The following is a 121,161-nucleotide window of genomic DNA, read 5'->3' on the forward strand; positions in this document are numbered from 1 at the left end:
GTGGCAGCTCCGCAAACACCAACACACAAGGGCCGCTTTGAGAGAGGAAGAGTGAGTGAGACAGAGACACAGAGACTCACAGAGACCCCAGGCCAAGGAGACCTCAGAGGCCCCCGCCCTTCTCCAAACACCACAGGAGTATAGTTCTATCCTATAGACGACCTACCCAGAGGTCTGCCCACCCATCTGCCCACCTCAGGCCACATATGTGCCCACTGACTCCGACCTCAGTCTGCCCCACAGGCTCCTCACTGGTAGCCCCATCAGCCCCACCACTCTACCTTTGGCCCCCAAATGCCGCATTTTTTTACTCTTATGAATTCCACACTAACCCATTTCCCTATAGAGTCCCATCTCTAGCCACTCAAACCCAAAATAAGGACAGTCATCTCAGCCTCCATGCTAGAGGATTCCTTTCTTCCCTAAGAAAGGCTCCAAGAGTCCACAGACATCACACACGTCCATTTCCTGTCCCTCAGCCTCATGCTCCTCGAATCTTGGAAGTTCTTCTTTCTGTAATCTAATCTAAATCCTTTATGCTGCTATTCTGACCATTTTCTCTCCAGGACGGAGAAGAAATGAATAGTGGAGTTACATGCAAATCAGCCTTCAGTGTTGCCAGGAGTGGGAGGCTTGCCCCCAGGACTGCCCAGGACCCAGGTACACCCAGCCCCCTCCTGTCCGGCATCAAATCCCTTTCCTAGGTGCCAGGACTTCTGGATCCTGGGAAAAAGAAGGAAATGATTGGGGTTGTGGACACCAGGGTCCCAGGGGAGCCCTGCTGGCCAGAGGGGGAGGGGTGGGGCAGGAATGCAAAGAGTTGGCTCCCGCCTCAGACACCTGATCCCAGCCTGTCCAGCGGCCGTCCTGTTGGCAGCCAGCCCCGGTGCTCCCCAGAGCCAGCCGCGTGGCAGCATCGAGGGCACAGGGAGGGGGAAGGGGATCCTGTCCGGGAAGCCAGTGGGACAAATAATCCAGGCGTCCCTCCTTTCTCTACTTACTAGGCTCTGCGCTGACCCACAGATGCTCCCCTCTCACCCCAGACATAGAGATAGAAAGCCCAGAAGATACACACACAATCCTCACCCATCAACACTGGCATCTACCTCCCCACCCCACCATCTGCTGGACTACACCAGCCCCGGCCACCTTTGGCTCTCCCTGGAGTACCCCAGCATCCAGTCCCTTCTTTAAGGTGAGCCTCCACCTTTCAGCCTTCCCTGCCCTCTCCCAGTCACTTCAAGGAGGCAAAGACATCCCTACCTTGGTTCCCAGGGACCTAGGTGACCTGCCCTCCAGCCCTTCTTGGATTTGGAAGCTCTGCCCCAGGCATCAGCGGGGGGGGGGGGGGGGTTATGAGAGCTGCAGCCTGACTCCGAGGACGCAGGTGTCGGGACTCCTCTTACCTGCCCTGGCGGGGACCGCGCTCAACCCCAGCACCAGCGGTACCAGCAGGAGGAGGCGATGGCAGCGGCTGCACCGCTCCATGGCTGGCGACCCGAACGCCGGGTCCCAGGGATCTATGGGCGGCCAGAGGAGCAGAACGCCCCAAGGCTGACGGGAGAGAATGAGCAGGCTTTGAGCCTCGGACGCTGGGGTCCCGCGGAGGTCAGAGGCTGTGGGGTAGCGACAGCTCTCAGCGGCCCAGCTCCATGCAGCCGGGCGCCGTCGGGGCTCTGGCGCTGCTCCTTCCTCGGTGGCCGCCGCTCCTGTGTGTCCCCGGCCACCCCGGCGGCCCACAGCCCCCACCCCGCCCCCGGCCCAGCCCCCTCCTCCAGCCGCCCGCCCACAGCCACCGAGGGGAAACCCACCCTCGATCTCCACCTGGTTGGGAGTGGGGGGGCAGGAGCCCTCCTTCGCTGACCCTCAGACTGCTTTCCCCTGCTCCTTGCAGAGACTGAGTGGCCTGTACCCAAGATTACCTTTTCGGGAACCCCGATATCTCTTCCCTTGCCCCTTCCTTTTCTAGGACCCAGAGGTCCACTCAGAGCCCCCACCTCAACTCCCTCCCACCTGGGGGCCCAGAGACTCCTTTTCAGCAGTCCTGGGCGGGACTTAGGGCACGGTGGGAGGGGAGAGGCGGGCCTGGCGGGGGGTCTCTACCTCCCCCCTATCAGGTCTCCATAATTACTTCCCCTCGCCCCGCCCAGTGTAATTACAGAGCCGGCCTGGGGAGGGGGTATTTATAGACTAGGCTATAGATAGCGACTGGGGACCTGCTACCCGACGGCTGCAAGGGGCCGGGGACAGGTGGTTAGAAGGGAGGCAGAGGGACCCGGAGTGGGGGGCGGAGAGAGCCAGAGACTGGACAGCCCGACACACACAGCATAATCAGGTCCAAGGAGATGAAAACGAGGGGGACGAGGTCAGGGAGCCCGGGAGCCATCGGAGAGATGAGGGGGCCGTCGAAGCTAGTTGGAAGAATGCGGGGAAACAGGGTCACTCAGGGACGAGAGACCGCCTCCGGGCGGGCAACGCCTGAAGAGGCCGCCGCGCTCAGCACCCAGTGCGTCCCCACGGACGGGCACGGCGCCGGGTCTGCCTGGAGCCCGCGGCGCAGCCGGAGAAGACAGGGGCGAGTCGAGGCGCCGCCGCCCGCTGGCGCGAGGAGGGCGCAAGCGAACAAGGCGCCTTTGAGAATCAGCCGCCCCCCTCTTCCTCCTCCGGCCGGCCCCGCCCCCAGCCTGGCACACCCTCTCCCCCCCTCCCCGACAAAGCGCGCCTTGTGTCCCCCACCCTGTGCCCGCCTCTCGGGCCCCAGGGAACCTCGGCGGCGGCGTCAAGGGAGCGCGTCCGGAGCTCCCGACCGGATACCCACCCCCCCGCACGCGCCGGTGGCCGACGCAGTGCTGCCCCCCAATACAGTCACTGCAGTCCAGAAAACAGCGATTTTAATTTGAAAGCTATTTTATGTGTGAGTGAAAGAGAAGGGAAAGGAATCCCAGAGAGAAGAGCTGCAGGGCAAAAATCATGCAGCCCCAGCACCCCATCTCTGCAGGCTTGACCATCCCCCCTCAATTCTCAGGCCAGGGTCCTGTGTCCCCCAGGTTACACTGTGTGTGACCAGGTCTGGGGGAAGGCTGTGAAAGGAAGGGCCTGAGAGGACTACTCACCAAACCATCCCCTGCCCCTCCCCGCCATCACATCCCAGGCGCCTTCCCCTAGTTAGACAAGAAGAGATGGGGAGGGGGTTGGGAAGGCCAGTGCTTGAAGGGCCCCAGGGACAGACCATCTCAGGGCCCAGCCTTTCCCAAACACCACCTCCACCGCTGGCATTTCTTAGTCAACCCGGGAAAGTACAGTACTTCTTTGAGTCTAACTGCAAGTCTCTATCCTCAGAGGAAATTAAAAATAGCAGATGGGTTCCTACATCTCCACCCACCCCCTAACCACCACCACCACCTTTTTATTTTTCAGTCTGACTGCAGCAGGAGGTGAGGTGTGAGAGGGACTCTGGACTGGAAACAGTGACAGGGCCCCTCCCTCTTCCAGAGTAGCCCCCACCTGCCGGGCTACTGTCAAGGCCTCAAGGAAGGCCTGTCAGAGTGCTACTCCCATGTCCGTCAGTTTGGGGGGCCTGCCCCCCAATATCCATCTCTGGGCGAGTTCCCATTCTCTCTTTTTGCATGGGTAGCTAAGTGAGGCAAGATGAGAAGGAAGCAAGGTCCTGTGAACAAGGCCAGTGCTTTGTGCTGGGGGAAGGAGAGATCGTTCCAGGCAGGGGGTGAGAAATCACCCCAAATCATGGCAGACCCAGATAAATTCAGAGACTCAAGGCCACTGAAGGGAGAGGTCCAGCCCTCACAAGGATCTGGGGTCCCCTCTGACTTGGGATGTCACGGAAAGCCCCTGGAGGGTTTATGGATCCCCTTGGAGGTCTCAGCTCTGCCCTGTACTCCTCACCCCATCAAGATTCTAGGGCATGGCCCCTCCCCACCATGCCCCAAGGCTGGAGTCTCCCTCAGATGTGTACTCCTCAGGTGTGAGGAGGAGCACCATGTTTGGGTCTGGGCTCAGGCCAGCTGGTGGGGAGCCTCAAGCATCTCCATGAGGAAGGTGTCAATGGGGGTGTCTCCAATGAGCTTGAAGAAAAACAGATGCTCTAGACACTTAAGGCCGATGGATCTGAGGGCAGGAAGACGTAGCAGCAGCTTGGCAAACCTGAGGTAGAGGTGGGAGAAGACAGATGGAACCACATGGGCCCTGAACACACCCTCATGGCACCCCACAACCCCTCACCCCCACAGCTCCTTCTCACCGTCCCTGCTGCTCAGGGTACTTCTGCTTGCAATAGGTCTCCAGTGAAGCGTACACTTTCTCCCGCAGAACCTCCACCTCACTAGGGTTGGAGAGGCCCTTGGCATCTGAGATGGTAGGGAAAAGAGGAGGAAGAAGAAGGAAGACAAATCAAGTCAGAAATGTGGAGATGTGGCCCACACAATGTCCCTTCTGGGCCCCACCTACTGGCCCTTTACCAGACGCCTGGCAAAGGAAGCAGGGCAAGTTATGGAATGGGATCAAAGGGGAATGTATCAGTGGATGTGGGCTTTTCTTGGTCAGCTGGGAGAATTCCGGGTTGAGGGGGATAGCTGGGTAACTTAGGAGTCTCTGGAGAAGAGGAGGCTCCAAGGTTGCCTTGGTCTTGAGAGACAGGGGTGATCCTCCTCTTACCTGGATTGAACAGAATGATTGCCCTCAGGCAGCCAAGCTCTGTCTTGTCCATCCTCATGTCACGCATTTTGGACACTAGCTCTGTCAGCACCCTGGAGAGGGACCTGCAGGTCACTCAAAGGTCACAGCTCAGCCAGCCTTGGACACGGACCAGCCTATAGCCCCACCCCCTCTACCTACAGGCCAGCCCAGCCGAGGGCCACTGACCGATCAAAGATGGCTCCCACGCCTGCCGAATGGGCTGAGTTGCGGTGCACATGAAGACCTGTGGCGAGGAGGATGCCATCTCGGACATCAATGGATCGGTGGGAGAAGGAAGCAATGAGGAGCTCATTCCAGCCTGGGTTGGGGGCAGCAAGGGTCAGGAGCCAGAGAGCAGACCATGGGATTCAAAGCGTATCCGGGGAAGAGAAGAAGAAGCGGTGAGGTCAATGAACTTGGCCCCCTTGGTATGTAAGTAAGCACTGGGGTCACTGAAGGTCAGAAGGTCGAGTAGGGGTCATGTATCAAGAGCTCAAGGGGATCCAAGGTCACTGACCTGCCCGTAGCAATATGACCTGGTCATCCAGAGGCAAGGAGGAAAAGTGTGGGATCCTCTTCGCCCACTCAACAAGCGTGAATAGCTGTTTGTCAGCTGCCTGACAGATGTTAGTCACGGGGTCATTTGGCTGCAGGGGATGGGGGGTAAGAGTTATGGAAGGTCTGGAGGTACAGTGGAAGCCCCCCCTTGTAAGATGTTTCTGATACCACCTCCTTAAAGGAGTCTCCCTTCAAAACCATCTGAACCAATACTTGTAAGTCAGGCTTCTCCTCAGGCATTCATGAAAACAATTACGTATTTAGGACTTGCCTGTGGTTCTGCCACTGGGTTGTTCTGGGATGGGGACAGAGAAAACGATCACACCCACCTCAGATGTTTGAGAGACCTTGTTTGGCAGCACTTCCAGTCCCAGGCAGTGTTTGGGGGTGGGGTGGGGGTTGGGAGGGAAAGGGAGAGGAGAGGGAAATAGAACCAACCTAGACTCCCTCCGCCCCCCATCAGGAAAGAGACTGGATTGACGCCATCACTCACGCTGCTGCCGCTACCCCCGGTTCCCCCAGGACCCTCAACGCCCTGGTCACTCTTCTGCTCCACAGCAAGCTCCGCCTCCAGGATCCTGTCCACAGGCATCTCCTCGGGGGCTCCCCCAGCCCCCTCCCCATCCCCGTCCTTGTCCTTCCCCCGCTGACGCTCCTCCTGTACCGCTGGGGGTGGGAAGAGGAGGAAAAGAAAAAGGGGAAAGTCAACAGTCAGCCGTGAGGGGTTCTGGAATGTCCTTAGGGTCTTATCAGGGTTCTCATGGCCCTTAGGAGATATTTATAGGAATTGGGGAAGTCCCCAGCAATGGTGGACTAGGGGCAGTCTGGAAGCAGCGGTTACAAAAGGGCAGATAAATAAACCAAGAAGGAGGAGGGGAAGGGAGGGTAAAGGATGACGGAGAAAGCTAACGTTTAAACTGAGGACCAACTACATGCTAAGAAATGTGAAAACACATTTTAATGTTCCCTCAATTACTGTAAGAATCTTGTGAGCTCTTCTCTCTGTTATTAAAGATGAAGAATGCAGGGCTTGGAGAAGTTAGATAGCTTGCCCAAGTTCACGTAATACACGGCAAGTCATCCATCTAAATCCAAGGGTGCCTGACTGCAAATCTGATGCTCTTCTGATTCAACAAAGAGCAGTGAAAGGATCACTGGCCTGAGTCTTCAAGGATGGATTCTGATCCCAGCCCTGCCCCTCCTTTGTTACATGACCTTGGGAAAACCAGGCCTCAGGCTCATCTTCGCTAAAATGAGGGATTTGACTAAGACACTCCAAAGAGTCTGAGAATTCCAGAATCAGACTTAAGAAGATAAAGAAAAGGGAAGGCATCCCTGAGGTCTTCAGTAAAGTCTGTAACTTTCTAAATGAGTAGAGTCCCAGACTTTGGAGGACGGACCACAGATAAGCAACCACTGGGTCAAAGAGGAGGGACTATTGAGGTAACTGAAGGGGAGACAGAGAAGGCCCTCGTGGGTAAGGAAAGCTTAGCCTACCCTAGCACTAGGGACGGGAGGACAGGTCCTAGGGGCAGGCCACAGAGAAGCAGCCCCATTAAGAAAGAAACTAGAGAACGAAGCAGCATACCAGGGACAAGAGCGGCTGACGGGAGAGAGGAATCGAATACCGCCCTCTGGAGGAGGAGAGAGAACAGTGCCGTCCTCCCTAGAGGCACCGTTTGGCCTGTCCTGCAGTCTTCCTCCACCTCCTCCCTCCTCTCCCGCAGGGCAGCCCAGGGAAGCCTGGCTGGCGGGCCCTTACCCTCCCTCTTCATGCCGGTGGCCAGGCACTTCTGGTAGCGGCAGTACTGACAGCGGTTGCGCTGGCGCTTGTCCACGGTGCAGTCCTTGTTGTCCCGGCACGAGTAGGTCAGGTCCTTACGGATGGTGCGCTTGAAGAAGCCTTTGCAGCCCTCACAGCTGTAAACCCCATAGTGTTTGCCTAGAAGGCGAGGGGAAGAGCAACAAGGCTGCACGGAGGTCCCTTGCCATTATGTCTCTTGCCAGCTTCCCCCCAGCAAACTTAGCTTAAATCCACTGCCAAATCCAGAGATGGGGAACCCGGACACAAGGGATGATCCAGTCCCACACTCCTCACTGTTCAAAAACCCTATACCAGCCCCCGCTTTCCTCTGACCATCCCCCATCCCATATCTGAGCTCCAGGTCCCTTACCTATCACCAGGCGTCCCCCCACCCACTTGCTCCAATGTAACCCTGTGAGCCCCTGGGAATCCCACAGGTGTTGGTAAATATCAGACACTCTCTTTCTTCCTCTCTGGTGATCCTCTGAGCCCCATACCTGAGCTTCGGTCCCCGCAGATGGCACAAAGCCTTTTGCCAGCCCCAGGGCCACCTGGAGGGGGTGGACAGTGCAGGCCCCGGACCCCTAAGACTGGTGGCTTCACATCTTCAGGGGGGCCAGACCCACCCCCAGGGAGCGACACTGTTGAGTTAATCTGGGATGGGGGAAATAGGGAAGTCACAGGGAGACTCATTGGGAAGGAGAATCTCTCAGAGGTCATGGAAATCATCCCCTACCACCTAGGCAGGGCCCTGCATTGCACATTACAGGGGACATTATTTACACTGCAGTCTGTGAAGGGCCACCCCTGGAGCACAACCGCAAAGAGATCAGACATACAGTTCTCCCTGAAATTGTGCAATACAGGGGCCCTGAAGGGCATGTATTTCAGGATGGCAGATGGGACAAAAAGGGCAAAAATAACAGATAGATGAAAGGGACATCAGAATATTCAGGGTTCTTTTATAGGGTGGGGAGGAAGCATGCACTGAAAGATCAGTCACCTCAGGAAGGGCAAAGGGTCTCACAAGGACCACAGGCCTGCCAGGATTAGAGGACTGGAAGGTCAGTGGACCATGGGGAAGTTCACACAAGGATCTGGGGTCACAAGGAAAACAAGGGAATGAAAGTGGAGAGGCAGTCAGTGAGCCATGACCTCTCACCTGGGGACTGCTGACAGGCCCGGAGAATCCTGGGGGAGCTGGAGGGGGCAGACCAGGGGACCCCATGGAAGAGCTGATGACCGGGAAAGGGGAGCCCAGTGGGGGGGGTGGCATCGGGGGTGGGGGTGGGGCCCCGGAACCTCCAAGGGATGAGGCTGCTGACGGGGGTAGGGGTAGCCCAGGAGGAGAAGGGGGAGGGGCCCCCTGGGGAAGGGGATTCGGGGAGGAACTGTCTGGGCTTCGGGAGTCTGAGGGAGGGGTACATACAGGCACAGAGACACACAGACAGAAAGACAAAAAAGAGAAAATGAGTCATAGATCATCCAACTGGAGACTTTAATTCTCTCTCTAATCCCCCACCGCACCCCACCCCAACCCACCCCACTCATCCTCATGTCCAGAAACACCCCGTTGTCAAACAAGGGCTTAACTCCTAATTGTGGTGAGAGGAGGGGGTTGACAAGAGACAGGCTAGTTCAGGCGAGGGAGAATTCCAAGCAATGCATTTAGTCACCCCAAGCCAGTCATGTCTTATGTGGGTGGGGCAGCACGTGGGGTGCAACTGACGGCCCCTCCATTCCCAGCTTGTAGCCCGACTGTACAAGCAAAAGAGGCGGAAGAGAACCCCTCCTAGGAAGCAGGATCTGCCTTCAAACGTCCAGAGTCCCCAAACTTGAGGACTCGTGTCCCACGCCCGGGACCTCCAGATTGTAGGGCCTCAAACAGCCAAAGCTAGGAGGGCGGAAGCTCCCCCTCCCCGCCCCGCCCCGGGGGGGGAGGGCGCTAAGGCCCTAGGGAGGGAGGGGACGCATGTTTACAAACAAGGGGGCGGGAGCGCCAGGGAAAGAGCGCCAGGGGACGCGGGGGAGGGGTCGCAGATAACGCGGTCACTGGTTCGCCCGTCCGTCCGCTAGGACACTCACCCCGCCCGCTGTCGCCCATCCCGTCCCGTCCAGCCTCCCCCGGCTCCGGCTCCGGGGTTTGTTGTTCTCCGGCTGCTGCCGCTGCCGCCGCCGCTGCGGGATCCAGCCAGGGCCGTCGCCGCCGCCACCGGGAGGCGACCCCACAATGCATTTCTTTTCGCACCCCCACCGGCCCACACTGCCCTGCGGCATGCCGCTGGGGGAGGAAGGGCGGGCGAGCAGCCCAAGACATGAGTCTTGGCTGAGTGCAAGGATACCGAAGAGGTATCAGGGATTTCCAAATATTGACCAGGGGGCTAGCTGAGCACGAGGAAGCCCCAGAGAAAAAGACTCTGGCCTGAACCGGGTCGAATTAAGCGCCTCGCTCTGCTCTGTACCAAAATGACAGCGCCGATATGGCAGCCATCTTGGTATAGACGGGAAGTCTCCGCGCTAGTTCCCGCCCCCTCGTCTAGTTGGAAACGGAGGAGGCGGTCTCCTCGGCCCTGTTAGCCGGCCTCGCCCAGCCTCCCCTCAAATAACCTCCACACCCGCGCATGCGCGCCAGAGTACGGCGTCTGGGCCGCCACCAGAGTGCCACCATATTGGTAAAGGTATCGGGACCGAGCTGGAACGGAACTTCCTGCTCTCGCGGGAGCCAGAGGCGGGACTGCCACGTCCGAGCAAACCGGGAAAGGAGAGGATCCCGAAGCCGGTGAGAATTCCCTGCTTTACCCTACCGTCCTTTCCAGGCCCTTTCCACTACTTAGTGGATCATAGAGACGAGGGCCCAGAGAGTCCGTAAAGTGGAGGATCAAAGCCTAGAGCGGTGTCCCGGGGGCCCTATATCCGGGAGGGGGTTTGAGATAAAGGGACCGAGTCTTGGGAACAATGTGGGTGCGGACAGCGGAATGGGGTAGCGGCCCATAGAAGTGGACGGAGGGCACGAACGGAGTAAAGCTGACCCCTCATAGGTGTAGAGTTGAGGGTCAAGTGGAGTCACTGTCTCTGTCCCTCTGGTCAGCGCGATGGCCAGAGGCCTGGGGGCCCCCCACTGGGTGGCCGTGGGACTGCTGACCTGGGCGGCCTTGGGGCTGCTAGTGGCCGGACACGGGGGTGATGGCGACCTGCACGAGGACTTGCACGAGGACTTCCATGGCCACAGCCACAGGCGCTCACATGAGGATTTCCACCATGGACACAGTCATGCTCCTGGCCATGGCCACACTCACGAGAGCATCTGGCACGGGCATACCCACGGTCACGAACATGGACATTCACATGAGGATTTGCACCATGGCCATAGCCATGGCCAATCACATGAGAGCCTCTACCACAGAGGACATGGACATGACCATGAGCACAGCCATGGAGGCTATGGGGAGTCTGGGGCTCCAGGCATCAAGCAGGACCTGGACACTGTCACTCTCTGGGCTTATGTGAGTCCCCAAGGGATGGGGGAGAGAGGGGCCGGTTCTGGATTTTTGGGAAACCCCGCACCACTTGACCCCTGACTCTCTCCTCACCAGGCACTGGGGGCCACCGTTCTGATCTCTGCAGCTCCATTTTTTGTCCTCTTCCTTATCCCTGTGGAATCAAACTCCCCCCGGCACCGCTCTCTGCTCCAGATCTTGCTCAGTTTTGCTTCGGGTGGGCTCTTGGGAGATGCCTTTCTGCACCTCATCCCTCACGCCCTGGGTAAGTGATCTTTGGCCACTACTGCAAATCTTAATATATTTTATTCTTTGGGCAAAAGGGTTCTTTTCCCCTTTGTCATCCCTGACTTTCCAGTATCTCCCCAAATGCATGCCACTTGGGCAGGGTAGTTTCTCATTTGACCTTTTCTCTCCCTTTCTCTAGAACCTCATTCTCACCACCCACTGGAGCAGCCTGGGCATGGACACTCTCACAGTGGTAAAGAGGGAATGGATGGAGATGTGTTGGGATGTTGGGGAAGGTCTTTCTCTCCCTATTCTCCTCCTGTACTTGGGGAAAAGGAGTCTCAAATCCACATCTCCCTCAATGTCTCAATGTCTCTATTTCCAGGCCAGGGCCCCATTCTGTCTGTGGGACTCTGGGTCCTCAGTGGAATTGTTGCCTTTCTTGTGGTGGAGAAATTTGTGAGACATGTGAAAGGCGGACATGGACACAGTCATGGACATGGACAAACTCATGGTCACACACAGGGAAGTCATGGGCATGGAAAACAGGGTAAGTCCAGGAACAACTTTCCTTAAGAAGCACCTTGCCTGCCTCAGAATCCCTTCATCCTATGGCTCTTAGGTGGAAGGGGACTTCTCTTTTGAGGACATTTTTGGAGATCTCTGTTCTCCGCTTTTACTAACTTCTTCTCTCAGAGCATACTTCAAAGGAGAAACAGAGCTCAGAGGAGGAAGAAAAGGAAGCAGGTGGGTCTCGGAAGAGGAGAGGAGGAAGCACAGGGCTCAAAGATGGGCCAGTGAGACCTCAGAATTCTGGAGAAGAAAAAACAGGTTCAGGTGAGGGCCAGAGTTATTGATAAACATGGGCAAGGGTTATCATATTTCACATGGAATGTGCACTGTGGGTAATGGCAGGTGTCTGAGAAACATGAAGGGGCTGGGTGTGAAGTGATCTCTGGGGAGAGATGTGATAAGGGCTGACCAGGGCTGGAATTAGGGGTGATAATCATTTTGTCTTCCTTTCCACTTGTACAAGACCTACGTGTATCAGGGTACCTGAATCTGGCTGCTGACCTGGCACACAACTTCACAGATGGTCTGGCCATTGGTGCTTCATTTAGAGGAGGTTGGGGGCTAGGAATCCTGACCACAATGACCGTCCTGCTACACGAAGTACCCCATGAAGTCGGGGACTTTGCCATCCTGGTTCAGTCTGGGTGCAGCAAAAAGCAGGTTGGTGATGCTGTGCATCAGACATGATTGCCTCAAACTCTTTACCTCCTGTTCACCCACCCAAAACCCATGATCACCTCTCATTAGTTCCAAACAGGCTGTAATGTTACGAACAACAAGTTCTCCAGAAATGAGGGGGAAGAAATTCTGTTTCTTTGTCCTGTGGCTGAGTATTTCTTCAACTATGGTCCACAAACCATCTGAATGGTTTATGAGGGTCTTTCACCCTGACCTACTCAATCAGAGGCCTGTAGGAAGGACCTCTTTGATATTTTAAGATTTTCCAGACAGTGTCTATTCTAGATCCTCCTCTTTTTGACTTAGTCTTTAGTTCCCAAAGACATGCACTCTGCCCATATATACCTATACCCCACCAGACGTGCCTAACAGCTGATCATCTTTAGATGTTGCTGAGTACCTTTCTGTCTTTTCTGCCCACCAGGCGATGCGTCTACAACTACTGACAGCAATAGGGGCACTGGCAGGCACAGCCTGTGCCCTCCTAACTGAAGGAGGGGCAGTGGGCAGTGAAGTTGCAGGTGGTACAGGTCCTGGCTGGATTCTGCCATTCACTGCAGGTGGCTTTATCTACGTAGCAACGGTGTCCGTGTTGCCTGAGCTGTTGAGGGAGGCATCACCATTGCAGTCACTTCTGGAGGTGCTGGGGCTGCTGGGGGGAGTTGTCATGATGGTGCTGATAGCCCACCTCGAGTGAGAGGTGGGGTAAACCGCCCCCACCCCAGCCCCAAACCTCTAGCCTCTTAAGTCCTCCAGGTCAGGGATCTGTGGAGGTTGGGGGCCCTGGCCAGAGACATCTGCCAAAGGAAGTTGTATCCTAGGGAAGTGGTGACTTTGGCATTAGGGCCATCAAGACTTTGCAGTCTTACAGGAGCTGCAGAAGTGAGAGTGAGAAGTCAGAGGGACCATAGTGTTAGTCATGTGCTGACCATGTTGTTGGGTTTGGGGGCTAAACGGGGCCATGAAGAAGGCTGGAAAAGAGAGGGGTTGATGACAGCCTATGCCGTGTACCGTACCCAACCTGTTTTCAGAGGACCAAGCTACCACACACAGGTTTCTTCCAAGGTCTGCCTCCCCTTCCCACCTGTTGGTGGAAGCTTCAGGGAAGACCAGAGCCCTGGACGCGGTGGGGGGGGGGGGGGTAGCAGGAAGAGCTGGGGATGTACGTCAATTAAACATCAATCGTGTGTCCTGATTTGGGAGTGATTGAGGGAGGAGGTGGGTTGCTAATCTCCTGGCCTGATTTTTTTTCTATTCTTTTTATATCACTGTTTGAATCGAGGGGTAGGGGTGGTGACCGGAAATAAAGTCCTCGGATCTTCCGCCCCACACGCGGTCTTTGTCTTTTTCTGGAGGAATGGGGGCCCCTCATCTCCCCACTCCCCAGGCCCCCAAGTGGTGGTGACTGGCCACGCCCCCACAGTGGGAGGTCAGCCTGCGCTGGTGGCCGCAGATGGCCCAACGCTGGCCTGGCTTAGATTGGCGCGGCTTTGCTCTTGCCACGCCCCCTCTGCGCTGGGATTGGCTCAGTGCTGGGTGCCCGCCCACCCGCGGCCGGACATGGCGTCTCAGCTCAGGCTCCGCTCCGCGCTGGCCCTGGTCACAGGTTGAGGGGATGCCCTCCCCAGGCGGGTTGGGGTGCCGGAGTGTTGTCGGGGGCGCGCTTTCGGCGTCTACAGGCGCTGTGACCTCTGGCCCCCGGTCCAAATTTTACTAACTTTGCGCCCTGTTGACCTCTGACCCCTGCCCACTCCCCTTTTCCCCCCTCCTGCGTGTTCTCTCCCACCTCAGGCGCGGGTGGCGGCATCGGCCGGGCCGTCAGTGTGCGCCTAGCCAGAGAGGGGGCCACCGTGGCCGCTTGCGACCTGGACAAGGCAGCGGCATGCAAGACGGTGTGGCTGCTGGGCGGGCAGGGGAGCGAGGAGGTGGCGCCCGGCGGGGCCCACGCCGCCTTCCAGGCTAACGTGTCTGAGTCCGGGTCGGTCAGGCGCCTGCTGGAACAAGTACAGGTGAACGCGACAGGACCTCGCCCTCTTTAAAGAGCCGACATTGCCTCCATTGCCCGGGCTCTACTTGGGTTTTGGTGTGTAACCGCCCACTTCCATAGGCCTGCTTTTCTCGCCCGCCATCTGTCGTTGTGTCTTGTGCGGGGATCACCAGGGATGAGGTTCTGCTCCGCATGTCTGAGGATGACTGGGACAAAGTCATAGCTGTCAATCTCAAGGTGGTGACCCCTGAACCTGTGACTTCTGGTTCCTCCAGCCTGGGGGAGGGAGCTGGAAGAAGACTGTCACCCCAGCTGATCCTTTCTGCCTTGTTGCTCTTTCCTCACTAGGGCATCTTTCTAGTCACTCAGGCTGCAGCCCAAGCCCTGGTGTCCAGTGGTTGCCGTGGGTCCATCATCAACATCAGTAGCATCATAGGAAAGGTCAGACTGAGTTGGGATGAGGTCAGCCAGCTAGTTGGGCATAGATCAGAGAGCCCCTCCTTGGGACTCCTGACTCATCCCAAATCTCTGACCCACCTATAGGTGGGGAACATGGGACAGACAAACTATGCAGCATCCAAGGCTGGAGTGATTGGGCTGACCCAGACGGCAGCTCGGGAGCTTGGACGGTTGGTCAGACACCCCTGGGAGTACAGAGGGATTTGCTGAGGCATGCGGGAGGTCTGGGGGGCAGGTCAGTGCTCAGTCCTCTCCAGAGTCAGCAGCCACATTCCCTTCCACAGACATGGGATCCGCTGTAACTCTGTCCTCCCAGGGTTCATTACAACACCCATGACACAGAAAGTGCCACAGAAAGTGCTGGACAAGGTAGGAGGCTGTGGGTAGAGGGCAGAGGGCAGAATCGTTCAGATACCCAATCTCTCTGGGCTTCAGAGAGAATCTGGGCACAGGGCCTGGCAAATAGTAGATATTCAGTAAGTGTACAAGGAATGAAGACAAAAGGGTCACAGACTCAACCTACAAAAAAAAAAAAAAAAATCCATAAAAGAAACTTTCACCCACTTATATTTTCTTACAGGTGATTGGAATGATCCCAATGGGACATATGGGGGATCCTGAGGGTGAGCACTGAATGAGGAGGAGGCCCTAGGGAGGGGGCCTGAAGGAAGAGATCCCAATGTTTGTCGTATCTGAGAGGATTTCACTAGGATTGGTGGTTGGAGTGTGTGTGTTGGTGGGGAGGGGTTCTGGTGGGAGGTGATGACTTTGGGTCCATGAGAGTGAGTAGGATTCTGCCTTCTCCCCGCCATTCCCATAGATGTGGCAGATGTGGTTGCATTCTTGGCATCTGAAGACAGTGGATACATCACAGGGGCCTCAGTGGAAGTCACTGGTATGAGGCCATCATGGGGAGGGAGAGGGCAGAGAAGTGGAACCCAGATGATAAGAGAAAGCAAGTGAAGGGAGTCTGGAGCCACTGAGGGAAGAGCAGAAGTTCCCATAGGCGAGGGACCGAAGTGGGTGCCCCCCAGCCCATTTGTCTCCACCTATGCATCTATCCAAATGTTTCTGCCCCTCCCAGGAGGTCTTTTCATGTAACTGCCTCACGGACCCTGGACTCTGCTCACTCCCCCACCACTCCACCCGGCCTCCTGCTGATGAGGACTCTGAGTTCCCAGGCTACAAAAGGGGTGGCAGTGTATGGCTCTGGAATGCTGAATATGGGAGGCAGGGGTGCTTGTGACCCTAATAAATTCCAAATCCTCTTCCCTGCCACCTCCGGTTCTTCTTGTGTCTAAGCCCTCAGACCCTTCCCCACCTCCCCCTCCTTTCCCTTTCCCGAAGGATTGTTCCCTTTCACTGCCTGGTCTCCCAGGGCAACCCCCGCCGCCGCCGTGTATGAGAGGAGAGAGTGTGTGTCACTGTGTATGCGTGACATTCTGGGTCTTTTTAGAGGGAGGGGGTCTCTGCCCCACCCCCTTCCCCTGGTCCTGCAGCCCCAATCCCCTCCCCCCCAATTCCCTGGGTCCTTATGGTCCCCAAGGGTGGTTTGTTCATGGCCCCATCCTGGTGTCCAGTCTGGCCTTGGGAGGGGGTCTTGGAACAGGTGGCCTTCCCCCACCCCTCCCTTCTCTGAGTCCCCCCCCCCCCTTCCTCTCCACCTTACAATAGCTGCAGCCGGCCTGGGGTCGGGGGGGTGGGGGGGGACTAGGGGAGGGGGCCAGGATTAGGGGAATGGACCAGCCGATGAAAGGGGCTGGAGGAGAGCAGAAGGGAGGGGGCTGGGAGGAGGAGGAGGAAGGGGAGGGGGTCCACGCTAATCGACTCTGGAGCCCACATAAGGACTGGCCACGGACTGAAGGAGAGGACAGGGAAGTAGGGGGGAACTGGGGGAGGGGGCAAGGGGACCCACTGCTGCCTTGTCCCAGAAACAGGCTACCCCCTGGCAGCTGCAGCCCAAGTCCGGGAACCCCAGCTCAGGCTGGAGGAGACAGGACGCCCACCATGGTCTCTTTCCACCCACCCCCCACCCCCCGCCCTGAATCTCATCCCCTGCCCTCAATGGGGATCGCTCTGCCCCTTCCTCTTCTCTTTCCTCCCCGTCCCCTTCCTTTACTGGGAAGTCCTGGAGGAGGCTCCTGCCCGCTTCCCACTCCAGACATTCTGCCCCTTGTGCCCCCACCCCCACACACACGCACACCCCCTCCCCTATAGGGGCCCCATCTTGTGTGTGTGTCCCTGCTTCCGCGTGGTGTCTCCATTCCCCCGTTCCTCCCGTGCGCCTCCCTCCCCCGCCCCGGGCCGCGGCTCCTGATTGTCCAAACGCAATTCTCGAGTCTATGGCTCTGGCCGAGAGTTGAGTCTGGACGTCCCGAGCCGCCGCCCCCAAACCTCGAGGGGAGACCAGGTCGGAGGGTCTAGGGAGAGCCAAAGCGGAGGGTGGAGCAAGTCCCCAGGGTGGTAAGGGGAATCCCGGGCTCATCCGGATTTAGTTGCATTCACAGGACTGGAGGACTGAAGCGGCCGAGGATCCTTTGCAACCTTCCCCCCTCCCCTCCCCGGAATGCCGGGCTGAGGTTACGGAGAAGAAGTTGTGGGGAGGGGGGCAGCTGTTCCCCAGAGCCTCTAGGGGACGCGGAGTGGGGGAGGTGGCCCCTTTTCCAACCCTTCTGTCCCCTCCCGGGGTCCAAGAGATCCCAGGCCCCGCCCTCCGGAGCGGAGGCCCCGGGTGGGGACCTCGGGAAGGTGGCTAAGGTTGGCAGCGCGACGGTGCCGGCCCGGGGACTGAGACCGGGGTCCCCAAGTAGCTCGGGACTCCGGGGACGCCGGTTCTACACGCGAAGCGGGCGCGTCCCGAGGGCGGGGTACCCGGGCGCCCACGTCGCGTCCCACCCGAGCCCCGAGTGGCGGGTGACGTCTCCGCTGGCGGGGGTGGGGGGGTGTAGTGGAGGGACAGGCGGAAGTGACGTAGGGCCCCAGCGCCCGGGCCATGGCGGCGGCGGCGGCGGGAGCTGCTGTCTGAGCAGCGGCTGCGGGCCGAGCGAACTGGGGCTGGGAGCCCGGGCCCAGCGAGAGGCGCTGCGGCAACTGGGGCGCGGACGGCTGGAGCCGGGTGAGGGGCAGCGCGGCGCGGGGCGGAGGGGGGTGGGGGGAGCCACCGGAGGGGCGGGGTCTGCGCGAGGGCGGCCCCCCTAACACCCCTTCCCCCTCCCCCCTCTCCCCAGCCTACCTCTCCTCCTCCTCCTCCACCGCTGCGGAACCCTAGTGGGGGGTCTGTCCTCGGTCACCATGACGACGCCGGCGAATGCCCAGAATGCAAGCAAAACGTGGGAACTGAGTCTGTATGAGCTCCACCGGACCCCGCAGGTGACAGGGACTCTCCCTTCACAGCTTACTCCCTTTCCCCAAACCTTTCAATCCAATGACCCCATCCGCCAGCCTCTTTGCCATTTTTTGCCCTGTTCTGCGGACCCTGCCCGATGTCAGACTCCCTTGGTCCTACCTTTGAATCATCTTAATCTTTTCCAAGCACTTCACATTTATCTCATTTAATCCTCACATCAGCTAGTGCCACAGACGGGCAAGTATGACTGCCTTCATCTGAAAGATAGTAAACAGACAGCGATTACCTTCACTGTTCCTCAGCTCAGTGTCATAAGTCAGTGCATATGAGACTCTCCTCCCAAGTTTATTAAAAATGGAGCCTCTCGGCCTTCCCCCACCCCCCAACATTTTGATACAATAATGAGATGGGGCCCCAGAATCTGCGGCTTAAGCAAGTACCCTAGGAGATTCTGATATAGGTCGAACCTGGGCCACACTTTAAGAAATTCTGTTGAAAAAGTCCTCCCCAAACTCCAAATCTGTGCCACCCCCACTCCCAGACCTCTCGCCAAACCTCAAATCCTCCTGTTGCAAAGCTCCTACTTTTAGTTAATGGACCCTAATCCTTTTTGTTTTCCATTCTCTCCAAGTCAAAGCTCCTCTCTCTCAGAATTACCATCTTCCTCAAGTGGCCAACATGGGGTACCCAGATTCTGCTATTTCACTGTATTTCTCAAAATTCCCATTCCATGGACTACTTATTTCTAAAACCCCTTTCCCCCCAACCCACTATCACGTTTCCACTCACTGATGCCTCCAGGAAGCCATCATGGATGGCACAGAGATTGCGGTTTCCCCTCGGTCACTGCATTCAGAACTCATGTGTCCCATCTGCCTGGACATGCTGAAGAATACAATGACCACCAAGGAGTGCCTCCACCGATTCTGCTCGGACTGTATTGTCACGGCCCTGCGGAGCGGGTAACAGGAGGGATGTGTTTGAGATGGGGTGAAGGGTACAGAGTTGGGGCCTCAATACCCTGGCAACTGACTGTTCACGGCCTCCTCTCTCCCACCCCAGGAACAAGGAGTGCCCTACCTGCCGCAAGAAGCTGGTATCCAAGCGGTCTCTGCGGCCAGACCCCAACTTTGATGCCCTGATCTCTAAGATCTATCCCAGCCGGGAGGAATACGAGGCCCACCAAGACCGGGTGCTCATCCGCCTCAGTCGCCTGCACAACCAGCAGGCACTGAGCTCCAGCATTGAGGAGGGGCTGCGCATGCAGGCCATGCACAGGTTCGGGCCTAGAGAGAGGCGGTAGCAGGGCTGGTGGGACAGATGCGTGGGTCAGACTCCTGGTGCCGTCTTCGCTGCCTGCCAGCTTCTAAGCCTTAGCACCCTAATAGCTAACCACAGCCTGATTGTTGAAGCCCGGAAGTCAGGGACATAAATTGCAACTTCTTAGTTAGCACTTGGCACTACTATTCTTAAGAAGAAAATGGCTCGCCCTCTAACTTTCTAGAAGTTAGAGCAGCGGAGTGATTGTGAGCATAAACTCTGGATTCACACCGCTGAGAATTAAATGACCTCCCAGGCCAGCATTGCTCCGGCTTTAATAGGAATCTAGATTACCTGAGGGTCTTGTTAAAAATGCAAATTCTATTTCAGTAGGTCTGGAGTTGGGCCTGAAATTCCGCATTTCTACAAACCTATGCTACTGGTTCTTGGAGTCCATGAGGAGAGAGGCAAGGGGCTGTGATCGCAAACAAGTTATTTAACCTCTCTAAGCCTCAGTTTCCTCAACCATAAATAGAATATAATCACCTGCTTCTAGGATTTGTACTATGAGAGGCCAGCAGTGCAAAATACTTAGCCAGTGTGCTTAGCATGTAGTTAGTATTTAACAAATATTAGGTGTCATCAGTAAGATTTCCCTGATCTCTTGTTCTCTCATAAGTTTAAAGTCTAAACCCTTTATCCTTGGTGCTTTCTAACCTCAACCACTTGCTTCTACAGGGCCCAGCGTGTGAGGCGACCGATGCCCGGGTCAGATCAGACCACCACGATGAGTGGGGGGGAAGGAGAGCCTGGGGAGGGAGAGGGGGATGGAGAGGATGTGAGCTCAGACTCCGCCCCTGACTCTGCCCCAGGCCCTGCTCCCAAGCGACCCCGTGGTGGGGGCGCAGGGGGGAGCAGTGTAGGGACAGGGGGAGGTGGCACTGGTGGGGTGGGTGGGGGCGCCGGTTCTGAAGACTCTGGTGACCGGGGAGGGACCTTGGGAGGGGGAACCCTAGGCCCCCCAAGCCCTCCTGGGGCCCCCAGTCCCCCGGAGCCAGGTGGAGAAATTGAGCTCGTGTTCCGGCCCCACCCCCTGCTCGTGGAGAAGGGAGAATACTGCCAGACTAGGTGAGAGCCCTGTCTTTCCCCTGACCTCTGAGAAACCAGAGATCACATAGACTTCCATCAGAAGTGGGCTGCACCCAAACCCAGCAAGAAACCCCAACCCAGAGGCCCTGTTGGAAAGTCCCCTACTTCCCTTGGCCATTTAAGGCTTTCTGTGCCCTAAACCTGCCCTCTTTCCCACTTCAGGTATGTGAAGACAACTGGGAATGCCACAGTGGACCATCTTTCCAAGTACTTGGCCCTGCGCATTGCCCTTGAGCGGAGGCAGCAGCAGGAGGCTGGGGAGCCAGGAGGGCCTGGAGGGGGCGCCTCTGATGCCGGGGGACCTGATGGGGGTGGTGGGGAGGGTGGGGGTACCGGAGGAGGTGACGGCCCTGAGGAGCCTGCCTTGCCCAGTCTGGAAGGTGTCAGCGAAAAGCAGTACACCATCTACATCGCCCCTGGGGGCGGAGCTTTCACGGTGAGCGCCTCTGAGGGCAGGGCTGTGAGAGGGGAGGGTGGCCTGGGGCCACACAGAACCCGGGATCCTGACCTTCTAACTGGCCCACCTTCCTTTCTCCCGCTGCATCTCCCATCTCTGTCTCCTCCCCCATCACTCCCTATGCCCCTGCTTTGCCTTGCCCCATCTCTTTTATTAACTCTTTTTTCTTTCTTCCTCCCTTGGTCACTTTCAGCCTTATTCAAATCCTTTACCACCTTCTCCAACTTTCTTTTTTCTTACCCTGCCTCTCTCTCTTCCACCCCGTCTGTAGACACTGAATGGCTCGCTGACCCTGGAACTGGTGAATGAGAAGTTCTGGAAGGTATCCCGGCCACTGGAGCTCTGCTATGCCCCCACCAAGGATCCAAAGTGACCCCACAAGGGGACAGCCAGAGGATGGGGACCATGGGGTGTCTCTGTGTCCTGGTCCACCACCCCCAGCTTCTTTGTCCCCCAGTGCCCCCCCCCCCAACCCAGCCAGCTAGCCAGCGGACACAAATGAGGACAAGTGGCTTTTATACAAAGTATCTATATCAGATTCTTCTATATTGTACAGAGCGGGGCATGCGCCCCCATCTACTGCCTTTTCTATTGCCCCCCCCAACCTCTCGTCTGTACAAGATGTTGGGGAAGGTGAAGAACCCTCTCCTTCATGCCCTCCTACCAACAACAACAAATTTGCTTCTTTTCTTCTTTGAAACCTGCAGTTCTGTGTGTCTGTTTATCAGGGGTGTGCTAGAAGGGGAAAAACAAAACAAACAAAAAGATTGGGGAGACAAGCCTGGAAACCATGTGGAAATCAGCCTTGGAAATGGGGGGGGATGTCAAAGGTTATTCACGGTGTGTGAATTCCAATTTTCTGAACCCCAAGTCAACAAATATGTATGAAAATAGTGGGGAACGATCTGTGAAACTGGAAGAGACAGAGTGAAGAGCTGCGCAGCATGTCAAGTCAGATCTCAAACCTGCCCCCTAAAACCTGAATCGCCCAGCCTGAAATCCAGGGTTTCAATATCAAAGGGAAAGTAGGAAAGTGACTCGAGAGAGTAAGGCACGTTTGTAGATGCCAACGGGACCGTGATGTTTGGCAGCAGAATAATTCCTCATCACTGCAAGAAGCTGGTTTCCATAGCTGGAAACACAAGAGGGAGGGACGTGGAGAGGGCTGCGAGCACCTCCAGGCTGGACATCCCGGCCGCCTCCCAGAGAAGGCGGGGAGGGCCAGGGACTACAGTTCCCAGGAGTGCGCGAGCCGGTGCCCGCCGAGCCGCGGGCTGAGTGGAGGGAGGGCCGCACGGGAGCTGTAGTTCCGTTCCTGGTCGGGCTGCGGCCGAGAGCAGAGGGGTGAGGGCCTCAAGTGAAGCGGTCGCTGGCCCCCGGCCTCGAGTTGCGCGGGCGGGGCTGGGCCCCAAGCCCGGTCCAGGGTCCAGGGGTGCCCGGCTGCGCGCCGCGTCCCGTGCAGTGCCGGGGTCGGGGAGGAGGACTCGCCTCACCCGGAGTAACTGATGCTCCCTCTACCCGCCCTCTTCAGCCTCTCTGCCCCTCACTTCCTGTTTCCGTTGCCCTTCGCGCCCCCACCCCGATCCGCCCCAAATTCCTGCGGCTTGCTCAGTTCTCTGCCCCGCTGGCAGAGGAGTCAGCCTCTTGGTGTGACCCACAGACCCGAGGGCACCCCACCCCACGCTTGGTATTTCTCGATTTTTCCCCTGATCCCTAGTACCTTCAATACCGACTTCAGGGGCACCTTCCCACCCAGGCAAGTCCCACAGACCTGGCGGCCTGGAGCTCACCCCCAGAGCCCTCTTGCCCTGCAGAAATAGACAACACCCACTTCACCCTTGCAGGAGCCCCCTTTCTATACCCGCTCCCCAGAACCCTTGATCCTGGCTCCCCTCCTTTCCAACCCCAGGTATCCAGCGGCTGCGGCGCTCCCGGGACTTTGGGGCGGGAGGAAGGTGGGCGTTGCTCCCGGAGTTTCAAAAGAGAGAGAAACAGACGCGGAGGAGTCGGGAAGGAGACCGAGGTGGGAACTGGAGAGTACGGAATGAACCCGGCTTCTCTTCTGGTTCCAGGGGCTGCCGGGAGCGTCACCCCCTCACTTTCTTCATTCTCTCCAGGCCTGACCGACCCGCAGCCTCTCTGTCTCCGTTCCCCGCCCTGTCCCTTAACCCTGGAACAGCCAGCGGCCCCTGGTACCCGTATCTCCCTTCCTATGGCCCATCTCTCCCTCCTCGGCTCCCCAGTCAACACCACCCCACCTTCCCCTCCTCTCCACTTCTCACATTTCTGCCGCTGTCCCCTCTCTGCTGCCTACATGACTGAACTTCGAAGATAAACAGGCGTTTATTTCGGTGACATCATGTGGGAGACATACCAAACTGTACCAAACTGTTGCCCTAGGCGTCTCCCTTACCTGCGCAGGAAGGAAAAATAACTACCCTCCTTGACCAGGTGTTCTCCTTCCCTAGTGCTGGGAGAAGGAGGTGTTGTGGGATGGGGAGCAGCTCAGATTCTGTTGCACCGGGAGCTTCCCTGGGTTAGTTGCCCAAATCCTTCAGTCTCCTGTCAATTAAGCCCGCAGATATAGGTTAGACAAAGCAGGAGATACAAAGTATACAAAAAAGAACTTGACTGTTTTGTTGAGGAACTAGATACATGCAGGAGAATAACTAACTATGCAAAGGAGCAAGGCAGAGAAAGAAAGGTTACTAGAGTCAAGGAGACCTGGGAGTAAATCTTCACCCTGACACTTAAACGGAAGGTCCTTACACATGAAACTCCGGAGGGGGTGGGGGTGGGGCATTGTGTTTTAACAAACCCTCCCTGTGATTCTGATGTGCACCAAGACAGAGAAGCACTGCAGTAGATGCTCCATGAGAGTTAGCTCCCTCCGCATAGGGTGAACGGCAAGTGCCCCATGCAGAAGGGGCCCCACACCTCTGGAGCAGGGGATCTCTGGGAACCTGTAGGGTGGTTGGGTAGGGCCTCACAGAGGAGGTGGGACCGGGCCAGGATGGATGAGAAGGGAAGAAGAAAGTCTTTGGTGGAGGGGTGAGAAGGAAAGGAGCCTCTTTCTCCCTTACCCATACATCTCCCACTTTTCCCTTGCTCAGGCTTCTCAGTCCCCAAACCATAGCAAATCATGCATCTGAGCACAAAGTAAGAGCACTGTGTGAGGGCGCCTGGGTGGCTCAGTTGGTTAAGCGACTGCTTTCGGCTCAGGTCATGATCCTGGAGCCCCAGGATCGAGCCCCACATCGGGCTCCCTGCTCAGCAGGGAGTCTGCTTCTCCCTCTGACCCTCCCCCCTCTCATGCTCTATCTCATTCTCTCTCTCAAATAAATAAAATCTTAAAAAAAAAAAAAAAAAAGGACTGTGTGAGACAATACACACAACAGACATCTCAAAAAAACTTAGGACCGCCTTCAGGTACAAATGTCGCCAGGGAGACCACTCATCTCTTCTACAATTTGTGTCTCCCACCCCCACCCCCGCCCCATGTTGTCAAGCTCCAAGATAAACACTTCATGTCTGGCTATTTGCACTTCTTCCATAAAATTGTTTGCTTAATGTCCTCTTCTTGTGCTGGGCAGATGGTTTTGAACAGTCTGACCCCAGCCGGGCACTGACGAGGGTGCTGTTACCATTCACCCTTTTAGAAGGTTCTGTTGGGGGAGTTCCTTCCTTGGACAACACTCGCAGTAAGATTATTGTTATTGTTCATGTTTTTTGTTTTGTTCTGTTTTGTTTTTTTAAAGGTTTTATTTATTTATTTGACAGAGAGAGAGACAGCGAGAGAGGGAATACAAGCAGGGGGAGCGGGAGAGGGAGAAGCAGGCTTCCTGCCGAGCAGGGAGCCTGATGTGGGACTCGATCCCAGGATCCCTGGGATCATGACCTGCGCCGAAGGCAGACGCTTAACCGACTGAGCCACCCAGGTGCCCCTGTTACTGTTCATGTTAAAGGATAAGGTAGACCTTAGTTCTTGCATAAACTCCCCCCCAAAGTATACTCTTTAGAATTTGTCAGAGTTCTCCCTATGGATGTATCAGAGAGGCTGATTATTGACACTTGATTTTTTCAAGAAGGAATGAAAGAAAGTTAGAGGTAAGAGGATCACTTGGGAGACCGCTAGTCAGTTTCACCTTTTCAGGAAGTGCGTACCAAGTCCACCACCTAACGAGGGCTGTTCTGAGATCCGGGTATTACAAACAGGCATATGATGTGGCCCTTGCCATCGAAGGATGTGATGTAGTGGTGTTTGTGGTGAGCATCTCAGTACTGAATCCACCTCTACTCCAATCAGTTGTATCCACTACGATAGCTCTCAAGTCTGTCCCTCTTCTCCATCCCTCCACCTCCCTGGTCCAGCCACCATCTGGACCATCTGGCTCCACTCTGAATCACTGCAGTAGCTGGAGAGCTTGACAATGGCCTTCTCTAAGACACACGGCACACCTGAGTTAAGAGGCCTTTTTGAAATGCAAATCTGATTGTTTCAGGCACTCTGCTTAAACCCACTCTGTGGTTTCCCACTGATCTTAGGTTAAAAACCCAAGTCCTTAACCTGGCCTCTAAGGCCCTGCCAGGTGTGGCTCTGCCGGCCTCTCCAGATTCTTCTCCCACCACTCTCCCAGTGGGAGGGCTCCACTTCCAGTCCACTCAGCGCTTCATCCTGCAGAGAGACTTTATGCAGCCTGGGCCCACAGCCTGAAAGGCTCTTTCTCCCATTTCTCTTTTAGCTAGCTCCTCTTCATTCTTCAGATCTCAGTGTCTCTGCCACATCCTCAGGAAAGGTACCCTGCCCTTCCTTCCTGGGTCAGATTCCCCTTTTCTGAGCTCCCACACCAAGGTGTGCCTTTCCTCAGAGGCACTTGGCAAAGTTGCAGTTCAACATTTGTTCATAATTTGATGGAGGTCTGTCTCTCTGAAGGATGTAAGCTCCCTGAGGGCAGGGATCGTGACTACAGATGCTCACTCTTGTCATACACAGGGGACCTCGAACTCCATAAATATTGAGTTAAAATATTGGTTTAATGGATGCATGCATGACAGGATCTGGCTAGAGGGCTACATATTTCAGTATCTCAGAGAGGATGGTTTGAGGCCATGATTCTCCCTCCAACAGTTGCGGCCCAGGAATCCCATATGCCATTTTCTTAACACCATTACTTCCTCCATATTTCCTAGCTTTGTCCATCTACACAGTTCCACCTTCATCTCAGGCCTCCTCCATCTTGCCTATGAGACCCTCCTTCCCTTTAGCTTTGCAATGTCCCTTTCTGGTCTTGCTTCATTGGCTTCAGAAGGCAGCATGGAATAATGTGGCAACAGCACAGGATCTAGAACCATAATATCTGGGTTCAATTACTAGGTTAAAAGTATTAGTGGTGCAATCTTCAACAGGCTGTTAAATCACTCTGAACCCTAGCTTTCTTATCTATAAAATGGGAACAACTTCAGAATCAAGCAAGATGGAGGACTTAGAATATCTAAACGCACCATCACCTGGAAATACTGGGTGAAATATGGGGGGGGGGAAGTAAACATGACTGAGTTCTCAAAAGGAAAATAAAATCCCAAGTGCTAGAAACAAAGAAAACTGAAAGCCAGATAATAAGTTGACCATGGCAATGGTTGCTAGAAGGGGACTGGGAAAGAATTGGTTCTATGAACTAAAAATGTTTTACCAGCCACCAAAAGATGGGAGATGAGGTCTTGGTCCTGAAGAGGTGGGGAAATCATATGAAAAGTGGACAAAGTTGACTCAAGAAGAAATAGAAAACCTGAACAGATCTATAATTCTAATAAATGGAATGAGAAGTTAAAACACACACACACCCCTATCTAGATGGTTTTATAGATGTATTATTCTACCAACTATTTTTTTTTAAAGTAAGCTCTACACCTAACATGAAGCTTGAACTCATGACCCCAAGAGCGAGAGTCACATGTTCTATAGACTGAGCCAGCCAGGTGTCCCTATTTTGCCAACTATCAAAAACCATTTTTTTTCATTTACTTATACAAACTGTAGCAGACAACAGAAAAAGAGGGACAATTACACTTATAAGACTAAAATCCTAGGGGTGCCTGGGTGGCTCAGTTAGTTAAGCCTCTGCCTTCAGCTCAGGTCATGATCTCCAGGTCCTGGGATCAGCCTGCATCGTCTGCTTCTCTCTCTCCTTCTGCCCCTCCCCACTGCTCATTCTCTCGCTCTCAAACAAATAAATAAAATCTTTAAAAAAGAAAGACTAAAATCCTAAATAAGATATTAGCAAACTGAATCTGGTGGAGTTTGTGCAAGTGTGTGTGTGTGTGTGTGTGTGTGTATGCGTGACCAGCAGGCTTTATTGCAGGAACACAAGGATGGTGTACTTTAAAATTCTATTAATGATATGTACAATTTGTCATATTAAAAGGAAAATAAAGATTGTCCCAATAGGTACAGAGAACACATTGGATAAAGTTTAACAGGAATTTATTATTTATTTTTTTAAAGATTTTATTTATTATTTGACAGAGAGACAGTGACAGCAGGAACACAAGCAGGAGTGGGAGAGGGAGAGGCAGGCTTCCTGTGGAGCAGAGAGCCTGATGTGGGGCTCGATCCCAGGATGCTGGGATCATGACCTGAGCCGAAGGCAGACGCTTAATGACTGAGCCACCCAGGCACCCCAGGAATTTATTATTTTTCAAAAACTCTAGCTAACTGGGTGCCCAGGTGGCTCTCTTGCTCTCTCCCTGTCAAATAAATAAAGTCATTAAAGAGAGAGAGAAAAAAAAAACTGTCCTTAAAATTCTTATAAAGAAGTAAATAGCCAAGAAAAGCCAACACCAGTTTGAAATGGAAGAATACGAGAGGCTAGCTGTACCATAATCACAACTTTACTATAAAGCCAGAGTGATCAAACAGTATAGTCCTGGCACATGGGCAAATAAATAGACCATTTTTATAGAGTAGAACTTCTTGGACTCAGACCTTCAAAGACTTGAGAACTTGGCATATGACAAAAGTGACATAAATTGGTGGAAAAGGATGGACTATCTGTTAAACTGTCTTGAATTAATTGGCTATCCAAATAGAAAAAAAATAGATCCCTACATTACAACATACCCCAAAACCAATTTTAGGTGGTTTAAATATGTGAAAAACAAAATTTTAAACTGTTTGAAGAAACTGTAAGATAATATACTGATGATATCATGGTAGGGAAGGATTTCTTAAACAAGATACAAAGAGCACAAACAATAAAGGGAAATATAGACACATATGACTATATCTTTAATTTTTTTAACTTTTATAAAATAAGAGACACCACAACAAAATAAAAATACAAGCCACAGATTTGGAGAATATTTACAACCTATATGATCGACGAAAGTTTGGTATCTGGGATTTATATAGAACTCTTGCAGATCACTAGGAAAAGGACAAGGCAGGAGAAAATGAGCAAAAGCTATGAATAGGCAAGTCACCAAAAAGGAAAACCAAATGGCCAATAAATATAAGAAAAGATGCTCAACTTCATTAGTAATGAACAAATGCAAATCAAAACCGTGAGATACAATTTTACACATACTAACTCAGCAAAATTAAAATAACTCTGATAGGGATACCTTGCTGGCTCAGTCGGTGGAGCTTGTGACTCTTGATAGCAGAGTTATGAATTTGAGCCCCACATTGGGTGTAGAGATTACTTAAAAATAAAATCTTTGAAAATAAAATAAGGGGCACCCAGGTGGCTCAGTTGGTTAGGCGACTGCCTTCGCCTCAGGTCATGATCCTGGGGTCCTGGGATCAAGCCCCACATCGGGCTCCTTGCTCAGCGGGGAGCCTGCTTCTCCCTCGCCCTCTGCCTGCTGCTCCCCCTGCTTGTGCTCGCTCTCTCTCTCGGACAAATAAATAAATAAAATCTTTAAAAATAAGTTAAAAAAAAAACAACAACAAAACCTTACCTGGCAATGAAAGTGCCCAGTGTCTGAGATGCTCCAAACTCGCCTTCAAGGAACTAAAATTGAAGGTGGCAAATTCACATTTCTGTGAAGGCCAGGCAGGTAATGTGCCAAATGCAAGGTTTTGTTTTTTAAGATTTTATTTATTTATTTAAGAAAGAGAGAGAGAGTGAGCATGAAAAGAGTAGGGGGGGAGGCAGAGGGAGAAGCAGACTCCCCACTGAGCAAGGAGCCCAACTTGGGGCTCCATTCCAGGACCCTGGGATTATGACCTGAGCCACAGGCAGACGCTTCACTGACTGAGCCACCCAGGCGCCCTGGGTGCAAGGTTGTCTGGAGAGGCAGCAGCTCCTGGTCGGGTGTTGCCGTGTAGGAATTCAAAGCTAGCATTGCCTCATTTAAAGCTTTTTTTTTCTAAAAGAACTATAAATCCCAATTTTTTAATAAAATTTCTCCATTTTTAAGTGTTGTAATTAATTCAAAAGAATCATAAAAGCACATTGGGAACCAAATGAAATACTTGAGTGGGTTGCCATTTTCTGAGCTCTGAGACGGAGCCTGGCACAGAGACAGATGCAGGAGCAGGTCTTAAAAGTACACTGTAATTAGAGCTACAATAAAGGTGAGTGACAGAGTGCAGTGGGAGCATGGGGGATTGAAGATGGCAGCAGATTCTTTGTCCCTCCTCCCATTACGACGTCCAGTCTATCCCCCCTTCCCTGGAGTCTGGGTTGGCCCTGTGACCTGTTTTGACCAACAGAATGTGGCAGGAGTGAACGTGTAACTTCTGAGGTTGGGTCTTATGAGATCTGCAGGTCCCACTTTTGGCACCTGGAACGTGCCTCCTCGGGACCCGGTCACCATGTTGTGAGGAAGCCCGAGCAGCCACTGAGAGAACCATATGAGGCAGACCCGAAGCCCATAGATGCCAGCAGTGGCTGAGCTCCAGCTGCAGCCAGTGTCAACTGCTTGCCAAGTGATGAGGCTGGGACATCCCACCACCCCAGTGCCCCGGCCAAACACTAACTGAAGCAGAGCTGCCCAATTAACTTGCAGAATTGTGAGAATACATTTCTGTTAAAATGCTAAATATTAGGGTGGCTATGGAACAGGGATAGATAACTAAAACAGGCAGCATTAGAAAAAAGAGATCTCACTCTACCTAGAAGAGTCAGAGATGGGTCCATAGCATTTGAGATTTGAGCTAATTCTTAAAAAAGGCATACATTGGCTTTCTTTGTGGAGGGGGAGTGGACGGTAAGTGGTAAACTTTCCAGAAGGAGGAAAAAGCATGCACACAGCGTGGATGATGAAAAGTGTGCATAATCAAGGACCCCCAAGTAAGTCAGTTTTGCTGATGGGAACATAAAGCACAAAGATGGGAGGGAAGGTAGAGAACAATCTCTAACATTTCTTGAGCACTTACCATGTGCCAGGCTCAGTGATACATGCTTCACAAAATCATATAAATCATGAGTCCTCAAAACATCCCTCTCTCATTTTGTACATGAGGAAGTCGTGGTCCAGAGTAACTTGCCAGAGATCATAGAGCCAAAAAATGGCAGAGCCAAGGTTCAAAGCCACTCTGTACAAGCTGTGTTCTTTCCACCCTACTTCATATCTTAAGTCAGATCCTGAAGGGCCTTGTGTGCCAGGTGAACAAGTGGAGATTTTACCTGCAGGGGAGAGGTAGCCATCAAGGAATTGTGAGTAGGAGAGTGAGAGGTTCTGGTTTTCACTTCAGAAGCATCCCTCCAGCAGCTGGGAGGAGCATGGACTAGAGGAGATGGCAAACTAGAAGCAGAAGACCAGTAAAGAAACATCTTCAAAGGTCTGGGTGGGGACACCCGGGAGCAGTGCTGCATTCCTTCCTCATCGGGACTAGCACAGCTGGCCAAGTGGCTGATTCGGGGTTAGGTTCAAGGGCAGAAAGTAGGATAAAGACCATCTCTGAAGCATATAGAGAACTGAAGGCCATGTCACAATCCATTGGGGGAAATTGGCTCTAGCCCTGGAATCCAGAAGTCCAGAGATGAGATTAAGGTTGGAGCTAGAGTTGGGAGCTGGAAAGAAGCAAGACTGGGGGAGTAGGTCAAGAATGACCAGGAGATGTCCTAAGCAGAGGCCCCAAGTCCCAGGGAGCACTTGTGATTCATCTGTGAAGTGGGTGGGCACATGGTGCCCAGGGCTGGGGAAAGGCCAGAGGTAGGTAGGCAGGCAGTGGCCTCAGGGTTCATAATGTAATGCTATTCTGATTAGCTAGACAGTAAACTCTCTAGGACTTGGTTATTAGAATGGGAATGGGAGGGGGGAGGCAAGAAAGAGTGTGGCCTGGGGATCCTTCCAGGATTCTGGCTTGGGCAACCGGGTGGTTGGTGATTTTGTCTACTGAAACCAGGAATAATGAAGAAGGAGCAGGTTTGGAAGAAAAGACAAATTTCAAATTAGGGAATATTCAATGCTTGCACAATAAGTTTAAATTGAAACATTAATTTTTAAGCAACTGGGGACATTCAGATGGAAAGATTCATGAGACAGATATCTAGGAGTAAAGGTTAAAGGAGAAATGGGGGCTAAAAATACACATTTCAGAGTCACCAGCATAGTGATGGTATGAGAGTGCCTTAAAGAACTGTGCAGATAAGGAAAGAAGGGGGCCTGGACCAAGTCATGGAAAGTAGCCTGAGAAAGGCCAGGAAGAGAGGTAAAAGGACAAATGAGAGGGAGAGAGAGCAAGAGAGTGGTTTCACAAAAACCAGCAGGGAAAAGAACTTCAAAGGGTAGTCAATAAGGTCAAATGCTCCAGGGAAGAAAAAACAAAATGAAGATGAAAAATGTCCATTAGAGTTGGAAAAGGGAAGATCTACCATGTTCAACCTTAGTGAGAGCAGGTTCATTGGGAGGGCAGGAAGTAGAGCTGATGGCACTGAATTGAGGAGGTTGTATTAGTTACCCATGCTGTGTAACAAAGTACCCAAACTTTAATGGCTTAGAATAGCAATAACCATGCATTATCCCATGTATTCTACAGCTAGGAATTTGGGCAGGGCACAGTTGGGGCCACGTGTCTCTGCCCTACAATGTGTGGGGACTGCACTGGAAGTGACTGAATGGCTGGGAGCTGAAATCATCTGAAGGCTTTCATCTGCATGTCTGACAGCTGATGCTGGCAGTTGGTTGAAACCTTAGTTGAGGCTGTGGCCTCCTACCCCTGATGGCTGGGTTCCTGGGGAGCAAGCCTCCCAAGGGGAAGAGAGAGAACCCTGACATGTGAGGGGTCTGGATACAGAGTACAAATAAAGAATAGAAGCTGCAGGGACTTAATCTCCCTGTTGAGCTTATGAATTTGAGAAAAATGATTTTATCAAATCTACAACTTGAATAGGTCAATAAAATTCACACAACTTCATATTCTTTACTGATTTAGTTATGGATCAAAACAATGAAGATACATGTGGCCTCCATTTGTACTCTTCTCAGTTTTTTTTTAAGATTTTATTTATTTATTTGACAGAGAGAGCACAAATAGGCAGAGTGGCAGGCAGAGAGAGAGGGAGAAGCAGGCTCCCCATTGAGCAGTGAGCCCAATGCAGGGCTTGATCTCAGGACCCTGGGATCATGACCTAAGCCAAAGGCAGACACTTAAGCGACTGAAACACCCAGGTGTCCCTCTTCTCAGTTTTTAAAAATTTCAGTAGAGGGGCGCCTGGGTGGCTCAGTCAGTTAAGCGGCTGCCTTTGGCTCAGGTCATGATCCCAGAGTCCTGAGATCAAGCCCTGCATCAGGCTCTCTGCTCATCAGGGGGCCTGCTTCTCCCTCTCCCACTCCCCCTGCTTGTGTTCCCTCTCTCGCTGTCTCTCTCACTCTGTCAAATAAATACAATCTTAAAAAATAATAAATAAAAATAAAAATTTCAGTAGATTGCTTCTTTGAAGATGTTCCATTTTTCTTTGAGTTCCACATTCATAGTTTCTACTTCTTTTTTCAAAAAAGATTTTTATTTATTTATTTGACAATGAGAGAGGGCACAAGCAGGGGGAGCGGGAGGGTGAGAAACGGGCTCACCCAGGACCCTGAGATCATGACCTGAGCCAAAGGCAGACACTTAACCGGTTAGCTTAACCACCGACTGAACCACCCAGGTGCCCCATAGTTTCTACTTATATCATAATTTCAGTAGTTTCTATTTCTGTCATAATTTCAAACTCGTTCTCAATGATCTATGGTTTAAAAATATATATATGATTATAGCCAACATTTACAAAATGTAAATGTATTTTTACCAAAATACGTAAATGTAAAAAAAACTTAAAAATCATTTTAGTAGACGTTATAAAAGTTATTTTCTTCTAAAATGTTCAAAATTATGTATTGAAAAAGGCAAAATAAAAATTATAATTAATAAATATTAATATTCTAAATCAAACTAATTTAAATAAAGCTTTTTTTTTGCTTACCTTAAAAATCCTTATTAGATAGCTTTATAGAAATCAAACTATAATCTAGTATTCAATGTTCATCCACTTACCAAACAAAATCAATGTCATACCTCACAGAAGTTCTGTCTACACCTACATGCATACAAGTTTAACAGTAATAAAAATCATTTAATATTGCAAAATGTTCCTCAGTTGTCATTTGCAACTATTGTGAATGCAGCACAACCTAAATCAATACCTCTGGAACACAAAGAGAAGCAAGAAATAATGGACACTCAACACTATTGGGAAATGATACTTTATCATGCCACTTGAGAGGTAATATTTGACAAATTAATTAAGTTGCATTTTCTCTTACCTAAGTGCTTCTGCCACTTAAATCCTGCCTAACACCAAACCAGCGTGCACCTCCGAATCTGGCAGAGGCATAGCCTAAACTTTCACAGGATTCGGTTGTAGTCATCTTTTGTTTCCAGGATGCAGGGCAAGAGATTGCAGAAGCATTTCCCTAGGGCCCAAACAGTGTTAATTATGAGAGCAGATGTGCAGGGTTTCAGGTTGTGCTGTTGCCAGCACTGAGGGCCAGATCCCAAGTGCCTGGGTGTCATTTAATAAATGTAGTGTGTGATAAGTAAGGGCCCCCAAAGTATGTGGCCAGGGCTAGGCCCTTGTGGTCTGGATATGGTGATGATACTGTTTGTGGGCAAGATCATGATCAAGTTCCAAATATGCTAAGTTTGTGGTACCTTTGAGGCATCCAAGTAGGGTTGCCATGTAGGCAGTCAGAGACACAAGACTGGAGATCAGAGAAAGAATAGAAACTTGAGAGTGATCGGCTGATAGCAGTTGAAGCCATGGGTCAGGTGTGATGGGTCCCCTGGAGGGAGAATATAACACAAGAAGAGGGGTTCGGGACTCACTGCCCTTGATGAATTCCACTATGGCCAGATAGTACAGGATGAGCCCACAAAGAAGCAAGGAGCAGCCAGAAGGAGAGGAAGAAAATCAGAAGAGTGCTCAGTCCTGGAAACCAAAGGAAAATAATGTTTCAAGAAAGAATTGATCAACACAGTTGACTACTGGTGGGAATTCAAGCAGGGGAAAATGAAAAAATTGATTTAATGACAGAAGCCGTTGCAAAAGCAGTTGAGCAGCATGAGAGAGGTGAATACCCACCTGAAAGGGCTGAGGAGTGAGTGGAAGTGAGGGGATAGAGAATTTTTCCCCAACTTTTTATTATGAAAAGTTTCAATACAGAAAAGTTGAAAGTATAGTATAATTATCATTTGTGCATCCACTACTTTACTTAGATTTAACAATTCTCATTTATACATACATACAAATATTTATATATCTATATACTTCTTTTTTTTTTTAATATTTTATTTACTTATTCATGAGAGAGAGAGAGAGAGGCAGAGGGAGAAGCAGACTTCCCGCAGAGCGGGGAGCCCAATGCGGGACTCGATCCTTGGACTCCGGGATCATGACCTGAGCCGAAGGCAGACGCTTAACCATCTGAGCCACCCAGGCACCCTATCTATATACTTCTTAAAAAGATTTTATGTATTTATTTATTTGAGAAAGAGAGAGCACAAAGTGGGGAGGAGCAGAGGGAGAGTGAGAGAGAATCTCTCAAGCAGACTCCGTGCTGAGTGCAGAGCCCGACGCGGGGCTCCATCCCATGACCCCAAGATCATGACCTGAGCCGAAACCAAGAGTCGGGCGCTTAACTGACTGAGCCACTCAGGTGCCCCAGTATTTATACATATTCTTGAGCCACGTGAAAATTTAGGAAATCATGATGCTTCACACTTTAATACTTCAGCATACACATCCTAAAAATGGGGACTTTCTCCTATGTAACCACAATGCCATGCTTACATTAAGAGAATAACCATTGGGGGGCGCCTGGGTGGCTCAGTCGGTTAAGCGAGTGCCTTCGGCTCAGGTCACGATCCTGGAGTCCCTGGATCGAGTCCCGCATCGGGCTCCCTGCTCGGCAGGGAGTCTGCTTCTCCCTCTGACCCTCCCCCTCTCATGCTCTCTCTCTCTCTCATTCTCACTCTCAAATAAATAAATAAAATCTTAGGAAAAAAAAAAAAGAAAATAAACAGCTCTTATTTCAGAAGACAGCAAAGGAGGTAGTGCCCCCAGGGGAGAGCTACATTTCAGCTAAAGCCAGGAAGTGAAGAGAGTACGCTAAGAAGTCAAGGGTATGAGGAGGTCTGCAGTTTATTAGAGGGCATGAGGGTAGCTTAGGGAGGGGGCAAGTGGAGGGCTGGGTCAGGAGCAGAGTACACAGTGTCATGGAGACAACAATGTTATGGAGTAGGTAGGCTAGGGCATTTACATTTTCACTTAAATGATCAAAACAGGGTTAGGAGGCAGGCTGGATTTCATTTAGTCTCTCAGAAGAGGTAAAAAGTGGTGATTAAGGATGTGGTCTCTAGGGGAGCCTGGCTGGCTCAATCGGAAGAGCATATGACTCTCAATTTCGGGGTGATGAGTTTGAGCCCCATGTTGGGTGTAGAGATTACTCAAAATTAATAAATAAACTTTAAAAAAAAGATTTTATTTATTTATTTGAGAGAGAGAGAGAGAACACAAGCAGGGGGAAGGCCAGAGGGAGAGAGAGAAGCAGGCTCCCTGCTGAGCAGGGAGCCCAACCTGGGGCTTGATCCCAGGTCCCTGGGATCATGACCTGAGCCAAAGGCAGACTCTCAACCAACTGAGCCACCCAGGTGGCCCCGGTAAATAAACTTAAAAAAAAAAAAAAAAAAAAAAGGATGTGGCCTATAGAGCAGAGCTGACCGCATTCAAATCCCAGCCTTGTCACATTCCAGCTGTCTATAACGTTGGACAAGGTCTCTCTGGGCCTCCATTGCCTCTTCTGTAAAATGGAGATCACTAGAGTACCGACCCCCCAGGGCTGCTGTGGGCATTAAATGACTTCAAGTGTTAAATGTCTGGGTAGTTGTCTCACACACATTTGGTGGTGGCTCCCAGGCCTGGCGCCCCAGCGTCCTCACCCACTTGGACCCTGCCCCTGTGCTAGGTGGAAAACACAAGCAGCAACCACTTGGATGGGAAGGACGAGTTTCATGAGCAGGTGGGAATGCAAGAATTATATGGAGACACCAAGAAATCCCAGTGAAAAAAGGGATTCTTTCGGGTAGCAGCTGGCTGATACTTCCTCTAAGTGGGATCTGGATGAGAAGGCTTCATTCCCTGAGATCACAGAAGGTTAGATTGCTACGTATCAGGCCAATTATGGTTTCTCCAATGATGGCAAGTCTAGCCCTTCTGGAATTGTACAAAGGTATCAACGCTAGGGATGCAGAGGAACTTCTGCAAAGAAAAACCCCAAACCCACTGATCCTAAAAGGGGAGAGATAAAAGAAAGGAAGAATCAAGATGGTTTCATGTTGAAGAAGATAGAAACACAAATGTATTTTATGTCTGATTTGCCTCCAAACATTACAGTGGATGAATTGATACAACTTTTCCAAATCCTGCATTATTATGAGAGATCCTTGGAAGGAGCTCAAGGATACCAAGCTTTGCAAAGACAACCAAAGAGATCTTAAAGGATATGGGCTCTGCTGTTACTTGAAGAGGGGATCTGCAAATCTTGCATTAAAGTTTTCAGGTAAAAATGCAAATTGGGGGTTGCAAAGTTCATGTCAAGGTTGCAAAGTGCCAAGCTGAAGGAAGAATATGATGCCTCAAAAAAGAAGTGCAAAGACCACAAGAAGACAACTTTCCACACCACAATTATAGCAGCTCAGCCTAGGTGTCTGCCCTCTGCAGGTCCTGGATGAGGCCCTGGGGCTGCAGAGCAAAGAATCAGAGAAAACTCAGAAATAAAAATGGAGACAGTGACATCTTCCGGGTAAAACGATTAGAAGTCTTCAGAAAGTAAAGGAGGAAAAAGAAGCTTGGAACGAGGGAAGGCTTCAAGGCAGTTAATCAAACCTTGGAGTAACCAGGAAACCCAGAGATTTCTTGAAGAATAAGATACAAGTGGAGATGGGGAAGAAATCAGGTGGTGTCAAAAGCAATTGCCAAAGGGCTCAAGCACAGGGGCATAGGGAAGAGCTGGTGACAATGCCTACAGATGCTAAATTTGCAGGACTTATCCTGGACTATTAATGAGGCCAACCAGAGGCCAAGGACTGACCCGTCCTGTCCTTAATAGTCAGGTCCTCCATAGGATCTTGGGTTATAAATGGGAAAACAACATCTTCTCAAGTCTTCTCTGTGCAGACGTGGGGAATCTCCCACCTCCTGACTACTAGCCCCAGGCCTGGCCTATCCATATTCCCTTTAAGGAGCTGCTGTCTCTCCCTTTCCTACAGGTGATCTATACCGAGGCTCTGCAGGTACCCGGGTAAGAGCCCTAGAGCCTGAACACTCCATGATCATCTCTGTAGCTATCTCCCAGGAGCAGTGTCAACATCCTCTGACTCTGATCCAGATCCTGAACTTAAAGTTGAACTCTGATCCTAATTCCATTTTAGAGACAATAGGATATAAACTCATGACGCCTTCCCTTCCCCAAACCCAGTGTCATATATATCCAAAGCATGTGAAAATACACAAACAGAATTTGACAAAATTAAATGAAAAAAAAAGAAAAATCCACATTCATAGTGAGTGGCTTTGGCAAACCTTTCTCAATAACTGATAGAAAAAAAAAAAAACCACAAGGAAAAATCAGTAAGGATATTGAACATCTGAAGAACACAATTAACATGACCTATTTGACAAATATAGAACACTTCCCCCAACAGCGAAAGAATCCACATTCTTTTGCATATCAAATTTTATTTACTAAAAATTACCCCATGCTATGTCACAGAACAAGCTTCAAAAAAAATCAAAGGATTGAAACCATTCAGTATATGTTTTCCAGGAGGTAGAAATCAAGAATAAAATAAGAAAATACTGAACTACTGAACTGCTCAGATGTCAAGCCATATACTCCTAAATAATCCTTGGATTATGGAAGCTACCACAATAGAAATTAGGAAATCTTTTGAATTGAGTAACAATAGAAAGAGATCAAAGATATCAGAAATTGTGAGACACGACTAACAGTGTTTAGAGGGGAAGTTAAAGCATTGAGTCCATATGTTAGAAAAGGAGACAGGGCTGACAACCAATGATTCGAAATTCATCTTAACAACTAAAAAAAGGTTAGCATATCAAACTCAAACACAGCAAAGCGAAGAAACAGTAAAGAGATGGCACCAATAAAATAGAAAAAGCAGGGCGCCTGGGTGGCTCAGACGGTTGAGCGTCTGCCTTCGGCTCAGGTCATGATCTCAGCGTTCTGTGATCGAGCCCCGCATTGGGCTCCCTGCTCCAGCAGGGAGTCTGCTTCTCCCTCTCTCTCTGCTGTTCCCCCTGCTTGTGCTCTCTCTCTCTGTCAAAAATAAATAAAATCTTAAAAAAATAATAAAATAAAATAGAAAAAGCAACATCCAATGAAGAAATTTGACAAAGTGGGGGCAAAAGCAGTGCCTTGTACAGAGTAAGCCCTTGATATGTGGCAGTCACACTATTGTCACTCAGGAAGAGTGGACACCGGGCTCACAGGCGGCTTGGATGCTCGCCCTGAAGTAGACTCGTCCAGAAGTTTGCAGATCCCTGAGGGTTGTGACGTGAGATTTGGGATGGGGAGTTTGAGAGAGAGAAAGGGAAGTCTCAAAAGGCTCTGGGGGTGGGAGTGTGTGTGTGTAACCTGGACACCGTTAAACTCCCGTGTGTGCAATGGCCAACCAACCAGGGTGAAGTGGAAGGGGGCAGCACCACAGGGACGAGTGTTTTGTCACTAACACTGTTGCAGAATGGTTGGTGCATGGGAACAAAAAAGTGAGTTTCAGTATTATCTTAAAATTGTCTATAGCACGCACCCTCTTGCTGCCTGCACCGGGGCAACCCTCCCTCCCTCCGCCCTGCGGTCAGTAAACTGCCGCCCGGGGGCGCATGTGAGTCAATAGTCCAGCTCCTCTCCCAGATTGGGAGAAGCCATGGCAAGTGAGGATTATTTTGCACACGCTAGCAGAGTTTTGAGCAGCATAGCTTTGTACAGGAGAGGTGTTTCCTATATATTTGATGAATGAATGGATAATTGGACCGAGTAATAATGGAGACAAGAAAATATGGGCATTTTGTTTAAACACAAAGAAAACCTTCCCAATTACTACGATTGTAAAATAATACAAAACAGGACACTACACCATCTCATCGGAGCTCAAGGAGTTATTAACCTTTTTATGTTTGGAACCCCTTTGGCTGTGTGATGAAGTCTATGGAGTGTCAACTGCATAAAATAAAATACATAGGATTACAAAAGAAAACAATTGTATTAAAACACAGTTATCAAAATAAAAAATGTGTGGTAGATGATAAGATTCAGTGTAGGTATAACTACTATCATAACTATAAAGTAATAATGAGGGCTCAACGGGGAGCCTGCTTCTCCCTCTCCCTCTACCTGCCGCCCCCCCACTTGTGCTCTCTCTCTCTCCCTGTCAAATAAATAAATAAAACCTTAAAGAAAAAAAAGTAATGATGAGCACACATGACATTTTGAAATTTCTGCAACTGGAAGGTGATGTGATATAAAAACATCTGTGATTTCTATCGATGACAGTCACAGGTACTGCCAATTCTGCTGTCGTTTGTCGCTTACACTTTTCATCGGAGGAGATGCTAAATGTCAGTTCAAGGTTAGTGAAAATAAAATGTAATTTTTCTCGATCCTCATTCACAGAGCTTTAGGATCTTGGTTAAGGGCCCTGCATGGGAACCAGCGATGTCTGAGTGGAAAGGGAGCCAGGCCAGGAGACCATGTTGCTCCCTGCCTGTGAGCCTCGTGACCCTTTGTCCCTGCTACCTAGATCCTGGAACTGTCCTGGCTTCTGTCTTTTCCAAAGCCTGCCTGTTCAGCTTTTCCTTCATGTCTTCCAATAATTTACTCTTACTTCTTAGAATTAACTTGTTATTTCTCTACAGACAGCTACTGACATAGTCCCACAGCTCCCAGCCTGGAGTCATGGAACAAGAGGTGAGTGTGGACAGAGAAGTTTCAAGCCACTGAGTGGCTGTGTGCTGTTGGGACTCATTTACTTATTCAAGCATATGAAACAGAAAGAACACCTCCTCACGGGGAAGGTGTGTGAATTCAGTGAGATGAAAGGTCTACTCTATGAGATCAAGGACTTCGATTTAGTCTGCTGAATCCTTTCAGTGCCTATCATAGAACACAGAAGGGGATCAATAATATGCTTTGATTTAATGAATACTGTATCTGAAAGACTCAGGGAACTCCAAAATGTAACATGAATTGCTGTACCCATTATTCCCAGGATGAAGAGAGCTGACATCTATTCTTCCCCCTCAAAGTTTGTCTTGGGCTTGCTTTTTCCTTCTTTCCTTGAACATTTACCCCAAACCTATGTTGGAATTCAGCTAATTTTCCTGCTTCCCCTTATGACTGATTTCCTGAAATCAAAAAAGCCACCCTTCTTAAGTGGAGGGTGGGTGGGTCAATAATAGGATGAGGAGGAAGGAGGACGTCCCTTATTTCTTTTGTCCTCATTCAATAGTCCTGAAATTGATGCTGGAATGGGCGCAGATATAGAGCTGTTAAACACTAAGTGTTTCCCAGAGAGCCCTGGTAAGAAATAACTGAGGGCAAGCCAAGGGTACAGAGGTAGAGAAATAGAGGGGCATGCTATTTCTTTAAAAGACAGAGATCCCTGAGCAGCGTTGGAGAAATTTGAGGGGCAGTGATGTTCACCAGAAGTTGAGTTTCAGGCTGGAGATCCTAAGATTCTATCTACGCCAAAGGGTTTTTAGGCTGGGGCACCTGGCTGGCTCAGTCCATAGAGCTTGCAACTCTTGATCTCAGAATTGTAGGTTTGGCCCCACCTTAGGTGAAGAGATTACTTAAAAAATAACAAAATCTTGGGGCGCCTAGGTGGTTCAGTCAATTAAGCATCAGACCCAACTAGGCTTAGCTCTTGATCTCAGGGACATGAGTTCAAGGTCCCCCCCACCCTTGGGCTCCACGCTGGGCGTGGAGTCTGCTTAAGATTCTCTCCCTCGGCCCGCATGCACTCTCTCTCAAAAAAATAAATAAATAAAATCTCTCTAAAAAATCATTCTAAAAACATCTTTTTTAAAAAAAAGATTATTTATTTATTTATTTGACAGAGACACAGCGAGAGAGGGAACACAAGCACGGGGAGAGGGAGAAGCAGGCTTCCCGAGGAGCACGGAGCCCGATGTGGGGCTCAATCCCAGGACCCTGGGATCATGACCCGAGCCGAAGGCAGACACTTAACGACTGAGCCACCCAGGCGCCCCTAAAAACATCTTTTTTAAAAGGGCCGGGGATAGGCTGAAGGAAAAGTCCTTCAATTGTTTCAGTGATGGAAGCTTGGGAGAAGCTTCGCAACCGCCGCCACAAGACTAAGTAGCTGGGAACAACTCCATCTCCTGGTCGATGCTGCCCCCTGGAGGTCGATATGGGTATCGCGGTTCCCTTTCACGCAATTCTGTCGCATCGGGTCCTGAAAGACTGCTGGGTAAGCGTCTTAGGGATCCCCGGCGAGATCGATGTCCCCGAAAACTGTGCGCTACAATAAAACGTGAATGCCTTCCGGTTCCCTAAACAAGCCTCCCCATACTCCAGCACTGCCCCTCAGTGAGCCCTGCAAAATAACGCGCTTATCGGTCGTCTGAATATTTGCGTTCCGGGATGGACAGAAGCGGCCTGTGCTAAAATCAAAGCGCCTGCCTGCACAGCCCTTCTCCCATAGGAGCATTGTTGACTTTCGATTAAGTCGCCTGTCTTGAGGAAGTCTTCCTCGCGGAGTATCAGAGGCCCCTTTCTGTGGGGAAACTGCTCTTTGTCAAAACAGCGTGCACCTCCCCTATCCCAGGTCCCAAACCCTGAGCGAACCTTCTTCCTGTGCACCTCACGCTGAGGCCGGAGTCAGGTCAAATGTGAGAACTGCATCCCCCAAGGTTGAAAGTTAGAACTGGGGGAGGGGGTAGGTGGGCGAGGAATGAGAAGCGAGAAAGGAAGGCAGAGGGACAGAGGATTCCTGGGGCGAGCTTGCGGCCCTCGGAGCCCAGCACACCACCACCCAGCGCGCCGCAGGCCTCAGGGAATGTCTGGGGCAGAGTCAGGCAGGGTAATACTGGAAGGACGCCGAGAGCAGAGAGTTGAGTGGCCGTGACGCCGGCTGAGGTCAATTAAGGACACTGCCCTGATTCCGCCCCTGAGGCGTCTGGGCCAGTCAGGAGCCGCCCACAGTTCCCTCCCCCTCCAACACCCAGTTCCCCACCCCCCGGCACTTGGGCCTCGGGTGCCAAGGCTCTCAAAGCAGAGGAAGCAGCTCTGACGTCTGGCTTCCAATCAGAGCGCGGCTCTCGGAGATGGGCGGAACCCAAAGAAGGCAGGAGCGGGAGAAGGCCCCCCTCCCGCCACGCCCCCACCCCGTGGCAGCCAATCGGGAAAGCCTGCCAGCCAGGGCCGTTCCAACTCCGCCTCCCGACGCGTCCACCTCCTTCTCACCGCCCTCCCGCGGGGCGGACCCGGACCCAGCGCTTGGCAAACTCGGGGCGCCTTTGAAGACCCTTCCCCTCCCTGCCTCGGCGGCTGAGCCCGCATCCAGAGGGCCTAAGCGGGGGGCAGAATTCATTTTCCTTCCGTAACTCGTTGGGACCTGGGAAGGAATGCTCAGGCCATAGGGGAGAAGGAAACATCCCCAAATTATCATTTTCTCCGGACTGCGTGCGCCTTTCCCCTAAAGACTTAAAGGCGCCTCCGTGTCTCTCCGGTCTAGAGTCTGAGTTCAAATGAGGTGTATAGGTGCAGCAGGAAGGCTCCAAGTCAAAACACAGAAATGGGTGAAATAGGCATTCTGGAAACCTGTCCTACCGCTGCCCCTGTCCTACCCCTGCAAGGGCTGTGCCAGCCACAACCAGAGGAGCTAAGAGCTGATGTTGTAGGAGAGAAGACAGTCCCAGGGTCAGCTCAGTGGGGAGGGATGCAAGGAAAGCCCGTGTTGGAGAACCAAGGTAGCCTGTGGGACAGTGCCTGAGGCTGCACAGCCATGTTCCCAGCCCTTGAGGCATTTGCCATTTTATTTTTTGAGGCATTTGCCATTTTAACCAGAGGCCACCTTCCTCCATCAAGTTGGTTACTTATGAACTAGTCGCCTCCGTGAAACCAATGCAGCCATTTCTTTGGCCTGAAGCAGCTAGAGGTTAAAGGTTACTATCTGTACCCCTTCTTTTTGGACACCCACCAGAAGGGAGGTAAGCCCAGGAGGTAGCCACAGCCAAAAGGTGACCCTGGAGCAGAAATGGGGGCCACCTGAAAGTCCCGGGAGGAAGGAGATGGGAAAAGAGTGTTATGTCATATTAAATATTTATTGTTTTCTGCAGACTGGGCTTGGAGTAACTCTCAAGCCAGGAGGGGACTGGTTAGTGTTCAAGTTTCTGAGATCTTAGGTCAAAAAGCTACAGAAAAGAAATCACTGAGTGAAGGAAAAAAAATGACTTGCCTTGCCACCAATTCCACGAGTTGAGGCTTTGCGCCTCAGGACATGATGACAAGAGTTGAGTAAACCAGATATTGAGACAGTGAAGGTTTTACTGGGGGAAGAGAACTTGGGTGAGGGGTGGTGAAATTGGGAAAATGATAAAGGCTGTTTTGGAAGCCCAGGAGGAAGTGGTCCCAGGTTTCAGTACACCTGAAAACAAGGGGATCCAGCTTATCCTGATGAGGCAGGGTCCGGAGAATGAAGGCAGGGTGAGGCATGTCAAGGACCTGGGAGGCAAGTGGAAAACCGGTAAGGAAACCCCAGGTGAAGAGTCTGGGATGGGGTGCAGAAGTCCATAGAGAAGGCTGGTGGATCCCAGGGTCCAGCACATCAGAAGTTAGGCTTGTGTTTCTTGAGCTCCACCATTAGGTGATGAATGTTGATGAGCTCAGCCCGGGCAGGGAGAGCTCGGAGCTGGGGCTGAGAGAGCACCCGGTGGAAGCGATGATAGAGCTGGATCAGCTGGGTCAAAGCTCCCTGGTCAGAGAAAGTCAGGGAAGGATCAGGCTGTGGGGTGGTGGTGCTAAAGATGATGTTAGCAATCAGGCTAGGGCTCATCCAGAACTTTGGGCATGCTGGATATTGAAGATCAAGGGTCACCTGGACGATGCTGAGCCCAGGGAAAACCACTAGTGATGGGAGTTGGGAGGGGAGTGAGGCCCGGGAGCTACAAGTCACCTGGATGATACTGGTTCCATTTCTGAAGTTGGTGAAACTCCGCATCACATCCTGACTCAGAGACTCCACTGATGATTTCCAGGAACTACCAAAGCCACGGATCAGCTGAGTAACCCGGGCTGATGGCAGGAGGAAGGAGGGAGGGTGTCAGAGGAGGACTTGGCTAGGTGATCTTTGACCCCTAAATCCTCCACAAGGCACAGCCCTCCTCAGCATCCAACCCCATTTTTCTGCTCTACCCCTCCCCGTGGAATCTGCATCCTCTCATTTTTCTTTTCCACTCCCCTTACCACTGACCCCACCACTACCACACCATCTTCATACCTTCTTCCCCTCGAAGTCGCTCAGCCTGTCCACGCTCAATCAAAGCCTCAGCTTCCTTCACAAATGCCACCAGACCCCCAAAAGGGGGAGACAATAACTCTTCAATGAATTCCTGTAGAAATAAACACACACACATACACAGAGTCAAGTGTCCTGGTGTCAACAGATTTCCCCACTTCCGGCATCATGACAGACCAGGTCCTCAGAATACTCCCAGAGCAAATTATATACTTGAAGACACCACTGGTCTCACAAGAGGTGGGGGAAATCTCCAAGGAGTCTCCCCTCTTCAAAAACAAAAACCAAAAAACTAAACTTGAGCTGGAAGCAGAGTAACGAGAAATTGGGATCAGGGCCGGAACCAGAGGGGTGGGCAGCTGGGAGAGGCAGGGCTGCCAGAAGGCAAATGGCCATGGCAACTCTGCTCTCTAGAAACCGAGCCTGATGCCAGATACAAGTGGAGACGCGGAGCCTAGGTCTCTCGCGAGAGCCTCAAAGGGGTACTGATGTAGATGGAGGTGGACTGCATCTTTCAGCCACTGCAAAAGCAGAGGCAAATCCTCTTGACAGATAAATATCCTCAACCCCATTTTAGGCCCATATGACTCCCCCTGACTAAGATCGAGCAATGACCTCAAAGATCGTCAGACACATAAGAAAGGAAACTACTATGAGAGGCAGGAGACAATAAGCAATGGACTCAGACCTCCAAAGACTGCCAACATCAGAACTGTCAGATATATAGTGGTTGTGCATTCTGTACGAAACGTTCAAAGAATTAAAAATATAGACACAAAGATGACGACTCAAGATTAGGAATGGACAGACTTGAAACAAAATGAAATTTTTAAGAAATGACTTAAAATTTTTAAATGTTTTTAACTTTAAAAAGTCAACAGGTTAAACAGCAGATTAGAAATACCCAAAGAATGGTAACACCTAATTGAAATTTATAATTGAAGAAATAACTTAGAATGAAGCACAGAGAGATAAGGAGATGGAAAATTTTTAGACACTGAGAGGTACAGAAATCTAATTCATGGATGTAGGCAGTGAGCACCGATGGCTACTGACAGAAAAGGAACCAAAAAGACATTATGTGTCCTGATGGAAGTACACACTACTAGCTCTCAATTATCCTGGAAAAAAAAAAAAAAAAACCAACTGCAATCTGATCAAACCTTTTCATCTACCTACACACTTATGGGGAAAAGAAACAGTTTAGCCACACCATGGAATGTGATCCGCAAAATCCAGACTGTATGTTATTCTACATGACAAATGACTCAGTGACTGTTTCTTCCACAGAAAGAATACTGAGGAGGGGAGCAAAGATGGAAGGGCACTCTATAGATTATAAAGAGACATATGTATGGACCATACATGGGTGCTGATTTGAACCATAAAAACCATTTATGAGAGGGGTGCCTGGGTGGCTCAGTTGGTTAGGCGACTGCTTTCGCCTCAGGTCATGATCCTGGGGTCCTGGGATCGAGCCCCACGTCCGGCTCCCTGCTCAGCGGAGAGCCTGCTTCTCCCTCTCCCTCTGCCTGCCACTCTGCCTACTTGTGCTCTCTGTCAAATAAATAAAATTTATTTTTAAAAAAAATTTAAAATTAAAAAAAAATTTTAAAAAAATTTATGAGATAACTGGAAAAATCTGAATACTAGCTCTTTTAAGTGAGATCATTTTTTTAAAGTGTAATATGTTGTGGTTTTTAAAACACATCCTGATACAGGTGAAGTGATGATGTATAAGATTTAATTCCAATTAACTGGGGGTGGGGCACCTAGGTGGCTCAGTTGGTTGGGTGTCTGCCTTTGGCTCAGGTCTTGATCCTGGGGTCCTGGGATCGAGGCCCACGTCGGACTCCCTGCTCAGCAGGGAGCCTGCTTCTCCCTCTCCCTCTGCCCCTCCCCTTGCTTGTGCTCTTTTTCTCTCTGTCAAATGAATAAGTAAAATCTTTAAAAAAAATAACTGGGGGGCAGGCACGGAAGGATAAGCAATGAGTGCTGATAGAGATGAAATAAAACTACCCACGAGTAGTTACTGACTGAAGAGGATCTGTGATGGTACCTGGGGGTGCCACCCCTGGGGGATGGCACCTGGGGGGTCCACTATGCCATTCTCTATATTAGCATGTGCATTCAAAATTTCCCACAACAGGGGCGCCTGGGTGGCTCAGTTGTTAAGCCTCTGCCTTTGGCTCAGGTCATGATCCCAGGGTCCTAGGATCAAGCCCTGCACTGAGCTCCCTGCTCGGCAGGAAGCCTGCTTCTCCCTCTCCCACTCCCCCTGCTTGTGTTCCCTCTCTCACTGTGTCTCTCTCTGTCAAATAAATAAATAAAATCTTTAAAAAAAAATAAAAATTTTCCCACAATAAAAAGTTAAAATTGGGGTGCCTGGCTGAGTCGGTAGAGCATGTGACCCTTGATCTTGGGGTTGTGAGTTCAAGCCCCACATTGGGCTCAGTGGGTTAGGTGTCCAGCTCTTGATTTCGGCTCAGGTCACCATCTCAGGGTCATGGGATAGAGCCCTGTGTGGGGCTCAGGGTGGAGCCTGCTTGGGATTTTCTCTCCCTCTGCTCCGCCCCCACCCCCCACTTTCTCTTTCTCTCTAAAAATTAAAAAAAAAAAAAAAAAAGTTTTCCACTCTTCCCACAAACCATCCATTTACATCCACTGAAGGACATCAGGTAATTAATATGAGACTGGGGAGACATTCCCAAGAATGGATCTTTCTATAATTGAGGGATCTTCATTTGTAATATCACTTTGAACAGAGATTAAATAACCAAATTCAACCTATTCCAGTTGCCCAAATGCAATAACCCACTCTTAACAATGTAACAGTGGGGGGCACAGGGAGTGTACTGCAAAGGGAAGTTCAGCTAAGAGCAATGAACTGTCCTGTCTACCACAGTAGCCATGACTCACATGTAGCTATCAATCACCTGGAGGCCCAGGTCGGACTCCCTGCTCAGCAGGGAGCCTGCTTCTCCCTCTCCCTCTGCCCCTCCCCTTGCTTGTGCTCTCTTTTTCTCTCTGTCAAATGAATAAGTAAAATCTTTAAAAAAAATAACTGGGGGGCAGGCACGGAAGGATAAGCAATGAGTGCTGATAGAGATGAAATAAAAAGGTTACAACCTTCGGTTGTAACTGAAATATGCCGTAAGCATAAAATATAAGCATAAAATATATAAGATCCATTCTTGGGAATGTCTCCCCAGTCTCATATTATATGCTTCTAAGACTTCATATGGGAAAAAATTTAAATAATTACCAACTTCTTATTGGTTATATGTTGAAGTAATGATATTTTGAATACACAGCTTAAACAAAATACAGTAAGTTCATTCCATCTATTTCTTTTTACTGTTTGAAAGGTAGCTACTAGAAAATTTGAAATTACAAGTGGTTCCTATTTGTAGCACATATTGTATTTCTATTGGACAGCAGTGGTCTAGACTTGGAAGCTTTCTTTATGCTATCAACTAAAAGAGAATGTTTTGGGAAAAAAAATTAAAAAAGAATATTCTGATAGCTGAGAGCTGACCAGAGGGAAACAGTGCACTGGGCTTTGGCCAGCAATCTTTCCCACACACAGTATCAAGAAGCAGCCCAGCAAAAAGGACTGAGAGCACTGATGGCAGGTGGCTCTCTGGCCAATCTCACAGCACCTCAGCTGCTCTCAGCAGAGCCCTCTGGTTTAAGGGAATTGCAGTTCTGAAGGCAGAGCTGACATTTCCTCTGGTCACCTAACTGCAGGCGAGGACAAGTTTTCTTTCTGGTCTTCTTACATGTTTATTTTACTAAGAGAGAAGAATGGGAAAGTTTAACCTAAAACTAACCCAACCCCAGAAAGAAAGAAGAAAGAATGGAGAAAAAACAACATTGAAAAGATACGGCTGTGAGGGGCACCTGGGTGGCTCAGTAGGTTAAGCGTCTGCCTTCGGCTCAGGTCATGATCTCAGGGTCCTGGGATCGAGCCCTGCTCGGCGGGGAGTCCGCTTCTCCCTCTCCCTCTGCCCCTCTCCCTGCTTGTGTTCTCTTGCTCTATCTCTCAAATTAATAAATAAAACCTTAGAAAAAAAATAAGGCTGTCAATTTTCCCAAATTAATGAAAAAGATAAATTCAAAGACCCAGGAAACACAAGATACCAAACAAGATAAATAAAGAGAAATCCACATCTAAATATACTGTGGTAAAACTTCATTATACCAAAGAAAAGAGGATCTTTTAAGAGCAGTCAGAAGGAACAGACTGCCGTTTCTAAATGTTGAGAGAAAGTAATTTAGAATGTGACAGTAAGCCAGCAAAACTATCTTTTTCTAACAAAGATAAAATAAAGGCATTTATATAAAAACAAAAATGAAGTTTACTACCAACAAACTTTCACCGAAATATTTCTGTAAGATTACTTCAGGAAGAAGAAAAATGACCCCAAAAAGATCATTTGAATTTTAAAAAGGAACAGTGAACTGGGAAACATGCATGGAAATCCAGATAAAAGTTGTCACTATAAAATGGCAACAATTAAAAGTAGAACAGAGGGGCATCCGGGTGGCTCAGTTGGTTAAGTGTCTGCCTTCGGCTCAGGTCATGATCCCAGGTTCCTGGGTTCAAGCCCTGTGTAGGGCTCCCTGCTCAGAGGGGAGTCTGCTTCTCCTGTTCCCTATACCCTCCGCTCCCCAGTCCCACTGGTGCTTCCTCTGTTTTTCAAATAAATAAATAAAATCTTAAAAAAAAAAGTAGAACAGAAATAAAATACTGGTCACTAATAGCATGGAAGGCAGAAGAGGGAGGAATGACTGGAGCATTAAAGTATTTTCAATGTTTTAAAGTCTACATGTTTGGGAGAGCAGTTAAATATTAAGTTTAAATGTCAAGCTAAATATGCAAAGAAGTATTTAAAGGACAAATGCTAAAAGAATGGAATATGAAATCCAAACAGTCAGAAAAAAACACAGTGTGGAGTCTGTTTGAGATTCTCTCTCCTCCCTCTGCCCATCCTGCTTGTGCGTTCTCATGCTCTCTCTCAAATTAAATAAATAAATCTTAAAAAAAAAAAAGAAAACTAAAAATGGTAGAAAAAAGTCCAAATGTAACATTAATCATCATAAAAATAAACAGATTAAATCACAAGTTAAAAGGCAGATAACCCAATTTTTTAAAAGTTCCAGCTATATGCAATTTATAAAAGACTTAAAATGTAAAAACATAAAAAGGCTGAAAGTAGAAGAATGGAGATAAGTTAACAGGCAAATATTAATCAAACTAAAGCCAACAGAGCTATGTTAGTATCAGACATAACAGGCTTTAAGACAAAATTATTAGAGCTAAAGTGGGTCATTTTATCGTGACAAATACTTCAAGTCACCAATAAGATCTAACAATTCTAACCTTTTAGGAATTTAGATAAAATAAGCTGAAACTATATAAAAGCAAAAGTTGATAAACTGCAGTGAAAAAGTGACAAATCTATAAATTTCAAACATATCTCCCAACTACTGATAAGTCAAGCCCACACAAAGTAATCAGTAAAGATGTAGATAATGTGAACAATACAATTAAAAGGCTTGGATCTCCACACTTAGCAATTAAAGAATACATGTTCTTCTCAAACACACATGGAACATTTACAAAAGCTGATCATGTAACTAGGCCACAAGTGAATCTAAACAAACTTCCAAAATCAGCACCAAAAACCACGTTCTCCATCCACAATGCAATTAAATTAGACATTAATAACAAAAAGATAAATACGAAAACTACTTCTGGAAATTTTAAACACTCCTCCAAAAAAAACCTCATGGAGCGAAGAAGAAATAAATAACTGAAATATACAAATTCTTAGAACGGAATTATTTTATTTTTATTATTATTTTAGAACTGAATTATTTTTAAAATGCTACATATTCAAACCTGCAAAATTCAATAAAAGCAGTAATATGAGGGAATTCCATTGTTTTAAATCTTCAAGGATGCTTTTGCTGGCAAGTTCTACGAAACCTTTCAGGGAAGAGATCATTTTAATCTTAACTCTTTCAGAATAGAAACAAAAATGGTACACTTCCTTTCCCCCTCCTTCTACAAATCCAGTATGACTTTGGTACCAAAACCATACAAGAATACTACAAGAAAAGAAAATCAATGGCCAATATCACCTATGCACAAAGGAGCAAAAATTCTAAATGAATTACCAAATCCAGAATTGTTTAACATTCTAAAATCTACAAATGTCATAAACCATAAAATTGGTAAAGAACAAAAGCCATATAATTACCTCAACCATTGCAGAAAAAACACACATTCTTAATAAAAAATTCAATGATTTTAATAAATAATAACTCTTGGCATACTAGGAATTGAATACCAACTGTTGGTGAGGATGTGGAGAAAAAGGGACCCTCTTGCACTGTTGGTGGGAATGCAAGCTGGTGCAGCCGCTGTGGAAAATAGTATGGAGGTTCCTCAAAAAATTAAAAATAGAATCACCATATGATTCAGTAATTCTACTACTGGGTATTTACCCAAAGAAGACAAAAACACTAATTTGAAAAGACATATGCACCCCCATGTTTATTACAGCCTTATTTACCATAGCCAAGATACGGAAACAACCAAAGTATCCATCAATAGATGAACAAAGATGTGGTATGTACATACAATGGAATATTAGCCACAAAAATAAATGAAATCTTGACAGTTGCAATGACATGATGAATCTAGAAGGTATAATGCTAAGTGAAATAAGTCAGCCAGAGAAAGACAAATACCGTATGATTTCACTCATATGTAGGATCTAAGAAAGAAAACGAAGTAAAACAAGAGACACACCAAAAATCAGAATCTTAAATACAGAGAACAAACTGGCGGTTGCCAGAGTGGGCAGGTGGGGGATGGATGAAATAAATAAAGGGGATTATGAGTACACTTATCTTGAGCACTGAGAAATGTTCACATTTGTTGAATCATCATATTGTACACCTGAAACTAATATAACACTGCACATTAAATTATACTGGAATTTTAAAAAAATGAATTACTGATATGTAATGAAAAACAGTAATAATAATAACTTGGCATACTAGGGATTGAAAGGAATTTTCTTAACCTGTGAAAGGGTATCTATAAAAAGCCTATAAAACAAGACTATAAAAAATTTTCTTAACCTGAGAAAGGGTATGTATAAAACAGCAATATTACTCTTACTGGGGAAATGATGAAAGCATTCCTTTTAAAATGAGGAAAAGATAAAGGTTCTCACTATCATCACTTCTACTCAATTATTCAACTTTATGCTGGAGGTACCAGCCAGTACAGTAAGAAAAAGACATAAGAAATTAAAGACTTAAGGATTAGAAAGTTAGAACTAAAATTGTCATGTCTATATAGAAACACACACACACACACACAATCTCCAGAAATGTTATTAGAATTGTAAGTTAAAGGGTGCCTGGGTGGCTCAGTTGGTTAAGCGACTGCCTTCGGCTCAGGTCATGATCCCGGAGTCCTGGGATCGAGTCCCACATCGGGCTCCCGGCTCAGCGGGGAGCCTGCTTCTCCCTCTGACCTTATCCCCTCTCATGCTGTTTCTCTCTCTCTCTCTCAAATAAATAAATAAATAAAATCTTTAAAAAAAAAAAAAAGAATTGTAAGTTAAGGAGGTGGCTGGCTATATGGTTGATATACAAAAACCAATAGCATTTCTATTGGCAGTTCAAACAACAAGAAAATTTCTTTCTCAAATGATAATATTTAAGTATCAACAGTTTATTTAAAGGACAAATTCCAAAAGAATAGATCAGAAAGCCTGAACAATCAGAAAGAAAAAACGTGGTAATTATTCCTAGTAATTCCTAGTACTCCTAGTAATTATTCCTAAATAAATGTGGATTTATTCCTAATAGGAATAACTACAGTAACAACTCCTAGCACACTAGGGACTGAGAAGAATTTTCTTGACCAGATAAAAGGCATCAACGAAAACACTCACAGCAGCATTACTCCTAATGGGGAAATGATGAAAGCATTCCCTTTAAAGTCAGGAACGGGATAGGGGTTCTCAGTATTACCCTTCGACTCAACTGCTCAACATTGTCAAAGAGATCCTAGCCAGAACAGTAGGAGATCAAAGATGTAAGAAATTAAAGGCAAAGGATTAGAGAGGATTTATTCACCCCTAGGGGGTGAAATCTGCATATTACACCTGCCTAAGAATAACTGACAAAAGATCTGCAATGTCTTTGTGCTGAAAAAGGGGTTATCAAAAAACATTATAGAATATCTTAAAAAATGGGAAGCCCATGTTCATGGATGAGAAGTTTCAATATCACAAACTATCAATTTTTCCAAACTGATCCAAATTGATCAATGCAATTCCAATCAAAATCCTTAAAGTTTTTTCAATGTGAAAATTTACAAGCTGACAATAAAATTTATATGAAAAATCAAGAGGCCAATAATAAGAACCTCCTGAAAAAAGTAGAATTTGCATAATTACAAAGCATAATTAAAACTGCACTGCAGGTTAGACAAATTGATCAATGGAATAGAACAGAGGCAAGACATACATCTCTACAGTTTTCTACGTAATAGAGGCACACTGTAGATCAAGTGGAGAAAGAAAGGGATTTTCTATAAATGGTTCTATGCCCATTACTATCTATATATAAAATATTAAATTAGATTCCTACCTCACATCATACACAAAACCAATTCCAGGTAAATTTAGAGCTTAAACATAAAAGAGCAAAATTCTATAACATTAAGAAGAAAATGTAGTATATTTTTCTGACCTTGGGATAATACGAGATTTCTTAAATGAGACAGAAAAATCAAGAAAAGATCAGTAAAGTCAATCATATTAAAATTAAGAATTTGTCCACCATAAAACAACATAAAAAAATAAAAATAAAAAATAAATAAAGCACTGAAGGATATCTGCAACCTATCAAAAGATTGGTTTCATAAATATAAAAAAGCTCTTCTAAATCAAAAAGAAATACAAATAGCCCAATTTTAAAAAGGTCAAATGCTATGACAGATATTGTACAGGAAAAGAAAAATCTGTATGACTTTTGAACATTTGAAATGATGCTCAATCTCATTAGTTATCAGGAAAATGCATATAAAGACCCCCAACAAAATACCTACCAGAATGGTAAAGATAGTCTGATAATACCATGTGTTGGAGAAAATATTGCTCAGTGAGAATTCTTACACATTGCTGGTAAGGGAAAAACTGGTATACCACTTAGGAGAACAATCTGGCAGTGTCTCATAAAGTTGATTGCTGGCAAACCCTATAAGCAACAAGCCAATGCTGACTTCAAAGAGAAATTTTTATAAAACTTATCTCCATCTACATGCACTAAGAGACGTAATTGTTCACAAAACAATTCTCACAGTAGCAAAAAACTAGATAATCCAAATGTCCACTGGCAGAATACGTTATATTCACACAACATAAAATTTTATAAAGTGAAAAAGAATAAGCTGCAGCCATATATAATAATATGACAATGTTGGAAAAATTATGCATGAAAAAAATCCTGTGACTGCTTTTATGTCACTCAAAAATAAAACTAAATGGGGGCCCCTGGCTGGCCCAGTGGGTAGAGCCTGCAACTCTTGATCTTGGGGGTCGTGAGTTTGAGCCCAATGTTGGACATTGAGGTTACTTTAAAAAAGTAAATAAATAAATAATTTAAAAATCTTAGAAATAAATAAAACTAAGTAATCATCGTTTTGCCATACTTAAAGGCGTATTTTTAAAAGCAAGAGCATGGTACACACAATATTAGGTCGAGAGATTTAAAAGAGTGACAGGCAAGGAAATGGGTGAGGAAGAATTCATTGTTTGATGCTGGTTATCGCCAAGGTATGTGGGGTGTTCAGGGGCACGCGTATCATTAAAAAAAACACAAAAGAAAATAAAGCAGACCAATAGTTCCAATTCTGTGTACCTGAAGCCCTCTAAGTGCTACTCCCTACAGATACACACACACACACACACACTCACAGAACTGAAAATAGCACACGAGACTGTCCCTCTCTTCTTCCCCACTTCCCTACCTGTGTCCGAGCATTGAGCAGCTGCTGGAAACTCTCAACCTCCTTGCTGTCATCTGCAGCCCGCTCCTAAGGGAAGACAAAGGGAAATCTCAAGTGTGGGGAGAAGCAGCCCTTCACTTCAGGATATCCTCTTCCTTCCACATTTACTGTACTTGGCCAGGCAATGGGCCAGACACCAAGAATAATACATGAACAAGACCAACATCATCCCTGTCCTCCCGGAGCTCACAGAGCAGTAGGGGCAGCCAGACTCTCTGGGAAGGGAGGAAGGGAGACATGGTGTCTGTACCATCAGCACACCCAGCATCATGTCATAGTTGTTGATCAGGAACACAAGCTGCTCCTTCCTTGAGGAGAACTCGGCTGCCACTCGGAGGACAAAATTCTCTACTTCCACCTGGAAAAGCCAGAAGGAAGAGATCACACAAGGAGGCCCTCGTCACACTCCAGGCCACTGCCGCAGCCTAGCCGCCGGGAAGTCTCTCCTGCCCACCCTCACCTGTAGCTGTCCCAGCAGCTGCATTGTCCGTTCGTTGGGAATTGTCTGATTGATGCTGACAAGAGCAGACGAGAACTCTGCATATCGGCGTGTGATCTGGGGCAGAGAAAGTGGGAAGAAAATCACACCGGCCCCCTCGCCCAACCAACACAACCTCCCAAGTCCCTAGGAGCCAGCCAATCAACCTCTGTGACTCCCACCCCCAATCCCTCTACCCAACGGGGCCCGAGTCACCCTGCCCCTAGACTGCCCCCCACACACAGTGTGCCCAGTATCCAGCCAGGCCCACAACACAACTGGGAACCTGGCCCACAGTGAAGCTAAGAGCCCTGCCTTTCAGGAACCCCTCTGTTACCCTTGCCCTCTCTCACATAGTGGGGCCGAGTATCCAGCCCCCCAAGGCGCTGAGGGTCAGTGCTTCGGACACTCTGGACATTCATCTCCAGGATCAGCTCAAATCGTGGCCACAGCAAGGCAAGCACCTGCTCCCAGTACCTGCAGGCTTAATCAGAATCACAGATCAGCTGGCAAGAAATGGGGGGGGTATCATGATAAGCACTGGGTGACACATGGAATTGCTGAATCACTGTATCATACACCTGATCATACACCAAATACAGAAGAACACTGTATGTTAACTAACTGGAATTAAAATGAAAACTTAAAAGGCCAAAAAGAAATGTGGGGGGGCGGTGGTCGGGTTTCTGTAGGGGAACCCAATTAACAGCTGAGGGCTGGGGGAGGCAGGACTGGTATGAAAGATGAGTCAGAAAGCAGTACTGTCCCCAGGCAGATGAACAGGAGTAAAAGTCAGGGTGTCAGGTCAGTAGCAGCCCAAGGGTCAGGGCAGGGTCATGTAAGACCAAGGGTTCAAGGGCATCAAGGACCAGAGCTCAGTGACCTGTCCAGGGCAGGAACATCCCTCTTCGCTGCAATGTTGCGGAACCGGAGGACGATGTGGATACAGAGAAAAACAGCAATGGCATCGTAGCAGTCCGTGAGATAAGACTCCAGGTGTTTCTATGATTCAGGGACAGAGTATTGGAAAAGGATGTTTGTTACTCTGTCCCCACTGGCTATGGACAAATGCACGTGTTCCTCTGGGGATGCAGCACTGGGAGGGAAGGGAGTGAGTTCTCGGGAAATGCCCCCTCCTTCCCTGTCCACTGGCCACTCAGGTGGTCCTGCTGCCTTGCCCATCAGGATCTATGCTCACAAGCCCATCATAGTAGAAGTCAAGGCTGAGCACCATTTCGGGGGCCCTTAGTTTTCAGATGCTACTGCCTGGGTGTGGGTCAATAGTAGGGGTAGCCTCAGGGACCCCAAACTTTGAGGGTTTCATATACTCTGTACTAGGCTTAGACATTTTAGAATGAGGGGGTCCTGGTTTCGGTATCACCAGAGCTATGACCCCACCCTGGTGCTGCAGAGGACTGAGGACAAAGGGATCCAAGAGCACAGGAGCTGGGGATCTTACCAGGGTCATGCCGAGTGTGCGACCCATGACAGCATGGAAGAGGTCGTGTGCAGCCGAGCCAGACACAACGAAGAATTCACAGATGAAAAGATATTCACGGCAGGAATTGTCTAGGAGGGCGTAGTGCTGGCTTCGGAAGAGGGCCTCGAATGGATACTAGGGTGGGAGAGGTGAAAAAGAGAGACAGAAGGGATGGACCCCCAACACTGACTCCCGTAGATATCGCTGGAAAGATCAACAAGCCTGGGTAATAAGAGCTCAGGAGCCCTTCCCATCTAACCCAAGTACAGGCTGTGAAGGAGCACCCTGAATGGGTACTGAAATGGGGAGGGGGATGAGGGGCACAAGAGAAGAACCCACCCCCACCTGCTGTTACTATGCCACCCACCTCCACAACCTGCCTCATGACATTCCCCTCAGCCAGTCTCGCCCTCTATCTGTCCTGAAGTCAATGGTCTCAACCCTCTTCCCATCACAGAACACTTGGGTGACCCAAGGCGGCCACTCCCAATTCTAAGGGGATTGATACAGGGGACTGCAGGGTGGGGAGCTTTGCCTAGAGGTCTGGCCTCCCCCCACCCATGCTCGGCATCCCCTCATGACTGACTCTTGTTCCTTCTCCTACCCTCTGTTCTCCCCGCTGGGCGGTGTGGGGCACCAGGATGGGGGCCTCCAGTTCAGTGGGGGAAATGACAGAACCACGGGTCCCCAGGGTGAAGATGGTGTTCCTGCTGCGGAGGGAAGGCTTCGAGAAGAATCGTGAAGGGTCAGAGTCAGGGAAAACAATAAGATCACAACTGTAACAAACACATAGGCTCAGTACCTTCAGGAACTGCAGGCAGCCAGACACAGCCTAGATGTCCCTCCTTCCCAGTACCAGGGCCCCACCCCCCTGACACCTGGGAATGGACTTCAGAGAGCTTCTACCCTCCCTGACATCATATGCAAAACTATGTGTCAAAAAGGCATGTGACTTTTTCTGGGGAGGGGGGCCATAGCCTTTATCACATTCTCAAAGGTTTAGGCCCCAGAGAAAAAGGCAAAAAGCAGTGTCTTTGAGGCACCCTCACTGTCAAGGACTAGTAGGTGGGTTCCTCAGCTCTAGGATATCTTTCTTTGCTGTATCTTCTACACCCATTAGATCATCCTTCTCAGCAACTTCCTCGTACTAGGAAAAAAGAGAAGAGAGAACTGGTAACCATCTCTTCCCATGGTGTGATAAGAAAATTTTTTTCCACTGTCCAGTCTTGACCAGGTGTGGTCCCTCTTCCCAGACCACGTGCCTAGGAATGCCTCTCTCTTTAGCCTCACCTGCACCTTCATGAGCCGCCCCAGGTAAGAGCGATAGTAAGACAGGTAGATCTTGCTCAGTGTTTCCACATACTCATCCCTGATCTCCTTCGCTGTTGCTCGTTCATTGCCCAGCAGAAACTGATAGAAGAACCTGGGGGGTGCCGGGGACAAGTCAGTCTCCCTGCCTCCCCCAAGAAAGCAAACACTATACGGGCGGCTCGACAGCTCAGAGGCCATCCTGAGCGCTTCCTTTGGGCAGTGACCTGTACTTCAGCAGGGCCGTCTGGGGGATTTGATAGTTGGTCATTGGTTTTCTGAAGGAATAAATTTTCTGAAGAATGAACTCTCGGATCTTCGTCACCGCCTAGATGGGGGGGGGACCAAATACAGAGCATTAAGCTGCAACCTTATGACTGTTTGGGAAACAGCAGGGCAAGTGCCACATGTTAAATATAGGAGGATGGAGGGTGGAGAATACCTCTTTGGTATTTCTGAAAATTTTCAGGGGAACCCAGAGACATGACGATGAGCTCTGCCAGGTAAAGGCAGGGTGAAGTTCTTCGGGACGGGCTACAGGGTGCACTGCCAGGGAAACCCAGGTTGAAGATGTCAGGGAGGCTGGTTCTAGTAATCTCTGGGGTATCATTCCCACCCCTCACCTTGACCCGGAGCCGGTCGAGTATGCCTCTGACATCAGCGCAGGCTGCTGTCCCTCTACCTTCCTGCTCTCGGACTGCAGCTGCCTTGGCGTCCAGTTCCTGCAACTGCTCCAGGAACCTGGGCTCTGTCACTGGCGCCTCCAGAATTGCCCTAGGTAGCAGGGACGGGTGGAAGGGGTTAGGAGGGAGACCTGGACATTGCTAGACCCCAAACCCCATCCCTTACATCCAGCCTGTTGCCTCTCCCTTCTTATGCTGAATCATGTAGTCAGGATATATGTACAAAGTTTTCTGTTCCTGAAACCTCCCCTCTGTCTCATGCCCATAAGCCTTGAACACCCCCCCCCCCCCCCCGCAATAAATGCCCAACCCTGGATAATTCCTAATCTTGGATGCCTAAAGCATACATCAAGGTTGAGTTGTCAACCCACCCATCAGTTTCTGGAAGGCACTTGATGACCTGAAGCCGGAAACCCATGTGGTAAGTAGGGGAGGTCACCCTAGGCCATCTACCTGCTATAGACATTGTAACTCTTCAAACTGGCAACTCACGTGATCAGAACAGAGGGCACTATCAGACCATCGACAAGTTCCCCAAGTTTTCCCCGAACTGCCTGGCGGTTTCGAAGCCTAATGTTCATGGCTCCTGACTGTTCCTGCAGTGTCCGGATCTCAGAGCTGATAGAACTGAGGTCACTCTGAAAAGCTCCCAACATCTGCTCCATGCGCTGGGGGGAGGACAGAAGATGTTGCTGGAGCGCCACAGGGTTGGCAGGGGACAAATGTGCCACCTAAGTTTATTGGCGAAGTCTTCAATATCAGTCCCTGAGGGTAGCAGGTGATGAGGTAAGAGGTGCCCCAAAGGTCACTGGCAAGTAACATTAGTATGGCACTAACAACAAAAGAGGCTGCTGAGGTCATCCTGAAAGTGAATCTAACTATCCCCACCTGAGGCTGATGACCTAAAGAATGACACCAGAGACCATGATCTGGCTCAGGGTTATTAGGGGTCACAGGTCATGGTTACTAACCTCAAGAACAGCATCACAGGCTGTGATCTGGTTGTGCAAAGATGCTATATTCTCACTCTCTTGGATATCTGACCCACAAAAAGTCAAGGGGCCTCACCATAAAGTTGGAGATTCTCAGACCTGCAGGACCACTCCAATTTTTCCCTGCGATGACAGAAACCTCAGAGAGAAGATGTCAGCCCTTACTGGGCTGCCTGCACCATGCTCCACAAAACCCCTATTTTAATAACATCACCCTTTTTCTCTACTGGAGGATACAATCCCGGATGGATTTCTGCTCAATCTGCTGTAGCTCCAGCTCAACCTGCTTTGAATAGTGACGGAGATCCACACCCTGGGAGAACGTAAACACAACAGGTTAGGAGAAAGTCGCAGTGAAGAGACACTGGGACAGGATAACAAAGGACTAGAGGATAAGACACTAGGGTAATATTATAAAAGCGAGACTGTTTCCTTTTTTTCTTCTTTGAGGGGAGGGTAAGCAGAGGGGCAGATCAGTATAGCAGAAAGCCTCACCGTTTTAAGAGCTTCCTTTACTAACTCATCCTCCAGATTTGCCTGAATGTGAACTGGAAATAGAAGTTTATCATAAGGGTCCAGCTCCACAGCGCCCTCTCCCGCAAATGAACATCTGTACACCAATCCCTGCCTTATTACTTCCAGCCCCCATGCCTCTCAAATCAGAAGCAGTCTGCATCCACCTCGTGCCATCGCTTACCATCCACTTCATCCAGGATGAATTCATCAGAGGAGATGTCCAATTCTCCAAGTTGTAATGGCTCCTGAAGACCAGGACCACTCCCCTGAAGAGGGACAAGTTAATGGGAAAGGACAAGGAAGAGAGAGGGAGAACAAATATAATGGGATAATCCACATACCTTCAGGGAGTGGGGGAAGGTGCGGACAGGCTGGGATTTTACTGGGAGCCATAGATACTGAGTTAAAAAATTCCAAGAGTTTCACACTGTACCCAATCTACTACTTGGGGCTTCTGGATAGGGAATATGACAAAGAGACTTGCAAGCCACCAAGAGAGTAGAGGTGTCCCAATGAGAAAAATCAGGGGTTGCAGAGAACAGAGCAGAACTTACAGTTGAATGTAGGATACCCAGACTCCTGCTATCCTAGGAGCTCTATCACAATCCCTGTGGAGATCACCAGCCCTTCTAGAAATGTCAGCTAACAGTGTTTACCTGCGTGCCAGGTACCATCTTTCATACATCATTCATCTAATCATAACCAACGATCTATATGGCTAAGTCTTATTATTTCTTTCACCTTATAGGTGTGGAAAGTTGACACAGAAGTCGGTCAACTTGCCCAAAGACACACAGCATGCAAGAGGCAAAGCTGGAATTAGAACCCAGGCAATCTGACTATAAGCCATGTTCTTAACTTTTACACTACACTGCTTCTCTATATTCTGCCGCAAAATCTGGAAGTTAATCGAAATTCTGCCTCTGAAACCTGACTCTCGGCCATTCTGATTCCCGCTCAGACTCAGGCCCGATCCCAAGAAGGGATATGGAAAGCCACACAGGTAGCATCACCGGTAGCAGCTGCGCCCCCACCCTTGTGCCTAAACTCAGCCCGGGCCTTTCTGACGCGAGGACCACCGGACAAGACTCCGCAAGAGAAAAAGCCCCGCATTCTCACCAGCGGGCCCTCCTCCTCCTCCATATCTGAGGCCCCGGCTCGCAACATCAGCTCTCGGGCAGCGGCCGCCATGGTCGCAGCAGCGGCCATTCCGCGCAGCCTCACTTCCGGCAGCTGTCAGTCGCTGTTGAGTCCGCCCTGCGGTGGACCAACAAATCTTAGAGGGTCTTGCAGAGCGCGAAACCGTTCCCAAGTATTTGAATTAGGTTGTTGACTCCAGCCTTCCCCTTTCAGCCTAACCACTTCACCCAGCTGCAAATGGGAACTGGGCGTCTTACGCACAATCTCACCCCGGAACCTTTGTTGCTCTCACTCTCAAGAACTTTACGATCAGTAAAGAGACCGCACCGGAAGTTGTGGCTACCAATAGAGATTCTCAGAAGTCGGATTGGCTCTGGCACCAGCGGTTTTCGGAAGCGCTTCAGCATGGTCGCCCCGCCTCTTCCGCCTGGTAGCTATATAAGGATACTACGTCACTTCCGCTCTCTCTTCCACAGGAGGCCTACACGCCGCCGCTGGGGCCGCCGCCATGGTAAGACTAGAACCAGTGCGGGGATCCGGCGACATCGGAACTGGGACACGGAAAGTCTGCTGTTAGGGGGCTAGAAATGCCCTATTCTGGGGGTTTGCAACATTCTGTGTGAATCTTTGAGTCGCACCCCTGGGAAGGAAGGACTGAAGACACCCAGTTCTGGGGAGTGGGCCAGAGGCAGAGTCGCTCCCAGGGCGCTCGAAAGCGATTAAAAGTCTTGGGTGTGAATGGGGACAGCAGGTGCCCGCCACTCAGAGTGTACGTGTGGGAACGGGCAGAACATTTGCCCCCTCCCAGAGGTTGCGTTTTCCCGAGCCTGAACATTTCGTGTTCTGCTGCGTGCAAGACTGACGAGTTTGTTGTGAGAAAACTGAAGTGGGGGGGGGGGGTCGTTGCTCCCTGTATGACAAGCTTGGCGTTCCTCTTTGAGGTTACTGTTTGATGGTAGTTCACAGTGCCTGATTTCTCCCCCTATCTCTCACAGTCTCTAGTGATCCCTGAGAAGTTCCAGCACATTTTGCGAGTACTCAACACCAATATCGATGGGCGGCGGAAAATAGCCTTTGCCATCACTGCAATTAAGGTAAAGTAGGGTAAGGACTGGAGCATATAAATGAAACTGGAGTTGTTAAGACAGCTTAAGTGAGGCAAGGTCGAGGAAACCTGTTCCAACCAGATCACCTTAGCTGCTGGGTAAAATAATGGTTAAAAGAGTGACTAGTTCCTTTAATTCTTTACCACAATTGCCCCAAAAGGTAAGTAATGAAAGCCAGTCAGGTCAAGCCAAGATACTTCTCTCCTAGGGGATGGGGAGTGGGTTGGCTCGTCTACTAGAATTCGCTAAAATTTTACTGGACCATCAGCCATGGTCCTCCAGTGAGGTTCATTCTAAGTTTGGTTTCTGTCGCCTACAGCAGTGCATCATAACAGCAACCCTTCCTGTGAAATCTGTATGACCTAGAAATTGTGTAATTGTCCATGTGGGGGGTAGAAATGCCAACAGACTCCCAAGTGTGAAGAAACCTACAGTTGGGAAGTGGAAGGGGCTATCACCACATCGTAAGCACGGCATTTATTCCAATGCCAGAGGTGAATGAAATGCATTTCCAGTTGATGGGAACCGGTATTTGGCTCATTGTATGCATTAGGTCGGTGAGCACAAGCTTGGATGTGTTCTTTGACCAACCTAACGAACTAGCCTTCCAGTGGGGGGGTCTTTATTCCACCGTATTTTTTTTTTGTTGTTAATACGTGTAATTGGGGGTTTGGGCGGAGGGGGTTTTTGGCCGGGGATTCGGGGGGGGCGGGGGGCACGGACAGTTCTATCTCGTTCAGTCCCCAGCTTCTGGTGCATAATAGGTGCTCATACAGTGTTAGGGAATGGATCCAGGGATACTGTAGCCTGGTTTCAAAGAATTTAAAGAAAACAAATACTGTATAGATAACTTGTTCGATCAAAACTGTATTTTCTAGCTTTGGTTCACAAGATTGATCAGATTCCGTTGGTTTTTCATGTTCTATTGCAGGAAGCACATCTTTCATTTGTTCTTAAATGGTAAATAAAAAGATTGCTTCCCTTTTTTTTATGTGAAACTAGGAAGGCAGTGTAAAATATACTAGTACCTTTTTAAGGGTTGCTATGAGGTTTAAATGGGGTAGTGAATACAGACACGAATATCTCAGAGGTCTGTGTAACAGGTTCGGTTCCAGGCAATAAAGTGAGTCAAAGGAATGTTTTGGTTTCCCAGTGCATATGCAAGTTACATTTACACTGTAGTTAATATTAAGCGTGTAATAGTGCTATGTCTAAAAAAAAAAAAGTACGTACCTCAATTTTAAAATATTTTATTGCTAAAAAATGCAAATCATCGTGAGCTTTCAAGGAGTCGTGATCACAGATCACTATAACATAATAATGAAAAGGTTTGAAATACTCTGAGAGTTACCAAAATGTGACACAAGCACAAAGTGAGCAAATGCTGTTGGAAAAATGGCATTGATAGACTTGACACCGGATTTGCCACAGGCTTTCAGCTTGTAAGCAAAACAAACGATATCTGCATAGTGCAGTTAAACAAGGGGTGCCTGTATAAAAGATGGTCATGGTCAGTAGGATGCTTGTGTTAAACCCTTTCTCTCTGCCTCTTTGAAATTAACTGGTTTTGTATTTACTTTCATTAAATATATGTCAAAGTCTTTACTTTCATTAAATATATGTCAAAGTCTTTGTAGTCCACTTAGAACAATTGAACCAAAGGACCTTAAAGTACTTAATGAACTCTGTAATAAGTCTCTTAGGGATCCTGATGCTTTGCTTATCACTGGGAAAGGTTATCCCTAGAGATAGATGATACAGAGATTTTTTTGCTAATTGTGTGGAGAGCCAGCAAATGCAGCTAGCTAGCTCTTCCTCTGGTGAGAGAACTAAAGCTTGAATAGGAGAGGGTCTTTTGTTAAGGATCCAGAATGGAGGGGTACTACTTGGAAACTGGAAGAAAGTATGGTATGGGGACGGGATTCTTCAAAAGATGTGGCTAAAGAGGTAAGTGAGATTAATTGGCTGGGGAAGGATGAAGAATGGAGTGGAAGTTGACAGTAAGCACAGGAGGATATTGAGAGGTAATACAGACCCTATAAGATTATTCTATGCCATGATTCCTTCCTAATTGTTTGTTTCTACTTGTAGACTTTTGCTATGGGTATTCTTTAAGGTTGGCTGGTCTTCTGCCCTTCCTCTAAATCAGGGTGATACCACCCTCTGCAGGTTATTTGGAAACCTGGGAGGAAGGAGTTGGAGTTGGGCATAATCACTGGAAGGTACCCACTGGCCTTGTTTATGAGGAATTTGTGTCCTGTCCCATGAGTAACTCTGCTAAATACTTTCCAAGAGTAATCCTAAGTTGGTGTCAACTTTTCTATTATATGGTTAAGGCCCTTGGACCACAAAGATGAGTGATGGTCCCCTGAGTATACTTTTATGGATGGAGAAGACGGGCGTGGTCTCCTTGGATGAGAAAAGGGATCTAACTTAGAAAGTGGCAAGTCAATGTCAGCCCACAAACAGGGCTATCAAAAATCTTAGCCAGAGGCTTTTGGGTGCGTCTGTCGATGAAGCATCTGTCTTTTCTCTTCATCTCAATGCAGGTCTTAATCTCAGGGTCATGAATTCAAGGCCCCACCCCCTCCTCCATTGGGCTCATGGAGCCTACTTTAAAACAGCAACTCTTTAAAAACTTGATTATGGAAAAATTTAAACATTCAAAAGTAGAAGGAAGAAAATTAGCCCTTATGAAATATCATCTAGCAAAAATTAAAAATCCTGTTTCATCTATATTCCGTATCATTTAAAAGTAAATCTTAGACCTAACTATTTTAACTGTAAATATTTAAATTTGAGACCTTAATCTCTTCTGTTCGGTTGGGGGGGTGGGGTTGTGGGGTTGTTTCTTTTTTTTTAAGATTGATTTATTTGAGAGAGAATGCGTGAGCGGAGGGGGCAGAGGGAGAGAGAGGAGCCCAACACAAGGCAAGCTTGATCTCAAAATCCTGAGATCATGACCTGAGCAGAACCAAGAGTTGGACGCTTAACTGAATGAACTACCCAAGTGTCCCAAGACAATCTCTTCTGAATCAACCTGATAATTTGATTTTCTAAGTCACTTTTTTTTTTTATTTGAGCAAGAGCATGCACAAGTTGGGGGTGGGGGCAGAGGGAGGGAGAGAGAAGCAGACTCCTAGCTGAGCAGGGAGCCCTACCTGGGGCCTGATCCCAGGACCAGGAGATATGACCTGAGTAGAAGGCAGACGCTTAACCTACCCAGGCGTCCCTCTAGGTCACTTCTTGCACACAGGAAATATCTTCTCATTGCTTGGGGCTACTGAGGCAAGTCACCACATACTTGTTGGCTTAAAACAACAAAAACTTACTCCCATAGTTGTGGAGGCCAAATATCCAGAATCAAGGGGTCAGCAGAGCCATGCTCCCTCTGAAGGCTCTGGGAATTCTGTCTTCTGGTGGTTACTGGCAGTCCTTGGTTTTCCTTAGCTGTGTCGCTCCTATCACATGGCCTTCCACTCTGTCCTCTCGTTTTATAAGGACACCAGGCATTGGATTCAAGGCCTGCCGTAATCCCATGTAACCTCATTTAACTAACTATATTCGCAATGGCCCTATTTCCAAATAAGGTCATGTTCTGGGATTCTAGATGGACATATTGGGGGGGACACTATTTAACCCAGCACATCATCCTTCACTATTCACATGTTTGCTTCATGAGTTCAAGTGGCAAGGAGTGCTGGTGTTGGTGCTGATACAATGCCACCGGTGTAAGCATTAGTTCTTTTCAGTTTGGTTTGGGCACTTAGCTTCCTGTGGCCTGGTCATCTCGGGGCACTGACCAAATCCAAGTTTGTGATCTTGGAAAAGTGATCATTGTGATGGGGTGACCTGCCCAAAGAATTATGACCCTTAGAGACCCAGAGCACCACAGTCCTACCCCTTGATCTACCATGTTAATCCAGAAGCCCCTAGTCTTGCTGCATTGGTGCTGTATTAGCTTTGAGAGCATCAAGCCTTTGGTTTTCCACAGTGCAGAGATGAGAACGTACTGCTCTTGGGTGCTGCTGCAGTGTCTTTAACAGCCAACATCTGACAGCTGTATATGCTGAGCAGTGTGGAAAGACACTGCTTTTTTTCAGAACTGTCCGTGGGGCGGGGGTGGGGGGGAGCAAAACTTTTTCTCCTGTTTAATGGTTCTGTTTTGTATCTAGAAAAGTAATGCACTGGGTGGTTGCAGGCCCAACCTTTGTGTGCTTTTTGAATAGTGGGGCTATAAAGGGAACCAAAATAATCAGACTCAACCCCAAATTCCAAAACCTCTCCTCAGGGTGTGGGGCGAAGATATGCTCATGTGGTGTTGAGGAAAGCAGACATCGATCTCACCAAAAGGGCCGGAGAGCTCACTGAGGATGAGGTGAGGACAAGGAAGGGGGGGGCTGTGGGTTGGGCCTGCCTTCGAAGGGAAGCCCTCTGTATGTATCTGACCTTTGTCCTGCCTGCTAGGTGGAACGTGTGATCACCATTATGCAGAATCCTCGTCAGTATAAGATCCCAGACTGGTTTTTGAACAGACAAAAGGACGTGAAAGATGGAAAGTACAGCCAGGTGTGTACTGAGATGGGAGAGATTAGGGAAGAGGCAGGGTGTCTAGTTAGAATTAGTCGTAGGAGGTCAGTGGGTAAAACATTACTCACCCTCTCTTCCAAATCCAGGTCCTGGCCAATGGTCTGGACAACAAACTTCGTGAAGACCTGGAGAGACTGAAGAAGATTAGGGCCCACAGAGGGCTGCGCCACTTCTGGGGGTGAGTAGGGGTGGGAGTCTCCTCTGCTGCCTTGCCCCTAGACTCCCAGAGATTTGTCATGCTCTGCTTTCTCTTTCCAGACATTTCCTTTGCATTGTGTATAACCTGTGACTCTTCTCACCTGCAGACTTCGTGTCCGAGGCCAGCACACCAAGACCACAGGGCGCCGTGGCCGCACCGTGGGTGTGTCCAAGAAGAAATAAATCTGTAGGCCTTGTCTGTTAATAAAATAGTTTATACACCTAAGGCTTCCTTCTGTGTGATTCTCTCCATTCTTCTGGGGACCCTGATAGGGAAAGCTATCACGCTGGGCCCGTGTGTGGTTTTCCTCTCTTGGTTGATTGCCTCACTCAGCTTCCCAAACTAGCTGCCCCCGTCTGGGCTAAAGCGATGGCGCAATGGTGTTACCACTCCCCGGCCTACCTGAAGCAACCCTGTGGTGCCCGCCCTCTAACGGAAGAGGTAGATAAGACCCCACCCCCCCCTTGGGGGGAGTCCAAGGCAGTTTCAAGACAACCAAGGCCCCAGGGCGTTGGAGTGCCCAACAGCTTGGTCGGTGTGGGTACCTTGAGTCTAAGCAGTTGATGGCCCGGGGAGTATTTTCAGATCTTGACACCCTTCGCCGCGCCGGGTTTCTTTAAGAAAAAGGCGGGGGGGGGGGGGGGCGCCGAGGCCGGGAAGCTGTGAGCAACCCGTACGGATGAAGACCTCTAAATCGTTGACCCGGAAGAGCTGGGCTCTGCAGCAGAGGGAGGGGTCGCGTGTGTGGTTAAGGAAGTTGGCCCCGGCTGGCGGGCTGCTCTGCGTTCGCCCTGCGACTGCGGCACACTGCTCCAGGTTCCGCTCCCGCCGCCGGTGCTCTGCCTGCCGTATTCCGTCCGCCGCAGCCGCGAAGCTTCGGAGCAGCTTCCGGGGAGGCGGGTGTGCGTGCGGCCCTACACCCTCCCAGGGAGGGGGGCGGGACCTAGCCGCCACCGCGGGCGGGGGAGGGGCGGCTAGTGCCGCCGCGAAACCCCACGATGGAGCCGAGCTTCGGGGCGGCGGGGCCCCGACAAGGTAACCTCCCCGCAGTTCTGGCTGTGCGCTCCGCCGCCCCCGCCGCCCCCCCCCCCCCCGCTTCCCGGGTCTCGGCGCTTTTCAGCGCCGGTACTGGCCGCGCGCACTAGCCGCCCGCTCCATCCCAGGCTTGGCCGGTTAGGGACTCAGGTCACGGAGACCTGGGGCGTCCGCTCACTAACCGCCCTCATCTTTCTCTCCAGGTCACTTCTGATTACCCCACACCATGCCTCTCAGCCTCTTCCGGCGCCTTCTCCTTGCCGTCCTGCTGCTGGTGATTATCTGGACCCTCTTCGGGCCCTCGGGCATCGGGGAGGAGCTGCTGAGCCTCTCGCTGGCCTCCCTGCGCCCGGCTCCGGCCTCCCCAGGGCCGCCCCTGGCCCTGCCCCGCCTTCTGATCCCCAATGAAGAGGCGTGCAGGGGTCCCGGCGCCCCACCCTTCCTGCTCATCCTTGTGTGCACGGCACCAGAGAACCTGAACCAAAGAAATGCCATTCGGGCTTCGTGGGGCGGGCTGCGAGAGGCCCGGGGTCTCAGGGTGCAGACTCTTTTTCTGCTGGGAGAGCCAGGCTTGTGGCATCCTACCAGGGAACCCCACGACATCGATCTAGTGCGGGAGGCAGCGGCCCAGGGGGACATCTTGCAGGCGGCCTTCCGGGACTCCTACCGGAACCTTACTCTCAAGACCCTCAGCGGGCTGAACTGGGCAAACAAACACTGCTCCATGGCCCGCTACATCCTCAAGACGGACGATGATGTGTTTGTCAACGTCCCTGAACTGGTATCAGAGCTGATTCGGCGAGGGGGCCATTGGGAACAATGGGAGAAGGGCAAGGAACCGCCTCTGAGAGAGGTTGAGGCTGGAGATGAAGACTGGGAAGAAGCGTCCATCCTGAGGAACCAGCCAATGCCTCTTTTGTACCTGGGCCGTGTGCACTGGCGGGTGCACCCCTCTCGGACACCAGGGAGCAAGCACCAAATATCAGAGGAGCAGTGGCCTCCCACCTGGGGCCCCTTTCCACCCTATGCTTCTGGCACAGGGTACGTGCTGTCAGCTTCTGCTGTGCAGCTTATCCTGAAAGTAGCCAGCCGGGCACCCTCTCTGCCACTGGAGGATGTCTTTGTGGGGGTAAGTGCCCGAAGAGGAGGCCTCACCCCAACCCACTGTGTTAAGCTGGCTGGGGCCACCCACTACCCCTTGGACCGGTGCTGCTATGGGAAATTCCTGCTGACATCCCATAAGTTGGACCCCTGGAAGATGCAGGAAGCCTGGAAGCTGGTGGGCGGCTCTGATGGGGAAAGGACTGCACCCTTCTGCTCCTGGCTCCAGGAAATCTTGGGCATCCTGCGCTGTCGGGTAATAGCCTGGCTTCACAGCTGAGACTGCCTGGGGCCACAGGAGTGAGGAGTTGAGGGTCTAGCTGGCACCCCCACAACCTTCTCTCTTGCCCAGGCCGAAGTCAGGGGGCCCTGACTGGCTGCAGCTGACCAGTTTCCTCTATCACTAAAGACGGAGGGATACAGGAGAAATCTAGGGGCCTGGCCTGGCAGCCCCAATGATGGTCACCAGGAAGAGCAAACACTCCTGGGGTTGTTCTCTCCAGCTATGGCAGAGGAGGGGCACAAGCTCCTCAATAAACTTGTCTCTCTACCTCTTCGAGTGCAGCGTGGTCCTCACCAGGAGTCCCAGAATGCAAACCTGGGGAGCCTGGAGGCTGCCAGACCATGCTGGATGGGAAGGACACCGCCAGGGACATGGGAAAGAGAGGAGGAAGGCCCCTAAAGAACAAGGCTAGGGTCATGGTGATAAGATACGGGGTGGGGGTAGAGCAGGATACCATGACCCCCTCAGATCCTAGAGTAGTCCCGTGCTGGGCAAAGGGAGGGGAACAGGTCCCCAGAAAGATCTAGACACATTATCCAAAAAAAAAAAGCCATCTTCTTTAATACCAACCCAGCCCAGGAGCCAGCTGTCCCTCCCCAGTTGGGGAGGGGCACACCGCCCCCTCCTTATTCCAAGGAACAGGGTCATTTCCCCACAGGCAATTGTGGGGAGAGATTGTTCTCAGGCCACCCTGGAGCATGGCTCAGCGCACAAATCTGTCCAGGGCAGATGGCCGGGCCCTCAGAGGCTTGACCGCCTTCTCTTGCTTCTGTGGCTGTTGCTCAAGGCTCTGCCGGACTTTATCCTGGGTGGGGAGATGGGGGCAAGGTGAGAAGCGGCAGGCTGGCAAGGGCAGAAGCATTAGCAGGAGGGTGCGGCCCGTGGGATGCCTAGCCCACCGCCCAATGATCATTTACCCGGTGCTCCTCATCCATGACCTTCCTCTTCCTCTTCACCAGGCTTGCTGTTGAGCTGCGGCCCTTCTGCTTTGGCTTTGGCTGGAAGGGAGCCTTGGCCTCAGGGTCATAGCCCTAAGGGGAGGGGGACAAGGGTAAAATCTGTCAGAGGCCAGGAACTGTGGCAGCCCCCATCTGCTGTGCCATACTTCTGGGGACATGGCACAGGGGAGGATGTGGAGGGGAGTAGGGCCTGAGCACCGGGGTCTGCTCCATACCAGCCTCTCTATCCTCTCCTTCTTCTCTTGCTCCAGAGAGATGACATCAACCTCTGCCAGGGCTCGTGGATCCAGACAAATGAGCTCTGCAGGTACCTGGAGGTGTCACAGAGGCACAGGAAAGGGTCAGGAGCCACAGGAGGGTGACCCAGAGGGACGGAGGCCAGGGGGCTGCTGAATCCCACTCTTCCCAAGACCCCTGGGGCATGAGGAGCTTTCCCCAACCCCAGCCCAAACCACACACTGGCTCATGCTCACCTTCTCCAGCAGGGCCTTCACCTCCCACTCCTGGCGCTGCTTCTGGCTCCTGTAAGGGTTACTCTCCAGGCCGTCGAAGTTGGGCTCAGCAGCCCCTAGAGGGACGGAGAAGCATGGAGCCATAAACAGAACCCAGTCAAGCAGCTCCAGCCCGACCAAGCCCTTTGCTCCTGGCTGTCTTGAGCCAACCCAAAACTGACCTAGAGTTCATTCACACGGATCCCATCCCCTGGCCCACTCACCAGGGACCAGCATGCTGGTGATGCCGCCATTGTGGCCCACCCCCAGCACATCTTCAAAGGGGCAGAAATGAAGACCATGCACGTGGCCTGAGAGCCGGTGGGTGAGGTAAGGCTGCTCCAGGGAGGGTGGGCTGGCCTTGCCCTGCCCTGCCCATATGTTGACCACATCACCCATGCCTGCGGCCAGCAGTCCCCGCTGGGAAAAGGCCAGGTGTCCTGCCCCCTGGGGCAGGGTCCGAGCACTCAGAGGCTGGAATGTCCCTCGTAGGTCAAAGATCTTCAGCTGGTGGTCGAGGCCAGAGGTGGCCATGTACCTGGTGGAGAGGGAGCAGGCAATTAATGTGTTGCATGGGCTTACTGAGCAGGGCTGTGGCCAAGTGCAAGCGTGAAGTCTTGTTGGGGAGGAACAATTTTTATTTCCCCTTTACAGATGAGGAAACTGAAGCTCAGAGAAAGGAGATCAGGGTGAGTGGTAAGCTAGAATCCAAGTCAGGCCAGTCTCTTCAGTGTCTGTTCTCTTAATCAAGGGAAGAGCGCACACGCCCATCTGTACTGAAATGATATGTTCCGCCGCGCCCACACAGAGCACGGTGGCTCAGCAAAGAGAAGGACCGACAGCACTGGTCAGGGAGGACTTCATAATAAAACTGGGATTGGAGCCATTCAAGGTCATTCTTGAGGAAGCACAAGAAACATATAGCAGGTACAAATGAATGAACATCACGGTGTGGAGATGAGATGGAAACAGGTCTGTTTTCGGGATTGGTGGGACATGTGGTCAGCAGGATGATGAGGGAACAAATCGCAGGAGCTCTTTAAACTCAGACTGAGGACCCAGATTCCCCAACACTGCTCTCCGGCAATGAGAGATAAGCTGAAGCCTGTATGTAGCTGAGAAAGGCTGAGGAAGCAATGACGTAATGCGCTGGAGGACCCTGCCCCATCCTGTGTTTCCCTGGAAGAAGGGAGAGCAACGCTCTCGAGGAATCATGCACTGTGGCTGTTTGTTTTTAGAGGCTGGGAGTTTCTATCCATGTTCAAGTTGTTCCTCAGAGAGGAAGGCTGAAGGGAGACCAGCAAAGCCAGGGGATGTAAGAGGCCACGGACTCTCTACTTAGCCTTGGCTGTGAACCCCAGAAAAGGGGACTGAGGGACTCCTATGAGAGGGACTAGCCCTGTGATGGAGCTGAATAGGGGCCCAGCTGGATTCCACTCCAGACACAAGACGATTGGGGCCCCAGCTCCAGCAGATGGAAGGACCACCAGTGCTAGCCAGGAATTACTAAGGGCTCCTGGGACACAGGGTCACACCTTTCAGTCAACCCACAACTCAAGGGCACATGCTGGCTTCTCTCCCCACACATACCCACCTTTGGGATCTGCTGCACAAATACCAGCCCACTGACCAGAGGGCATCCAGGCTACACTTCCACGCTTCTAAACTTGCAGACAACAGTTTAGCTCTGAGAGTCCAATCCAATCCTAACGCAAGCTTCCAGAATGCCTCTTAAGCAGACAGTAAGCCTCATCTCTGGAGCCCCTGTGGCCTGAGGTGGTCCTGAGGAGGACCAGAGATAAGCAGAGCTGTTTTTTTGTTTGTTTGTTTTAAAGATTTATTTATTTGAGAGAGAGAGAATGAGAGAGAGCACATGAGAGGGGGGGGGTCAGAAGGAGAAGCAGACTCCCTGCTGAGCAGGGAGCCCGATGCGGGACTCGATCCCGGGACTCCAGGATCATGACCTGAGCCGAAGGCAGTCGCTTAACCAACTGAGCCACCCAGGCGCCCTTGTTTGTTTATTTTTAAAGATTTTATTTATTTATTTGAAAGAGAGAGACATAGCGAGAGCAGGAACACAAGCAGGGGGAACAGCAGAGGGAAAGGGAGAAGCAGGCCTCCCACTGAGCAGGGAGCCTGATGCGGGGCTCGATCCCAGGACCCTGGGATCATGACCTGAGCCAAAGGCAGACGCTTAACAACTAAGCCACCCAGGTGCCCAAGCAGAGCTGTTCTTAAGGTGCTGACCAAATCTCAGGGAACTAAATGATTAAGGCCTTGGGCACAGCAGTACCAGACCGAAGCAGCCCAGGGCAGGCAAACCACACTTAGATTCAGTGGCCCAAAGAAAGCACTCTCCTAAAGCCAGGCTGGCACAAATACGGATTAAAAACAGTTGAGACAAACCACTTGGCCCCAAAGATACAACTATGGGAGGACAAGGCGGGGGCTGAGCATCTAGAAGATTTTTATAAGTTGGTGACTACTAGGCTGTTCTTCCTGAATTTCTTTAAAACCACTTAGAAATAAAGTTACGTAGTTTATACCTCATGTAGAAGATCCCCACGCGGGCGCCTGGGTGGCTCAGTTGGTTGAGCGACTGCCTTCGGCTCAGGTCATGATCCTGGAGTCCCGGGATCGAGTCCCGCATCGGGCTCCCTGCTCAGCAGGGAGTCTGCTTCTCCCTCTGACCCTCCCCCCTCTCATGCTCTCTCTCTCTCATTCTCTCTCTCAAATAAATAAATAATAATAAAAAAATCTTAAAAAAAAAAAAGAAGATCCCCACGCAGCAGCGTGAAAGGAGGAAAGAAGCTTGTGGGAAAGATCAGTTTGCCCACAGCATTCAGGACACGCCAGGAGGAGGAAGAACCAGAGGCTGGAAAGTGGCTGCGAGCATCGTGCATGTTCACAGGAGACAGTGAGGATGGAGAGAAACAGACCTCAGAGGGCCCTCCGGGGGACAGCAGCCGGGACTTCACAGCGGGTCATGGGCAGTAATGAAGTGATGTCGCCGAAGCAAGCAGCAGAGCCTGGGCACCCAGGAAGCACACAGCAAACAGCAATTTGGTTCCCGCCCTTACTGATGGCTGAAGATCATGGGGCTGTGTAGCTAGAGGTGTCGAGTCAAATTCTGGTTGACAGGAAAATGTGGCAGAAAGGGAGCAAGCAAGGAGGAATCTGGGAGTGGGGTGACCTATCCCGGGATGGACACATTAAGTCTGGGGTGACAGAAGACAACTCAACAGAAACTAAATGCATCTCCTGGCTAATTATTTGCATAAACTACAGTCCCCTGTCTCTGTACATAAAGTGGAATACTGCACCTGGGCAGGCTCGATGGCCCCTTCATCCTTGTACCCACCCCCCCAGAACCTCAGCCCAGAGCCCTGCCCGCAGCAGGTGCCCGTGAGTGCCTAACAAAGAAAGGAATTAAGAGGAACACCCACTACTCCCATTCGAGGGAACCTGTGTGGAACACAGCGCACCAGGTACACACACACACACCCCCCTCAGCACAGCGGGCCAGCTGCAGACTCTCGAAGAGCAGAAATTCAGAGCAGGCCCACCGCTCCTACCCCTCACATCACCAGCCAAGCCTGAAGAGAACGATCACCTTCCATGACGCCAGTGGTGAACCGCGGTGCTCCATACTCCCCGGGCACCGTGCTAAACTCCACATGCCTTAACTCGCGTTAACACCTGGACGGCTTTACGAACTAAGCCCCAGGCTTGGTGACCTACAGCCCATGCGCCAAACAAATCCGGCCCACCCTCTACTTCTGGACAGCCCTCAAGCTCCAAATGGTTTGGCCATTTTTAAGTGCCCAGAAAAAATTCAAAAAATATTTTGAAACAGGTGAAAATTACATAGATTCAAATTTCAGCGTCCACAGAAGAAGTCATATCGGAGGACAACCGCACTGGTTCACTGGCTGCTTCCGTGGCTGCTTTTGTACAACAGCCCGGGAGAGCGGTCAAGACCGACATCACGTGTGGTGTGTCATCCCTTCACACCACTGTGGGCGCACGACAACTCACAGTGACACGGTTATAACCTGCCACCTATCTCATCATGTGTGTGAAAGATGTCTTCAAAGACAAAATAGGTAAAATCTCTCCACAGATCAACGTTAACAGATAAATGTCTACAACTGGGTTTGCTGATTTAGAACACTAACTTTGAACCTCAGTTGAGCAAAATGTTATCCTCAAAACAAGGTATCCGATTCTTCCCATTAGTAGACCCGTGTTACAAAAATACTATATTCGGGAACTATTGTATTTTGAATTTTATTGCTTAAAAAATCGTGATGCTTTGTTTTCTCTTTACTCAAATATCTATACAATACACTCAAATTTGCCTCTTGGCCAGCAAAACCTAAAATCTTTACTATCTGGCTCTTCACAGAGAAAGCTTTCTGACTCTTGAGCGAGATACTCATCCCTACCCTTGGGGCAAGGAAAGTGTGTGGCACACAGAGGTTATGAAATGTGCCCACGCTTACATGGCCCGTCAGTGGTTAACACCAGGATTTATTTACCTCCTTACTTTTTTTAAGTAGGCTCCACGCCCATGGTGGAACCCAATGCAGGCCTTGAACTTACAACCCTGAGATCAAGACCTGAGCTGAGATCAACAGTCAGACGCTTAACCGACTGAGCCACCCAGGCGCCCCAACTAGAATTTAAACCTAGGCAGCTTGACTGTGAGTCTGTGCTCCTACTAAAGGACACTGCCTTCTAGATCTTTCTACCCAGCTTTGACCTCCCCAGCACCTTGTGACCAAACAAGTGACTTACGTGCCTGTAGAATCTATGGCCACAGCCCGGACCCCACCCCGATGACAGAGGATCTTTGCCAGTGGCTCCTTCATGGCTGGACTCCATAAGGACACGATACCTGGACGTCAGGGGAGAGAAACCAAAGTTACTAATAGGCGCTAAGGTGATTACATCTGGTAAAGACAGGGTCTCAAGGCCAAGGGGTAACGAGAAGGAGGGATAGGGGCAACCTGAAGACACTTGCAAAGTACAAATAGAAGCAAAGCAGGTCAGGGTGGTCAGAGAGTCAAAGCTCAGCTAGAGACCAACCATTGCTGTGTCCGAGATGGATGACGGCATTGTAAGGGTTCTTAGTCATGACGTCCAACCGTCCAGCCCGAGCATTCAGAGCTGCCACGATCTTTCCCACTGACACGTCCAGGTAGGTCAGAAACCCCGTCTCTGACTGAGGGAGAGAGAGACAGAATGAGTCCTGATTGCCCTCTGTCCTTCTACTGGGATCCCAGAGAAGAAGCCGTCTTCTCAAGGGCTGCCACCCAGTCCCTGTGCTCCTCAGCCACTCACAGCCGTGGCCAGGAGGAAGTGGAAAGGCAGGAACTCCAGCCGTGTGACTCGGTCACAGCGGCGGATACAGTGGAGTTCGATGCCCTGGTTGTCATAGATGTGAAGCCAGCGATTCTGAGCAACAGCGAGCAGTGCCTCCGAATGCAGAAACCTGGAAGGAGGGGAGGGGAGGGTCAGTGGGAAAGGGGGTCAAGGAGCAGTCATTCAGTCGGAAGGGGATGCCTCACCCCCACTGACCGGATGTCCCGCACTGCCTCCATGACGTTGATCTCACACATGAGCCTCTTTGTTACCCAGTCAAGCGTGGCCACATGACCCCGGCGCCCTCCAAAAGCCAGGTGTCTGTTGGAAGTAGGGGACAGGTAGAGTGTCAATGCAGGGAAGCACCCTGACTCAGACCATTTGAGGTCTGTCCCACACTGGCCCCTCCTCTATATGCTCACCCTCACATGCAAGCGAATCACAGGACCCTCCCCACATCATCAGCCTGAACATACACTGGTACCGCTGAGGAGAGCGTGGCTGAAGTGGTTAAGGAAATGAACCACATCCTAGTTCAACAGACTGATATCCAGCCTTACCTCCCAGTTGGGGAGTAATTCAGTCTGTAGGGTCCAAACTGCCTCAAGTTTAAATCAAAGTGCTGAGAAAGGAAAAAGTGGGGGAAAAAATCAAGAAGGAAGTGGCTCCTTTCAGTTGTTCCCTCTTCTAGTCCCCACTTCCATCTTGCTCTGTACCACCAATCCAGCCAGTGGCCCCTTTTCAACTCAGACTCACCTTGGCCGCACTTGCAATATCCACAGCCTCCACAATGTCAGCCTGGCGTATCTTTGCTGTGTTCTCCCCATCCTCCCCTTCCAGAAACCTAGGAGTGAGTGCTGGAGTTGCAGTAAACTCCCAAACATGCAGCGGATGTACCAACATGAAAATGACAAAGAAAAGCCTCATAAAGCAGGACCTGGGGAGGTCCACATTAGGGTCCACTTACCCAGGTTCCTCAGCAAGCAGTAGTTCAGAACGAGCAGCTTTAATACTTATTTCCTCTTCCTCAGCTTCAGCCACCTCAAGTCGGCTTCGGGTTTTGGACTTCGAATGTGGCAGCTATAACGTCATTGGTGGGGGGAGAAGTGGGAGAAGAACCAGACATCATGTGGGGTCCCAGGAGAGCCACACAGCCTCCCCTCCAACCAACTCACTCATATACTCCCGGCTACAACCTCTCCCCACTCTCTGGCTGGTCCTCACCTTTTTGGATTTGTCAATGCGACGGAACTTCCGAGCCACCTCCACAGGCACAGGGGCAGGGCCTGGAAATGGATCCTGGGCCTGGGGAAGGAGGAAACAATTAGCAAACAGGCTAGAGCTGACCCCAATCCTCGCACCCGTAAAGCATAAGGCGACTTGCCCCACCACCTTATCAGCTCCCAGGCTCACCCCGGACACGCTCCGCTGAGGCTCAAGATTCCTCCGTTCTCGGGGTTTCTTCGGGAGGTGAGGCTTCCTGGAGATCCGAAACTTCTTGGTGATGTTAGCGTTCTTTGGTCTCTCGGGGCGGAGCTCACGATTCCTCTTCTTGCTACCAGGGGGGCCTGGAGAGGCTCCCGCAGCGGTCAGAGTGGTTTCTTCCTCCCAGTACCTCCGCGGTTTCTACGGGCACATCAGAAGCTCTAAGACTCCGTAGCCCGCGCCCCCCCCCCCCCCCCCCGGACCCCGCAGCTAAAAACTTCCCTTCCACCCTAGAGAGGAGACGTCTCTACCTTCTTCTTGGTCTGAAGTCTGTCCTTCTTGGGTGGGACATCCCTGCCCGATTTGGGGGCTGTTTCCATCTAGCCCACCCAAACTACAATCCACGTGCAAACTCCTCTCAGCCGTCCCACAGACCCCTTGAAAACTCCCGGAAGTCCGCCTGCCCTTTATCCAATCAGCGCCTACCAGGTCCGAAGCCTTCTAGGCGCCATCTTGAGTGAGGGCTTACGCTCTCGAGGGGCGGGGCAGGCCTTAATCCCGCAATCCGAAGCAGCGGCTTATGCCCGAGCAATGAAAGAAAAGTAGTCTGGAGCTGGGGCCTAAGTAACGGTGCGCTTTCTCCTTCCGGCTTCGTTTCCCTGTCTTGCCTAAAACCTCCCGAGTCCAGTCTTCTGGCGGAACAGCTGTCATTAAACATGCCAAAACTACAGTTCCCGGCATGCGTCAGAAGACAGCTTCCGGCGCCGTCTTTTCCCAGCATTCTTTGTTTACTTCCAGGTTTAGTAATAGTGAAGGGAGAACGTGAGTAGGGTTGGGTTACGGTTGAGGGCTTTGGGGGTCTTGCTGCGCCCGCCACCCCCTGGGGCCGGGGTAGAGGGCTCTCCGGGACGGAGTGAGGCTGCGGTGCCCCGGGAGGCTGCCTCTCAAGAGTGCTATCATTTCGGCAGGCCAGGCCAGAGAGGGGAGTTCGGGTACCACCCAGCGCCCCTCTCCCGCTCCCCGCAGGCCTTCGTCCCCGCCATGGCCGATCTAATCCAGAAGAAGCTACAGGGAGAAGTGGAGAAATATCAGCAGCTACAGAAGGGTAAGGGAGCAGGGTCTGTGCGGCCTCGCCCCAGTCCCTTCAGTCACAGCCCAAAGCCAAACCAAGATAATGATTTCTGCCCCACCCGAGGCCCCGCGTGCCGCTCCTTCCCCATCTGTGCTTTTCCCCACTCACTGACCTGCCGCCGCATCCTTGTCTACTTCCTCAGTTCCATTTTCTTCTCACTAGGATGGGCATCAGGCCCTACATTTGAGGTTTCTAATCAAGCCTTTTTTTTTCCCAACCCCCAGACTTGAGTAAATCCATGTCGGGGCGGCAGAAGCTTGAGGCCCAACTAACAGAAAATAATATCGTGAAGGAGGTGAGAGAGGACTTGTGGGGGCGAGGAGGGACCTGTATTGGCTCTGGTTCTGATCACGTATGTCCCATCCCTTCATCAGGAGCTAGCCCTGCTAGATGGGTCCAACGTGGTCTTTAAACTTCTGGGTCCTGTACTGGTCAAACAGGAGCTGGGAGAGGCTCGGGCGACCGTGGGGAAGAGGCTGGACTATATCACAGCTGAAATGTGAGTCTTTGTTCCACAACCTGCAATGCACCTGACACCGCTGGTGTAAAGGGGTTGAGGAGCCATTATAGAGTAGCTCCAGAGTATCCCCTCTTGTCTAATTCTTCCAGAGCCTCTCCCAGATCTCAGGTTTTCCGTCAATCTCTTCCTTGCCTTCAACACCCTCAGTAGTAAGTCCCATGAATTTCTTATTTGCTTCTTTGTGTCTCTTCCCTCTCCTTAGTAAGCGATATGAATCCCAGCTCCGGGACCTCGAACGGCAGTCAGAGCAACAGAGGGAGACCCTGGCTCAGCTGCAGCAGGAGTTCCAGCGGGCGCAGGCAGCCAAGGCAGGGGCTTCTGGGAAGGCCTGACCCCTTGGTGGGGGGGGAGGGGAGGGGAGGGAATGAGGCAGCTCTAGGGTCTATACTGTAGCTAATAAAATGTGAAAACACCTGGCTGTTTTCTGACCAGCCACTTTCTGTCATAATTGTCTCCATCCGTTCCCTGGGCCCCTTCCACTTTATTTATACACCACGTATATTACTCTATCAGGTCCAAGGTCTTGTAACTGGAATCTCTCTGCAGCAGAGTAATCCTTCCTTCTTTCCTGAGACTAAAATCTGAAATGTTTCAAACCTACTTCTTGCCTGTATATACAACCCTTAATTCTTCCTTATCTTGGTTGGCACACCCTTTCAGGAAACATGAGAAGAGCATTTACAACACAATTGTTGGGAAGGCTGGTTTAATTGCAGAACTCACAGTAATATAAACTGAGACCCCAAGATGAAATGTGGTGACCCTCTTTGCTATGATTTCTTGTCATCCTCCAAAAAGCCCTGGCATCTCTCTTAAGTCGGTCTCTTTCTAGAATTTGTTTGAATGTAGCTTAGACGGATTTAAAATCCCAACATGGAATGCTTTGTGATGTTTTAAGTCTTCCAAGTTTACACATTATCCACAAAGTTTGTCTTCCATTTCTTTGTTCTAGAATTGTTTCTTACAAATTTCCAACCAGGGGTTGTTCTTCAGACTGATCACTTTAATTAGGTGACTAGTACTCGATGTGGGTCTGTGACAACTGAGGAGAAAAACTTAGGAGCGAATAAAGGGACCCGGGTGGAGAGGTTACTGGGGAGGAATACACTATTGTGAGGAAACTTTTCACTAACACCTTGCTTTCAGCAACAGGGATAGAAAACCCTGGGCCCCTTCTTGTTCCTTGACGTCTACCTTCAGCCATCTCCCTACCCCCACTCCCAGCAGTTAGACCATACGCACTGCAAGGACAGGACAGGGGAGTAAAATTTAGGTAGTGTTTTGGTTTATTATCTTAGTGTTGTCACAGTGACAGGAACCCCTACTTGAACCGATTTCTTGCCATCCCCTCTCTCCAGGGCTCAGAGCCTCTAGGCTTTTCCTCTCCTCCTCCTTGTAGGCCTTTCCTTGGCCCTCGGCATGCTAGGATGTGGCCAGGAATCAGGAATTGATTCCTTTTTCTAGCACCAGCTGTGTGTTGCATTCATGGAAAGTAGGGAGCTATACACAGGTATCCAACTTGGTTACCAAGATTACTAGTTCCCACAAGGCTGGATCTCTCAGCTGTCTGGCAAGCCAGTGGCACTTCACTGCCCCGGGGTGTTTGGCCACCTTTCTGAATTTCTTGCCAGTGCAACATGACCTCCACCATTCAGGATGGCTACCCACATCTGGTATGGCCGCCAGGAGTCCTGTTGAGCTGGAAGGGCTTCCTCCTCAGAACAGTGCCCGGGCAATCTTCCTCCCTGTGGCTTTGATCCTGGGAAAGGAACCCCCTCCTCCCTCACTTGGGGGAGTTCCTGAGGCAGAAGGGCTGCTGGTGAGACCCAGTGTGGCAGCAGAGGGCCTTCGCCGCTGCCGTAGGAGGAAATCGTGTGAAGCTCCATCCATAGCATAGAAGACGTTGGCCGAGGGTGGGATGGTCAGCTCTGTATGTTCAGAGAGGGAGTGTCAGGAACAGACACGGCCATTCCCCCCACAACCACCCAGACGTGGAAGTGTTTCCACGGGTGGGCAGCACTCTCCTCTCGAGTCTGCCTTCCCTCATGGCCTCTGACCTCGCTCCCCTGGGAGCAGCTGCACGAGCTCATATTCTGAAGCCACCGCAGAATCACGATTGTTTTTCTTAAGGACACGACCGATGACACTTGGAGCCTTGTCCTGGCTTGTCACCTGGTAAGACAGGAGACCAAAAGAGCAATAAATTGGCCATCACCTCTGCTTTCCATCCTTTCAGCTCTAACCACTGATCCCAACCAAACATGGTTACCATGTCAAACAGTTCAGAACGAACAGGGAAACCCTATATGGTGGCTCCCGGGACTCCACGGTATCCAGTGAAATAGGGCTGCTTCCCTACGAAGAAACTGCTGTGGGTTCTAACAATCTAATATGGCCACCAAAATTCAAGGTGCAGCAGCTAATGCCAAGTAGCCTTTAAAATAAAACAGGTGAGGGGCATCTGGGTTGCTCAGTTGGTTGAGCGTCCAACTCTCGGTTTCGGCTCACGTCATGATCTTGGTCATGAGATCGAGCCCGTGGGGCTCTGTGGTCCTGGGTGTGGAGCCTGCTTAAGATTCTCTCCCTCCCTCTCCCTCGGCCCCTTCCCACCCCTGCTCACAAGCATGCGCATGTGCACATGCTCGTTCTCTCAAAAATGAAATAAAAAAATTTTTTTAAATAAAATAGCGGCCATAACCAAAGATCAAAATTAAAACTATAATCATCCTCCCAGTTGACTATTCAAACCTAAGACAACATCTGTAGTCCCACAAGGCATCAACCTTCACCCCCACCCTGCAGCCTGCAGCTTGCTCACCAAGATGCTCTTGTAGACACTGCCATCTTCCCCTAGCTCCATCTGGACTCGGATGATTCGGCAATCAGAGGCCCCTGGCCCAGACCCCCCACCCCCACATCCAGCCCCCTTGGAGGCCCCCTCGGCACTCCCACTGAGTGGGGAGCCACAGGAAGCGGAGCGGCGGTGACCTCGAGAAGGCCTAGGAGAGGAGGCTGGGGGAGAGAGGTGGCTGGGGTCAGACGGACTGCGCAAGGATGGAGTGCTTTCCAGGGCAGAGTCCAGAGATGAGACAGATGGCCACTTCATGTGCTAGGGACAAACAACATGGGGGACGGGCATGAAGGCAGAGAGGTCAAGGCAGAAATGTTCACAAAGGCCTGGTCAGTGCTAAGGTCAGAGGTCAGGAACAGAGCTCACCTGGGCCAGCCGGGTTAGCAGAGGGGCAGGGGTTCCAGGTACCTCATCTCCCCCCACACTGGGCCGGTCCCAGGAGACCAGGGGGGTGGGTCCCCCAACAGAGCCCAGAACCCTAGAGGGGCAAGAGATTGGGAGGGTCAGAGGAAGAAGGGCTCTTCTCCCAAGTAGCTTCCCCAAAACACTACCCCCCAACCGCTGACTCCCTCACTCTGTCCACTGTGAGATGACCAGCGTTGGCCGAAGCACCCGCGGGGCAGGAGGGTCACTGGTACCAGGTGGCTCCACCTCACAGGACACTCGATGGCTGTGAAAAGGGCCAATGGGCAGAGGTCAGGACGTGACACACTGATCCCCACACTCAGCCCCAGCCCTGGAGTCCCAACCTCACCCAGCCAGTCACCTCTGAGCCTCTGTCAGTGGCCGGAGCCCCTGTAGCCACTGTTGGATATCGGGATCAGGTCGGAGGTCATAGCCACGACATTCGTTCTGGAGCCGCCGCAGCTCAGAAAGGACAGCAAACTCCTAGGAAGGAGCCCACAGACTGCAGGAGCCAAAACTCAGGGACCCCCGACTTTCCCCTCTGTCTCCCCATCCTGGGACATGGCTAGGGATGCCTGGCATCTGGCCCAGGCACTCCCCTCACCTTCCTCCGCTTGTCAAAATTGATGTATCCGTTCTGCAAGAATAAGGGGGATGGGGTGAAGCCCAACCCTGCCACAGAGAGCACACACCCATCCACATCCAACTCACACACACTTCACCCACTAGCCCTCTGAGTCCTCTGTCCCTCCCCTGGCTCCTCCTCACCCCTGTCCTGCCCTAAACACTCTACCTCACCCTTGAAATGGAATATCACAGGTACAAGTGGTGTCCATTTCACAGCTGGGAAAATTAGGGCTCAGAGAGAATGAGGAATTTCCCCAAGATCCCAGTATCTGTTTCTTTAATGAATGCTATAGGTTTACATTTCAGGCATGCTCTAAGCACCTGCTGAACAGTAATTCATTTAACTCTCATAATAACAGACTGGCACAGACACGGTCGCTGCTTTCCCATTTACAGGTTACTGAGGCAGAGAGAAGTTAAGCAACTTGCCCAAGTAACAGAACCAGAATGCTGGCAATCTGGCTCGAGCCCTGGAGTTCAGTGCTGACGCCCTGTAGCACCTTTCTGAAAGGTCTGTCTGACCCTGAGGCCCACTCGTTCCCTCATCACAGTGCACACATGAACACACACACACCACTGACCTCCAGTTCATCCTTGGAGGCTGCATCCAGCATCACGAGGTCCTTCAAGAAGGTGCCAAGGTATGGGACCACACCCTGAGGTCAGAGGTCAGGATCAGACGCCCACCCCTGATCTGAGGGCTCTCCATCCCTCTGCACTTTCCTATCCCATTGCCTCGGAAACACCCCATGCCCCCTCTTCCCATCCCTCAGACCACTTCCCCCCACACACTCCTTACTCCTTCACAACCACCCCCCAGCTAGTCACTCACCCCACCCCGGGAGCCAGACCTCGGGGCCTTCTTGGAATTTGGCTCCAGAGAGGGCTGCAGCTTCACCTCCTGGTGGTGACAGAAAAAGGAGATATGGGTGTGGGGCGGGGAGCAGGGATGGCTGGGAACACCAGCGAACAGGGCCTCACCTGCAAGAGGAGCTCCCGGCTCTGGGAATAATTATCCTCCTCAGAGAAAATGTGGCAGAGGCTGGAGAAGACTCTGAGGCTGTCCCTGGGGGGTGGAGGGCAGCAGCCTTAAGGACGGGCCAGGCTCGCCCTCACGCCTCTTCCCAGCCCTCAGCTCCCAGCCAGTGCCCCATCCTCCCCACCTGGCTGCTTCCCCCCAGGCTGCTCGAAGCCTGTGGATAGGGCTGGACTGCAGGGCCGACACAACAGCATAAACTGAAGAGAAGTTTCGGAGCAGACGACACTCCTGCAGGGGTCACAGAGGTAGGCCTGAGCTTTGGGACCTCTCTCCACACCACGGTCCCCAACGGGGCCAAGCCTCTATCTTACCTCTGCCACACGGATCCACTTCTCCAGGAGCCGGGCCCTCTGGGGAGGACGGAGTGGCCGAATGGTCACCTCCCTGGGCCCCTCTCCAGTTGAGGTAGCCCCCAGGACAGAGCTGACCACTGCCCCTGCCACTTTGTTGAACTGTGTGACAGTAGCTCGGACAGACGGGCAGAGGTGGGAATGTCCTGGCCGGTCTCTGTGACCCCACAGGCTCCCCAGGCACTGTGAGGGGACCAGACTGAGAAACAGCTCCTGCAGGGCAGAGGGCAGAGGTTAAGGTTCATAGTCAAGTGAGGTCAGCCTACCAATATCAGGGGTGTGATGACCTCAGGTGGCCAAGGAACCAAAGGGGCACGGGGTTTGCAGGGTAACAATCAAGGTGAACAGGGGAAAGGTCAAAACTGAGTGGACAGAGGAGGCTGGGAGCTGGATCAGGAAGGGTTGGAAGCAAGGAAAGGACCTGGAGTCAGGGAGAGGTTAGTAAGGGGGCAGGGGGCACGGGGTCAGAGGTCAGGGTCTCACCGCATCTAGCAGGGTCAGCTGTTCGGCCAAGTGGTCAGCGAGGAACACCAGGACATCCGTGGGGTCAGCAGGGGGATCGCCGGGGAGGGCCAGGGGCTTAGGAAGGTCGGGGGCCTGGGGGTCCACCCGGGACCGGAGGTTGCGGATGAGGTCAGCGCTGCCCCCCCCAACACCCTCCCCTGCTGCATACCCGGTCCGAAGCAAGAAGCTCTCAAGCCGGTCAAGCTGACCTTTGACCTCAGAGCCAAAATCCTCAGGGTGAGAGGCCAACCAGGTTGACAGTACAGAGATGGCTACCCTGGGAGAAGGGGATCAGCCAGGAGTCAGGTATCAAGCCGCAGCTCAGCCAGAGAGAACTGTGAGGTTAACAGCCAGGGGTCACTCACCCTATTGTCTTCTCTAGTTCATCAGTAGGATGAGATTCAAGGGCTTCTAGCCTGGGAAGGAGAAGAGATTCTATCTGCCCATTTTTTTCCAAACCCCCAGTGGCTCTGACTATTTTGGTGGGATTTTTTTGGCTCTAGAAAAGTCCAGACACCTCTGTAACCCTTGGTCCCTTATGACCCTGACCTGTCAGCCACAAGGCCTAGCAGGGCAGGCGTGGAGGTGAAGGCCCGGTGGGTGGCCAGGAAAGCTGATGTGAAGGTCATGTCAGCCCCTGATGTCCGGGCATCCAGCAGGTGTCTGACGAGGGCCTCCAGAGTGCCAGCTCGGAGCCTTCTGGAGGAACGCGGGGGAGGTGTGGGGGCCTGGGGGAGACAGAAGGAAAGTCACCGACCCTTTTTTCAACTCAGCCCCTAGAGCTCTGGGGAAAATCCCAGACCTAGGAGATGGTCCAAGCTTGTTATATTAAGATTCAGAGAGGGCCAAAGACTTGACCTAAGTCACACAGCAGATTTCAGGTCTCCAGACCTCTGACTTAGCACTCTGGCCAAAAAGTTGGCCAGATGAAGAGGCACTGGGAGGTGATGCGTCAGAGATGAGAAGCCAAAGTGAGGATCTCACCAAGGGATCAGGAGACCGATACTGGCGGCTTGTGACAGTAAAGGTGGCACCATCCTCCTCCTCATCCCAGACAGACACAGGGGCCTGGCGGAGCAAGGAAGGGGAGGTCAGGCAGTCCCACACCACCCCCCACTGCTCCCAGTCCCCCACCCCCAGGCCCTACTCCTCCCTCTGTACCCCTCACCTGTGGTGGCAGGGGACAGTACCAGCGAGTGCGAGGGGTGGGGGGGGCTGGTGACCCCAGGTCTCCCCCACTGGGGCCCAGACAGCCCCCTCCAAGCCGCCTCAGGGCCCGGTGGAGTTGAGGGGGTGGCAGTAGAGGGGCGGGTGGAATGCAGGAACCCTGGGCCTGGAGACCGCTGTAGCCCTTTCCCCCAGAGCTGAACCCCAACAGTGCAGAGAAGTAAGGTGCAAAGGATAGGAGGGGGAAGCGAGAGAGGCAGAAAGCCAGAGGCAGAGACCTTGAGAAGCTGGAACCCCAGTCACAGGCACAGCCGCAAGCTCCGCCCTCCCCCGCAGGACCTGACCAAGCCCCAAGAGTTAGTCCTTCCCCTTAGCCCCCTTTCCCTGGTCCCCCAATGTTGGGAGACCCCCCTCAAGGTGGAGGCTCCAATCCCAGTACAGGAAGGAGAAGGGGAAGTTGGGATGATGGGGGGGGGCCCCCCGCCAGCCGACTGGGAGAGTCACGTGGCCCCAGCCCCTCCCCCAACCGATCCCGAAAAACCAGCCCTGCCAGTCACCCTGCCCTCACCCAGTCTCTGGACCCAGGAGTCCAGGGCCTCGGGGCCCCGAATCCAATTTCTGGCCCCTCCTGAGGCCCCAAATCCTGCTTCTAGCCACCATCATTAGTCCCGGAGGAAAGCAGGCGCCCTCCCCCCGACTCGGCCTGGGATCCCTCCAAAGTCCAAGAGCCTGGGCTTCCCGCCTCCACTCGTTGCCCAGCGGGAGAGGGGGAGGGGTCACGAAATCGAAGGGTTCCCTCCCCAATCCCAGAGTCAGAGGAGCCGGTTACTGTGGAAACAAACCCCTCCCCGCCAAACAAAAACAAGGAGGGCGACAGGAATCAAGACACGATGCCCAGAGAGGCAAGCACAATCTGGCCGAAGCAGGGAGAGCCAGAGACTCGCAGAACAGAGAGCCAGGCGCTCTGGCAGGAACTGGAAAGGTTTCTGCGGGCAGGTCCTGAGTCACACTGCCACGGGGAACCACAGAAACTCCGGGACTCCCCGCAGCGGGGAGACAGGCAGACACCCAGCAAGAGGCGCGGAAATAACTGAGGCTGGGAGGAAGAGATGAAGGGACACAGAGACACGAGAGAAAGGTGGAGAGTCTCCGAAATGTATACCTCCCCGACTTCCCACCACTCGAGTCTCACCTCGTCTTCTTCCTCCTCCTCCTCTTCCTCCTGCCCCCCGCCCACGCCCTGGCCACCTGGGCCCCCACCCTCTTCGGGGTCTCGGCTCCGGAAGCTGCTCAGCACGACTCCCCCGGGGGGACTCGTGTCCCAAAGCAGCCGCAGGGGCCGCGGGAGCATGGCCGAGTGAAGGAATCAGCGGGGTCGGGCCATGGGGGCGCCTGGGGAGAAACGGAGGGGGGCAGGTGGAGAGTCAGGTGGGCGCGGGGGGATCGGGGAGGGGAGGGACGCGAGTGGGTGCCTAAGTGACCGTATGGGAGTCCTGGGGTGGGGGAGCAACACAAGAGTAGAATATGGGGGTCCCTGGTGCATTTTGGGGATGGGGTCACGAGTACGGGAACGGGCAGGGTCACAGGGTGCTCTGGCTCTGACCTGCTCGGGAATGGTGGGAGCAGCGCGGGTCCCGGGCCGCTGTTCCCGTCGGTCTCCAGTCCCCAACCGAGTCCCTGGACCGAGTCCCCTCCTCGGCTTTTCCGCACCCCCCGGTTACCCCCCCCCCCCGCCAGGCTCCCGGGCCCTCCCGCCCTTTCCGTTCCCCCCCACGTCCGCCCGCTCCGACAGCAGGAGCCAAAAAGGGAAGGAAGTGAGGACAGGAGCCAGGGCCGCGGACGAGAAGAGCGCTGGACGCCCCGCGGCCGAGACCCAGCAGCCAGGGTCCCCAGCTCCTATGTCCTCGGTGCCCCCTACGCGGGGATCCTGGAGCCCACGTAGCCCCGCACTGAATTAGAATAAAGATTCCAGTCTCCAGCTCCCGAGGGAGGACAGGAGCCGAATTTGACATTCCCCTCCACCCCACAACACTGAGGCTAAAACTCGCGTGGGAAGCGTTTTAGGCCGAGTGGGATCGGTTACTCCACCCCGCGGGGTTACGCTCCCCACTCACACCCACGCGTGTGGCGGACCGGAATCCACTCCGCGTTTTCCGAGGAGCGCGGCGTTCCGGCCCTCTCGTAAGGGGGCGTAGCAGGAAGCCGCCACTTCCGGCTCTAGATTCGGCCCTCCCGGGTTTCCGGCGCCGGGCGCTGGTACGTACGCTCCCTTTTGCTTACTGCCGCCCCCCATCCCCACGAAAGCCCGCTGCTAGAGGGCATGCTGCCCGCCATTAGTGGCGCTCGACCCCGACTTTTCCGGAGGGTTGGGTGTCGCCAAAGCGTTTGAGAGGTCGGGGGTAAGGGACCAGAGGTGGCTGTAAGAGTGTGCTTGCTTGCGAAGGGGACCCGTGGGGTAGAATGAGACACGCTCTGGGGAGCACTGGAACACAACTTTATTCCCACACGATTAGATCCGCTTCCCGCGTCGGTCTAGCCGACGGTCCTCCCCCTCGGAGGTCCCCAGGCCAGCTGCCGCTTCCTTCGTCCAGTAGTTCTTTGGTCGAACACCTGCTTTTGCATACTTAGGACGAAAAAAGGACTGATTTCTTGTGCTGAGCGCCCCCCAGTGGGCGCCCGGCCCTGTGCCCCAGCGGGGACACAGCAGTGGACAGACAGGCACGTTCTTGCCATTGAGGAGCCGACAGCCCGGGAGGGGAGAAAGGCATCTACCAACGACTCGCACAATCACTTAAATACAACTGTGGTGAACCGCACAAGAGGGACACGCGGCGGTCTGAGGGAATAACGAGGCTGACCTGGTCTGGAGCCTAAGAAGGGCGAGGGTGGACCAGACAAAGGGAACAGACCAGGGAAGGTGGGAGCATTGGAAAAAAAGAAATAGCCATCGGTGTGGAGAACACTGAGGGAAGGGCTGGAGGGCACCAGGTGGGGTTGAAGAGGCAAGCAGTGGCTCCAGCTTGGGAGATGCATAGGCCAGGACAAGAAATGGATTTGGCTTCTAGAGCACTGGTTCTCCAAGTGTGGCCCTTGTCCCAGAGGTCCTGGAGACTATTTCGGTGGGTGTGCAAAGTTAAGGCCATTCATAACAATACTAAGATGTTATTTGCCTTTTTCACTCTCTCCAAAAAAACCGTACACTGGAGCTTTCCAGAAGCTGTCTATTGACATCATTGTCCTCCCAGCTAATGGAACGCGGGCTTGCTTACTAAGCAATTTATGCTACTAGAACTTACTAAGTGAGTAGCATAACTTACTAAGTTCAGTAGCATAAATATCTATAGTTTATCACCCACATAACCAAAAGCTCTTTAGAGTTCTTGACAATTTTTAAGCGGTCCTGAGATTTAAAAATTTTGAGACCCACTGCCTTAGAGCTCTAAGAAAGGAAATGCTATAGGTTTGTGTCCTTTGAAAAAGCATTCCAGCTGCTCTGTGGAGAGAGATTGGAGGGAGCATGAGCGGATGATGGTGTACTATTTGGGGGCGCTACTGCAGTAGCTCAGGCCAGAGATGATGGTGACGAGTGCCCTCACTGTGCTTTCTGGAAGAGAAATAAAAAGGAGGTGAGGAATTCCGGGTTTCAGAAAGCCAGGTGACATGCTCATGATCAGTCCAGAGATAAATGAACCCTCGTGGGCACAGAGGGAGGCAGAGGAACGGGGCTAACAGTTTCTGTCAGTTTTCTGCCTGGCAGACACTGGGTGGAGTGCTTTTGCCTAAGTACTTTTTTTCATCCGTACACTGAAGGAAACTGAGGTGTTAAGTAGAATATTCAAGGTGGCAGGAGTTAACCCAGGTCTGTGTGAATTCCAAATCCAGGGTGGACTTTGGCTGAGGAATCCTTGGGTGAGGAGTTACAGGGAGGGGCTCAAATGAGAATGGAAAGAAAAGGAGAGCTGTTACCTTCTCCTCTGAATCCTTCAAAGTGGACTTGTAGGCAGCTGCGGAGAGAGATTGAGAAGGAATGGTCTGAGGGAGTGGTAGGGCAGAAGAGGGACAGGTGTCAGGCTTCTGGGAGTAGGCAGGGACTGTCACTGTGGCAGGGAGGGTCACACTCACCCGCCCAGCCCAGCGCTTTGATGAGCCCAAGGAGGAGAAAGGCAGACAGGAAGAGGCCCACGCCGTCCTCTAGGGAGGGTCCAGAGAGACCTGGCAGGTGGAAGGGGGGAGTTGGAGAGTGAACTCAGTAGTATCCTCCCAGGTGCCCACCCCTGGCTGCTCCATCCTTCTGACTCCTACCTGCCACCTCCAGGGTGACCTCGGCACTGCGCCCCAAGGCGGGCAGGGTGGGGTGGTGGACGCGACAGGCATAGCGTGCCCCATGGTGTTTGGCCGTGACTGGGATGGGCTGCAGGTGCGCAGAGAGGCTGACAGAGCCATCCGAGTGGTGGCGCAGGGCAGAGAGCCACCTCTGCCCCTCAGCCTTCTGAAAGCTGCCCTCTGGGCCGCCCCGGAGCTCCCACTTCACCTCCAGGCCCTCGGAGGGATAGAAGTGGGACACGTGGCAGAGCAATTCAGGGGGTGCCTCCCCGGGGGCAGCCCATACAAGAGGTGCCGGCATCAGGGATACTTTGGGGGGCTCTGGGGAGAAAATAGGAAAGGAGCAGGGGGGGAATCAGTCCACATCTGTCCTCCCTCAGAGACCCTCAGTTTGCCCTATGGCTTTCCCCAAACTGAGGTGGGTTTGGGCTTTTTCTTCCAGGATGGGGAAACTGCCGTCTCCCCACTGGTGCTTCACAGGAAACCCCATGCTAAAACCCTTATTCTCAGGGATCCCCTATTCCTCAGATTCGGGAACCTTCATCCCAGCCACTCAGATTCCCAGGGACCTCCACCCATTGCCCCTCTGACTCCCAGGGACCCCAATCTTTCCCACCACTCACCCAGCACCATCTTCTCCCCCATCCCTCTGCCATCATGGTGTCACCATAATCCCAGTGCCCACCGTTTACCCGTAGCGGCCCCTGTACCCCAACTCACTCTGTACAGCAAGCTCCAGGGTGACCTGCCCTTGCAGGTACGGCAGGTGTATGGTGGCCAGATAGGCGCCCTCCTGGAAGGGCTGTACTGCAGGCAGCTGGAGGGTCCCATTGCCAGTCCACGGACCCCATGGCTCATCATCATCCCAAGCGGCAAACGCCACTGCCCCCTCTTGGGCAGCTGGCATCTGCTCACCCAGCCCTGGAGTTGCAGCCAGGAGTAGGTGCCCCTTTCCCAGGTGCTGGCGTCTCCACTCCAGCCCAAAGGGAGGGGGACCGGGGGCCAGAGATGTAGCGGCCTCAGAGCTGGGGGGCATGTAGGCAAAGTTCAAGTCCAGCAGAACATCTTGTCCCAGTTGGATCCGAGGGGTGGGGGTGTGGGTGAGGACAGTCAGCACAGCTGGGGAAGATGAGGAGAGGAGGAAGTGGAAGGGGCATGAGGGACAGAAAGAAAGAGGGGAAAAAAACAGAGAAATAGAGTTATAGGGAGGACCCAACTCGAATTCACCCACCCCTCAGAGGACACCTCCTTTTCTGATACTCACCATCTTCTAGTCCTCCCTGCACATCCCCTTTGTTCTGGGCCTGCGTGGGACCCAGAGAGTGAGCAGACGGGTCTAGAATAGGGCCAGTGAGTGGGCACAGCCGTTGAAGGCTGGTCTGAGCACAAAGCCCACTCAAGTTCTGGGGACAGTGGGCTCTGAGTGCACTTCTGACACAGCCTGAACCAGTCTGGTCTCCATGCATCACCCTTAAAGAGCCAGGCCTTTCTTGGTTCCCTCGAGAAGACTGTGATGACTCAGGGCTGTCAATCCTCTGGTGCTGTACAGAGCGCTTACTGACTCTGGAAGGTTCTGGCTCTAGCCTAGACCTGAACATAGACCTCTATGCTCTACTGAGGAGGGATATGCTAGTTTAGTGCCTGGAGCCTGGCCACCCTGGTTAATCCCCACTATGCCGCTATTTATATGGCCTGGTGGGCCGGTTGTTTCACGTTGCCGTGGCTCAGCTTAACCTCCTAAATAATGAGATAATGATGATAATAGTACCTATCTCATGGGGTTGTAACAAGGGTTAAATCATTTAGTGCCTCTTGCTACCCTGATTTATTCAGTTCCGGATTCTGGATAACAAGGACACCTGTGGGGGTGCCTGGGTGGCTCAGATGGTTAAGCGTCTGCCTTCGGCTCAGGTCATGATCCCAGGTCCTGGGATTGAGCCCCGCATCGGGCTCCCTGCTCCGCAGGAAGCCTGCTTCTCCCTCTCCCACTCCCCCTGTTTGTGTTCCCTCTCTCACTGTGTCTCTCTGTCAAATAAATAAAATCTTAAAAAAAAAAAAAAAAAAAACAAGGACACCTATATCTGAAAGGTGCTTCGAACAGTGCCCAGAATACAGTAAGTCCACCAAAGTGTTTGCAGTGATTACATCTAACCGTCTGCCAGACCAACTTAACATGCCCCAACTCAACAGTATCTCTGCATCCTTCCCTCGCCCAGCTCCAATGCCCATTCCCCCTGCCTTGATGAATGATCACCAGCAGCCCCCCCAAACACTGAAGGCAAACACTTGGGAGTCACTAAGACTCCTTCCTCTAATTATCTCACTCAACTAATATTTACTGAGCACCTATGATGTTCAAGGTAGAGGACAGAGCGGTGAATGAAACAGGGAGTCCCTTCCCTCAAGTTTCTTACAGTCTAGTAAGGGAGACAGATGAGCAAATTGGCAAATATAACATACCATGTGCTGTCCCCACCAGTCTTTCAAAGAGATCCCACTCTGTCTCCAGCTCAAGTTCTCACCACCATACATTAGGACAATTACAACTTCTTCTCGGGTCTTCCTATCCTCAGTCTCCCTGTTCTTCAATTCATCCCATGCTGGAGCCACAGGGTGTGGCTACAAGTCTGATCGGGTCACGTACCTGTTTAAAAAACCCAGCTACCTACGAAGCCGGCGACTAAAGGCACAGGCTGGAGCTAAATGAGCCAGGCTCAAGTCCCAGCCCAGCTTCTTACAAGCTGGCGGTTCTCGGACAAGTTCCCCAAGTGCCCTGTCTCAGATTTCTTCATCTGTGACATGGAGATGATATCAGTACCTTGTTCCGATGGTTGTTGAGAGGAATAAATGACGTATGCCAATAAAATGCTAGGACCTGGCTATAAGAGGAATAAATGAGATTATGCCAATAAAATGCTAGGACCTGGCTGTAAGAGGAATAAATGAGATTATGCCAATAAAATGCCAGTACCTGGCTATAGAAAATGCTCAATAAATGTTAGGTGTTGCTATTTCCATTACCACCATCATCATCCTCACGAACTTGCTGGGCATCTCAGGAAAATCGTTCATCTATATTTTTCTCATTAGTCCAGTGATCTGATCCTTGCCTAACTTTGTAAGAATCAAGTAAAATAGCAGGCTTTTGGGAAAACGGCGTGCGTGTGCGTGCACACACACACACAAAACTTCTGATGATTCACTGTTACCTATAAAACCCAGGTCTCAGGGTACTTGACAATCCAGCCCCCAATCCACCCTTCCAGACTTCTCTTGCACCCTAAGAACTGGCTCCAAAGAATCCCTTTCTCATGGCTAGTAGAAACTCTAATCATTGGGCCTTTCTTTGCTATGGTCATAAGTTTCCTTCAGGTCCCTCCCCATTGTCTCCCAAATATCTAAATACTCCATGTCCCTCAAGATCAGTTCTACTGCTCCTTCTTCCCAGAAATGTCGGTCCTTCACATAAAAGTAATCTTTCTTCTCTTGTGATTATGTAATTTTTTTTAAAGATTTTTATTTATTTATCTGAGACAGAGAGAATGAGAGAGACAGAGAGCACATGAGAGGGAGGGTCAGAGGGAGAAGCAGGCTCCCCGCCGAGCAGGGAGCCCAATGCGGGACTCGATCCAGGGACTCCAGGATCATGACCTGAGCCGAAGGCAGTTGCTTAACCAACTGAGCCACCCAGGCGCCCCGTGATTATGTAATTTTTAATCCTAGTTTCTGAGCCCCACAAGGTTAAACTTCTCTCAACCACATGGGACAGTTTTTGTTCAATAAAGTAAAAAGGTAGGCAATTCACTTCGTTTATCAAAATCCAGAAACATACTTTTGAATTGTTAAAAACAATCCACAGGATTAATAAACAAAATCTGAAGGTTTTACAGTTTAACCCTTAACCTAACACTGCTCTTTAATATCAGTTGATGGAGCAATTTTAGACCTGCATCCCACAAACTGGACTCTGAGAAATACAAATGTAAATACAACAGGGCCAGAACACTAAGGAAATTAGTAACTGTTTTTACAGCTTGCATTACATAGGTTTTTGCTTTTCTGTTAATAAAGTGAATGGTAGGGGCGCCTGGGTGGCTCAGTCAGTTAAGCATCTGCCTTCAGCTCAGGTCATGATCCCAGGGTCCTGGGATCGAGCCCCACATCGGGCTCCCTGCTCAGCAGGAAGCCGGCTTCACCCTCTCCCACTCCCCCTGCTTGTGCATGTGTACTCTCTCTCTCTCAAATAAAGAAAACCTTAAAAAAATAAAATAAACTGAATGGTAACAACTATTATAAAGCATTACTGAAAAAATTTAAACCCAAATCTAATCAAGTTTCTATATCAAATTCATAGGAAGTATGGAAGAAAAAGGAACAAGGAGGAAAATGACACAATGAAGAAATACTTGGCCAAATACAGAATGTGGAAAGTTATACAGGACAAGTGACAAGCCACTAGCATGGGGGCGGGTGGTGTGTGGGGCAATTATAGAATAATGGAGACTTAAGAGACAAAACTGTTATGGACTCAATATCTGTGGTACCCCCCGCCCAAGTTCATTTGTTAAAGCCTTAACCCGCAATGTGACTATACTGTTGGCCCTTGAACAGCACAGGTTTGAACTGCGAGGGTCCACTTATAGGCAGGGGTTTTTTACAGTACAGTCCTACAAATATATTTTCTTCTCCTACGATTAATTTTTTAAATAACACTTTCTTTTCTCTAGCTTACTTTATTATAAAAATACAGTATGTAATATATACAACATATAAAATATGTGTTAATCAACTGTTTATGTTATGGGTAAGGTTTCTTGTCAACAGTAGGCTATAAGTGGTTAAGTTTTGGGGGAGTCACGTGTATGCAGATTTTCGACTGCTGGGGGTGGGTCAGCGCCTATAACCGCCTCCCTGCCCCCCACACCCGCCCACACACACACAGTTGTTCAAGGGTCAACTGTATTTGGAGATAGGGGCTGTGAAGAGGTGATCATGGTCAAATGAGATAATTAACACAGGGCTCTACCTGATATGCTGGTGTCCTTTTAAGAAGAGGAAGAAACACCAGAGTTCCCTCTCTCTCCTCCATGTGAGAACACAGCCAGAAGTGGCCATGTGCGACTACAAGGGTGGAGCTCTCTCATCAGACACCAACCCTGCTAGCATCTTGATCTTAGACTTGACCTAGGATTTCTAGCCTCCAGAGCTGTGAGAAAATAAATTTAAGACACCCAGTCTATGATATTTTGTTATGGTAACCCAAGCAGATGCAAAAACCAAATGTAATATATAGAGAGACCTGTTTTCGATCCTGATTCAAGCAAATCTACTGTAAAATAACATCACTGAGAAATTGGGAAAATTTTAATATGGGCTAGGAATTAAGTGATATTAAAGAATTATTGTTTGTTATGACGATGGTTTCTTTTAAGTCCTTATTTGATAGAGATGCTTACTGAAGTACTTATGAGTAAAATCATATGATGCCTGGTATATGCTTTAAAACACTTCAGAAAAAGAAAACAGGTGGGAGGAGAGTTGGCAAAACAATGTGGTAAAACCTACTAACTACACAAGTGGGGGATGGGTCTACGGGGTTCATTTGACCATTCTCCCTACTTTTATGTGTCTTTGAAATTTTCCATAACAATGTATTAAAAGAACAATGAGAATTAAAAAAACCATACACACAAAGTATGTTAGGACAGTGTATTTGTCAACAAACATTTTAAAGTATTTGCTAGGAAATACTGTATAAATGTATATTAGCAAAATTACCAATGATCTGTACCCCTAGAAGGATTCATTTTAAATCTTACGTTAAAACAACAACTTTCATTTTCTTCAATCCCCAATCAAGCAGAAATGCTTGAAAAGGAAGACTGAGCACAATAACTAGTTTTTACCCCCAGGGGTCTATGAGAAGCAAAAAATCTTCCCACTTGGGCCCTCCATGGCTCCTATCTACACTTCTCTCATGGCCCAAATTGTCTTCTGCTCTATTTCACAATTAGCCATGACAAATCTGCCGAAAACCTTGAGAGCAGAATCTACATCTGATCACCTTCCTGACCCTTAAAAGTGCCCAGGGCCACCTCAGAGATTCTGATTTAATTCGCCTGGAGTGGGACAATTCAGTATATTTTAGAAACTCCCAAGAGGACTCTTATTTGCAGCCTGGACTGAGAACCAACTGGGCCCTAATTTCTCCTTGGTGTTAATAAGTATTGAACCAGTGAGTAAATTAACAAAGTGCCTCCCCTGAGAGTCACAACAACGGAAGGGCAGATGGGAAATAGCATCCACATTTTATAGTTGGAAAAACTGACTCAGAGAGAAAAGCATCTTCTCACCCCCCATCTTGGTGGAGCCAGCAGCCCTGGGAAATACTCCTCCCCACTGGAGAGAGCCACTAGCCCCACAAGGAGCAGTTTGCCTCCACCCCTGCCTAGGATGGGGCCTGGGAACTTAGAATGGCAGCAGAGGCAGAGGTGATGGGTGGGTGCTGAGTCCCTTTCCCTGGTCCAGTGGGTGATTCACTCTCAGGGAGGGGGTTGCTGGAAGGTGGTCCTGGGGAAGGGAGAAGGGAGGAGTTGGCCTGCCAGTTTTTTTAACAAAAAATCGCACAAGAGGCACCTGGCTGGCTCAGTTGGAAGAGCATTGTGGCTCTTGATCTCAGGGTCTTGAGTTCGAGCCCAATATTGGGTATAGAGATACTTACATACATATATACATACATAAACTTTAAATAAACTTAAAATTCACAAGACTGAAGGAAGCCAATGACTCTACTGGTATCCTACCCACCCTCTGCTGCAAGAATGGTGAGCCCCTAGGTACCCCATTCTTGCTTTATCCGCCCACTCCCTCCTCAAGCCTCAGCTCAGCAAAGTGCCAGATCCCTGCCCGTCAAACAGCGTTGCACCATGCAATAAGCGATGCTCTCAGTGGGAGCCGTCAGGCCACCTGCACTGTCTCTTCCGCCCAATCCAGCCCACCATTTGGTGAGCACAGAATCAGCGCATCCTCACGAGTCATAGGGAAGGGGCTGGCAAGAAAGGTCAACGCGCTGGAGTGCAAGAGCCTTTGCCTTGCTAAGTGCCACAGCTCCGGATGTGGGGCTTGGACGCTGGTTTCTGAAACAGGGAAAACCTTAACGATGGCAGTGTCTACCTAGCAAGACACAGATCTGGGAAGAGAGGAGAAAAAAAGTTCCTGCTTCTGGGCCCCTCCCAGCCCCAACCCCTTACAAGTTTCTCAAGGTCCGGTGTCAGGCAAGTCAGACTTTCTCCAAAGCTCAGCCCTCCGCACGAAGCCCCGTCCCTAAACCCAGGCTTGTGATTGTTTTATTTGTTTGAAACTGGGCAGGAGCTAGAAGAAGCCGTTAAGATCAATTAAACAATCCTAGGCGAACCGCCTCGCTTTACATATAAGGAAACTAAGCCCCGATTGGGCAAACGAGTTCACAGCGCGAGTCACAGGCTGATCTAGACCCTTAGAATCTACCCACCCCTCTCCACCCACCCCCCTCCCCGATACCTGTTGCCAAGGTGATGAGAGCAGGCTCGGGATGAGGCTCGGACTGTAGTGTCAGGAGGCTGGAGAGGCTGAAGATCGGGCTGGACATGCTGACCATGAGCCAAGTCCCGTCCAGGGACCGCGGGCAGCTCTGCTCGGGGGTCAGGCCCCTGGCCCAATTCGCCGAAGCGGGGAGCGGGACGTAGCTGCTCAGCTCGCAGTGTGGCGCGGGGGTGTCCGAGGGGTACCGCCTGAAGGCAGCCTGGAGTGCTCCCGCGGGGTCTGTGAGCCGGGAGAAGGGAGTTGCTGCTGCAGTCACCGCCAGGAAAGGGGCGGGGAGGGCAGCGTCCAGGGAATCCCGAATGCACAAACTACCCAGTAGTGAGAGATTTAGAGGTAATCCAGACTCATCTTACAGGGGGAAACTGAGGCCCGAGGTCACAGCGCGACCTAAAGAGGAGGGGGTTTCGGTGGAAGTGACAGAGTTGAGGGCGAGTCCGGGATGACTCACCATGCACTTTGAGGTAGAGCTCGGGTTCGAGGTCCGGTCGGGGAGGTGGGGTCCCCGGGCCCTGGCGCAGCAGCAGTGCGGCGGGTTTCTTGGTCAGGCGGCCCCCGCCCGCATCCTCCACCATCCAGCACTCTATCACCGCGGGTCCCGCCGAGACGGCGGTCACCAAGGCTGGGGGAGAGGGGCACGAGTGAGGAGGCGACCCGCCCCCCAGCGTCCGGCGCGTGGTGGGCTCACATCCCTCCTCCTCCCCCTTGTTCTTGGGCAAAGAGTCTGGGGGTTCGCTCACCCAAAGCCACGGTGAGGGGCAGATACAGGGGCTTCATGGCGCCGCGATCTGCTCAGCCCCGAAGCCTCCACTTCTCCCTTTCACTTTCACTTTCCTTGAAAGGCCGGCAGGAGAGGTGGAGGAAGTCCCCTTTCTGGTTGGGTGAGGGCACGTGAGCGGCAGGTGGTTTCCGCACTGGCCGGGTAGGGATCCCGAAACGGTATCTCCGCTTCTGGTCTGGGGACCTTGGGCCCCGCCCCGCCCCGCCCTCTTGGCCCACACAGCACCACCCAGTCCCGGGGCCCTCCCCAACCCTAGGCTCCTCCTCCCTCCGTGCCCTGCCCCCCAGACTCTACTTCCCAGAGTTCGGTTACTCCGCCTTCCCCCACCTGCGCCCGGGCTGCAGCAAACACAGAGGGGCTGTTGGTAAGCCGAATGAAATGACCAATAAATATTTTAATCACCATTTAAAAAAAATAAGATTTAAAATAAAAACCTTGTATTCTTACGACTTACTCCCTCGTCTTCACTCCCTCCGCAGTGAGAATCCAGTTGGGGGGCCCCCAAGGAGGGATAGGAGGGATGAGGGTGGAAATATAGGGCACGTCCTTAGGGAGGTGGGGTGGGTTCTAGGACAAGGGCGGGACTCAAAGGCCTGGTCCCCACAACAACACTAACACAGACTTCATATACAGACTACAACCACCTGACCCTTGACCCTGTGACTCCAAGATGCTCCGTGGCCCCCTCTCCCTCCCCCGACCATATGTGCCCCAGTCTGGAGCTGGGGCTTCAGTGTACGCATCTGAGGGGAAGGAAAGACTCAGTTCCGGGGATACGTCGTGGGAGAGTGGCTAAGGAATGGAATGGGCGGCTGATGGTGCAACACGGGCCCCTCTCCCAAAATATATACAAGTCCACAGAGATACGGAAGACATTAAGCGTGGTGGGAGATCACCTGAGGGCCACAGCGCCCCTGGCTCGTGCTCCCTGTTTCCTCCATCCGGAAAGCTACCTCTGGGAGCCTGCCCCCTCAGTTCGTTCCTCCACCTCCACCGAAGCCCATCTCCTTGTGGACGCTGGGTGGGGACCAGACCCTTCGGCTGGACTGGGCCGTGGCTCCACTCGCCTCGTCGCCGCTGCCCCCGCCCCCTCCGGGGGATTCTCTCTTGGGTGGCAAGGCTGGCCGGGCGGGTCCCCCGGGTCCCGGCCCGCCCCCGCCCAGGCGGTGCCGGCGCTCACAGTGTCCCCGGTGACGCATGAAGCTGTCTCGCCACATGAACTTCTTGGCGCAGACGCCACACTCGTAGGGTTTGAGGCCTGTGTGTGTCTTCATGTGCTCGGTCAGGTGGTGCTTCATCTTAAACTTTTTGTTGCACACGGGGCAGTCAAAGGGCCGCAGGTTGAGGTGCATATTCACATGCCGATCGCGCATGCTCTTGTGGGAGAAGGCCTTCCCACAGTGGCACAAAAAGATCTTATTCCCATCCCCACTGCCTGTCCCTCCAGGGGTCCCCCCGGCACCACCAGGCATGCCCAGGGCCCCTGCCGAGGTGCCCCCCAGGGTCACTGCCCCGTGTTCGGCTTGGTTCCCTGGTGGCTGGCCTGGAGCCTGTGAGGAGGAGGAGGAAGATGAAGACGATGGGAAGACCAGGATCTGGTTGCCCTGCATGTCCAGGGGAAGCAGGGGCCTCGGAGGGTGGGAGGGGGCATAGGAGGAAGGGGTTGGCCCCCCTGAATCATCAAGCCCTGCCCCAGGACCCCCACCCTCATAAGAGCCAAAGTCATTGGAAGACTCACAGAAATTGACCTGCTCTTCTCCTTTGTCCGGGGGCTCAGTCAGGGTCCGGACATCACTTATGCTAAGAGTAGCCTCAGGTCCTCCGGCCTCGGGAACCCTGGAGCCACCCCCCAGCTCTTCATCTTCATCATCCTCACAGGTCAACACCAGGTCTTCCTCCTCCTCATCCTCTTCCAGATCTGGGTCTTGGGGAACCAGGGGTGCTGGTGCTGGGCTGTTTCCACCCCGCTTCACATATACCCAGTGCTTCTGTGGCATGATGCTGGGCGGTGCATAGGTGGGTCGCCGGAGCCCAGCCCCAGGAACCACAGCACCCCTCCCATCCCCGCCGTCGTCACAGAGCTCATCTGCCTCCAGCAGCAGCTTCCCAGAGGTAGCCCCCCCACTGCCAACCGCAGGGGCTGGGAATACCGGGCCACCTCCACGACGCTCCCCGCCACCCACTGCAGAAGCTGCAAATGCCTCTTGGGAGGAAGATGAGAAATCAGTGGACTCTCGGGGGCTGAAGTAGTTGCTGCTGCTGGGGGACTGATTCTCACTGGCCCGGCTGGAGGCATGGGAGCGCACAGAGCCCATGGTGGCAGGCGCCACGGTAGCCCCGCTCCCTGATGGGACCCCAGCACCAGGGACAGTGGCAGAGGTGGCTGCAGCAGTGGTGACGGTGGTGGTGGTGGCTGAGGCCCGGCCTTCTCGGAGGAGTTCAGTGCACTTATCCACAATATGCCACATTTGGAGCACCGACCCCACTGTGAGGAAGTTGACAATGTCAGCAGCAGCCATGCTGAGGCGGCCAGTGTAAGCCGAAGCCAGGACAGTCTCGAAGGCACCTGGGTCCATGACGCTGGGCAGCGAGATGGAGGTCATGCCCTTGAGTAACACCTGGTCGTGGAAGTAAGGGGAGGAGGCAGCCAGGACAGCACGATGAGCCCTGAACTCCCGGCCCTGCACTCGGATGGACACATCGCAGAGCTGGCCCTGTAGCCGCTGCTGATTGAGGGACTCCAGGAGGGCACTGGTCACCTCAGGGAAGGACACGTGTACCACTGCAGCTGCAGGCAGGGGTAGTGGGGGTGGGGCCAGTGATAGAGGCAGGGGGAGTGCTGCCCCACTGGGAGAGAGAGGAGATGGCTCCATGGCGTGGAGGGAGGGGTACCCCCCCAGCCACAGGAACAAGGGATGGAGGAGGGCGGCCGGGGGGGTCTCTGGGAAGAAAAAGAGAGAAGAGTGGTAACATCTCATAATGACACAGCCCTTCCCTTTACAGTTTAAAAACATGTTCACACCCTTTATCTGAGTAATTCCCCACAACAACACTGTAAAGTAGGTATCCCTCTCAACCCTATTTGACAGACAGCAAACTGAGGCTCAGAAAGATTACGAGATTATCCAAGATCACACAGCCAGTAAGTGGCAGTGCCAGCAAACGCAGATGTCCTGACTCCAAATCCAGTGCTCTTTCCTTGGAGATTAGAGAAATAAGGTGCTCTTGGGGAGTGGAGTGCCTCTCCTCGTAATTTCCCATTTGCCTGAGAGCCTGACTTTCCATTTCCCTTATTTGGTGTTTTTCATCCTTTTATTGGGAGGGGGCAAGTCTGTTCCTGTACTGAGAACCATCCCCCCCCCATGTGTTTTTTAGGCTATGCACCCCCCAAGCTCTTCCGCGAGCCAAGGCCCCCTTTGCCCCCCGGCTTACCTCTAGCCCCGCCCCTCAAGACACGCCCCTTGGCCCTTTCGGCCCCGCCTCTTCAAGGCCCACCCCCGTGGCCCTCTCGGCCCCGCCCCTTGTCTACCCCCGCCCACACCGGACCCCGCCCCCCTCTGCTCCGCCCCAAGCGCTACTTCGACCTCCTCTCCCACCCGGAAGGCGCCCCCCAACGCCGCGCGTCCCCGCTTACCGGGCCGCGCGCCCCCGGGCCCCCCCGCCCCTCACTCGGCGGCCAGAGCAGCAGCCTGGGCCCCTCCCGCCGCCATCTTGCGCCGACTCCCTCCGCCCTCCGCCTCCGCTCCGCCTCCCGCCCCTCCGGCTTTAAAGGGACAGGCGGGCACCCCCGCCCGTGCCCCTGGGCAATACTCGGCCGACTCGGCAACTTCTCCTTTAAAGAACAGCTGTCTCATTCCACCTTAAAGGTACCAGGCCTCTTCCGCCGCCAAAGAACTCAGGGCTTGGTGGTTCGGCCGAAGCACTCATTCCCCTTTAATTCTGTAAGCCTGCCCTTCCCATTGGCCAAGGGTCTTGGCCATCACTGCTTAGGCTCCGCCCCTGAACTGTGGCCATTAGCGGGTTTGCGGGATCTAATCCCCCGGCTCTCCCAGCTTCTGACAGTCCCCCTGGAGCCCCGCCCCCTTCCTCCAGGCACGGATTGGCCAAATAACCTTGAATCGGCCCCTGATTGGCCTTTTTACTCCTACCGCTCAAAGTGAGAAAGTAAAGCGCATTCCCGACGCCGAAGCACGTTTTTTTTTAGTGCCTGGCAGAGGGCAAGGGGAAGGCCTGAGGGCGAGGGAACTCCGAGAGAGGCAATCTAAGGACAGGCTACAAAGGACAGCTCCAAGGGGTAGCCAGGAGTCAGGGTAACCCTGAACCAGAGAACAGCTGGTGCTGAGCGGTGAGCATAGAAGGACAAGGAAAAGACAAGGATACAATAAGAAAAGAACTTTATTGTTTATTAATGTTTCTGTGTAAAACTTAAGTTTTTGTTGTTTTTTTGTTTTGTTTTTTTTTTTAAAAGAAACACCACCAAAAGGGGATTAGCTCAGTCAATCCCTTCCTCTGTCATCAGCTTCCCACCATCCTCCAAATACTATCCCAAAACATTTTGGAGGCTGGGAGTGGGAGGAGAGGCGGCTAATCAGAGTCTGAGAGCACGATGATCTCCTCTGGATCGCACTGTGTGGCCACACTCATCTGCAGGGGAGTGAGAGACAGAGTCAGAAAGAGACGTCTGGAATATAAGGGGAGGAGAAGCAGAGGGAAGGACTTATCAGAGATTAAAAATAGGGGTGAGGAAAAAGGAAGAGAGAGGATGTGGTGTGTGTAATATTCAGATGGAACACCTGAAACTAAACAATGAAAGAGAATTAAGTTAGGCAAAAACTGCCTCCCCCCTTACCTTGTAAGTACCAGGCCGGGAGGGTTGTGAATGGGGGGTTTGGGACAACGGAGCTGGAGATGGGCTACAGAGGGAGCTGGTCACCAGGCCATGGCTAGGAGAGTCCACTCTCGTCGAGGAATCAGCAACTGGGGCCATGGAAGTCAGGGGAGAAGGTGGGCTGTACAGGGTAGGTATCTTCTTCCCATTCTTCTCATGCACTGCCCTTTGCCTTTCCACATAGCTGGGGACAGAAACACAAATATGTAAGGGGGTATGGAGAGCCTGAGGGTGGAGGGGTAGCATACAATCTCTCCCAGCAGACCCAGTTCCTTAATATTCCTCTCAGAAAGCCCCCTGTAATCTCTCCTTGGCCTCCGTCCTCCTCCTCCTTATTGTTGTTGTTACCTGTTTCCCAATGGCCCTGCTCCAGTTTGCTTCTCCTTCCGAGACTTCTTGCAGGGGGGACAGGAATCTCCCCAGGTGTGAGGAGAGACCCCTCCATTGAAGGAAGTGGAGGTGACCATGGCTGCTCCATTCTCCAAGACAGTGGTGAGGGGGTCCTCTGATTGCTTCCTAGAAGAGGAAATGTCCCTCTCCTCAGGGGAAGGGGTGGTATCCAAGGGCAAGGCTTCAATCTCTAGCTCAAAGAGCTGAGACATAGGGCTCTCTTCCTCCAGGGGTAATTCCTCAAGGTGTTCTCCATTGCTTTCAGCATCTACACTGGAGGGGGCCAAGGGCTCTTCTGACAGTGAAGATGGTGACACCATGAGTCCTTTGTTTTGCTGCTCCCCCACAGACCTGCTGATTCCTTTGCTAGGTTCCAGATTATTTTCAGTGGACATCCGTGGTGGGGACATGGGGCTCTTGTCTCCATCCTGACCTGGAAAAGAAGAAAAGAGGGGAGAGGTAGCATGAGAACTCAGGGAAAGAATACCGCTGAGAGTAAGAGGAGGAAGGGAAGGGTCTCAAACAGGTGGTTCACATCCAACAGAGTAGAGGGAACTGACACACGAGGGGATTGTTCTTGACATACCTGCTCCCTCCTCCTCCTCCTCCTCCTCTTCATCATCCCCCTGACCTTCCTGCATCTGTTCGAGATCCTCCTCTTCTTCAGAATCTGTGGCCTCCTCTTCTTCTTCTTCCTCTTCCTCCTCTTCTTCCTCCTCTTCCTCTTCTTCCTCTTCCTCATCACTTTCCTCATCTTCATCATCTGTGTCGGGCTTGGAGGTGGTAGGGCACTCCTGGGATGCCATTCCACTAGGGCCCTGGGGGACAAAGGAGTTTCTCTAAGGAATCCCTTGCCCCAGAGGGTCTGGTTCTTGTGTTCCTTCTGCACTCTTCCCCCTCAGTGACCCTGAAATCCCTGCTGGCCCGTGCAGGGGAAAGACAAGGTCTGTCTGAAGGGTTTATCCCTTCCATACCTCGCCAGAATCCAAGGAGGCTTTCGGGGGGTCTGCAGTGTGGGAAGAGGTAGCTTGAGGAAGCCGAGCTCTTCTCTTCTGTCTCTCGCCCTCCTCACTCTTGTCTTGCATCATTGCATATTTGGAGATGACCTCATCCAGCCGGCTCATAGCCAAGCTCCGGTTTTCTCGCAAGCGCCGGGCTAAGGCAGGATCCGACAATGCAGGATCAATGCCTACATGGGAAGACATAAAGTCAGAGTACTCAGCCCAAACCCTAGAAGACGGGACTAGAGAGATGCCCTCTCCACCAAACATCTGACATATAAGGGTTATATCGATAGGTATCTCACTAATCCCTACCTGGCCTATAGTCATCTGTGAGGTGACAGCCAAAGTTGTAGATGAGATCAAGGTGGCGTCGCTCCTGTAACCTGATGCCCACATCTCGGAAGGCATCCTGAGCCATGAGCTGGAGCTGCTGTCGGGGGAGGCCAAGGCTGTGCCGAGCAGCTGCCTTCTCCACAGCCCGCAGCACATCTCCATAGTCAGGGAAGGTATCTGGCCCCGGTTTGTTGATGAGCCGCTCAATGCGCCTGTTAACTTCTGGATAGCGGGTGCCACGGTAGGGGATGCGTTGCTCTATGACACGGCCCGTCAGGGAAGAACAGTCTTTGAGCTCACACAGCCGCCCGAAGAGGCGGATCAGCTTACGCTTCAATCTTGCTTCCTGCAGGTATGTGGAGTCTGGGTCATCCAATTCTGAGAGATCCAACTCCTTTTCCTGCAGCCGCCGGATCTCTGCCACATAGAGCGCTAGCAGCTGCTCCAAGCGCTGGATCTGCCGCCGGGAACCACGGGTCCTTGGGGCCTCAGAGGCAGTGGTCTCGGCATTTGTGGGGTCCGAGGAGGGGTCTGTGGGAGGGTTATTCCCAGAGGGTTCACTAGAGGTGGTGGCAGCAGGGGCCAGGTTCAGCTTCTTCTTGGCTGAATGGGCCTTGAGAACAGTGCAGAGCTCATTAATGTAGACATAGAGCTTAGCTGGCCGACTCTGGGCCCGAGATAGGACCCGAGAGAGGATGTTGCAGAACTCCGCCGAGGCCAAAAACAGAGAGTGGGCACGCTGCTGCCGGTTATAGAGGAATGGGACCACCTCAGGGTGATCTGCCGTCTGCGTCTTACACAGTTCAAGGAACTAGAGGGTTCAGAAGAAGAAGGGAGGGGGAAAGAGACAAGGGGAGGGGTTGAGAGAAAGAAGGCGAGGCGGGGTTAGTGGGGAAGAAAGGACAGGAGAGCCAGTCAGCCATCCCCCTCCCTGGGGCACAAGAATCTTCTCCCCTAAAGCTCACCTCTTCAAACAGCTTCTCATTCTCCAACTTGTAGCATTTCTTGCCGCCAGAACTACTGCTTCCTCCAGCTCCATGGGGCTGGGAGGAGCCAGGGGCTTCTGCCCCGGGTGAGGCCGGATTGGGGGGTGGGTGGGAGGGCCCTGGCTGAGCAGCTGCTTCATCTTCGTCATCATCATCCAGCACGATGATGCTGTTAGCGGTGGCCATGGGGGATCAAATCCCCCGGAGGGAGGAAGTGTTGGGGATTTCGGGATTCCTGCTGGAAGGGGATGGGGCCTCAGAAAGAGCCCCTCCAGCACAGCCCATCCCTTCATCTCACACATTTTTCCAGTCTTCTTGGGCTTCAGTAACACCCTGCCCTGCCCAACAGTGTCCTCACCGCCTGTCTTCAGCAACTCTTAGTACCAGACGCTTTTCTGGCCTTTTACTACGGGAGCCCCAAACCACCTGAAAACCTTAAGTTCCCCACCCCCAGCTCCACCCCTCCTGTCGTTATCCAGTCTCTTTCGTTTTCCCCACTATCTCTCATACTTGCCAAGTTGATTCTCCCAACCCCTGGACCATCTCCCGCATTGCACTCTGGATTTCCTCGACATTCCCTCGCACAGACACCACACCCCCGTCAGCACCACCTCACGAGCCTTCCCCCTTTCGCTCTCAAACACGTCAAATCCACACCCGCACCTCATCCTAAAGAATCACCCCCAACTCCTAGACTCTCTGAGGCGAAGGAGGTTCCCTCCCAACAATCCATTCCCCTTTCTCCTCCTTGAATTATCCTCACACTCCACCCTCTGACGGGTCTCCTCAAACCCGGGCGTTAGGTTGGAGAGATCTCACCTCAAGTCCCCTCCCTCTCACCCCACCCGATTTCCCCCATTCTTTCTCTGTGACCTGTAACCGACTGCGAGACCAGCACTGAACTCTCCCGATTCCTCTCAGATCCCAACCCCGCGTCCGACCCCTTCCCCTGAATGAGCTTCCCGCCAAGTCCCCCTCCCCCAGTTCAGCCCCCCGGCCGCCCCACTCCCCTTCAGGGATTGGAAGGAAGGTACCAGAGCTTGCCCCTCAGACTCAGCGTCCGGGACTCCCCAGTACCTCTCCCTCGACATTCCCGCCCCCGCCTTCGCTCCCCGCACGGTCCGGCCCCCACCTCAGAAACGGTCTCTCGAGGCGACCCTCGCTGCTGATCTCAGAACCTCGCATGGTTCCCTCCGCCTTCCTTCCCCCTCCCACCGCAGGCCCTTCTCTGGACCGGAAGTCGCAGAGTTTCCGCCTACAGCCAATTAGACGCGGCCATATTGTCGTACGGCGCCCGGCCCGGCCGCGGCCGGAAGTGGAGGTAAGCCCGCCCCACCTCCAGTGCCGCCCACACGGTCGGGGGCCCCCTTTCCTGTGACCACTAGAGGGCGGGCTTGTCCCCCGCGGGGCGTCCCAAGTACCTGGGGGACGCCATCTTGCCGTACGGTATTGGCTAGGCCCGAGCTCGGGCGCGCCGCCGACTGAGCTCTTTTCACCCGGTGCTTCTGCGACTCTGCCAATCAGAAACTTCCTGCATCCGGCCCAACCGCCGGCGGGTCGCGTGCGGGAAGGACTGAGCCACCTTTCCAAGTAAGGGAGGGGGAACGGAACAGGACAGCTAAGGAATTGGGCCCTCCAAGACTGCGCAGGGGTGCAGGGAAGAGCGAGAGTCTCTTTAGAGGGAAAAAAAAAAAAAAAACCCTCTTCCTTCCGCTGGGCCATTGACCAGCCTTCCGGCGCTGCTTTCCTACCTGCCAGGTACCCTTTCCATGGCTTAATCTACTGCGCCTGCCCCTTCCCTTCTGCTGGCTGCGCGCTCCCTTGCCGCTGTCCAGCAGCTACTTCTACTTCCAGGTGCCTACAGCTCCCAAGCGTGAAATCATAACACATAAATACAAATAGCACAATGCGCTATACAAATGTGTTATTATTGTTGCTATTCTTATTGATTTCTCTTTAAACGCCTCCGCGGAACTAATGACCAAGCAGGTGGGACCTAGGTGGCTGTCCGTTCTTTTCTGGAGGGGGTCCCCGACGTGCGGGCAGTGATGACCTGGAGGCCGTGCTTTGTCCAGGAGCTCCAGAGACTTAGGACGGCGATATGGGGCGGGAGCTTTGAGGAGAATCTGTGCAAATTGCCGCTGTGAGGGCTGTCAGATGAAATGACACTTGTAAAATACCTTGGGTGTCGACTCGTCTCCTCTTCCTCTGGGAGAGCTGAGGAAAGAACGAACAGACAAGAAACTGATTTTGACGCCCGCCTCGCCCGCACCCCCATCTCACCCAACTACAGGAAGGCCGGAAGGACTAGTGGAGGCCAGGCTGGGTCCAAATATGAGCTTATGGGGAAGTCAGACCGGTTAACACGGAGATTCCCGTCTCCTGCAAACTTTCACATTCCACAATTGGTGAGCATCTTGCCACTTTCTAGGACCGCAGAGGTCCTTATATCCCTAAGCCCTCAGAGTACCAGAACCTCAAACCCACCCTGCCATTAAAGAATCCCACACCGTGTCTAAACCTATAGTCTTCAAATTAGGGAACATGAAAACTCTCCAAGAGAGTACTCAGACTTAGGAGATAGAGGAATTTAATTTCCAGATGCTCAACTTTCGCAAAATTGGTCTTACTGAGTAAATGCCTGCAGTAGGGGTTCTCCTTCTTCCCGTCTCCTTTTATAATAGACTTTCTCCTTCTTAAAAAAAAAAAAAAGTACGCAGATGTACCTCATTTTATTGTGCTTCACAGATATTGTGGGCTTTTTTTTTTTTTTACATAAATTGAAGGTTTGCATTGAGCAAATCTTTCAGCAGCATTTCTCTTTTTTTTTTTTTAAAAATATTTTTAAGTAATCTCTACATCCAACGTGGGGCTCAAACTTACAACCCCCAAGATCAAAAGTTGTGTGCTCTAGGGACTAAGCCAGCCAGGTGCCCCTATTGGCACTATTTTTCTAACGGCATTTGCTCATTTTGTGTCTCTGTGTCACGTTTTGGTAAGTATTGCAATATTTCAGATTTTTACATTATTTTTATATTTGTTATGGTGATCTGTGATCAGTGGTTTTTGATGTTATTATTGTCACTGTTTTGGGATACCACAAATGACACCCATATAAGACAGTGAACTTAATAAATATTGTGTGTTCTTATTGTTCCACCAACCAGCTGTTCCCCCATCTCTCTCCCTCTCCTCAGCCTCACTTATTCCCTGAGACACAACAATATTGAAATTAGGCCAATTAATAACTACAATGGCCTCTAAGTGTTCAAGTGAAAGGAAGGGTCACCTGTCTCTCGCTTTAAATCAAAAGCTAGAAATGATTAAACTTAGTGAGGAAGGCATGGTGAAAGCTGAGATAGGCTGAAAGCTAGGCCTCTCGTGCCAAGCAGTCAGACTGTGAATGCAAAGGAAAAGTTCTTTTTTTTAAAAAAAAGATTTTATTTATTTATTTGAGAGAGAGAATGAGATAGAGAGAGCATGAGAGGGGGGAGGGTCAGAGGGAGAAGCAGGCTCGCCGCTGAGCTAGGAGCCCGATGTGGGACTCGATCCTAGGACTCCAGGATCATGACCTGAACCGAAGGCAGTCGCTTAACCGACTGAGCCACCCAGGCGCCCCCAAAGGAAAAGTTCTTGAAGGAAATTAAAAGTGCCTCTCCAATGAATACATGAATGTTAAGAAAAACAACCTTATTGTTGATATGGAGGAAGCTTGAGTGGTCTGGATAGAAGATCAAACCAGCCACAACATTCCCTTAAGCCACAGCCAAACTCTCAGAGACCCTAACTGTCTTTAATTCTGTGAAGGCTGAGAGAGGTGAGGAAGCTTCAGAAGAAAATTTTGAGACTTACAGTGGTTGATTCATGAGGTATAAAGAAAGAAGCCATCTTTATAACATAAAAGTGCAAGGTGAAACAGCAGGTGCTGATGTAGAAGATATAGCAAGTTATCTAGAAGATCTAGCTGAGATAATTAAGGAAAGTGACTACACTAAACAACAGATTTTCAGTGTAGATGAAACAGTCTATATTGGAAGAAGATACTATCTAGGACTTTCATAGCTAGAGAGAAGTCAGTGCCTGGCCTCAAAGCCTCAAATGATAGGCTTACTCTCTTGTTAAGGGCTAATGCAGCTGGGGACATTAAGTTAAAGCCATTGCTCACTTACCATTCCAAAAATCCTAGAGGCCTTAAGAATTTTGCTAAATCTACTCTGCCTATGCTCTATAAATAACAACAAAGATGTGCTGGATGACAGCACATCTCTTGACAATGTAGTTTACTATTAAGTTGTCCTGCTCAGAAAGAAAGATTCCTTTCTGTTACTGCTCATTGAAAATGCACTTGGTCATCCAAGAGCTCTGATGAAGATGTACAATGAGATTAATATTGTTTTCATGCCTGCTAAACACAGCATCCATTCTGCAGACCATGGATCAAGGAGTAATTCTGACATTTAAGTCTTATTATTTCAGAATACGTATCATAAGGCTGTCGCTGGCATACATAGTGATTCTTCTAATGGATCTGGGGGAAGTAAATTGAAAACCTTGAAAGGATTCATCAACGTAGATGCCATTAAGAACATTCGTGATTCATAGGACAAGGTCAAAATATCAACATTAATAAGAGTTTTGAAGAAGCTGATTCCAACTTTCATGGATAACTTTGAGGGGTTCAAGATGTCAGTGGAGGAAGTAATCACAGATGTTGTAGAAATGGCTGGAGAACTAGAATCAGAAGTGGAACCTCAAGATGGGACTGAACTAACTGCAATCTCAAGATTAAACTTCAACAGATGAGGAGCTTCTTCTTATGGGTGAGCAAAAAAAAATTGTTTTCTTGAGATGAAATCTCTTGGTGAAGATGCTATTAAGATTATTCAAATGACGGGGCGCCTGGGTGGCTCAGATGGTTAAGCGACTGCCTTCGGCTCAGGTCATGATCCTGGAGTCCCGGGATCGAGTCCCGCATCGGGCTCCCTGCTCGGCGGGGAGTCTGCTTCTCCCTCTGACCTTCCTCCTTCTCATGCTCTCTGTCTCTCATTCTCTCTCTTTCAAATAAATAAATAAAATCTTTAAAAAAAAAAAAGATTATTCAAATGACAACAGGATTTTTTTTTTTAAGATTTTATTTATTTATTTGGGGAGAGAGAGAATGAGAGAGAGCACAAGAGGGGTAGGGTCAGAGGGAGAAGCAGACTCCCCGCTGAGCAGGGAGCCCGATGTGGGACTCGCATCCTGGAACTCCAGGATCATGACCTGAGCCAAAGGCAGACACTTAACCAACTGAGCCACCCAGGTGCCCAACAACAAAGGATTTAGAATATTACATAAACTTAGTTGATAAGTCAACAGCAGGGTTTGAGAGGACTGACTAATTTTGAAAGTTCTGTGGGTAAAATGCTATCAAACAGCATCGCAAACTACAGAAAAGTCATTTGTGAAAGTAACAGTCAATTGATGCGGCAAACCTCCTTGTTGTCTTATTTTAAGAAATTGGCACAGGCATCCCAAACTTCAGCAACCACCACCCTGATCAGTCAGCAGCCATCAGCATCTAGGAAATACCCTTCACCAGCAAAAAGATTAAAACTCCCTGAAAGCTCAGATGATGCTTGGCATCTTTTAGCAATAAAGTATTTTTATTTTATTCTTTATTTTTTGAGAAAGTGTGTGTGTGTGTGTGTGTGTGTGACTGGGTGGGGAGGGGCAAAGGGAGAGGGGGAGAGAGAATGCCAAGCAGTCTCCACACGCAGCACAGAGCCCAATGTGGGGCTCTATTTCATGACCCTGAGATCATGACCTAAATAGAAATCAAGAGTCGAATGCTTAACCGACTGAGCCATGCAGGTGCCCCACAATAAAGTATTTTTAAATAAAGGTATGTACATTGGTTTTTTTTTAGACATAATGCTATTGCACACTTAATAGACTATAGTGTAAACATTTATAAGCACTGGGAAACCAAAAAAGTTCCTTTGACTTGTTTTATTTCGGTATTTGCTTTGTTGTGGTGTCTGGAACTGAACCTGCAAATCTCCGAGGTATGGCTGTGGTTGTCAATCATGAAATCTTACCTTGTCTTAAATAAAGAAACACATAGTGGGGCGCCTGAGTGGCTCAGTCAGTAAGGGCCTGTCTTTGACTCAGGTCACGATCCAGGCTCCCTGCTCAGTGAGAAGTCTGCTTCTCCCACTTCCTTTCCCTCTGCCCCTTCCCCCAGGTCTTACTTTCCCTCTCACTCCCTCTCAAATAAATAAATAAAAAACAAACAAATAGCCTCGTACTTTCCCTCTGACTCTCTCAAATAAATAAATAAAACCTTAAAAACACACACACACACACACACACATAGCCTATTTCTTTCATCAAGGTACCATAAACACCCCCTCTCCTATCTCGTTAAAAATGTACTTTTAATTTTTAACCATGTTTAAAAATGTGTGCAATCTTTGCCATTTAATCAGTTCTGTTCTCATAATAATTATAATGATAGCACAGAAGAAATTTTTTAAAAACCTTTTCGGTCTATGGTCACAAGAAAGAAAAATACTTTTCATCTCAATTAAAATATATGCATATGCAGGGAAGTATGATAGATTGGTCAATAAAAGATTTTCAAGTATAAAAGCCTAAAATTGTCTTTGGGGAAGTGGACTGGTAATAGGTGTTCAAGGAGAAAAGAGAGTCATGAAAGAAGGAAAGGAATAATCCCAATTGTTAGGAGCTAGTTTATCTATTTTTAAATGGGTAGTGGTGAGTATCAAGTCACTCTGGACGTTCAAAGGGTGATCCGTTTTATTTTTAAATGTGAATGTTTTCAATATGCCAGAAATTACATCCTTGAAACAATTTTAGTTTATAATGAAAAATTTTAGATGGTTACTTACAAATATGTGAGAAGTACAAACTTTTTCAAAATGATTTTCCGGAGTGTAGGTGCAAAAAATTTAAGACAGCGGCTCTGAGCTCTCCCAGTGTCCCCTCCATAGCCCCCAACAGTCCGGTTTTCCTCCCCTCTCACCTCTGTAGCAGGGGAAGAGAATGTTCATGGGAAAGGTGGTCGCAATTCCAGCTCCTCCTTCTAAGGTGTTCTCAGGGGCCGGTCCCCAAACTCTGTTCATGGCAGCAGTCACAGCAGCGGACGAACAGCCTCCAGTGTCAGGAGTGTGAGGGTGAGGGCCAGGAAGATAATGAAGGCCTTGTCTAACGCCCAGCGCAGGGGACTCCTCGGAGGACAGGGACCCTGGGCAAGTGCCAGGAACACAGCCTCCTCAGCCACATCAGCCTCCTCATCCGCCATACTTAATCATAGTCTGACAGCTGACTGGATCAGGGAGGCTGGGAGGGAAGCCCTTGCTCAGCGACACCAGGATTAAGGGGCATGGCAGCAGCAAGCCCTGCACCTGTCGGGCTTGACCCTAATTCCCCCACCAAAGAGAGAGAAAGGAGAGAAGAGCCTCTGAGCCTTTGAAACAATCATATAATCATGGAGTGCAATGTGAATGGTCTGGACTAGATGATTCATAAAGTCCGTCCGCCTTTACTATAACTGGGACCTGGCAACTGAAGGCCCAACACAGAGACAGGCAAGCTGGAACTGCTGAAGTCATTCTAGGTCTCTGGGCTCAGGGCCCGACGTCTTGGGGCCCTACAGATAGAGAGTGAGCAAGCGGAGCTAGCTAGTACGCTACGGTTGAGCCACTGTCAGCCCATTCCAGCTTTACAGTGGGTGGTGAGAAAAGGCCTAAGGGAAGGGCTCTCCTAACCCAGGTGGGTGGGAAAGGGCAGTGGCGGGCTGGAGGCTGCACAGGACTACTTCTCCCCCAAGTCTGCGGGCCGCTGAGCATGCGATGGCGAAAGCCACACCGCTCTCTTCCTAATTTCCGGGCCCTGCGTTCCACAGGACAGCTATAATCGCACCCGCAGGAGCCCAAGGGAAGGTCTATAAAAAGAGAAAGATCGTGATTGGTCAGCGGGGCCAGAGTGAGTAATTGGGACTTAAGTGTTGGGGCAATAATGAAGGAGAGTGAGCGGTCCTGAGAAAGAGTTGTTGGCTGGGAATGTCGTCCAGGAGGTTGTCGTCGAGGCAAGCGTTGAAGGCCATTTCTTGGCCCTGTTCCCCAGGCACGGCCTGGAAGGTCCATGACAGAAATTGAAGCCCATGTCCCTGAGGACCCCCTGGGATAAGTGGGGCAGTGGGGGATAGAGTAGCTAGCCGGGGAAGCAGTGTGTGGTAGTGGACCTCATACCTGGAGCCTTTAGGGTCTCTTACCTACCTTAATAGGAAGACTTTGTTCACTCCCAAAAAGGTACACAAGTCGTCACAATTTTGTTTACAGTCAACTTATGTTATTGTTTGCTGTTGCCACAGGAGGGTTGCATTAAGAGTCAAAAAAACTCTATGGGGTCAAACTAATTACTTATGAGGTGTGTTAAATTCTTGTTTAGTGTGCGTGCTGCCCAAGTGAGCACATGTGTTAAATTAATTGAACAAAGAGGCCATTAGACTGAGGTGGCGCTGATGGCGTGGTGGCCTATGTTAGCAAATCAAAATCTAAATCTGTAAATTCTTCAAGGTTAGGAAATCAAAACGTTTAGGACAGTCACAGCCAACTAGGCTTTAAGCTATATAGCCGGCCAAATAATTGCCGTTCTTCACTTCTGCACTGGATCTGTGTAAGTCTTTCCCCTGGCTCCTGTCTACAGAGCATGACTAAGCACTTCTGGTTTGGTGCTGCCCCATTCCAATCTGTTTTTCTTCAAATAAATGCCTAAAATTTTTAATATGCCTCAGTTTATCTTTTGTCTGTGAGTGTGACCTTGGGGAAGTCACCTGAACTTCCTTCAGTTGTTTTTTTTTTTTTATAAAATTGATAAATCTCTTGCCTCACAGAATTGTTATAAGGGGCAAATGACATAAGGAGCTTTTTTTGTTTATTTTCATTTTTTGTACATTGTGAAGTGCTATGTTAATATAATGTATTAATTTCTGATACCCTCACTTATGTCTCAGTCAAGTTTACAGTAAGGCTATACAAACACTTTTATCTTTCCTTCCACATGACAGGTTCAGCACCAAGGTCTTCTGTAATGTCTATTCATGGGATTTTTAATTTTTTTTAAAGATTTTTATTTATTTATTCATGAGAGACAGAGAGAGAGAGAGGCAGAGGGAGATGCAGGCTCCCAAGGAGCAGAGAGCCTGATGCGGGACTCGATCCCAGGACCCTGGGATCATGACCTGAGCCGAAGGCAAACGCTTAACCATCTGAGCCACCCAGGCGCCCTATTCATGGGATTTTTAAAAAAATTTTGAAACAATTTCAAGTTTACAGGAAAGTATCAAGAACTCTAGTACCCAGGGGCACCTGGGTGGCTCAGTCTGTTAAGCATCCAACTCTTGATTTCGGCCCAAGTCTTGATCTCAGGGTCATATGAGGGTCATGAGATCAAGCCCCGTATTGGGCTCAATGCTCAACATGGCATCTGCTTGAGATTCTTTCCCCTCCCTCTCCCTCTGCTTCTCCCCACCTCCCCCGCGCCCCGCTTCTGATAGCTCTCTCTCAAGTAAATAAATAAAATCGTAAAAAAAAGTAAAGAGCACAGGCTTTTCATTTCTGCAAGATGTCCTTCAACCCAAATGGCACATAAAGGCAGGAGAAAAATAATGTTTTGTCCTTTTCAGTGTATCACATCAGGAAGTGCAGGAGGTGAGCCCTTCTTACCCCTGTATTACCAACCCAGTTTGGCAGGTTTCTCCTCCATAAACTCACCACTTGTCTCTTTGTAATTCCTAAGTATCTGCTACATCATCAGATCTCCATCTATCTGCCTTAGCATCCATTGATAGCCCCCATTAGAATAACTGCCATGATAATGTTTATTAAAAACCGATTTTTAATTCCATCATTTCTTCTTCAACTTTTAGTCAACAATCTGCTATAAAAGAGAGCATTCCCTTCTTCCTCATTTATTCATCCATTGATATCCTATGGACTCATAGATTCCTATCTTACTCAATAAACTGTAATCCATTACTATCATATTTATTGTCTGAACCTGTGGACTTCTATTTTACTTAATGAATTATAATAGGTTACTATCATTATTATTTTGATGCACAAATTACCCCAAATTTGGCAAATGAAATAGCCCTTCAAGCTGGATCCCTTGTCCTTCTGAAATCTCCTTAACATTATTTGAGCACTTCCTTACTTTCTCTGCAAAAGGTTGTCCATGCTTTCAATTTGTACTTTTCCTGCCTCAGCCTAGGAATCAACCATGTCTTCTTCTGGCTTCTTCTAACAGGATGGCACTTGGAAACCAAGATCTAGGTGCTAGATGTCCTTACTGCTACAGAGATGCCATTGTTTCTAGGCCCTGTCCACAAACCAAGCAAGGAAATATATGAACATATATATGTACACACACACACACACACACTGTCCCAGTTACTATTGCCGCCTAAAATACCCAAAACTTAGTGGTATAAAACAACCATTTTATTATGCTTGTGGAATGCTGTCAGGAATTCAGAAAAGATACAGTAAGGACAGATTGTCTTTGGTGATGTCTGGATCCTCAGCTGGGAAGACTGGGGGTGAATTAACTACTGAGGTGGAATCATCTGGAGACATCTTCTGGTAGTTGATGTTAGCTGTCAGCTGTATCTCTGCTGGAGCTGTTGGCCGGAATACCTACACAAGTCCTCTCCATGTAGCTTGGGCTTCTTTACAGCATGGTAACATTGGGGTAGTTAGAATTCTTACATGGCCCTCATGGCTCTGAAAGCAAGTGTTGCAGTGAAAAGGGCAGAAGGTGCATCACTTTTTAGAGCTAGCCTCAGAAATCAGACAGCATGGCTTCATTGCATTTTATTGGTTACAAGAGAGTCACAAACCTGTTCAGATTTATAGGGAGGAGATATAGATCTCATAAATCCTCCTCTTGATGGAAGAAGTGGAGAGAGTTCAAGAGAGAGTGGTAGGTGAGTAAGAGGAGAACAAGAGCACAGCCAGTTCTTTCAAAGAATGTTGCCCTAAAGGGAAGGAAAGAAATACAGCATAATGTAGAAGGAGATGTGGAATCAAGAGGAAGGATTTTTTAATGGGTATATTCTAGTGTTTTTATATGCTCATAGGAATGACTAAGTAAGAGAGGGAGACAAGGGGGTAAAGTCGTAATTGTAGGAGTGGTAGGAGTGGTATCCTTGAATGAGAGGGCCTGGGTTTCAGTGCACGAGTAGAGGAGGTGGACTTGGATAGACACTTAGATTTGGTGCCTGGAGGGAAGACAGAATCTAAGGGCAGAAATGTAGGTAGGTAGGGAGATGTAGTGGGAAGTGGAGAAAGTTTTCTTCTGTTGCTTCTGTTTTTCAGTGAACTAGGAAGTAACAATCAGCTGAGCACCAGGGAGTTGATTCACCAGGGAGAGAAAAGAAGGTGTAGACATTTGCAGGGTCCCAATGCAAGAGTAAAAATAGAGGCTTACATATCATAGGTCTAAATTTTAAAAAGCCATTAATCAGGCTAATGGATTGTTAAGAATGTTCTTTACTCATACCTTGACAAATCTACCCTCATAACAAAATTTTTTAAAAAATGTATAAAACAACACAATTAGAAAAACATCAAAATGACTACATTTAATTATTATCACATGTATCTAGGTATTCTATTGGTGGATCAGATATGGTCAGATGAGTAATAAAGATATGCATTATTTACAGATTAGTATGTTGTTTTTTAAAATTTTTATTTATTTTAGAGAGAGAGATCAGGGGAGGGGCAGAGGGAGAGGGAGAGAGGGAATCTCAAGCAGACTCGCAACTGAGCCCAGAGCCCAATACAGGGCTTTATCTCACGACCCTGAGATCATGACCCGAGCTGAAACCAAGGGTCGGGCACTCAGCTGACTGAGCCACGCAGGCACCCCTAAAATATATATGTTATAAAATGAATTTTAGGGGCACCTGGGTGGCTCAGTCAGTTAAGCGTCTGCCTTCGGCTCAGGTCATGATCTCCCTCCTTCTCCCTTTCCTTCTGCTGCTCATCCTGCTTGAGCTCTCTCACTCACTCTCACTCTCTCTCAAATAAATAAATAAAATCCTGGGGCGCCTGGGTAGCTAAGTCGTTAAGCATCTGCCTTCAGCTCAGGTCATGATCCCGGGGTCCCAGGATCAAGGCCCACATCGGGCTCCCTGCTCAGCGGGAAGCCTTATTCTCCCTCTCCCTCACTTGTGTTCCCTCTCTCGCTCTGTCTCTCTCTGTCAAATAAAGAAATAAAGTCTTTAAAAAAAATAAATAATATCCTTAAAATAAATAAAGTGAATTTTATTTATCTTTATTTTAGCAAAGTCACTATGTTGTTATAATCAAGATTTTCACATAATCTGTGTTCTATTGATGGCAATGGGTTAAAGAATTTAAAAGTTAAATGCAACCATATTCAAATTTTACATTACTTGAATATATTTGCATACAGATGTAAAATTAATGTAAGATTAAAATTATACTCATGCTTTCAAATATTATTTTTCTAATGTTTAAATCATCTATTCAAACTGAAGTATAAAATGCTGGTACTGGCACAAAAATAGACACAGAGATCAATGGAACAGAATAGAAAACCCGGAAATGAACCCACAACTATATGGTCAACTAATCTTCAACAAAGCAGGAAAGAATATCCGATGGAAAATGACAGCCTCTTTAACAAATGTGTTGGGAAAATTGGACAGCCACATGCAGAAGAATGAAACTGGACCACTTTCTTACACCATACACAAAAATAAATTCAAAATGGATGAAAGACCTAAATGTGAGACAGGAAACCATCAAAATCCTAGAGGAGAACACAGGCAGTAACCTCTTTGACCTCGGCTCAAGCAACTTCTTACTAGACATGTCACTGCAAAAGCAAAAATGAACTATTGGAACTTCATCAAGATAAAAAGCTTCTGCACAATGAAGGAAATAATCAGCAAAGCTAAAAGTCATCCTACGGAATGAGAGAAGATATTTGCAAGTGACACATCTGATAAAGGATAGTATCCAAAAACTGTAAAGAACTTATCAAACTCAACACCCAAAAAACAAAAAATCTAGTCAAGAAATGGGCTGAAGACATGAACAGACATTTCTCCAAAGAAGACATACAAATGACTAACAGACACATGAAAACATACTCAACATCACTCATTAGCAGGGAAATACAAATCAAAACTATGATGAGATACCACCTCACACCTGTCAGAATGGCTAAAATTAACAACACAGGAAACAACAAATGTTGATGAGGATGTGGAGAAAGGAGAACCCTCTTACACTGTTGGTGGGAATGCAAACTAGTGCAGCCACTCTGGAGAACAGTATGGAAGTTCCTCAAAGAGTTAAAAACAGTACTACCCTACAAATTGCACTACTCAATATTTACCCAAAGGATACAAAAATACAGATTCTAAGGGGGTACGTCCACCCTGATATTTATAGCAGCATTATCAACAATAGCCAAACTATGGAGAAGCCCAAATGTCCATTGACTGATGAGTGGATAAAGAAGATGTGGTGTATATATGCAATGGAATATTACTCAGACATCAAAAAGAATTAAATCTTGCCATTTGCAGCCATGTGGATGGAGCTAGAGTGTATTATGCTAAGTGAAATAAGTCAGAGAAAGACAAATACCATATGTTTTCATTCGTATGTGGAATTTAGGAGACAAAACAGATGAATGTGTGGGAAGAGAAAAAAAGAGAGGAGGAGGAAGGGGGAAGCAAACCATAAGAAATTCTTTTTTTTTTTTTTAAGATTTTTTTTTTTTATTCATGAGAGACAGCGAGAGAGAAAGGCAGAGGGAGAAGCAGGCTCCCAAGGAGCAGGGAGCCCAATGCGGGACTCGATCCCAGGACCCTGAGATCATGACCTGAGCCGAAGGCAGACGCTTAACCATCTGAGCTACCCAGGCGCCCAACCATAAGAAATTCTTAAAGATAGAGAACAAACTGGGGGTTGATGGAGGGAGGTGGGTGGGGGATGGGCTAAATGGGTGATAGGTATTAAGGAGGGCACTTGTTATGATGAGCATTGGGTGTTATATGTAAGTGATGAATCGCTAAATTCTACTCCTGAAACAAATGTTACACTATATGTTAACTAACTAGAATTTAAATAAAAATTTGGAAGAAAAAAGAAGAAAGAAAAAAAGGAAGGAAGGAAGGAAGGAAGGAAGAAAGAAAGAAAGAAAGAAAGAAAGAAAGAAAGAAAGAAAGAAAGAAAGAAAGAAAG

At 50.4% G+C, this 121,161-nt stretch overlaps 15 protein-coding genes across 28 annotated transcripts in view; 6 read left to right on the forward strand and 9 right to left on the reverse strand.

Moving 5' to 3' along the window:
• Positions 1–1,488, reverse strand: part of COL11A2 (collagen type XI alpha 2 chain) — a 28,746-nt gene extending 27,258 nt beyond the window's left edge. For both annotated transcript variants that reach the window (XM_034991085.1, XM_034991084.1), the window contains exon 1: positions 1,407–1,488. In XM_034991085.1, the coding sequence (XP_034846976.1) occupies positions 1,407–1,488 (82 nt within the window). The remainder of the gene's footprint in view (positions 1–1,406) is intronic.
• Positions 1,489–2,889: 1,401 nt separating this feature from the next.
• RXRB (retinoid X receptor beta) lies at positions 2,890–9,545 on the reverse strand. 2 transcript variants are annotated; one of them, XM_034991873.1, is made up of 10 exons: positions 9,140–9,545; positions 8,217–8,464; positions 7,552–7,708; positions 7,013–7,192; positions 5,744–5,916; positions 5,210–5,339; positions 4,879–5,011; positions 4,672–4,775; positions 4,259–4,364; positions 2,890–4,161 (listed from the first exon to the last, which is right to left on the reverse strand). In XM_034991873.1, exons 1-10 carry the CDS (start codon positions 9,369–9,371, stop codon positions 4,014–4,016), a joined length of 1,611 nt encoding a protein of 536 aa, XP_034847764.1. In that variant the 5' UTR covers positions 9,372–9,545; the 3' UTR covers positions 2,890–4,013. The 2 variants fall into 2 exon arrangements, with proteins under 2 accessions (XP_034847764.1, XP_034847765.1); XM_034991874.1 differs by having other exon boundaries at positions 4,672–4,763; positions 9,140–9,371.
• Positions 9,546–9,610: 65 nt separating this feature from the next.
• SLC39A7 (solute carrier family 39 member 7) lies at positions 9,611–13,361 on the forward strand. 2 transcript variants are annotated; one of them, XM_034991875.1, is made up of 8 exons: positions 9,611–9,833; positions 10,143–10,557; positions 10,648–10,816; positions 10,979–11,032; positions 11,165–11,329; positions 11,476–11,616; positions 11,816–12,012; positions 12,455–13,361. In XM_034991875.1, exons 1-8 carry the CDS (start codon positions 9,676–9,678, stop codon positions 12,725–12,727), a joined length of 1,572 nt encoding a protein of 523 aa, XP_034847766.1. In that variant the 5' UTR covers positions 9,611–9,675; the 3' UTR covers positions 12,728–13,361. The 2 variants fall into 2 exon arrangements, with proteins under 2 accessions (XP_034847766.1, XP_034847767.1); XM_034991876.1 differs by lacking the exon at positions 11,476–11,616.
• A 91-nt stretch (positions 13,362–13,452) lies between these two features.
• Positions 13,453–15,752, forward strand: HSD17B8 (hydroxysteroid 17-beta dehydrogenase 8). 2 transcript variants are annotated; one of them, XM_034991877.1, is made up of 9 exons: positions 13,453–13,636; positions 13,822–14,039; positions 14,138–14,254; positions 14,366–14,458; positions 14,561–14,646; positions 14,761–14,845; positions 15,057–15,099; positions 15,297–15,371; positions 15,561–15,752. In XM_034991877.1, the coding sequence occupies exons 1-9, from the start codon at positions 13,591–13,593 to the stop codon at positions 15,575–15,577; spliced, it is 780 nt and encodes a 259-aa protein (XP_034847768.1). In that variant the 5' UTR covers positions 13,453–13,590; the 3' UTR covers positions 15,578–15,752. The 2 variants fall into 2 exon arrangements, with proteins under 2 accessions (XP_034847768.1, XP_034847769.1); XM_034991878.1 differs by lacking the exon at positions 14,138–14,254.
• Positions 15,753–16,796: 1,044 nt separating this feature from the next.
• Positions 16,797–21,388, forward strand: RING1 (ring finger protein 1). Its single transcript, XM_034990811.1, has 8 exons — positions 16,797–16,886; positions 16,984–17,591; positions 17,704–17,845; positions 18,624–18,784; positions 18,885–19,100; positions 19,821–20,210; positions 20,394–20,667; positions 20,960–21,388. Exons 3-8 carry the CDS (start codon positions 17,768–17,770, stop codon positions 21,059–21,061), a joined length of 1,221 nt encoding a protein of 406 aa, XP_034846702.1. The 5' UTR covers positions 16,797–16,886; positions 16,984–17,591; positions 17,704–17,767; the 3' UTR covers positions 21,062–21,388.
• A 22,137-nt stretch (positions 21,389–43,525) lies between these two features.
• Positions 43,526–61,768, reverse strand: VPS52 (VPS52 subunit of GARP complex). Of its 6 annotated transcripts, XM_034990415.1 has the most exons (21): positions 61,695–61,709; positions 61,413–61,550; positions 60,475–60,559; positions 60,273–60,325; positions 60,015–60,090; positions 59,757–59,824; positions 59,278–59,453; positions 58,726–58,876; positions 58,330–58,430; positions 58,085–58,217; positions 57,884–57,941; positions 57,399–57,532; positions 56,774–56,929; positions 56,198–56,316; positions 55,668–55,791; positions 55,297–55,392; positions 55,087–55,194; positions 54,798–54,863; positions 44,717–44,828; positions 44,393–44,511; positions 43,526–43,941 (listed from the first exon to the last, which is right to left on the reverse strand). In XM_034990415.1, exons 2-21 carry the CDS (start codon positions 61,500–61,502, stop codon positions 43,711–43,713), a joined length of 2,256 nt encoding a protein of 751 aa, XP_034846306.1. In that variant the 5' UTR covers positions 61,503–61,550; positions 61,695–61,709; the 3' UTR covers positions 43,526–43,710. The 6 variants fall into 6 exon arrangements, with proteins under 6 accessions (XP_034846306.1, XP_034846307.1, XP_034846305.1 ...); XM_034990416.1 differs by having other exon boundaries at positions 43,526–44,191; positions 61,413–61,768; XM_034990414.1 differs by having other exon boundaries at positions 61,413–61,737.
• A 90-nt stretch (positions 61,769–61,858) lies between these two features.
• On the forward strand, positions 61,859–67,553 carry RPS18 (ribosomal protein S18). Its single transcript, XM_034991355.1, has 6 exons — positions 61,859–61,944; positions 62,429–62,527; positions 66,831–66,917; positions 67,007–67,108; positions 67,216–67,307; positions 67,435–67,553. Exons 1-6 carry the CDS (start codon positions 61,942–61,944, stop codon positions 67,508–67,510), a joined length of 459 nt encoding a protein of 152 aa, XP_034847246.1. The 5' UTR covers positions 61,859–61,941; the 3' UTR covers positions 67,511–67,553.
• Positions 67,554–67,999: 446 nt separating this feature from the next.
• Positions 68,000–70,014, forward strand: B3GALT4 (beta-1,3-galactosyltransferase 4). Its single transcript, XM_034991354.1, has 2 exons — positions 68,000–68,230; positions 68,567–70,014. Exon 2 carries the CDS (start codon positions 68,590–68,592, stop codon positions 69,742–69,744), a length of 1,155 nt encoding a protein of 384 aa, XP_034847245.1. The 5' UTR covers positions 68,000–68,230; positions 68,567–68,589; the 3' UTR covers positions 69,745–70,014.
• Positions 70,015–70,285: 271 nt separating this feature from the next.
• WDR46 (WD repeat domain 46) lies at positions 70,286–78,420 on the reverse strand. The gene is made up of 15 exons (XM_034991352.1): positions 78,301–78,420; positions 77,978–78,190; positions 77,789–77,869; positions 77,532–77,644; positions 77,321–77,408; positions 77,125–77,186; positions 76,781–76,885; positions 76,544–76,694; positions 76,289–76,424; positions 75,998–76,097; positions 71,422–71,735; positions 71,180–71,274; positions 70,922–71,017; positions 70,665–70,778; positions 70,286–70,552 (listed from the first exon to the last, which is right to left on the reverse strand). The coding sequence occupies exons 1-15, from the start codon at positions 78,367–78,369 to the stop codon at positions 70,451–70,453; spliced, it is 1,839 nt and encodes a 612-aa protein (XP_034847243.1). The 5' UTR covers positions 78,370–78,420; the 3' UTR covers positions 70,286–70,450.
• Positions 78,421–78,774: 354 nt separating this feature from the next.
• On the forward strand, positions 78,775–80,076 carry PFDN6 (prefoldin subunit 6). The gene is made up of 5 exons (XM_034991357.1): positions 78,775–78,811; positions 78,958–79,094; positions 79,346–79,416; positions 79,496–79,620; positions 79,844–80,076. Exons 2-5 carry the CDS (start codon positions 79,031–79,033, stop codon positions 79,971–79,973), a joined length of 390 nt encoding a protein of 129 aa, XP_034847248.1. The 5' UTR covers positions 78,775–78,811; positions 78,958–79,030; the 3' UTR covers positions 79,974–80,076.
• A 254-nt stretch (positions 80,077–80,330) lies between these two features.
• RGL2 (ral guanine nucleotide dissociation stimulator like 2) lies at positions 80,331–88,755 on the reverse strand. The gene is made up of 18 exons (XM_034991350.1): positions 88,188–88,755; positions 87,777–87,976; positions 86,402–86,485; positions 85,967–86,145; positions 85,783–85,833; positions 85,397–85,694; positions 84,875–85,126; positions 84,688–84,791; positions 84,506–84,590; positions 84,357–84,425; positions 84,106–84,180; positions 83,502–83,534; positions 83,259–83,380; positions 83,067–83,162; positions 82,859–82,970; positions 82,460–82,750; positions 81,699–81,813; positions 80,331–81,569 (listed from the first exon to the last, which is right to left on the reverse strand). The coding sequence occupies exons 2-18, from the start codon at positions 87,933–87,935 to the stop codon at positions 81,358–81,360; spliced, it is 2,337 nt and encodes a 778-aa protein (XP_034847241.1). The 5' UTR covers positions 87,936–87,976; positions 88,188–88,755; the 3' UTR covers positions 80,331–81,357.
• Positions 88,756–89,061: 306 nt separating this feature from the next.
• Positions 89,062–99,450, reverse strand: TAPBP (TAP binding protein). The gene is made up of 8 exons (XM_034991353.1): positions 99,226–99,450; positions 98,937–99,107; positions 98,447–98,707; positions 91,628–92,026; positions 90,887–91,228; positions 90,707–90,796; positions 90,551–90,588; positions 89,062–90,188 (listed from the first exon to the last, which is right to left on the reverse strand). Exons 1-8 carry the CDS (start codon positions 99,260–99,262, stop codon positions 90,177–90,179), a joined length of 1,350 nt encoding a protein of 449 aa, XP_034847244.1. The 5' UTR covers positions 99,263–99,450; the 3' UTR covers positions 89,062–90,176.
• Positions 99,451–100,237: 787 nt separating this feature from the next.
• ZBTB22 (zinc finger and BTB domain containing 22) lies at positions 100,238–102,982 on the reverse strand. The gene is made up of 2 exons (XM_034991351.1): positions 102,901–102,982; positions 100,238–102,207 (listed from the first exon to the last, which is right to left on the reverse strand). Exon 2 carries the CDS (start codon positions 102,137–102,139, stop codon positions 100,238–100,240), a length of 1,902 nt encoding a protein of 633 aa, XP_034847242.1. The 5' UTR covers positions 102,140–102,207; positions 102,901–102,982.
• Positions 102,983–103,643: 661 nt separating this feature from the next.
• DAXX (death domain associated protein) lies at positions 103,644–108,377 on the reverse strand. 5 transcript variants are annotated; one of them, XM_034990340.1, is made up of 8 exons: positions 108,289–108,377; positions 106,847–107,105; positions 105,861–106,692; positions 105,519–105,733; positions 105,131–105,362; positions 104,503–104,977; positions 104,116–104,338; positions 103,644–103,910 (listed from the first exon to the last, which is right to left on the reverse strand). In XM_034990340.1, the coding sequence occupies exons 2-8, from the start codon at positions 107,051–107,053 to the stop codon at positions 103,851–103,853; spliced, it is 2,244 nt and encodes a 747-aa protein (XP_034846231.1). In that variant the 5' UTR covers positions 107,054–107,105; positions 108,289–108,377; the 3' UTR covers positions 103,644–103,850. The 5 variants fall into 5 exon arrangements, with proteins under 5 accessions (XP_034846231.1, XP_034846232.1, XP_034846230.1 ...); XM_034990341.1 differs by having other exon boundaries at positions 106,847–107,102; positions 108,289–108,367; XM_034990339.1 differs by lacking the exon at positions 108,289–108,377 and adding an exon at positions 108,000–108,206 and having other exon boundaries at positions 106,847–107,102.
• Positions 108,378–108,776: 399 nt separating this feature from the next.
• On the reverse strand, positions 108,777–114,248 carry SMIM40 (small integral membrane protein 40). The gene is made up of 2 exons (XM_034990347.1): positions 113,895–114,248; positions 108,777–109,084 (listed from the first exon to the last, which is right to left on the reverse strand). Exon 1 carries the CDS (start codon positions 114,171–114,173, stop codon positions 114,003–114,005), a length of 171 nt encoding a protein of 56 aa, XP_034846238.1. The 5' UTR covers positions 114,174–114,248; the 3' UTR covers positions 108,777–109,084; positions 113,895–114,002.
• Positions 114,249–121,161: the final 6,913 nt, after the last annotated feature.

This window comes from Mirounga leonina, unplaced genomic scaffold (genome assembly GCF_011800145.1).
Source record: "Mirounga leonina isolate KUSES-001 unplaced genomic scaffold, KU_Mleo_1.0 Mir_53, whole genome shotgun sequence".
Lineage (NCBI taxonomy): Eukaryota > Metazoa > Chordata > Mammalia > Carnivora > Phocidae > Mirounga > Mirounga leonina.

Coding starts and splice junctions, on each gene's coding strand:
- SLC39A7 (XM_034991875.1), top strand. CDS start 9,676: ATGCGCGCCAGAGTACGGCGTCTGGGCCGCCACCAGAGTGCCACCATA. Junction 10,817..10,978: donor CCTCATCCCTCACGCCCTGG/GTAAGTGATCTT, acceptor CCCTTTCTCTAG/AACCTCATTCTCACCACCCA. Junction 11,617..11,815: donor AGAAGAAAAAACAGGTTCAG/GTGAGGGCCAGA, acceptor CACTTGTACAAG/ACCTACGTGTATCAGGGTAC.
- VPS52 (XM_034990414.1), bottom strand. CDS start 61,502: ATGGCCGCTGCTGCGACCATGGCGGCCGCTGCCCGAGAGCTGATGTTG. Junction 54,864..55,086: donor TGATGCTGGGTGTGCTGATG/GTACAGACACCA, acceptor GTCTTCCCTTAG/GAGCGGGCTGCAGATGACAG. Junction 44,512..44,716: donor GCGACTTCGAGGGGAAGAAG/GTATGAAGATGG, acceptor TCCTGCCATCAG/CCCGGGTTACTCAGCTGATC.
- WDR46 (XM_034991352.1), bottom strand. CDS start 78,369: ATGGAAACAGCCCCCAAATCGGGCAGGGATGTCCCACCCAAGAAGGAC. Junction 71,736..75,997: donor GCCATAGATTCTACAGGCAC/GTAAGTCACTTG, acceptor CCTCTCCACCAG/GTACATGGCCACCTCTGGCC. Junction 71,275..71,421: donor CACCAGCATGCTGGTCCCTG/GTGAGTGGGCCA, acceptor CCGTCCCTCTAG/GGGCTGCTGAGCCCAACTTC.
- HSD17B8 (XM_034991877.1), top strand. CDS start 13,591: ATGGCGTCTCAGCTCAGGCTCCGCTCCGCGCTGGCCCTGGTCACAG. Junction 14,459..14,560: donor TCAGTAGCATCATAGGAAAG/GTCAGACTGAGT, acceptor ACCCACCTATAG/GTGGGGAACATGGGACAGAC. Junction 15,100..15,296: donor ACATATGGGGGATCCTGAGG/GTGAGCACTGAA, acceptor CCATTCCCATAG/ATGTGGCAGATGTGGTTGCA.
- SMIM40 (XM_034990347.1), bottom strand. CDS start 114,173: ATGGCGGATGAGGAGGCTGATGTGGCTGAGGAGGCTGTGTTCCTGGCA.
- RXRB (XM_034991873.1), bottom strand. CDS start 9,371: ATGTCTTGGGCTGCTCGCCCGCCCTTCCTCCCCCAGCGGCATGCCGCA. Junction 5,917..7,012: donor CACCGGCATGAAGAGGGAGG/GTAAGGGCCCGC, acceptor TCCCACCCCCAG/CGGTACAGGAGGAGCGTCAG. Junction 4,776..4,878: donor GTGGGAGCCATCTTTGATCG/GTCAGTGGCCCT, acceptor AGTGACCTGCAG/GTCCCTCTCCAGGGTGCTGA.
- PFDN6 (XM_034991357.1), top strand. CDS start 79,031: ATGGCCGATCTAATCCAGAAGAAGCTACAGGGAGAAGTGGAGAAATAT. Junction 79,095..79,345: donor ATATCAGCAGCTACAGAAGG/GTAAGGGAGCAG, acceptor CCCAACCCCCAG/ACTTGAGTAAATCCATGTCG. Junction 79,417..79,495: donor AAAATAATATCGTGAAGGAG/GTGAGAGAGGAC, acceptor TCCCTTCATCAG/GAGCTAGCCCTGCTAGATGG.
- B3GALT4 (XM_034991354.1), top strand. CDS start 68,590: ATGCCTCTCAGCCTCTTCCGGCGCCTTCTCCTTGCCGTCCTGCTGCTG.
- RPS18 (XM_034991355.1), top strand. Junction 66,918..67,006: donor GAGAGCTCACTGAGGATGAG/GTGAGGACAAGG, acceptor CCTGCCTGCTAG/GTGGAACGTGTGATCACCAT. Junction 67,308..67,434: donor GGGCTGCGCCACTTCTGGGG/GTGAGTAGGGGT, acceptor TCTCACCTGCAG/ACTTCGTGTCCGAGGCCAGC.
- RGL2 (XM_034991350.1), bottom strand. CDS start 87,935: ATGCTCCCGCGGCCCCTGCGGCTGCTTTGGGACACGAGTCCCCCCGGG. Junction 84,426..84,505: donor GCCGGGAGCTCCTCTTGCAG/GTGAGGCCCTGT, acceptor TGTCACCACCAG/GAGGTGAAGCTGCAGCCCTC. Junction 82,751..82,858: donor TGCTAACCCGGCTGGCCCAG/GTGAGCTCTGTT, acceptor GTTTGTCCCTAG/CACATGAAGTGGCCATCTGT.
- ZBTB22 (XM_034991351.1), bottom strand. CDS start 102,139: ATGGAGCCATCTCCTCTCTCTCCCAGTGGGGCAGCACTCCCCCTGCCT.
- DAXX (XM_034990340.1), bottom strand. CDS start 107,053: ATGGCCACCGCTAACAGCATCATCGTGCTGGATGATGATGACGAAGAT. Junction 104,978..105,130: donor GGAGGAGGAGGAGGGAGCAG/GTATGTCAAGAA, acceptor CTTCTTTTCCAG/GTCAGGATGGAGACAAGAGC. Junction 103,911..104,115: donor CCCGGCCTGGTACTTACAAG/GTAAGGGGGGAG, acceptor ACTCCCCTGCAG/ATGAGTGTGGCCACACAGTG.
- TAPBP (XM_034991353.1), bottom strand. CDS start 99,262: ATGAAGCCCCTGTATCTGCCCCTCACCGTGGCTTTGG. Junction 91,229..91,627: donor CCTGGAGCTTGCTGTACAGA/GTGAGTTGGGGT, acceptor TTTTCTCCCCAG/AGCCCCCCAAAGTATCCCTG. Junction 90,797..90,886: donor GGTCACCCTGGAGGTGGCAG/GTAGGAGTCAGA, acceptor TCCACCTGCCAG/GTCTCTCTGGACCCTCCCTA.
- RING1 (XM_034990811.1), top strand. CDS start 17,768: ATGACGACGCCGGCGAATGCCCAGAATGCAAGCAAAACGTGGGAACTG. Junction 18,785..18,884: donor GTCACGGCCCTGCGGAGCGG/GTAACAGGAGGG, acceptor CTCCCACCCCAG/GAACAAGGAGTGCCCTACCT. Junction 19,101..19,820: donor CGCATGCAGGCCATGCACAG/GTTCGGGCCTAG, acceptor TTGCTTCTACAG/GGCCCAGCGTGTGAGGCGAC.